Source organism: Cnephaeus nilssonii, assembly GCF_951640355.1.
Source record: "Cnephaeus nilssonii genome assembly, chromosome: 7".
Lineage (NCBI taxonomy): Eukaryota > Metazoa > Chordata > Mammalia > Chiroptera > Vespertilionidae > Cnephaeus > Cnephaeus nilssonii.
The window spans coordinates 86,611,921-86,751,085 of NC_137078.1; the positions used below are offsets into that span (position 1 = coordinate 86,611,921).

Genomic DNA, 139,165 nt, shown 5'->3' on the forward strand with positions numbered 1-139,165 from the left:
AAAGAGAGAGAGAGAGAGAGAGAATGAAGGAAAGAAAGGAAGGCAGGCACTATTGTTCCTGCTCTCAGGGAATTCTTGGGGTAATGGAGAAGGAGTGCACAACATGACATGTGCTTTAGAGAGGTGCAAAGTGCAAGCGAGTATAGAGAGTGAGGCTGATTTCACTTGGGGAACAGAGTGTGAATATCAAGGAAAATTTCTACCAAGAGGTGACATTTGAGTTGGGTCATAAAGAATTAGTAAGACTGACAGTAGAAGTGCCCTTGGTGGCAGAGGAAAGTGTAAGAACTACAGTGACTGTTCAGAGTCTCAGGTACTGTGCCCAGCACCTTATGTATTCATTCCATCCCTACAATGATGCTAGGAAGTAGGTGTTATAATCACGCCCATTTTCCAGATGTGGTAACTGAGGCTTAGAGAAGGGAATTGATACGTTTACAAACACTCACAGCAGGTAAATGGTGGAACAGAATGGAGAACCAGGTCTCTCTGCTTCTATGCTCTTAACTTCTACTATATACTAGTATAGTGGCCTGGGCAAAGGACATGTGGAGGAGAGGGGCAGGATGTGAGGCTGGAAGGGTGCAGGGAGGGGTTGGGTGGTGGAAGCCTTGATGAGGAGTGTGGGCTTTATCCAGAGAATGACAGGGAGCCACGGCAGGTTCGTTCGTTAGTGAGGAAAAGGGTAAAGAGGGATGGCACCCCAATTAGTTTTCTGTTTTTAGAGGCCCACTTTGAAGTTCAAGACATTAGAGACAGAGAAACCTGTGTAGGAGTTGCTGCAAAAAAATCCAAGAAAAGGCTAGGGATTGAGGGATGAAGAGGAGATGCACTGGGGAGAAGCCATGCAGAATGTGGGGAGTGACCCGCTCTGGCAGATGAAGTAGGAGTCAAAGATGACGTCCCAGAAAGGCATTCTTGTTCCTGCACGTAGGCCTGTGAGCTCCAGAAAGAAGCCCACTAATTGGTCTTTAACAACAGAGTAGTCCCTCCTTACCTGTGGGGGATGTCCAAGACCCCCAGTGGATGCCTGAAACCACAGATTAGTACCAAACCCTATATGTGCTATGTTTTTTCCCTATACATACATACCTATAGTAAAGTTTAATTTCTAAATTAGGCACAGTAAGATGTTAACAGCAATAATAAATTTAACAATTATGCCTGACAGGTGTGGCTCAGTGGTTGAGTGCCAACCCATGAACCCAGAGGTTGCTGGTACAATTCCTGGTCAGGGCACATGCCCATGTTGTAGGCTCAACCCCCAGTAGGGGGCGTGCAGGAGGCAGCCAATCGATGTTTCTCTTTGATGTTTCCATCTCGATCCTTCTCCCTTCCTCTCTCTCTCAAATCAATTTTTAAAAAATAGAATTCTAACAATGTGCTCTAGCAAAAGTTATGTGAATGTGGTTTCTCTCTCAAAACATCTTATTGTACTATACTCACCTTCTCACTTCAAGGAAGCACTTTAAGCTTCTTTTTGGCATGTCCAAATTGCCACCATCACTCCTCTTCTGCTTTGGGCCATTATTAAGTAAAACACAAGCACTGTGCTACAGTGATAGTTGATCTGATTGATAACTGAGGTGGCTACTAAGTGACTAACAAGGTGACAGGGAGTGTATACAGTGTGGATACCTGTACCGGGCAGGACAGAGTGGGTCAGTGAGAGATTTCATCATGCTACTCAGTAGGGTGCATTATCGAAAACTTATGAATTGTTTATTTCTGGAACTTTCTATTTCATATTCTCAGGCCTCAGTTGACCGCAAGTAACTGAAACTGCAGAAATGGGGACTGCTGTATATCAGGCACTCCCTCCCCTCACCATGGCTCAGCTCCACATACGGTCCTGAAATACTCACTCCTGGAAGGTGCTTTATTCTTCTCCAAATACTCCTGTGTACCCATTACCTGTTTACGTATTCATTCACCTACTGCTTATAAATGGAGCACTTACTGTATACCAGATGTTTTGGGAGCTGGGAATAGGCGGGAAACAAGCTGGCTTCTTAGTGGGTAATGGTTATAGCTTGGGGTCTGGGTTTGAATCCTGGTTCTGCAACTTCTTTGTGCTAAGTCCTGGCTCAGCCGCCAACTTGCTGTGACCTCAGGTAACTTACTGAACCCCTCCTTGTCTCAGTTTCCTCATCTGTAAGATGGGGAAACTAACAGTACCTGCCAAAGGGATTAAGTGGGTTAGTTAAAACCTGTAGTCTCTGGCACCGGGGAAGCATTCAGTCAGTGTCAGCTATTATTATTACAGGGTTCACATTTTAGTGGGGAGACAGATCCAATTACACAATTAATTATTTAATTACCGCAGTGATTAATACCCTGCAGGAGCAGCACAGCCTGGAGGTGAGGGGAGGCTCCCCAGAGCAGGGGATGGTTCTGCTGAGCCGAGCTGAGTGAGTAGGGGCCGGCCAGGTGAGGCATGAGGTGGGGGCGGGGGGCATTTGAGGCAGAGGGGTCTCTGAGCAGGCATTTCTGTAACCTCACCTCTTTGGGAAACAATGCTGAGAAGTCGGTCAGGCAAATACGCTGTTCCCATTTTCTAGAAAGGGCACGGAGATCCAGAGAGGAACAGCTAAGGCATTAGCTGGACAGTGACCCAACCTCCTGGTAGATTCTCTGCCCCGACTGATCCAAGGGGCTGGAGGGGACAGGCCTGAGAAGAGGCCTTTGTCCCTTTGCCCGCTGGGGTGGGAGCAGCGAGAGCTGAAGCCGCAGCTGGCCACCAGCAGCTGTGGCGGCCAGAACTGCATTCCTTCCCCTGCCAGCAGAGCAAGCCCAGGCTCATGTCAGGGACTGGAACGGTTCTTTTTGTCTTAAAAAAAAAAAAGGCACTTTAGTCAACATTAAGCTTTCAAACAGACACAGCCGCTAACTGTCCTCCCTAAGCCTGGGTCTCTCTAACTCCCCAGGGTAAACCCCCAGGCAGCCAAGTTTCTGGGAAAGGGAATGAGGCCTGGGCTTGGAGTCCAAAGACTTCGTGATGCGCCCTGGCTCAGCTTCCAATTTGCTGTGTGACCTTGGGCAGGTCACCAGCCCTCTCTGGGCCTGAGTGTCCTCTGCAAAACACGGAAGGGAGGGTTGGATGACATCAGGTGGGGTGGGGAGCCCAACAACCGGCTCCAGCCAGCTGTAGCAGCTTTACTGCCCTTCAAGTCTGAGGCACTGGGGCCTCAGGGGTCCGGAAGCTGGGGACAGGCAGCCTTTCATCTCTGCTGGCCCAGGGTCGCTGCAGGTTGGCAGGCCCCACATCCCGAGATCGCGTTTCAGGCTTGAAGGGGCCTTCCTGTGACCTCAGCTGGCCAGCCCTGCCCCTGCCCCCCTCCTCCCCATTCTCACCAGAGGAAAGCAGGCAGCATCCCGCCCAAGGTCACCAGCCAGCAAGTGGCTGTCCTTCGGCCTGCCCTTCCCTCCCACCCAAGGCAGCCCCCACCGGACTCCCTCTGTAAAGCCTCAGGTCTCCTGGGCCATTAGGAATCTGCCAGGCAAGGCGTGGTCTTTTTCCTCTCTCTTGTTTCTTGGCTTGTTTTCCCGGTTCTCCAACAGCCGCCTCCTGCAAAAGCCTCCGGGTGCGTGTACAGGAACATTTTTCTTGAGAGAGAGAGAGAGGGAGAGAGGAAGAGAAATGCAGCCATATTTTGGGTAAAAAAGCAACCAACTCCTTAATCCTTCCCTGTAACCTCTGATTCCTCGGGTGGGTTGGCTCCAGCCACTGGGAAGGAAGGCCCTGCTGGGGGGAGAGGTCTGGGCTTGTGTTCCGGCCCACCCCATCCTCACCCGCCTCTGTTCTCCTTCAGAGTCTGGTCTGACTTCTGGAGCCAGAGCACAAGCTGCCGGGCTCAGCAGGGCTGAGAAAGCACGGGCGGGCTGACAGGGTTGGCTGGGGCCTCGCCCCTCTGCCCACTTGGCCACCTTCTATGGAGGTTACAAGAGCAGGATTCACCCTTAATCGATTGCCTCCACTCCTGCTCGCGTTCCTTTATTCTCCTGTTGTAGGAATCATTGATCTCTCCACTGCAAGTTCCCTGAGCGCCATCTCCCATTTTGCCGCTTCACTGTCCAGCATGGGCTTACCTTGCTCACACTCCAAACCTTCATCCACTCAGGCACCTTTGTAGGGGTGGAACTCGGTGTCCCTGCCACGTCTGGCTGTGTCTGCAGAACCCTTAATGATCTGTTGCAGCTCCAGCGCCTGGGTCAGTGCTTGAAACACAGTAGATACATGGTGTCTCTTGAATGAATGAATTCAAACCATAAATAAGTCTCTAGAAATATTCAGAGTGATCTCACAAAAAGGACATTTGATGATGACAAGTCCCCGTTAAAAGTGCCTTCCCAGCACCCTGAGAATCTAGTCCAATTCTCCATCCCCACCACTTTTACTCACCAGCTCCATCTAAAGATTTCCTCCTTCCCCACCCAGTTTTCTCTCGCCTCGGGGTCCTTTGCAGGTGAAATTCCCAGTGTCTGCCACACCTTTCCCCACCTCTCACCTGCTTGACTCCCTCTGGCCTATCACCCTGTTAGATTACCCAGTGAGCATTATTTTCAGCCCGGCTAGCATGGCTCAGTAGTTGAGTGTCAACCGATGAACCAGGAGGTCACAGTTCGATTCTGATTGGGCTCAATCCCCAGTGTGGGGCATGCAGAGGCAGCCAATCAATGATTCTCTCTCATCATTGTTGTTTCTATGTCTCTCTCCCTCTCTGAAATCAATAAAAAAATATTTTTAAACAACAAACAACATTTTCTAAAAATAATTTGATGTTTGATAATTTTTTAAATATATATATTTTTATTGATTTCAGAGAGGAATAGAGAGACAGAAACATCAATGATGAGAGAGACTCATTGATCGGCTGCCTCTTGCATGCCCCACGCTGGGGATTGAGCCTGCAACCCTGGCATGTGCCCTGCCCAGGATTCAAACGGGCGACCTCTTGCTTCCTGGCTCGACGCTAAACCACTGAGCCACACCAGCCAGGCTGATAGTTTGTAAAAAATTATTGAAATAGTGTTAATGGACAATATCAGAACTTTTTTTGTAGGTTCCTATTCTTATTTTTAAATTTATTTCAAAGAGGAAGGAAGAGGGAGAGATAGAAACATCAATGATGAGAGAGAATCATTGATTGGCTGCCTCGTGCATGCCCCCTACTGGGGATCAAGCCTGCAATCCAGGCATGTGCCCTTGATCAGAATCAAACACGGGACTCTTCAGTCCGCAGGCAGATGCACTATCCACTGAGCCAAACCGGCTAGGGCTCCTATTCTTACTTTATAGTTAGTATTGTTTTTATGTTGACTTTATATATGCGCTGGGCTGGCAGTAGGTGACATAATCCGGCTCTGATCTTTAAGTCTCAGCCTAGACATCAAATACTCCTCCAGGAAGCCTTCACTGAACCCGTTTAGGTCTCTTTTTGGTAGCCCCAAAGCTTCTCTGGATGTTTCCTTAATGTGAATATTTTTACTTTACTTGTTGCTTTTTTTTTGGTTTTTAATATTTTTTTATTGATTTCAGAGAGGAAGGGAGAGGGAGATATTGAAACATGGTATGAGAGAACCATGGATTGGCTGCCTCCTCCACACCCCCTACTGGGGATCGGGCCTGCAACCCAGGCATGTGCCCTGACTGGGAATTGAACCTGTGACCTCCTGGTTCATAGGTCGATGCTCAACCACTGAGCCATGCCGGCTGGGCTTTACTTGTTGCTTTTTATCCCCCCCACACCAAGTCTGTAAGTTTTCTGAAGGCCCAGTTAATATCTTTCCACCTCTATACCTGCAGCACCCAGTTCAGGGCCTGGCTCTCCGGCCTTAATTTATTCAAACCCTTTCGCAGGATCTGCACGATACATCGTATTCTATGTTCCCATTTCATAACTCTGTTTGAGGAACTCCTATTCATTCTTCAAGACCCCACTCAAATGATCCCTCCTCCATAAGCCTGCCCCAACCCCCAGTTAAGTTCTATGCTTCTGTGAGCTCACAGCTCCTGCTGAATTGGCATCTCCCTCCTTAAAAAATTTTTTTAAATTTATTTATTGGTTTGAAAGAGAGAGATATCAATTTGTTGTTCCTCTCATTTATGCATTCACTGGTTGCTTCTTTAGGTGCCCTGACTGGGAATTGCACCCACAACAATGGCATATCGGGACAGTGCTCTAACCAACTAAGCTACCCGGAGGCTGGTGTCTCCCTCTTTTTTTGTAATTTTTATGTATGTGTCTTCTCCTTCAACAGATTGGGAGCCACTGGCAGGCAGAGACTGGGTGGATTGACCCTTGGGTCCCCAATGCCCTGCATAGGCCTGGCCAGAGCAGGTAGCAATATATGCTTGTTAAATGAATAGACTAAGAGGTGTCACAAAGGAGGGAAAATTAAGGCAGGATTTTGAAGGTAGGAGGAAAGAGAATAACATGTACTTACTAAGGGCATAGAGTCAGTATAGATAAAAACAAATAATCCTATACAATAAAAGGCTAATATGCAAATAGACTGAACAGCGGAACAACAGAAACAACCGAACAACCCAACAACCGGTCTCTATGATGTGCGCTCACCACCAGGGGGCGTGTGCAGAACATAGCAGGTGCTGGTCGCGACGGGATGGTGGAGCAGGTGAGCAGGGGTGCCAAACCAAGGTGAGACGCCGGTCGCTGTCATTGGGGCGAGCCTCTGGTGGTTACTAAAAATTCTTTGCTCCTGCGCGCCACGGTCCCACCCAGTGCTTGCACCCACTGCCAGTGCCAGCCCCGCTGGCAGCTGGTGCCGGAGCCACCGCTCGCATCCGCCGCCAGTGCCCGGTGCTGATCCCAATCACTCGGCACCATTAGCGGTGCAAGTGGTGGCTGCTGGCCCAATCGCCCCTGAGGGCTTCTCCACCTCCCCCTGCTCCTGAGGGGCGATCAGGGCAGCCACTGCCGCTCGCACCCACTGCTGGAGCCGACCCCAATTGCTCGGCGCTGTCAGCAGGTACAAGTGGGGTCGGCACCATTAGTGTGTGGGAGCAGGCTGCTGGCATACAGGGGACCAGGGGCCGCGGTGGGAGGGGCCAGCTGTGGGTGCAGAGGATGGGCCGAGACCCGCCCCTGTGCCTACCGCAGCCTCGCAGCCCACAGTCCCTTTCAAGGTGCACAAATTCATACACTGGGCCCCTAGTATTAACAATAATAATGGCCAACTATCACTGAGCACACCATAGTGTAGTGGGTGAGAACAGAGATTATGTTCTGCCTCTTACTGGCTGTGTGACCTCAGGCAAATTATCTAATTTTTCTGTGCCTCAGTTTCCTCATCTGTAAAATGGAGATAGTAATGAATGGTATCTGCCTTATCAGGAATTAAATAAGCTAATATGTGCAAGGTGCTGAGAACTGTGCCAGGCACACCTGGGCATGTGTCTTTGCTGTCATTGTTCTTCTCTCCATTGCTGAGCACTTTGGTTGTGCCAGGCACTTTCATCTGGCATCTCAGTCCTCACAGCAGCCTGAAAGGCAGGGATTGTTGTGTCCTTTTTGTCCTTTTTACAAAGAAATGTGGTGTCAGCAGGCCACTCACTGGGTAAGTGGCAGAAATGGGGTTTGAACCCTGGTCTCTCAGGCCTGCCGCCCACCCATGTTCCTTGACTGTGGCACCTGCCTGCAGGAGGAGGGGGAGGAAGAGAAGATGGCACAGTGGGAAGGCAGGGAGGCTTCACCAAGCTGAGGCCTCGGGAGCAGAGCAGCAGGCGTTTTTCTAGAGCTTTCATTTCCGTCTGCCTCTTCTGAGCAGGTGAAAAACCCCACAGAGGGCTCTTCACTGAGTTCTCCCCTATTCCTCCCCCTCCCAGCGCTGCCTCATCCCCAAGCTGGGAGGGGGAGGTCAGGCCTGCAGCGTGGGGCGTGCAAGGGAGGGGAGTGAAGAGGTGGGGGAGCATCATTCCAGATCCTTTCCCTCCAGCATCCGCCTCGTCCCCATCAAAGGCACTCCGGGAGGAGAGAGCATTCCAGGTGGAAGGAATGGCAAATGCAAAGGCTGTGGATTAAGGATGTGGAGGCGGAGAAAGCCTTGGAGCTTGGCTGGAACTGAGGAGGGGGCCCCCTGGGATTGCTCAGTGGAGAAGAACTTGTTTGACAAGAGAGGGGAGAGGGAGAAGGAGAGAGAGAGAAAGAGAGGGAGGGAGGGAGGGAGGGAGGGAGGGAGGGAGGGAGGGAGGGAGGGAGGGAGGGAGGGAGAGAAACCAGCTGAGCTGAGAATTCTGCCAGAGGTAGGGTAGTTAGTGGCTGGAAACCATTCTACACTCTGAGCACAGAGCTCTCTACTGTCTTCCCCTCAGATAAGAGGTGGCATGGAGGGGTCAGGGTGATTCCTTCTTGGTCTCTTCCCCTAGAATCCCTTAGCAGGCTTCGCTCTGCCAGCTCTGTCCCAGCCATTGACTCATGACTTCTTATGCAATTTCATGGTTTCTTCCCAGCACTCCAAGATCAGTAGTATTCACTCCATTTTGTGGATGAGAAAACTGAGGCTCAGCCAGGTTACATAACTTGCCCAAAGTCACACAGAGTGGAAAAGGCAGATCTTGGACTCGAACCCAGGACTATTTTTCAGAGAAGGTTATTTTGCCTGTTATATTGGTTTGGGCTGCCTTCCCAGAGTACTTGCCATCCCCATAGCAACAAGGAGAGGAACGCTTGTGCTAATAGCCCTTTATAATTTATGCAGGCCTTATTTTTTTCTGCTCCTCACAACAGCCCCACAGGCAGGGCTGTTAATGTCCCTATTTCATAGATGAGAAAACTGAGGCTCAGAGAGGGGGTGTGACTTGGTCAGGACCACAGACCCATTAAGTGGCACAGCTGGGACTCAGACCCAGTTCTGGTGACTCTAAATACCTTTTATACGCCTGGTAGAGGAAGAGGGTCTGTTTCCTGCTCTTATCAGCCTCAGGGGACAGGGAGTAGACCTGGGTTACTTTTTAGAATTGATGTGAAAGGAATGAGGGCTGGCCTTGGGAACCTGGGGACTTGCTACTGACAGTGAATAATTTTGTTTGTAAATCCTCACCTGAGGATATTTTTCCATTGATTTTTAGAGAGAGTGGAAGGGAGGGGGAGAAACAGGGAGAGAGAAATATCAATGAGAGAGACACAATTGGTTGCCTCTCGAATGTGCCCAGATCAGGGATGGGAATTGAGCCTGCAACCGAGGTGTGTGCCCTTGACTGGAATAAAATCTAAGCCTACGCTCTATCCACTGAGCCAAACCAGCTAGGGGACAGTGAATAATTTTATCCCTCTAACTCCAGGTGATAACTCTAATTCTTTGAATAGAAGAGAGAGGGCTTGCCCTCAAGAACAGCAACCCTCCCCGCCCTCCCCCCCAAAAAAAAAATCAAGGTTTGATTTAAATTCCAGCTGAGCTGCTTCCTGGCTGGGGAGCTTTTGGCAAGTCACTTAACCTCTCTGTGTTTCCTTTATCTCATTTGTAAAATGATGATAATAATAGGACCTAACTTGCAGGACTGGCCATGCAGATTTATTTATTTGTTTTAAAATGTTTGGTTTTTTAAAAATTGAATTTAAAGAGGAAGGGAGAGAGAAACATCAATTGGCTGCCTCTTGCACGCCTCCTACCAGGGATTGAGCCTGGGACCTGGTCATGTGTGGGACTAGTAACCAAAAGGATGACCTCTAGGTGCATGGGACGATACTCAACCAACTGAACCACACCGGCCAGGGCATGGCTAATGCATATGTAGCACTTAGCACATAGTTGGCACATAGTAAATAGTCAATGTCAGTGCTTATTATTGCCACCATTAAAATGATAGCATTACCCCCTCTGAAAGCAACTTGTCTATCTTTATTGTCTAAAAGCAGAAACTAAGGCTCCTATTGACAGACAACCTTCAAGCAAAGCCCCAGAGTCTTATCTAGTATAGGTAGTAACAGCTGATATCAATAATAATAATTATGAAAAATTAACATTCAGCCCAGCTGGCGTGGCTCAGTGGTTGAGCGGCGATCTATGAACCAGGAGGTCACAGTTTGATTCCAGTCAGGGCATATGCCCAAGTTGTGGGCTCAATCCCCAGTGTGAGGCCTGCAGGAGGCAGCCAATCAATTATTCTCTCTCATTGATTTTTTTCTCTCTCTCTCTCTCTTTTTCTTCCTCCCTGAAATCAATAAAAATATATTTTTTAAAATTTAACTTTCAACAACTGCTTACTATGTGCCAATCACTGTGCTAAGTGCTTCACATTTATTATCTTACTAGAGGCCCGGTGCACAAAATTCGTGCACTGGGGAGGGGGGGCTCCCCTCAGCCAGGCCTGTGCCCTCTCACAGTCCGGGAGCCCTTGGGGGATGTCCGACTGACGGCTTAGGCCCACTCCCCGCGCTGCTGTGGAGGCAGGAGAGGCTCCTGCCACCAACGCTACACTTGCCAGCCATGAGCCTGGCTTCTGGCTGAGCAGTGCTCCCCCTGTGGGAGTGCACTGACCACCAGGGGGCAGCTCCTGCGTTGAGTGTCTGTCCCCTGGTGGTCAGTGTACGTCATAGCGACTGGTCATTCTGCCATTCAGTCGATTTGCATATTAGCCTTTTATTATATAGGGTTTAATCCTCACAGCTCTGGGAAATAGAAACAATTATGATCTTCATTTTATGGATAAGGAAACTGAGGCTCAGATAGGTGAAGTGGTGTAACTGTGATTTGAACCCAGGTTTTTGTTTTCAATCCTCATCCAAGGATATGCTTGTTGATTTTAGAGAGAGGGGGAAAGAAAAACATCAATGTAAGAGAGAACAACAACTGGTTGACTTGCGTTTGTGCTACAACCGGGGATTGAACCCATAAGCTAGGTATGTGTCCTTACTGGGAATTGAACCTGCAACATTTAGGTATATGGGATGACACTCTAACCAACTGAGCCACACTGGCCAGGGCTGACCCCAAGTTTGTATGGCTCCAAAGTCTTCTATGACAAGGTCAGATGACAACTTGCCCAGTGTATAGACTCTTGCGTCAGCTTTCTCCCAAATGCACCTATCTGCTGGATCTGTTGCCTCAGGTTCACCTCCCTTTATGGTGGGAAAACCAAGCACCATTTTACAGAGTGCCCTCATGTGCCAGAATGCTTTGTACACATTTCCACATTGAATCTTCACCTCCACCTTATGACTCCCTATTATTATCATCCCCATTTTTCAGAAGAGTAGCTGAGGCACAGAGAGGTATAGTGACTGCTCAAGGTCACACAGTCTAAAATAAGATTTCAGAACCAAGATTAAAATCCGGATGGGCTGGCCTCAGAACCTGCATTCTTTCAGGAACTATCAGAAAAATATAGATACCCTTGGCGAATAGCCCCACTTACAAAGCTAGGTTCCCTTCCCTGCAACACCATGTTTGTTTAGGCCCCAGTGAGCTTTGTCCTCCCTTCCCACTGCCACTATCTCTATTGGCCTAGATGTCTTCCACACCCTCTCTGGGCCTGCAACACTTCTCTCAACTACCTGCTGCCTAGTTAAGCCCACTCATCTAGACATCACTGCTTCAGGAAGCTTCCTCTAGCCCCGCCCCATCCCTTGACATTTGCTCTTATAAACACATTGCACTTTGCCTTCTGGTTCCTTATCACAGGTTCTAATTGTATTTTGATCATTTGTTTAACAACTTACTTCCTCAGCAAACTCTAAGCTCTATGAGGGTCTGAGTCTGGTTTGTTTGCCATTGTAGCTGCATCACTAGCAGGCTGCCCTACATGGTCAGTGTTTAATAATTTTTTTTATTGAATAGATGAATTTATGAATGAACAAATAGCTACTAGGCACTTTACACACACGCCTCATTAATTGCACAATTATTCACTGAGTCCTCACAACTACCCATGTTAGAGTAGATGTAGGTGAAGCTCAAGAGAGCTAGAAAGTGGTTGAGCTTGGATTAAATGGAAGGTCAGTCTGACCCCATTGAATCTCTGCACAGCACCTGCTGTCTCCCAGCACCCAATGGCCACAGACAGGATTTAAATAGTAATTGACTGTCAGACCACACGTCCCATTTTGAGCCTGGAGGTCATGACTCAGCCAGCACTGGGGCCATGGACACCACCCACTTGGTGGTCTCTGTCCTTCTAAAGTCTTAGACAGCTTCCCCTCCCCACTCCCTTCTTGACTTCCTTTTTTTTACAGAGAGGGAAAACGACTAGAAATTACAGCCAAGGCAGCCTTTCTGGGAGGAGCCATGCTGAGTGCAGAGACCTGGATTGAAGTCCTGGCATGGATGCTGCCCCACTGAGGGCCCACCGTGGCGTCACTGCCTCTCTTGGAGCTCGTGACCTCCTTTGGGATTCGGTCTGGGTTGCTGACCAACCTGTCATCCCTGACTCACTTCCTGATTCTTAGGATACCAGAAACAGCTCAGGCACACCCGGAGGAGGATCACTTTTCCCCTGAAACCTTAGAGATTGACAATAGCTTTGGGGGTGGGGGAAGGGGCGCTGTGCCAGTCTTGGGTGATCAGAGAGATGGGACACTGGTCTGGCACCCTCAAGACCCTCCCTGGAATGCTAAGGGTTTGGGGGAGGGAAGTCTTTCTCAGGGGACACCGGGCCTGCAAGGGAGACATACAGGAGAGGAAACCAAAATATACAGGTTTGAGTCCCAGGGTTGTTTCAAATTCCCTGGGTGACCCAGGATAAGTCATAGAGTTTCTCTTCTCCAAAACAAGAACACTATCTGCCTTACAGAGTTGCTCTAGAGAATTAAATGAGGTATCTTTGCTAACTTGCGAATGTCACATGGATATCCAGCTGCAGCCTTTTATTATCAACAAGATGCACATATACCCACTCACGGGACTGCTCCTATTTCGCAGGACAAACTGAGACCCAGATAAATTCAGGAAGTAGTCTGAAGTCGCACAGTTAGGTGAGGGCTGGACTAGGGTCCCGGTCATCTGATCCTGGCCTTTCAGAACCATCTCCCAGTTCCAGGCCCCAGGGCCACCCCCCCACCCCCCGGATAGGATCCTGCAGTGGAGTTGCGAGCCAGTGACTCACTCTCTCCACCCAACTTTCTGCCCCACCTGAGACCGGGAGGGAAGAGACAAAACTATGCGCAACTTGAGGGGTGTCCACAGCAAGTTCATGAGCTTGGCCCCTCCGCTCCACCAAAAATACTGGCTCTTTTTAACACTAAGAAAAGTAATTCGTCTTTAAATACACTTTGTATGAGTTTTTACACTTTCTTAGGTGGAGTTTTCCTCCTTTGAATTTAGGAGTTGATTTAATGTCATCTCCACCCCCACGTCACTTGGTTTGCCCCTCGCTGTTTACTCCGATTGCGGAAGTAGCTCGGGTGGAGCTCCCGGGACTGCTCTCTGGAGTACGTCTTTTGCGTGGCTATTTAACTGGCATTCCGTTCAGGCCAATGAAAGGCCCGAGAGCCCCAGGCGGGTGGGGCGGAGAGCCAATCAGGACCGTTGGCGGGGTGTGGCTGCGTCCCAGGGCGGGGAATCGTGTAATGGCGGACGCGGGCCGGTGAAGCGCGGCTGGGGGCGTAGCGCACTGAGCGGGGTCCAGCAGAGTGGCAGCCGCCTGGGCGGCCCGCCGGGACAGACCCGAGGCGGAGAGGGGCGACCGGCCGGCCCGTCTGTCGCTGAGGGCGACTGCGCAAGGGCAGGTGAGCAACAAGTCCCCACGGGCGGCCCCGCCGGGAGGTGCTGGGCCCGGCCGGGCCGCCCCTCCCGAGCTGCGCTGGGTCCTGCGGGAGCGGGCGCCTCCTCGCCTGTCACGGGCCCGCAGAGGCCGGTGAGCGGTCTGCGCGGGGCGGCGTCTTGCTCTCCACTCTCCTCCCAGAGCGCAGGTATCCTGGAGATCCCCTCTGGGACTGGGGCACCGAGTCCGTGAGGTTTCGGAAGTGCCCTCACCGGACCCAGCGCTGCCACCAACTCGCTGTGTGGCCTTGGGCAAGTCCCTTCCCTCCCGGGGCCTCAGTGTCCCGATTTTTGAAGCGGAGACTTTGCAGTCAAATGTTCATGAGTTGGATCCCAGGTGTTGTCTGAGATCTTGGGCAAGTTCTTCCTCGGGCGGAGCCTCAGTTTCCATCTATGGGCCCTGGAGGAATTGAGGAGCTTTTTGGAACCCCTGGCCTGCTAAGTTGCCAAATGGCGGTGGGACTGTGCGTGTGTGTGTGTGTGTGTGTGTGTGTGTACGTACGTCTGTGTGCAGGGCGGTACTGCCGAGTAAGGATAGCTGGCTAAAGGGGCTTTTCCACGAAGACTTTGGATGGACCCCAGAGTGTGATGGAGTGATGTCTTGGTCCTCCAGGATCCTAGAGCCTCTGAGATGGGAAGTATTCCATAGTTCTCCATAAAACCAGAAGAGGAAGGAATCCTTGGAGCCTCTTGGGGCTATGCTTGAAATTTATGCCCCAAAGAATTCAGGAGGATTAGGAGGAGGAGAGAACATGCATGGCGCTCCTACTGTGTGTCAGACCTTTAGGCATATATTCTTCTTTCATTTTTACAGCCACCCTTGAGAATTTACACATAAAGGGAACTAAGTGAAGGAGTTAAATAACTTGCTCACGGTCACCCAGTAAGGTGCAGAGATGACCAAGGATAAGGCGTTTCCTTTGAGACTCCCTGGGCAATGGGGAAGTCTCTGTCCACTTCCAAGAAGTTTGCTTTGCCGCAAATGGGGTGAGGGGTCTGGTCCCAGACCCTTCTGGCATGAAGATAAGCTGGGTCTTGGATTTCCCCCTTGTTCAGTCTGTGAGTAGTTGGAAAAGACCATTTTCTAAGTTGTAAACGTCACTTTGAAGTGCGTTAGAACTTGGGGGAGCTCAGTTTGAACCCTGACCGGATGGCCTGTAGAAGAAGAAAGTTCGCCAACTATCCATCGGTGGGTAGGCTTCACACTTGTTTCAGCGTGGTGCCAGCCGGGTCATTTTTCCTCCTCCCTATGAAGGCCAAGTTTTCTTGGGATGGAAGAAATTTCCCATTTGTTAGTTCAAATGCCTTTGGATTCTTTGAGTAAATAGTTCAACAGCCTTCCTCTGATTAAGCATGTTTCTTTCTTTGTGGTCCCTCTTATCAAAGTTCTAGCTGATTACAGATTGTGGACCTAGATTGGGAGGTAGCTGGGTACTATGAATTGCAGCCCTTAATTTTTCCAGACCTCAGAGCTTTTGGTTAATCAAAATGGTAGGATTGTCAATGTGTATTGTTCTCGGATGTCAATGGTAGGGAAGAAAATTGGAAGAGGAAGTTGCAGAGAAAGAGGGCGTTTCTTAGCAGTGGAGCCAATATGTATTTCTTTGTTTGAAATTCTAAAACCAGAAGGCAGCAACTGCAGGAGGAAGGAAGGAAAGGACTGTGAAACTCCCCCCCCCCCCCCCCCCCCCCGTTCAAATATATGCAAGAGCTGTCCCTGTCCGACTCTGCTTTTACGGAAAAAATCAATTGTAATTTGTTCAACGTTTAGAAATTATAATCTGGAATAAGATCATTTTAGATCTTAAACGCAGATAAACATTTTTAAAAATCAGAACATTTTACTGGGTACGGTATGTTACTTATCAGTAGATGATTCTTTTTCTCAACATAATTAACCAATTGCAGTCCTTGTGAAGGTTCTGTTTTAACTATGATTTAAATTAGTGCATTTTAACCTAAGAGGAGTTGATCTAGGTATTGGGTGATGCAAATGTCACCATTACTTAAAAAACACATGGTATTTTAGGGTTTTGACATTTGTTAAAAATCTTTTTAGTGCTTTATTTTAAAGGATTGTGTACTGTGAATTACTTATAAGACACTGAATTTATTGCATGTGAACATCTACCTTTATTCTCAGAATTGGTTATATTTTCCATAAAATATTTAATTTTAATTAATATACCAGTCCAAAGTACCTTGTGGCTTTAAAAAATTTTTTTCTTGGGGCTGCAGGTGTTTCTGAATTTAGAAGTGTTTGGATTTTAGAAATGGAATATGGTACACGTACTGTGGTTATGTAACATCCAGAGAGGTATGGGGCAGCACCTTGTAATCAAACACTTTACTATTTCTGTAGTAAAATGTCAGAATATTCGAACCAAGTGGGATAAATAAATACTATAAATAGCCTCATGTCATTTCACATTAGGTTTTGCTGCCAAATGAATAATGAAAAACTTCATTTTTGCAGCCTTTTGGATTTTGGAATTGAAGTTAAGGGATGGTGAACCTCTATGGATAAAACTTATATGATGACAAGAACAATTACAAGAAAAAACATTGTAAACCAAGTTAATTTCAAAGTCATGGGTTCTAAGAACAGTGTTACATAGAAGAGACTTTTTTTGTTTTTCATATAATAATCTTATTCTAATTAATATGTGCCAATGTGCATTTTTCCTTAAGTACTAAAAATTGCCTTTTTTTTTTTTTGAGGATCTGCTTCTGATGCTCCCTAATCATTTCTTTAAATTGTATTTATTTATTTATTTTTGTTAATCCTTACCCTAGGATATTTTTCTCATTGCATTTCAGAGAGGGTATAAAGAAGGGAGGGAGGGGAAGAGACAGAGGAGAGAGAAAACAACATTGATGTGAGAGAGACACTTTGATTGGTTGCCTCCCGAACAGACCCTGACCCAGACCAGGGACGGAACCCACAACCCAGGTGCATACCCTTAATGGGGAATCGAACCCGAGACCCTTCAGTCCGTGGGCCAATGCTCTAACCATAGCGCATGCCAGCCAGGGCCAAAATTTACCTTTTAATACACTCAGTGGTCCATGTTTTAGATGTTTGACTGATACCCTATTACCCCATCCCCTTTTTATTTATTTTATTTTAATTTTTTAAATATATTTTTATTGGCTTCAGAGAGGAAGGGAGAGGGAGAGAGAGACAGAAACATCATTGATGACAGAGAATCATCGATTGGCTGCCTCCTGCACGCCCCCTAATGGGGACTGAGCCCGCAACCCAGGCATGTGCCCTTGACCGGAATTGAACCTGGGACCCTTCAGTCCACAGGCCGATGCTCTATCCACTGAGCCAAACCAGCCAGGGCCCCACCCCCTTTTTAATGTTGTTATTGATTTAGAGAGAGAAAAACATCTATGTGAGAGAGAAATGTTGATCCGGTTGCCTCTCCCACAGGTGCCCCCTATGGGGATCAAACCCCAAAACCTGGACACGTGCCTTGACTGGGAATCTAACTATTGACCTTTCAGTGCCTAGGAATACGCTCAACCAACGGAGCCACATTGGGCAGGGCTACCCCTCTTTTTAAAAAGGTAATTTATAGTGTCTTATGCTCCTCTTTGTGTAGCAATTAAGAGAATTGCACCTTTTCATGTAATTCAGGAAATACTTATCAGGTGAGGATATGTAGATTCACATTTGAAGAATTTAAAGCTGATGTTCCCTTCAGGGAGGTATTTAGTATAAGTTATCACTGCTGGATGGTATTTATGGCAAAAAATGTTTATTTTTGCCCTAGCTGGGTGGCTCAGTTGGTTGGAGCATTGTCCTGTATATCAGAAATGTTGCAGGTCTGATTCCAGGTCTGGACACATACCTAGGTTGTGGGTTCGATCCCTGGTTGGAATGCATATGGGAGGCAGCCCATCGATGTTTCTCTCACATCTATCTTTCTCTCTCCCTCTCTCTCTCTCTCTCAAAAAAAAATAAATAAAATAAATTAATAAAACACAACCTTGTGTGAGGATTTAAAAAAAAGAAAAAATTTATTTTTAATTTATGAAGCCTCCACAATTTGCACATCTTGGAAAAGAGTTTTCTAAAATATGTTTAGAGTATTTTTATTTTAAGTGTATGCTATATGAGAAATGTGAGTTGACTAGTCTTATGAATTTGGGTGATTTCTTTAAATGGCCAAGGACCTCTAAGAGTATATTTACAAAAACTCAGTCTACTCTTTACTTTTCTTGAACATGCTAACTATAGACTGTGGTGACTGGTATTGTTGGAAGTTAAAGAATTATTTCTTTCTAAAAGAAATTCTATGACAGCATGAATTTGAGAGATTCTGAACTTCAGGATTCCACATATCCTTATCCTTCTACTTGGGGTCTCCACAGTTCCTGAGAACAATACTGTCACTGTCTGGAAGATAGAAGGAATGTGGAAAGGTGTATCAGGAGTTGCAGGTGGAGTTGGTGTACAATTGGACTAGGGAATAGGAGCAATTTTTACCCAGATTGCTCCAGTTTCTTCTATTTCATAAGCACAGATAATATTGTAGAAGGATTACAAATTAGTGGACTAGCATCCCATACCAAGACTGTTGTGATTATTCCTCAAGATAGGAACTCTGTCTTATATTTCTTTTGTATTCTGTAATGCCTAAAGGCCAGAGAACCAAACTTATTTTGCATCAGAGTTTACCATTTAAAAATACTCATACCTGGGAGCTTCGGTGTCAATGCACAACCAGGATTGAGGACCACTGACAAGCACATTATAGGTGCTCAAAATATACATATTGATTAATTCACTGGCATGAACTGGGTAGTGTGAAAGAGGCCCCAGATTTTTTTTTATCAAGTAAAATAGCTTTCGAAGATACCAACACACATCTTAACAGTTGGCAGATCTGGAGACCCATAGTCAGTTCATTGCTAGCTCCTCTGCCAGCATTACCACCCTGATTTTGTGACCTAGGCATGATTACTCTCTGTGTCAACAGGCTTTTCAAAGTTTTGTTTACTTCTCGAGTGGTGGCCTTACTAAGATCTATTTGGGTGACAATTGCTAAATGAGGAATGGGTGGAAGTACAAGATTGTTGGGGTTTTGGGTGATGGAGGTAGACTGCTAGACACCAGTGATGCCAGGGGAAGAAATACGGAAAGTTGTAATTTGACTGGGTCTCCAACACATAATATAGTGCATGGAACATAATTGGTATTCTGTAGCTTTTTGTTGACTGAAGAAATGAATGGCTCTCTGGAAAGAGGCATATGAGTTGTGAAATAAGATGCCTCCTACTCATCCTTCAGAACTGAGCTAAGATGCCATCTATTCCATGAAGCATTTTCAGGAAAAGATCGGTGACTCCCTTGTATGTTTTCTCCTTCCTTAAAGCATTTATCAGATTATCAGATCTGATATCAGACAAATTATAAAACTCTTTCTCTTGTGAGCTCCTTAAGGGCCAGACCGTATTGGTTTATTTTTGTATGATTGGTGTTCAACATGCAATAAAAGATGTAATAGATGCTAAATTATGGCCTCTGTTTTCTTCATTTTAGTAGGCTTCTCTTTCTTCCAATTCATCGTCTTTTTTAGTTCAGATCAGCAAATATTTATTACTAGAGGCCTGGTGCATGAAATTCGTGCGGGGTGGGGGGGGGAGGGCGCGTTTCCCTCAGGCCAGCCTGCACCCTCTCCAATCTGGGACCCCTCGAGGGATGTCCAACTGCTGGTAGGATCGGGCCTAAACGGGCAGTCGGACATCCCTCTCACAATCCAGGACTGCTGGCTCCTAACTGCTCGCCTGCCTTCCTTCCTGATTGCCCCTAACCACTTCTGCCTGCCAGCCTGATCACCCCCTAACCACTCCCATGCCAGCCTGATTGATGCCTAACTGCTCCCCTGCCAGCCTGTTTGCCCCTAACTGCCCTCCCCTACAGGCCTGGGTCCCCCCCAACTGCCCTTCCCTGTAGGCCCGGTCGCCCCCAACTTCCCTCCTCTGCTGGCCTGGTCAACCCTAACTGCCCTCCCCTGCAGTTTGATCGCCCCCAGCTGCCCTCCCTTGCAGGCCTGGTCCCTCCCAACTGCCCTCTCTGCTGGCCTGATCACCCAAAACTGCCCTCCCTTGCAGGCCTGGTCCCTCCCAACTGCCCTCCCCTGCTGGCCATCTTGTGGTGGCCATCTTGTGTCCACATCGGGGCAGCCATCTTGTGTGTTGGAGTAATGGTCAATTTGCATATTACTCTTTTATTAGATAGGATTATTAGATAGGATAGAGGCCTGGTGCATGGCTGGGGGCCAGCTAGTTTGCCCTGAAGGGTGACCCGGATCAGGGTGGGGGTTCCCTTGGGGCGTGGGGCGGCCTGGGTGAGGGGCCTGTGTTGGTTTGCAGGCTGGCCATGGCCCCCGGCGACCCAAGCGGAGGCCCTGGTATCTGGGATTTATTTATCTTCTATAATTGAAACTTTGTAGCCTTGAGCAGAGCCAAGCCTCCTGCTTGCTCTGTGGCTGCAGCCATTTTGTTGGGATTTATTTATCTTCTATAATTGAAACTTTGTACCTTGAGTGGAGGCCTGGGCCTGCCAGGGTTTGCGGAAAGCTTGGCTTCCTCCATTGCCGGGGAAACCCAAGCCTCCTGCTTGCTCCGTGGCTGAAGCCATCTTGGTTGGGTTAATTTACATACTCGCTCCTGATTGGCTGGTGGGCATGGCTTGTGGGTGTAGGGGAGTGATGGTTAATTTGCTTATTACTCTTTTATTAGATAGGATTATTAGATAGGATTCTGAGAGGTATGTCTTCCTTGAATATTGGGGTAGAGTTTCTCAACCTTGGCATTATTGACATTTTGGGCTGGTAATTCTATAATTGTGGAGGGCTTCTGTAATTGTGGAGGGCATTGTAGCATGTTCAGCAGCATTCCGGGTCTCTACCTACAACTTGTGACAACCAAAACTGTCTCCAGATATTGTCAAATGTTTCCTGAAGGGCAAAATTGCCCCCCTGTAGAACTACTAAATCAAGGGTGGGGGTGGTATATAGTTATAGAGAGAAGTGAGTATAAATGTCCTTAGGTGTACACTCATATTCCTTCTTTCTAGTTATATAGTCTCTTGTCTCTGACTTTTGGATAAGAAAGAAAAATGAGGGAAATCAGGAGGTGACAACCTTGAAAGAGCCCATTATTTTTATTCTGTTCAAATTTTATTTGATTTGATTTAAATATATTAGAGCAGTGCAGATAGCCGAATTATTTATGCAAACAGATCTATGTAAAATCAGTCTCTACCACTGATTAGATGGAGTAAAGAACTACTAGGATATTACTACCTTGCATAAAAGACTTTCAGAAAAGTTCATAGCTGAAAAGTTGAACACCTAAAGAATAATCTGGCTGAAACCGGTTTGGCTCAGTGGATAGAGCGTTGGCCTGTAAGGCCCCAGGTTCGATTCCGGTCAAGGGCATGTACCTTGGTTGCAGGCACATCCCCAGTGGGGGGTGTGCAGGAGGCAGCTGATGGATCTTTCTCTCTCATCGATGTTTCTGACTCTCTATCCCTCTCTCTTCCTCTCTGTAAAAAATCAATAAAATATATTTTTTTAAAAAAAGAATAATATGCATTGGTTTTATAGAGAACTTGCCAGCACTTGTCAGGATCCTTTGCTAATTTTTGAGTTTCATGGCTAAAATATATCTTTTGATGGCCCTGCATAGATACTCTATAACTCTAAAAAACATCTTTAGGCCCTGGCTGGTGTGGCTGAGTTGGTTGAGTGTCATCCCATGCACCGAAAGGTCGCGGGTTCAATTCCCTGTCAGGGTACATATCCAGGTTGTGGGTTCCCCGGTCAGGAACCCACAGGTGGAAACCGATCAATGTTTTCTGTCACGTCAATGTTTCTCTTTCTCTCTCTCTCCCTCTTAAAAAAAAAAATCAATAAAAACATAGTTTAAAAAAAAAACACGTTTATCCAACAGGCATGTTTTTCTAAGCTCATTGTTTTTTGTGATAGGTAGATTGGTTAAGGCTGCAATCCTTGGTCCCTTTGGGCATTCATAAAATGATGACAAGTTAGTAGTAACATTTGGGGACTTCATTCTTTGGCCAACTCTCCACAAATAATGTTATAATCATTCATGTCTTAGTAACCATTAAAGTGAAGTTGAATGAGTGGTTTTTTTCCTGTTCCCTTAGAAGTTATGAATGGTACTCTAGAGAATTCAAATGTATAGTTATGAATGGTATCTCAGAATAGTTACCATTCATGTATATGAAACACTCTTTTTAATTTAGAAACCAAACAATTGAATTAGAAACAAGAATTGTTGAATGCTTGAAGAAGAAATAATGTTCAGATATAGAATTTTGATCTTCATAATGATTTCCACACACTAATAAAGAAATTGATTGCCTGTGATATTATTTTTCATGTTTTTCTTTTTTGGCAAAATGTTGAAAAGTCTGAGACATACTCTCTTAGTTATAAGAATAATTCCACTTGAACAGACTTAAGTTTCTTAGTTTTTGAGTATAGAAGACATTTTGGGAAGAAGCAATGGTTCATCTTAGTTCCAATTTGAGTGAATATGTATGTGATGTGTATATGCACACATACATACTTACACACATATAAATGATGGCAGCATTTAAACTTTGTAACTGACATAGTAAAGTAACAAGAGCAATTATTTTACTCTCAAGCATTTAGAATTGAGACCCTTTTCTCCCCTGATAATGCCATTGCTCTAGCAAGTACTCAGTCTATAAACTTTCTCACAAATTGTATCTTGAAAAATTGTTTAACTGTGTAAAAGAAAGTATTATGTCATGTTCATTGATTTTCCCTTCTATTCACAATTGAGAACTGGAAGTAAATTTCCCTTTGTAAGAATACTGATAGTCTTTAAGGAATAGTATTTCTGATGACAAAGGCATCTGTGGAATTATGAGAAGTATAAGACCAACTTTGCCCCCTTCTTTATTTTAATTTTTTCCCCTTTATTTTTAAAGCTCCTTCAACATTCATTGGGTGATAATTTGCAAAGCACAGTGCTCCCACTTTGATCTGTGCTATTACAGTCAGTCCTGAGCACTTGAGATAAATTCTATTATATTAGTAGCTACATTTTATAGATAAACAGGCTCAGAAAGTTAAGTAACTTCCTTAGAGTCACTCAGTTAATAATGGATTTGAGATTGAACCTTGTCTTTTTTTTTTTAATCTTCACCTGAGGATATTTTTTCCATTGAGTTTTTTAGAGAGAGTGGAAAGGAGGCGGGGAGAGAGAAAAACATCGATGTGAGCGAGACACATCAATTTTTTGCCTTTTGCAGGTGCCCCAATTGAGAGGGGGGGCGACGGGCGGGGGGAGGATTGAGCCTGCAACCGAGGTACGTGCCTTTGACTGGGAATTGAACCTGCAACCCTTTGATCTGAGGGTGGACATTCTAACCACTGAACCAAACAGGCCAGGACAAGTAAATCTTCTTTTTTTTAAGATATGTTTTTATTGATTTCAGAGAGAGGGAGAGAGACTAAGAGATAGAAACATCAATGATGAGAGAGAATCATCCATCAGCAGCCTCAAGCCAGCAACTCAAGCATGTGCCCTGACTAGGAATCGAATCGTGATCTCCTAGTTCATAGTTTGACACTCAACCATTGAGCCACACCAGCCAGGCTCCTGTCTTTTTTTAAATGAGATCTTTTTTTTTCTTCAATTTTTTAATTTCTTTATTGATTAAGGTGTCACTTATTTGTCCTCATCCCCCCATTCCCATCTCCCACCCCTCCCCACGGATGCCCCCACCCCCCTGTTGTCCCCAACCATTGGTTAGGCTTGTATGCATGCACACAAGTCCTTTGGTTGATCTCTCCCCCCTACCCCCACCCTCCCCTACCCTCCCTCTGAGGCCCGACAGTCCGATCGATGCCTCCTTGTTTCTGGGTCTGTTCTTGTTCATCAGTCTATGTTGTTCATCATTTCCCCTAGATGAGTGAGATCATGTGTTACTAGAAATATAAGAACCAAATGTGAGACGAGCAATAATAGTTATGCTGACAGGCAAATGAATCAGTCTGTAGTAAGTTTCTTTCTGGACCAACAGTTCTTTTGAGACCCGATTTCAATGTCCACCAGTTCCTTATGTGTACATATCGGCACTGACTTTTCAGCTCTGGATGGTGGACAAATGGTGGTAATGCAGGTCCGACTCCCTCTGGTTTGGTCTCGCCCGGACCCAGGGGCATGGCTTCACCAGGATTCAGGGGCGCGCGGCCTCACCCGGACCTGGGACCCAGCATCACCCGGGCCCCGGGGTGCGTGGCCTCACTCGGACCCAGGTGTGCGTGGCCTCACCCGGTCCCGGGATCCAGCCTCACCCGGACCCAGGGGTGCGTGGCCTCACCCGGACCCAGGGGCGCGGCCTCACGTGGACCCGGGACCCAGCCTCACCCGGATCCAGGGGTGCACGGCCTCACCCGGACCCAGGATCCAGCTTAACCCGGACCTGGGACCTAGCCTCACCTGGATCCAGGGGCGCACAGCCTCACCCGGACCCGGGATCCAGCTACACCCGGACCCAGGGGCGCGTGGTAAATGAGACCTTTTAAAGGTAAAATTTACATGCAGTGAAATGAATAGAAATGCAAGTATATTGCCCTAACCGGTTTGGCTCAGTGGATAGAGTGTTGGCCTGTGGACTCAAGGGTCCCAGGCTCGATTCCGTTCAAGGGCATGTACCTCATCGATGTTTCTAACTCTCTATCCCTCTTCCTTCCGCCCTGTAAAAAATTAATAAAATATATTTTAAAAAGAAAAAAGAAATGCAAGTATATTAATTATATGAGTTTTGACAAATGTAAACACGTGTAGCCAACACCCCAACAAGAGAACATTTTCTTCAAAGTTTCCTCACACTCCTTCCAGTCAAAATCCCCACTGTCTTTTAGGCAGCAGCCAGTGTTCTGATTTCTATCACATATTAATTTTGCCATTATTAACTCACAGTATGCACTCCTTTTTTGTCTGAATTCTTCTGTTCAACATAAAGTTTTTGAGATTCCTCCACATTGATGTGTATATCAGTATGAACTCAAGTCTTTTGATACATATCTAGAGTTCTTTCCAACAAATGGTAGCTTCTAATTTGCTTATTCTTATATCACATCCATTTTTATTTTTGCTTTGATATCCACGTGTAATTTATTTCCTTTTCCTGCTATCCTAGATTTATTTGTTTATAAAATCTCTTTGAAATTACAAAAGTAATACATGCTCATTCCAACAAATGACATGACCAGAAGTAAATAAAGCATGAACATCTCCTCAGATTTTTTATTTCTGCCTTTTTCCAATTATGAAAATGAGTGCTCTTTATAAAAAAAAAAAAAAAGGAAAAAAAAGCCATATTAAAAAAATAAGAAGCAGAGAATAAGAATCACCCATAATCCCACCAGTTAGCATTTTGATATATTTTCCTCTTTCTCTGCACTTTTTAAAAAATATATATATATTTCTTTATTGATTTCAGAGAGGAAGGGAGGAGAGATAGAAACATCAATGATGAGAGAGAATCATTGATCAACTGCCTCCTACACGCCCCCTACTGGGGATCAAGCCCGCAACCCAGGCATGTGCCCTTGGCCGGAATTGAACCTGGGACCCTTCAGTCTGCAGGCTGATGCTCTATCCATTGAGCCAAGCCGGCTAGTGCTCTTTCTCTGCACTTTGTTTACCATAGCTGAGACCATAGTTGAGGAATTTTTAGGCTTCCCTTCTTATATTAGGCTTGTCATATCCTCATTAATCAGTTCTTGTTATTTCAACGTTCATGCTTGTGGCCACCCTAAATCGAAGTAGCTGGTAGGACCTTGGCTGGGTTGGCCTTGTCAGGCAGCATTTTTGAATACTCAACCGTACACTCCTTCATCACTAACCTCATTCTCTCATGTACAACACCCAACATTTCTTGTAAAGTAGGAGGCAATATAGTTCTGTGGTTATGAGTGTAGATTCTGGAGTCCCTCCATTTGGGTTCAGATGTTGGCTTCTCTGCCGGCCCATGTGGCTCAGTGGTTGAGTGTTGACCCAGGAACCAAGGGGTCACTGGTTTGATTGCTGGTCCGACCTTCTGCAAGCCACTCCCCACACACCCTGCCTTGGGGGGTGGGAATCAAGCCTGCAACCTGGGCATGTGCCCTGACCAGGGACCTCTTGGTTCATAGGTTGATATTCAACCACTGAGTCACACAGTTGCCGGGCCACTGGTTGCTTCTTGTATGTGCCCTGATTTGGGACAATGCTCTAACCAACAGCTACCTGGCCAGGGCTGAATTATTATTTTTTATATTCTGTATTCTCCATCTGAGTAATGAATTTTAGCACTTTATTTACTGAATTGGGTAGTAAACTATTACGTTTTTTGTTTTGTTAATCCTTATCTGACAATATTAATCCTCATCTGAGGATATTTTTTCCATTGCTTTTCAGAGAGAGTGGGAGGGAGGGAGTGGGCGGGGAGTGAGAGAGAGAAACATTGTTGTGAGAGAGACATATTGCCTGGTTGCCTCTTGCAAGTGCCCCAACTGGAGGTGGGAGCAAACCGACAACCCAGGTACATGCCCTTGATCAGGAATTGAACCCAAGACCCTTTGGTGCATGGGCTCATACTAACCACTGAGCCACCGGCCAGGGTGAGTAAACATATTTTTTATTGGTCCTAATAAAAGCAATAACTGCTGAGAAGTAAGTATATACCATGTGCCAGGTGCCTAGCCTCTCCCTACTCCAATCCTTCCAATTAGTTGTTATTTACAGATGAGAAAAGTGAGGCTCAAGGAAATTCAGGAATGTGCCCACGGGCTAGAATTCAAAACCAATCAAACTCCCTCCTTTCTCTCTCTGTCTCTGTCTGTCTCTCTCTCTTTTTGACATTTATAATTCTAAAACCTGGGCTTAAAATTTTTTAAAAATAGACTTTATTGTTTCTTTAGAGTTCTGGTTTATACTAGTAAGTTCTAAGATTTGGTGCAGTCTCTTTTTACTATTTCATACCCTCTGTTTCATATTCAAGTGTCCTTTATATATCTATATCTCTATTTTTAAAAAATCCCTATGCATGCAGAAGTTCCTCTGTCCTTTGGTCTTTTTGGATAGCTTTCTAGATCTTCTCTATATTACCTTTTTTTTGTGCTATTATGACTACAACTGTACATTCTATTCTAGGTACAGATACACTTTGGTTTGTACAAGGGCAGGATAGTGTGCTCTGAGTTTCCAAAGCTTTCATAACAACAGCTAGCATTTTGTTGCCTTTTGGTAGCTGTATTCAGGATAAGTCCAGGGACTCAGAAACGCTTTTCTTTAGAGCTCATCACCTAATAATTATAGTTTGGATTATTTTTCCATTTGCATTACCTGATTTTTGTCTACATGGGAGCTATTTTTCACATTTCTCAACATGCAACTTTATACCATCATACTTCACGCTATTGCTGTAGAGTTACCTGCAAATTGAGAAAATTTCACTAGTTTTTTTCCTAGATAATTTCTAAAAGTGTTTAATTCAATATCAATCCCTGGGTGATCCCTTTGTTTATACATCTTCATCTAGAGAAGGGACTGTATCAGAACTCTTATTTCTGTTTCTAAATTAATTCTCGGGGGGGGGGGGAGGATTAGTCTTAAGTCATATTTATTTGCTGTTTTCAGTAGCCTTTGAAGAGGTTTTAAAAAAAATTCTGTCTAATTTTTATTATATCATGCATCCTCTCACTTCAGGTATGCATATGTGTTACTGATGTCTTGTAAATTTCCAAAGTGGCTGCACCAGTTTACATTTCCACCAGCAGTGTATGAGCCAATTTTTCTACATTCTCACCAATATTTTTTAATGTCTTTAATTATAGTCATCCTGGTAGGTTCAAAGTGATAACTTATGTCTTGATTTGTATTTCTCTAATGATTAATGATGTTGAACATCATTTCATGTGTTTGTTGGCTATTTGTGTATCTTCTTTTCTTTGAAGAATGTTTATTTAAATGGTTTTACCTGTTCTTTTTTTTTTTCATTAAAATATTTTTATTTATTTTATTATTTTTAAAAATCTTTATTGTTGAAAGTATTACATATGTCCCCTTTTTCCCCCCTTTAACCCCCTCCAGCCTGCCCTCTTACTGATTTTAGAGAAAGGGGAAGGGAGAGGGAAAGAGAGCGCAACACTGATCAGCTGCTTCCTATGCGTCCCCTACCAGGAATCAAACCAAATTCTTTTTTTTTTTAATTCTAGTTTTCCTCATATAAATTTTAGAATACCTTTTAATTTTTATTTATTTATTTATTATTATTTTTTTAAATCCTCCCCAAGGATATTTTTCCATTGATTTTTAGAGAGAGTAGAAGAGAGAGGGAGAGACAGAAATATTGATGTGTTTGATTGGCTGCCTCCTGTATGCATCTGGACCAGGGCCTGGGCTGGGGAGGAGCCTGCAACTGAGGTATATGCCCTTGACCAGAATCAAACCTGGGACCCTTCAGTCTTCAGTCCAATGCTTTATCCACTGAGCCAAACTTATTTTTGTTAGTAAGTATTTCATTATATATCTCTCAAATACAAGTATTTCCCCATTGGAGCATAATTATATCAGCATTGTCATATCCCAATATCTTTAAATATCCAGTCACTTAAGGAGTTTTAAGCCCTGAGCAGTGTGTTCAGTGGTTAGAGTGTTGGCCCATGAACTGAAGGGTTGAGAATTCAATTCCCAGTCAAGGGCACATACCTGAGTTGGGTATGACTCCCAAGTAACCACTTGTAGGAGGCAACCAATCTCTACCCCCGCCCCCTTCACTCTCTCTAAAAATCTATGGACAAAATAGCCTCAGGCCCTAGCCGATTTGGCTCAGTGGATAGAGCGTTAGCCTGCAGACTGAAGGTCCCAAGTTTGATTCCGGCCAAGGGCACATGCCCGGGTTGCGGGCTCAATCCCCAGTAGGCAGCCCATCAGTGATTCTCTCTCATCATTGATGTTTCTATCTCTCCTCCCTTCCTCTCTGAAATCAATAAAAGTATTTTTTTTAAATAACCTCAGATGAAGATTAAGAAAAAATAAATTTTAGGCAGGGGTGGGGGGTAGGGAAGGTGTATATGATATGATTTCCATTTTTAAAAGATTAACCCAGTTGTTGCAAACAAAGTGTGTTATCTGGGAGGAGGATTGATTGTCCCAGGTAATGCTAGATACTTCAACTAGGTTGATGGAAAAAGAAATGGAAAGTGGATGTATTTTGTATATATTTTGATGATCGATTAGATAGGAGGGTCAAGGAGGAAGACAAGGATTGATCATGCCTTCCTTCTGAAAATTCTTTTCTTAGCTTTTAGGACAAAGCATTGGTCTGATTTTCCTTCTCCCTTCCTTGATGCTTCCTTCTTTGTCAGTCTCTAGGTTATCTGTGACCTTGCCTCTCTGTTTGTGCTTTTGTATTGGGAAGTCATCCACTCTTTCATGTCTTCAAGTATATCCTCCATGTAGTAACTCCCAAATCTCTATTTGCACCTCTCAATCCCAGTTCCAGAATTCTTTATAAAAAAAATAATTTAGGAGTAAATTTTCTTTTTAAAAAAATATATTTTATTGATTTCTTACAGAGAGGAAGGGAGGATAGAGAGTCATAAACATTGATGAGAGAGAAACATCAATCAGCTGCCTCCTGCACACCTCCTACTGGGGATGTGCCCACAACCAGGGTACATGCCCTTGACCGGAATCGAACCTGGGATCCTTCAGTTCGCAGGCTGACACTCTGTCCACTGAGCCAAATCGGTTAGGGCTAAAAGTAAATTTTCTATTGCAGTTGACATACAACAGTCCCAGAATTCTTACTGGATCACGCCACCTGGATATTCCTTTTGCACCTCCTGCTTTTTGTGTACTGGTTGCTTTTGGGAACTAGTGGTGAGATTTGTATAGCTTATTTCCTCCTTGCTTGGGAGATAGGTTTACATGTTTTATGGATGGACTAGAGGCCCAGTGCACGAAATTCATGCATGGGGGTGGGGGGGGTGTCCCTCAGCCCAGCCTGCACCCTCTCCAATCTGGGACCCCTCAAGGGATGCCCGACTGTCCGACTGGGATCGGGCCTAAACGGGCATTCGGACATCCCTTTCACAATCAAGGACTGCTGGCTCCCAACTGCTCGCCTGCCTTCCTTCCTGATTGCCCCTAACCGCTTCTGCCTGCCAGCCTGATCACCCCCTAACCACTCCCATGCCAGCCTGATTGATGTCTAACTGCTCCCCTGCCAGCCTGTTTGCCCCCAACTTCCCTCCTCTGCTGGCCTGGTCACCCCTAACTGCCCTCCCCTGCAGGGTTGATTGCCTCCAACTGCCCTCCCTTGCAGGCCTGGTCCCTCTCAACTGCCCTCCCTTGCAGGCCTGGTGCCTCTCAACTGCCCTCCCCTGCTGGCCATCTTGTGGTGGCCATCTTGTGTCCACATGGGGGCAGGATCTTTGACCACATGGGGGCAGCTATATTGTGTTTTGGAGTGATGGTCAATCTGCATATTACTTTTTTATTAGATAGGATGTTACACCTTTTATACAGGTTTTAATGATGGAGCCTTTGATTTTCTAAGAAAGATGCTTAGCACACTTGGGCATTTTCCTTCAGGGCCTTGGCTTCCTCATAGGTTAAAATGTGACGGTTAAGCTTATCTTCTGCCCCACCAACCCCCCTACCCCCGTCTTCCATGATGTGCTACTCTTTATCCTGACTCACATGTTTCATTCATTCAGTCAGGACTGATATAGGACTGCCAACATACCAAACATTGGCTCCACTGTTTTCCCAGATCATTCAGATGTAAGGCCTTAGTTACTGTTGACTTCCCTGAATGCTCTATCTCCTTTCATACCAAGACACTCTCAGGTCCTTCCCGGTCTTTTTCTCCCAGTACTCCAATTCAGATCCTTTGTTACCTTTTGCCTTGACTATTGTCCCTACTTCCAATCTTCCTTTCCAGCTCTATTCTGTTCTTTGCTTAAATGAGATGTCTGGCATCTTCCTAGATATTCTGTAATCTGTGACTCTATTTGTGTGACTCTTATCATTTAATGACTAAAGTACAGACTCGGCCTGATAGTTCAGGTTCTGTGATCTGGCCCAGCTTGTCTTTCCAGCCTTGCTTCCCATTGCTTTTGCAACACTGTACTCATCTTTGTTCCCTATAAATAATCTCATTATATTTTCTGCTCACACTGTCTATCCACCTTCAGTAATACTCCTTGTCTCTGCATGCCCCAATTCTGCCTTTTTTTTTCCTAATCCTCACCTGAGGATATGTTTCCATTGATTTTATAGAGGAAGGGAGAGGGAGAGAGAGAGAAACATCGATTGGTTGCCTGCCCTCCTGCATACACCCTGACCTGGGATGGAACCTGCAACCTGGGTATGTGCCCTGATTGGGAATTAAAACCATGACCTTTTGTTGTATGGGATGAAGCTCCAACCAATTGAGCCACATTGGCCAGGCTCCTGCCTTTTTTTTTTTTGGTCATTTTTTTTCTTGTTTTGTTACTCCTCACTCAAAGGTATTTTTCCATTGATTTTTTTAAAATACATGTTTTTATTGGCTTCTTTTAGAGAAAGAAGAAGGGAGAGGGATAGAGCGATAGAAACATTGATGGGAGAGAAACATCAAAGATCGGCTGTCGCCGAAACTGGTTTGGCTCAGTGGATAGAGCGTCGGCCTGCGGACTCAAGGGTCCCAGGTTCGATTCCGGTCAAGGGCATGTACCTTGGTTGCGGGCACATCCCCAGTGGGGGGTGTGCAAGAGGCAGCTAATCGATGTTTCTCTCTCATCGATGTTTCTAACTCTCTATCCCTCTCTCTTCCTCTCTGTAAAAAATCAATTAAAAAAAAAAAGATCGGCTGTCCCCTACTAGGGTTCAAGCCTACAACCTGGAATCAGAGTGGTAACCTCTTGGTTCATGGGTCGACGCTCAACCACTGAGCCACACCAGCTAGGCTCCATTGATTTTTAGAGAGAGTGGAAGAGTGAGGGAAAGACAGAAATATCGATGTGAGAGAGAGAAATATATCGATTGGTTGCCTCCTGGATGCGCCCTGACCAGGGCCCAGGCTGGGGAGGAGCCTGCAACTGAGGTATGTGCCCTTGACCAGAATCGAACCCGGGACCCTTCCATCTGTAGGCTGACACTCTGTCCACTGAGCCAAACTGGCCAGGGCAAAAAAACATATATTTTTTAAAAAGGTAAGAAGAAACAGGTGAAATTCATTTTCACTAATATTTTGATAACCTAATAATTGCAAACTATTAGCATTTCAACATACAATTAATAAAAAATTATTAATATGATAGTTTATGTTCTTTTTTAAATACTAACTCTTTGTGACTTGGTGTGTGCTAAAGCACATATCAATTCAGATGAGCCATATTTCACATGCTTAATATCCACATGTGTATAGTGGCTATAATTGGACAGCATAGCTCTAGGCTTTACTTGAATCAAGTTCTTGCTTTGGCATTAACACTTCATAAATGGTGTTGTATTCTTCCACTAGGAGGCTTATAATGTCCAGGTGTGTTTTTTTGTGTTATATGTGTCATGGATAACGATTATCTAGATCCTTTATTTCATTAGATGTTTGCAAAATGATGATATTATAAATCTATCATTCTTCATTTATTAGCTGAAATATTTTTAAAATGTAAAACTTTTTTTTATCAACTCTTTGGTTACCCTGAGATTTGATTTGTGTAAGAAAGGCAGGATATATACTTGATTCTTTCCCTTTTATTTCTTTATTTGTAGATTTTCAAAATAAGTTGGTTCCCTGACATACTCTGAAGCATAGTAGCCTCCATCTTGGGTAAAAACTGCTGTTTAAAATTTTAACCCTACTATTCTCCAAAGGGGATCGGTGAGGTTTTTTTCAAGCATCATGAATTTATGGGTTTTAACATTTGTTATGTTTTAATTCAATGAAGTTATTCTTTTTTTTAAAATATATTTTATTGATTTTTTACAGAGAGGAAGGGGGAGGGATAGAGAGTTAGAAACATCTATGAGAGAGAAACATCGATCAGCTGCCTCCTGCACACCCCCCAATGGGGATGTGCCCGCAACCAAAGGTACATGCCCTCGACTGGAATCGAACCCGGAACCCTTCAGTCCGCAGGCCGATGCTCTATCCCCTGAGCCAAACCAGTCAGGGCTCAATGAAGTTATTCTTAATGATGTTCAGTTTGTTCCTGTAGGAGCCTATTCAGGTTGGCTACTGATTCTTTTTGACATAACTGTAGTAGTCTTTGATAGTGTCCCTTGCTTTCTAGTATGATAAGAGGTTCCAGACTCCTCTCGTACATTTACTGCCCTTTAGCCAAAAAGCTGTGGGTCCTTTTAGTGAGACATTGTGTTTGGAGACCACATTGATACTGGCTCCTTCATTGAATGATAAATGAGGAAACTAGAGGCTAAAAAAAGTAGAGTGAGCCGAGACCGGTTTGGCTCAGTGGTTAGAGCATCGGTCTGCGGACTGGAAGGTCCCAGGTTCAATTCCGGTCAAGGGCATGTACATTGGTTGCGGGCACATCCCCCGGTGGGGGGTGTGCAGGAGGCAGCTGGTCGATGTCTCTCTCTCATCGATGTTTCTAGCTCTCTATCCCTCTCCCTTCCTCTCTGTGAAGAATCAATAAAATATATTTTTTTAAAAATAGAGTGATTTAACCAAGGTCACATGAATTTAACAGCATAATCTGGCCTAGAACCCTAGCCTGGCTCTTTGCTCTATGGCATTGCTATTTTGTTTTGCTTCCTTTACCTAGCTTCTAGGACAGGTGGTTAACTGCATTTGTGCTTTGACTCTAGGACATCAGGAGAAATAGTGTTTTTTTGTTTGTTTGTTTTTTAATATGTTCTTATTGATTTCAGAGAGGAAGGGAGAGGGAGAGAGAGGTAGAAACATCAATGATAAGAGAATCGTTGATCAGCTGCCTCTTGCACACCCTCCATTGGGGATCAAGCCCGCAACCTGGGCATGTGCCTTTAACTGGAATCAAACCCGGGACCCTTCAGTCTGCTGGCTGATGTTCTATCCACTGAACCAAACCAGCCAGGGTGAGAAATAGGTTTTGTAGGTTATCATTGGAGGTACAATCGGAACTCATTAATTTGGGCTAATTGGGGTAAATCCTAGTGAGATTGTTGTATGTTGTTTTTCTTTAGGTGCAGCTGTTACTTGGGAGTCATACAGTAGCTGAAACTAGGCTAATAGTGTTACCAGGTTATTTTGTTAGGTAGAGATCCTTGGACCTCGTTTAATGAATAGCTGAGAATGGTGTGCTATTTAATGTTAATTGTATGTAAATTAGACTCCAGAAATACTTAAAAACAATTCATTAAACATTTTCCCCTGCAATCTTATTTACACCTTTTTCTTCGCCAGTCTTCTTAGAGTGCAGAGGTAAATTTCAGCTCAGATCTGAATTTATCTCAAGTTTCAAATGTGTGGAGTTTGTATTAATAAAGTGTTGCTGCAAAGTTCAGAGAATTTTAGAAAGAATATTTGAGAAAGTGAAGAGGAAGAGCATCTGAGCATGAGACATCTGGCAGTTTCAGCCAATCAGAATGCAACTCTTTGCATTTAAAAATAAGCAGGCCCGGGCCACTGTGGCTCAGTTGGTTGGAGCTCTGTCCCATGCACCCAAGGGTTGCAGATTCGATTCCTGATCAGGGCACATACCCAGGTTTAGGGTTCAGTCCTCATTGGCAGCCAATCTCTGTTTCTCTCTCATATCAATGTTTCTCCCCTACCCCCCTTTCTCTCTCTAAAAACTCAATGAAAACCATATCCTCAGGTGAGGATTAAAAAATAATAAAATTTAAAAAATCCTATCTAATAAAAGAGTAATATGCAAATTGACCATCACTCCAACACACAAGATGGCCGCTCCCATGTGGTCAAAGATGGCTGCCCCCATGTGGACACAAGATGGCCGCCACAAGATGGCCAGCAGAGGAGGGCAGTTGGGGGGACCAGGCCCGCAGGGGAGGGAAGTCAGGGGCGACCAGGCTGGCAGGGGAGGGCAGTTGAGGGAGACCAGGCTGGCAGGGGAGGGCAGTTGGGGGGACCAGGCCTACAGGGGAGGGCAGTTGGGGGGGACCAAGCCTGCAGGAGAGGGCAGTTGGGGGCAACCAGGCCAGCAGCGAGGGCAGTTGGGAGCAACCAGACCTGCAGGGGAGGGAAGTTAGGGGCAACCAGGCTGGCAGGGGAGGGCAGTTAGCGGTGACCAGGCCAGCAGGGGAGGGCAGTTAGGGGCAATCAGGCCAGCAGGGGAGCAGTTAGGCATCGATCAGGCTGGCTGGCAGGGGAGTGGTTAGGGGGTGATCAGGCTGGCAGGCAGAAGCAGTTAGGAGCAATCAGGCAGGCAGGCAGGCAGGCGAGCAGTTGGGAGCTAACAGTCCTGGATTGTGAGAGGGCTGTCCGACTGCCCGTTTAGGCCCGATCCCCGGTGGGATTGGGCCTAAATGGGCAGTCAGACATCCCTCGCGGGGTCCAAGATTGGAGAGGGTGTAGGATGGGCTGAGGGACACACCACCCCCGTGCACGGATTTCGTGCACCGGGCCTCTAGTAAATATATAATAATATAAATAAATAAAATTTAAAAATGCATTTGAGTGGCAAAGAGCTTTCAGAAAGCTTGTTCACTTTACCTCAAAAGCAATTATCACCTTAGAGCCTCACTCAGAGATACTTGTGTATTGAGGAACAGAGGATCCAGGTGTGTGAGGGTTGACTGTGTTGCCTGTTAGCTCCGTGGCACAAAGTAAGTCACTTGACCTCTCTGAGTCTTAATTTATTCATCTATAATGAGGTAGTTAAAATTGGGAGTGGTAATACATGTTCTTTTTACCTCATAGATTTCTTGTGATATTCAAATCAGCTAATTAATCAAATAATATAGTAGATACTTATTGAATTAACTAGAGGCCCGGTGCACAAAATTTGTGCACTGGAGGGGGGTTCCTCAGTCCAGCCTGCGCCCTCTCATAGTCCAGGAACCCTCGGGGGATGTCCGGCAGTCAGACATCCCTAGAGCTGCCATGGAGGCAGGAGAGGCTCCTGCCACCGCCACTGTGCTTGCCAGCCGTGAGCCCAACTTCTGCTGAGCGGCGCTCCCCATGTGGGAGCACACTGACCACCAGGGGGCAGCTCCTGCATTGAGTGTCTGCCCCCTGGTGGTCAGTGTGCATCATAGCAACTGGTCATTCCGCTGTTGGGCTGAACCCAGCTCTCCGACATCCCCCGAGGGGTCCCGGATTGCGAGAGGGCGCAGGCCAGGTCAAGGGACCCCATGGGGCACAATCAGAGCCAGGAAGGGACACAGGAGGTTGGCCAGCCGGGGAGGGACTGTGGAAGGGCTCCAGGGTGTGTCCAGCCCGTCTTGTTTAGTCCCAATCGGCTAGACCCCAGTAGCAAGCTAACCTACCAGTCAGAGCATCTGCCCCCTGGTGGTCAGTGCACATCATAGTGAGCGGTTGAGTGGACTTAGCATATTATTAGCATATTACACTTTGATTGGTTGAATGGCCGACCGAACACTTAGCATATTAGGCTTTTATTATATAGGATGAGAGATGATATGAAAGTGCTTTTTTAACTAGAAGCTTTGTATGACCCTAAGCATAATTAGAATAATATAGATTAGGTATACTAATACATACTAGTGATCAGAAGCAAGACAGCAGAAGGAGGAGATTTAACCTTTTGCACTTGGATGTCGAGTGTGACTTGACACAGTTAGCATTAGAATAAAGGAATCGAGAAAAAAGCAAGTGAGTGCAAAGGGTTAAGAAGTCTATCCAGAACTTATAGCCATTTTACTTTACTACAAAGGCATATAGCCCTCACACCTCAGGGCCTCTGAGAGCATCGCAGTTTTATAGCATAGTACCACTGTTGATGTGAAGACCCTGAGTTACCAAGAAAAGGTTAAATTATGATTAATATATTCTGTTTAAGAAATAATGGATATGCACAATATATTTTAGTGTGTTTTTTTTTTATAAAATGGCTTAAAAAAAGTATAGTATCTAAAGAATTATTTCCATTATCTGACAATTCTATCTTAGATGGAGTCAGTCATTCTCCAAAAGCAGCTAACAACTGCATTAAATGCCAGTTGCTACTCTATATTCTTTTATTTTTTTAATAAATCTTTATTGTTCAGATTATTACAATTGTTTCTCCTTTTTCCCCCCATATCTCCCCATCACCCGGTTCCCTCCCCCCACCCCGTTGTCCTTATCCATAGGTGTATGATTTTTGTCCAGTCTCTTCCCATACCCCCCACACAGACACACCTTTCCCCCTGAGAATTATCAATCCATTCCCATTCTATGCCTCTGATTCTATTATGTTCACCAGTTTATTCTGTTCCTCAGATTTTGAATTCACTTGATTTTTAGAATCACTTGTTGATAGATATTTGTTGTTCATAATTTTTATCTTTACTTTTTTCTTCTTCTTCCTCTTCTTAAAGAATACCTTTCAGCATTTCATACAATACTGGTTTGGTGGTGATGAACTCCTTTAGCTTTTTCTTATCTGTGAAGCTCTTTATCTGCCCTTCAATTCTGAATGATAACTTTGCTGGGTAGTGTAGTCTTGGTTGTAGGTTCTTGCTATTCATCACTTTGAATATTTCTTGCCATTCCCTTCTGGCCTGCATAGTTTCCGTTGAGAAATCAGCTGACAGTCGTATGGGTGCTCCCTTGTAGGTAACTAACTGTTTTTCTCTTGCTGCTTGTAAGATTCTCTCTAGCATAACTTTTTTTATTTTATTTATTTATTTTTATAACTTGTTTTTTAATCATTAAAATAACTTATTTTTCTTAAATCGTTCAATATGCTTTCATAGTAACAAGTCTTAATTACATTTTTATTTTATTTCAAAGCTGATAAATTTATTTTATCTGCTGATTTTCTTTAAGTTCAGTATATTGCTGCATTTTAACAGGTAAAAGGAATTTTACATTTAATTTATTGAATGAGAGTAGCCTCTGAAGCTAATATTTTACTTAATTAAAAAAAAATATTTTAAAGACAAGTGCAAATGTCACTCAGGTCAACCATGTATTAATCAAAATCAACTATTACAATTATATAAAACCTGTTGAATTATCAGTTTTGTATTTTTTATTTGATACAGGAAATCAACAAATACTTTTGAGAACACATTATATACAAATTATACTAGACATGATCCCCTGTTCTTTTTTTTTTAATGTATTTTTTATTGATTTTAGAGAGGGAGAGAGAGAGAAACATCAATGATGAGAGAGAATCATTGATTGACTGCCTCCTGCACGCTCTCCACTGGGGATCAAGACCGCAACCCGGGCATGTGCCCTTGACCGGAATCGAACCCGGGACCTTTCAGTTTGCAGATCGACACTCTATCCACTGAGCCAAACCGGCTAGGGCCGTGGTTGGCAAACTGTGGCTCTCGAGCCACATGCGGCTCTTTGGCCCCTGGAGTGTGGCTCTTCCACAAAATACCACGGCCTGGGCGAGTCTATTTTGAAGAAGTGGCGTTAGAAGAAGTTTAAGTTTAAAAAGTTTGGCTCTCAAAAGAAATTTCAATCGTTGTACTGTTGATTTTTGGCTCTGTTAACTAATGAGTTTGCCGACCACTGGGCTAGGACATGATCTCCTGTTCTAAAGAAGTTTATATTCTAGGAACACAAAGAACATGAAAATGTTGCAATATTGTGAAATCTCAAAACTTTACGTCTTGGATTCTTTTTTAAATTTATATATTACTAGGAGCCCAGCGCGCGATTCGAAATCGTGTGGCGTCACCCACCCTTGAGTCGCTGGTCTGGCCCTGCCTCGCTCCCCGGGCCCCGCAGCAGCCACAGCCACTGCTGGTCCGGCCCTGCCTCCCTCTCCGGCCCTTGAAGCAGCCGCCCCTGCTGCCCTGCCCCCAACACTGCGCACGCAACCTCCTCCTGTCCGGTCGATCCGTTACGGCGTCCCAATTAATTAGCATATTTCTCTATTATTTATAGATATAGATTGTTGACATTATTACAGATGTCCCCCATTTTGCCTCCTTTGCCCCCCTCCACCCACCGAGGTCTCTCCCCACCCCCGCTCCACCTCTGGCCTTCACTACACTATAGTCTGTGTCCATGGGCTACGTATGCATACATGTATATAAGTTCTTTGGTTAATCTTTTTCCACCCCCCACCCCCCAGTCCCCCTTTGGATTCTTTTCTCTGCCATTATTTCATTCTCCTAGCCATTTTGTTTTCATAACAATATATTTTGCTAATCATTTTAAGGAATATATGGTTGCTAGGTTGATTTATATTAAAATTTAGATAAAAGAGACAAACTAGTAGCAAAAGATAACTTACCAAGATGACACAAGAAAAATTTGAAAACCTTTAACATAAGTAAATTAAAGTTGTGCCCTAGCTGGTTTGGCTCAGTGGATAGAGTGTTGGCCTGCAGACTGAAGGGTCCCGGGTTCGATTCCAGTCAGTCGGTGATTCTCTCTCATCATTGATGTTTCTATCTCTCTCCCTCTCCTTTCCTCTCTGAAATCAATAAAAATATTTTTAAAAATTAAAGTTGTAATTAAGCAACTTCTACAGAAAACACCCTATCCAAATAATTCCCAGATGAATTTCAAGGTACAGGATAAGGTTTTAGAGTCAGTTATAAATTCCACTTTTCTATGCTATTGTCCCCCATTAAGAAAGTAAGTGACTGAATAGTTTACATTTTCACTTCCTGCCCTTTCTGACGTGGGTCTCTAGTAAAGGGACCTAATTGTCACATTTTTTTAAAAAAATTGATTTCAGAGAGAGGAAGGGAGAGACAGAGAGAAACATCATGATGAGAGAGAATCATTGATCAGCTGCCTCCTGTAACCCTCTACTGGGGATCGAACCTGAAGCTCAGGCATGTGCCCTGATTGGTAATCAAACCCGTGGCCTCCTGGTTCATTGGTTGAGGCTCAACCACTGAGCGACACCAACCAGGCCTAATTGTCACATTTTATTCTTCATTATCTCTCACTCCCTTTCTCCTTCCTTGCTTTTTCTCTGATTTTTTTCCTTCATAGTCAGCGTGAGTCAGAAAGGACTTTTCCATTGTTTGGAGACTGACACCCCCCCGCCCCCCCCCATCTTTCTATCCACTTGTCCAGTATTTTATGAAGGATTGATGGGTGACAGAAGTGCTGCTTAGCACCTCAGAATTAAAAGTTTGTACCTTCCCTCGAAGAGCTCACAGCGTATCCCTGTTAAAACTGTAATATGGGATGGATGCTATAATAGAGGAATAATAGGTGGTTTTGGAAGTGGAGGAAGGCTTGATTAATTCTTTCTGGGGAACAGGTCAGGATGACTTTGTGGAAGCAATTACATTTGGACTGGGCAGGGAAAGATTAATAAAATTTCAAGAAGCGGGGGGACAAAAATGGTGGATATTCCAGGAAGCAGAAAATGTCTTGAATGAAGTCACAGAAGCATGAGAGTGCCTCTGTAGTGAACAGTGGTTGAAGTGCAGAGTATTGGAAAGGTATGGACAGAAAGGAGGCTAAAGAAGTATGTCGATGTCAGATAGTAAAAGGCCTTAAATACCACATATTTGCCCTGATCATTCTCTCTGATTTTTCTATCTCAGTCTTGTTCTAAAATACCTCTTACCTTCAATTCTCAGATGAAAAATTTCAGGTTTGCCTCTGTGTTAGGTATAAGGTACAGGTTCAATCCCTGGTCTGGATGCATATGGGAAGGCAACCAATCGATGTTTTTCTCTATGTCAATGTTTCTCTCTCCTCCCTTTCTCCCTTCCTTCTCTCTCTAAAAGTCAATAAGCATGACCTCAAGTGAGGATTATAAAACACACACACACACACACAAATAAATAAATAAATAAATAAATAAATAAATGCCCAGAGAGGTTAATTTAATTGTTCAAGAAAGTTTCTCAGTGACCACCTAGTCTCAAACTCTATATAGAGCACTTTCTATCATCTTATGTTGATGTTGCAACTTTCTCATTATGTAGATTCTTTCGTTCAATTAGAAGTGTTTCCACTTGGATTATTGCCCCAGTCTTTCACCCCTTCATGCAGTAACGTCTCCACACTGCTTCCAGAGAGCTTTCCAAATGCAAATCCATCATGTCACCCTCTGGCCTCAATCTTAAATAGTTCCCAGTAGCCTCTGCACACTCCCAGTGCTGTAGTGTGGCATACAAGGCTCTGTGCCTCTGCTTCTGTCTCCCTTATTAGCTTCATCACTCATGACTTCCTGCCCTTCAGCCACACCAGGCTATTTGCTGTTCCTGGAACACTGCCTCTGCACACTCTGCTCCCTCCACCTAAAGCTTCTCTTAACCAACCTTTTTGTCCTTTAAGATACCCTCTCTCTTTTTAAAAAAATATGTTTTTATTGATTTTTAGGGAGAGGAATAGAGAGATAGAAACATCGATGAGAGAGAAACATCATCAATCGGCTGCCTCCTGCACACATCCCCACTGGGGATTGAGCCTGCAACCCAGGCATGTGCTCTGACCGGGAATCGAACCCACCATCTCTTGGTTCCTGGGTCAATGCTCAACCACTGAGCCATGCCGGCTGGGCAAGATACCCTTTCTCTACTTACCCCCCTCTCCCCCTAGCCAGAGCTGGATGCCTCCATAACCTTGAACTTATATTTATAGTCACACATCGCAGAATGTTATTGTCCACTTTATTTATTTGTCACCTTCAGTAGCTTTTGAGCTTAATGAGGGCATGGGCATTGTTGAATTATATCCAGCCTGTGGCACAGTGCCAGGAACATAAGGTTCATTGAATGAATGAATGAAAAAACTAACAAATAATTGGATATCACTTTATACAAATCCCACATATAGTTGAAGTCATTTGTTTGCTAGATTCTCACCAGCTTTATCCCTATTTATAAAGGCAGGAAAGAAAGAAAAGAAAGGGAAAGAGAGAAAGGCATGTGGGGGCGGGGAGTATTGAGGGAAGGGAAGCAGGAAGCTGATTTGGGAGGGAAAGGAAAGGTTCTGAGGCTTGTATCATTTTAGGCCAAGTGCCTGGTGATTTTAATGACAGCTTGGATTTCTTTCAAGCTTTGGACATGTGCTAATTTTGATGACTTGCCCTATTCTGACCTTCATTAGCTTTTTTGAAAATTTATCTCCTTTGGCTGATAACTATAATTTTTTTCTCTTTATGTTAGGGAATAAGAGCTTTGAGGTGCGTGAATAAAAGGGAGGTAGTGGATAACTCATGTTGGTCAGGGTGGCCTTGGTTTTTAATTTTTGATGTCTCACTCTTCTCTGTACTAGATTAAACCCCTGATCAATTTCTAGGGCTTGGAGAGTATATGTATATTCTGTCTTGTGATCTGGTGAGCTACTAGGGATTTTAATTCTAAAACAGGTAGAACTTGGACTATTCAGATTGGGTTCTCTTCTCTGCTATAAGACTGGAGGTCCAGACACCCTCCCCAGCCTCACCTTCAGACGGGCCAAAACACAAGAGCCACTAACTGTGGCTTCATTCATTTGATAGATATTTATTGAGCATTCTTTCTGCACCTAGCTTGGTGATAGGCATTAGGATTAGGGATGACTGATCATCACCCTTAAAAAATTCACAGTCTAGTGGGAGAGCAAGTAAGAAAATCAGTCATTTTAGCGCTGTGTGATGGGCTAGGCATTCACAGGATGTTATGGAAGTTTAAAGAGTGTGCAGGGGAGAGAGAGGCAACCTTTGGTGCAAGGCATGTCAAGAGATATTTCACTTGAGCTCAGTCTTGGAAGACCTTAGAAGTTGGTGGGGGTAGTGGTGGGTGGTCAGACTCGAGCAAAAGTATGAAAGCAAGGCAGGCTGGTGTGGCTCCATCGTTGAGCTCTGACCCATGCACCAAGAGGTTGCCGGTTCAATTCCCGGTCAGGGTGTGCAGGAGGCAGCCAATGGATGTGTCCCCTCTCATCGATGTTTCTCTCTCCCTCTCCCTTCCTCTCTCGGTAAAAAATCAATTAAAAATCTTTTTAAAAAGAAGTATGAAGGCAGGAGAGAACATGATGCAATGGGGAGCTATGGGAAGGTCTCTAGACTTCATGGAAGGGTATGTATGTATGAAGATGTGATAGATGAGCCATATAAAGGGACCATATTGTGAAAGACCTTTTCTACTTTCCTAAATAAAAGATTTATTAAGGAATTATCAAGTAGGAGTCTTTTCATTCATCCAGTGTTAGGTGTTTAGTGTTTCTCTTACTGTTCTTTCTTGAGCAACTGAGTTTTATCATATTTTATTTTTTTGATTTGTTCTTTTTATGATAGCTGAATTTGGAGCCGTCTTTCCCTTTATGCGTTAAGTGACTCCACTTTAAGTACTATCTAGTCAAACCCTACACTTAGGCATTGTGGAGTGGATGATGTATAGCTTTTAAGGCAGTTGGAAGGAGGAGGATTTAAATGACCTTCAAAGGCTAATGTCAAGCCCCCATGTCAGTGTCACTGCAATTCATGCATGCATGGAGAGTGGGAAAAGGAACTTAATTATGGAGGAGGGGAATCGTAACCCTGCTTGAATGAGTAGCTGAACGTCCTGGGCCTGCCCCTTAGTCTCAAAAAAGACTTCTTACATTTGCTGCCAAAGAGGTCATAGGGAGAGCTCACATAAATACCATCCTCCCTCTTAGGTGTGTGAACAGTCTTTCTTTGCTTCCACAGGTGCAGAATAGGTTCACCAAATAGTTTTCTGATCTCCATTGGACAGAATTTGGCACTTATTGTCCTCCAGAAAATCAGTTCTTTAAGGCATGAAACATGGCAATTGTATGTCAGCAGACATTTAAAAACACCTTTTAACTTTCAAGGGCTGGCCTCATAAGATATATTTTGTACAAAAGTACCAGTTTATCAAAATGAGACTTGAATCATTTAAATCTTGAAAGGGGCTTAGTTTTAACTGCTGGTGTACCTTTTACCAGCAAAATTCTTGTTGTCTTTTAATGGTGCTGTCCGTCAGGAGGTTTGTGATGATCAGAGGTTAGGCTCCTTTCTTCTGCTAACTTTTGGTAACTGTTCAGAAACTATTACATTGTTTGGGATGAGGAAACCCACGGTGACCCATGTCACTATCGTTTCGGATTATCAAATAGCTTTCCATAATTAGCTTGGATGACAGTAGAAGCCAGCCTTATGCAGTCAGGAACTGTTCCAACATGGCTACAGTCTGAATGACCAAAGGAATGGTCACAGTCACCCTCCTCCATCTCATTAATTTGTTTTGGGAAATGGTATCTGTGAGGCAGAGCTCTATCTTCGGCTCATCAATACAGGGTCTGAACAGGAAAATCTATTTCTATGAAATCCTTGAGAGTTGTTGAAACTCTTAGTACTTTAAAAATAACTTTTTTATTTGGGAGGGAAAATGCTATACAAACATGGCCTCGGTTGTTGCCTGTACAACATATATATTCATGCAGTTCTTGCTATTTCTAAAGTTTGGGGAAAAGTTTTATGTTAATCCAAATAAAATTTTAATTTTTCTAAATACATATTCTTATCTTAATACTTGTTGTTAGATTTTCTTAGGAGGTAGAAAAACAAAGCTCAGTCTTAATTTTTTATCTGTGTAAGCACTTTCCCTCCATTGTAATAGAAGTTCTTAAGTGCCCAGACTATGACAGAGCCCATTTTCAAAGCTGTTCATAGAGATTTAGCTATGCAATTTATTTACCCTTGGTCACCAAGAAAGAGTAAAAACCAAAGAACCAGATGGCTACTGAAGGAAAAATGTAACAGCAAATTTTTGAGGGGCTAGAGACCAGAGAGCAAGAAGAATGCTGGGGGGTGGTCTCAGGGAGCTGTGATTGGTAGTGACAAAATGGAAATAAGTAATGGAAATGTTAGGCTACTATATACTAAAGACAAAATTCCATTTTTGGCTTGGAATTGTCTTTCTAAGGGAAGCCTTTGTAATGATTGAAATGCCACAGAATTCATCTGGCTTTTTGTCCCATGAAGGCATTAGAATTTAAAACAGATCCTTTAACATGATTTATGGGAAACAAGAAATACCAGTTCAATTAGGGCAGGTGGTATTTAAATACCCTTCTCTGTGGGATGGGGCTGTTCCCACCAAAATTGTTTGTGGGTAAAATCACAACAAAGATCCACAAAGTACAGCTATATGTATATTTAAAAAACATCAGTTTCTTGCATTTGGCTAAGTGTTAAAGGTTAATTTAAAATATTAATGCTGAAAAGATTAATTTAAGATATTAAATCTAGGCAAGAATACATGTACATATTGTAATTACTTCCTTTTTACAATTAAAGTAATTGGATTGTATTTAATGACCTATTTACATTTAATAACTAAAAAGACTTATCTTTTTAGTATTCCCCATATGCAGAAAGAGGTAGGGAAAACTCACTTCTGATATAATTATCTTTACTTGGGCTAAAAAGGGAAAACAACTGTGCTTTTTAGAATGGTTAGAAGAATATTATTTTAAAACATACATATACAGTTTAGGAATTACCCATAGGAATGTATTTTGGTTCATTGTCAAAGAAGATGAAAGATTATCTGCTTTAAAAAAAGAAGTCCCCAATGACAAGATTCGATGAGCTGAACAGTACACAGAAAAAAAACCTTAAAGTGATTCTCAGGGACCCTATAGATAAAAGTAACCCGTCAGAAGTGATGGAACCCCAAATGCCTAGCTGTTTGAAAACAGAAATTTGTTTGAAAAGCATCTGAACATATTATCTGAGGCTGGCACTTTAAATGAGCCAGTGTTTATGTTGTTTAAAGTGAAAGTTGTGAAGCCTCTGAGCAGCTGGCTAAAATTGGGTGTAGAGAGAGAGAGAGCAGTGTGTTATCCTCATTAACACCATTTCAGTTCTAGGGTAAATATGTCAGGAAGGTTTTCTTGTGTTAGCCTACAGTCTTTTTTTCAAGGGGGAAGAAACTAGACTGGGGTTTGGTGGCACTTGTATATGAAAAGGAGAAATATGGGCATATTTGTCTAACTTCTTGGTTCAGGCATTTTGTGAAGAGTCAGTGCAGTGTCGTGGAAAGAGCATGAAGTATGGACACAGATGGGCCTGGGTTTAAAAGCTGTGTGACTTTGATACAGTTACAGAACCACTCTTAGTTTTCAGAATGCTACTACTTAACCTTGAAGAAGCGTTTTGAGGATTGAGATATTGAGTGGACATTATAGGATACAAAGAAGTTTTTAAGAATCCCACCTTGACTCCAGATAGCTGCTGTTCTAACTACTACTTCTGTTAGGTTTAAAGTTATTTTATTTCTCAGTTCCTGTACTCATAGAGTTGTATACTCCAAAAACCTGTGCTACAAAATAGAATATAGTGACTGCCATTAACAAAAGGTTCAGCATACCTCTTTGGAACTTTTGGAGAGGAAGACATGACTTCAGACTAGAAGGGTCAAGGAAGGCTTCTTAGAAGTGGTGACATTTGCCTTGGGCCTTTAAGATGAAAGGATTTTTGTTTTGTTTTGTTAATCCTCATCTGAGGATCTTTTTCCATTGATTTTTAGAGAGTGGAAGGCAGGGGGAGAGACTAAGAGAGAGAAACATCCCCAAAACCGGTTTGGCTCAGTGGATAGAGCGTCGGCCTGCGGACTGAAAGGTCCCAGGTTCGATTCCGGTCAAGGGCATGTACCTTGGTTGCGGGCACATCCCCATTGGGGGGTGTGCAGGAGGTAGCTGATCAATGTTTCTCCCTCATCGATGTTTCTAACTCTCTATCCCTCTCCCTTTCTCTCTGTAAAAAAAAGTCAATAAAATATATTTTTAAAAAAAGAGAGAGAGAGAGAAACATCAATGTGAGAGAGAACATCAGTAGTTGCCTTCCGCACAGGCCTGACCAGGGCTTGGGATCAAGTTTGCAACTGAGGTATGTATGTGCCCTTGACCACATTCAAACCTGGGACCCTTCAGTCCGTGGGCCAATGCTCTGTCCACTGAAAAAACTGGCTAGGGCGGATTTTTTTTATTTATTATTTATTTTTAAAGAAATGCCACAATCCCGATAATAATCCCTTTGAGACTATTTTACTTTCAAAGTACCTAAAGTGAAAATACTGAATTGACTCTTGACTATGATTTTGGAAGACTGATACCCTTTGTCTTAATTCTTAAAATTGGCATAATATAAGCAGGGGCCATCCATTTCTTTCTCAGAATTTGTCTCCACACTCATGGAGAGCCTGTCTCAGAAGGTAAGAGGCCTTCCTACTACAAGCCTCCACTGAGATCAAAGAAAAGAGACCAATTAGAAGAGACCTTTGTGTAATGCTCAGTGCTATTTAATTTGATCTGCTCTCCTTAGATTGTTTCATTACCATTAGGTGAGTCCAAACAAACTCAGCATTCCTTTGAATTAGTAATAATGAGAGATGCCAGTTACTGAGTACCTGCTGGTGCTAGACACCCCTCTAGAAGGCTCACATATGTTATCTCATTTTATCCTTAAAACCATCCTATGTGGTTGGTTTTATTTTTCCCATTTTACAGGTGAGGCTCAGAGATTAAGCAGCCTGAAGTCATATAGCTAGTGGCTCAGGGCGTCCTTGATTCCTTTGACTGAACGTGTCTCTGGGTTCAGTATTGATTTTAAATGTGGTTAGCACCTATATGAACATTAACTTTAAAAAAGAAAAGATAAATTTTCATTGTTCGTAATTATGATCATTCAAAAGGATAAATTAAATATGTTATTCAAGTATGTTATATACTTACAGTGATACTACCTTTTCTATTTGCTATGCTTGTTTGATTTCAGAACACCTACTTTTTCCTGTTATTTCTTTCTTTTAAAAATTTTTAAAATTTATATATATATGTATATATATATATTTTTTTTTTTCCAGAGAAAGAGAGAAACATCAATTTGTTGTTCCACTTATTTATACATTCATTGGTTGATTCCTGTGTGTGCCCTGACGGGGAATGGAACCCCTAACCTTGTTGTATGCGATGACGCTCTAACACTGAGCTAACCGACCAGGGTTCCTGTTATTTCTTCTAAAAGTATTCATGATAAATACTTATTAAAGATAAATTGAAATTAATCTGACTTTAAGAATTTTGCAATACTTCTTTATGATTGGGGACCTTGCAAAACTACAGTGGAAATCAATTCTGACTTGAACAGAAAGCACGGGGCTGTTATTCCTTGTAGAAGGAAAACAAAGGAGGGAAAAGCCCCGTGATTACCCTCTCTTTCTGTCTAAATCTCTTCTAACCATGGAGCAGGGTGAGGGATCTCAAGCAGAGCATGTTGTTCTTTTTGAAGAGACAGAGATTGTAGCTCAGGAGAGGCTAAGGAGTCTAAAAGCTGTGAGGTGGAGTTCTGGAAAGGTGAGAGCTGTGCAGAAAAAAATTGCTCTAGGAATCTCCTCAGGGTCCCCTTCAGTCTTTGCTGACCTCACACAGGCCTGGAGACAAACTCCAGGAAGTTAGGGAAAGATGACCAGGAATCCCAGAGCAGGGAGGTGTTCGAGTTCCTACCAGCCAGCGTGAAGAGCCCATGTTGCTCACTGGGAATGTTCAGTAGAGATGGTCGAAGGTCCACATCTTCGTACTAGAGTTAAAATAGTCATAAAGACTACTGTAGACCCACCCTAAAAAAAGCTTAAAAACAAGCCTTCAGAGGTACCAAACTGAATGAAAAGTAACTTAACTGCCTACCAGAATAAAGCTTAACATTCTTGAAATGAAGACAACAATACTAGATACTCAACATTGTAAAATCACAATGTCCAACATCCAATCAACAGTTAACAGACTCGCTCAGTGCTTGAGTGTCGATCTATGAACCAGGAGGTCAGGGTTCGATCCCCAGTCAGGGCACATGCTCGGTTTGCAGGCTCAATCCCCACTAGGGGGTGTGCAAGAGGCAACTGATTGATTTATTTTCACTCACATTGATATTTCTCTCTCCCTTCTTTTCCCTTCTTCTCTCTCAAAACAATTAAACACAGCCCTGGTCAGTGTGGCTCAGTTGGTTGGGCGTGGTCCCATGCACTGACAGGTCATTTGTTCTAGTCCTAGTTGGGGCACATGCCTGGGTTGTGGGGTTGATCCCCCCAGTAGGGGACATGCAGGAGGTAGCCAATTGATGTTTCTCTCTCACATCAATGTTTATCTTTCTCTCCTTCTCCCTTTCCCTTCCTCTCTTTCTAAGCTCAAGCTGATTTGGCTCAGTGGATAGAGCGTCAACCTGCAGACCAAAGGATCCCAGGTTCAATTCTGGTCAAGGGCACATGCCCGGGGTCGTGGGCTCGATACTGAGTGGGCGGCATGCAGGAGGCAGCCGATCAATGATTCTCTCTCATTATTGATGTTTCTACCTCTCTCTCCCTCTCCCTTCCTCTCTGAAATCAATAAAAAAATTTTTTTAAAAATAAAATAAAATCAATAAACATCCTATATAAAAGGCTAATGTGCAAATTGTCCCTTTGACCTGGAGTTGGACCAGGGGGTGGGACCAGCCAGCCAACCCCCCATGTCCCCTCCCCCAGCCAGCGTGGCCGGACCTGACCTGTGCACAAATTCGTGCACTGGGCCTCTAATATATTATAAAAATAAAATAAATAAAAACATTTTTTATGAAATAAATACTGGAGTATGAATCGTGTCTGTCTCAGTCTCTCTTTCTTTTTGTTAATCCTCACCTGAGGGTATTTTTCCCATTGATTTTTTAGAGAGAGCGGAAGAGATGGGGAGAGAGAAAGAGAGAGAGAGAAAACATTGATTGGTTGCCTCCCAAACTTGTCCCAACTGGGGCCAGGGAACAAACCTTCAGTCCAGGTATGTGCCCTTGACTGGGAATTGAACCCAAAAGCCACCACTGAGCAACACCAACCAGGGTTCGTCTCTGTTTCTGTTATTTTTTGTTATTTTCATAGTGTTGTTTGGTGAAATTTGAATATTGTAAGACAGTTATAGAATCAGCATTTTAGGGTTGGAGAGAACTTTTTTTTTATCCTTACCTGAGGATATTTTTCCATTGATTTTTTATTTATTTTTAAAATATATTCTTTATTGATCTCACAGAGGAAGGGAGAGAGAGAGAGGGAGAGAGATAGAAACATCAGTGATTAGAGAGAATCATTGATTGGCTGCCTCCTGCATGCCCCCTACTGGGGATTGAGCCCGCAACCTGGGCATGTGCCCTTGACCGGAATCAAACCTGGGACCCTTCAGTCCACAGGCTGATGCTATATCCGCTGAGCCAAACTGGCCAGGGCAAGGTTGGAGAGAACTTTTAAAGATCATCTTGTCTACTCTCACATATTATAGAAAAAGAAATATATTTCATTAATTCTGAGATGTACATTTTCTTTTTTAAAAAGTCTTTATTGTTGAGAGTATTACAGATATTTCCCTACATCCCCCCATTTCCTCCCTACGCCCAGTTCCGCCTTGCCCCATACATTTTAACTTCTCTTAAGTCATGATGCAGCTTAACAGTTACTGGAATCTTAGATTCGATGCCATATGGTAAAAGCCCATTAGGATTGTGGCTTCTCCATAAATTCTTAGTGGTACAGTTCAAGGCTTCTGCTTATATTACCCCCACCTGGAAAACCTTTTCCTCTTTATTTTTTATATCCAGATTCTGCTCAGATCAGATTTTTATACCAGGAAATCTTCTCAGTCCCTTCAGTTCACAGTGATCCTTTCATTTTTCCTATTGTCATTATTGACTACATCATTTATTTGATAATTGAACTTGTATTTATTTCCTATACTAGAGGCCCGGTGCACGAATTCGTGCACGGGTGGGGTCCCTCAGCCTGGCTGGCGATTGGGGCCAGCCAGCTTGGGGGGTGGGGGGGCCACGGGAGGTTGGCCGGCTATGGGAGGTTGGCTGTGGGAGTGCACTGACTACCAGGGGGCAGCTCCTGCATTGAGCGTCTGTCCCCTGATGGTCAGTGCGCGTCATAGCTATTGGCCGATTGTCTGGTCCTAACGGTCGCTTAGGCTTTTATATATATATATATATATATATACTAGTAGCCCATTTGCAGGAAGAATCCTGAAAGCGGCCGCTGCCGCCACGTGTGCTGCCGCTGCCGCGTGCGCTGCCGCTGCCGCGTGCGCTGCCGCTGCCACTGCAAGCCTGCACCCCCGCGCTGCTGCCGCCTGCTCCGCTCGGCCCCGCTCCGCCCAGCTCCACCCCGCCCGGACTTTCCCTCTGGCAGCCACCTTGCTTTCTGTTTTAACTCCCTCTTCCTTCTAAGTCTTCACTCCTCCCTCCCTCCGCGTATGCAAATTAACCGCCATCTTTGTTGGGTAATTTTCATACTCACCCTGATTGGCTGGTGGGCGTGGCTTTGGCTGGTGGGTGTAGCGAAGGTGCAGTCAATTTGCATATTACTATTTTATTAGGTAGGATATATATATATATATATAGTTACTTTGGTTTTGTCTTCGCCTCAATTATAAATTCTTGGAGTCAAGGGAGGGATTTTATACTTCTTTGTGTCTTCTAGTGTCTGCTTGATAAATATTCTTTGATTGATAAGAGTACTATAATTAGTAGTTAATGAAGCTTATTAATGTTCTTTAATGGTGAAGAGAACCACATATAAAACATTTAGAACAGTGCCTGGCCCATAGTTAAATGCTAGATAGATGTAGAACTAGTACTTCCACAATCACTATCACTACCACAACTACTACAATAATCTGTTCTGTGCCAGACACCTTGTTAAGCATTTTATACATACATTAGAAGCCCAGCGTGCAAAATCGCATGGCCCCACCCACCTGCGTGCACCTCGCCGCACACGCAGCCCCACCCACCCACGTGCACCTTGCCACACACTCAGCCCCGCCCACCCACGTGCATCTCACTGCACATGCAGTCCCGCCCACCCATGCACGCCTCACCGCACACGCAGCCTCCTGGTGACCGGTGTTACGACCGCTGGGTTTTTATTGTATAGATTATTTTATTTTTCTTTACAACTTTACAAACTAGGAATCATTATACTAATTTAGCAGTTTAGGAAACAGACTAAGAGATTTGACTGCTTGCCATGGTCCCAAAACTAAATTTGCCAGTAGTGGGTTAAAACCCACACCTCTACCTCTTAATGTCTCTGTTCTTGCTGCTCTATGCCACTGCTTATTTGGTTATGAGGGCTTTGGTAACAGCCTAGTAAACAGAGGGTAGAAAGAAAGAATGGGTACTTACTTTCCTCTCTGCTTATGGACTTTTTCTTATAAATAACACGTATTGAGTGGTGAATAGACCTTGTGAGAAGTAGATGTACCCTGCCCTTTGCTGCGGACTCTTAGTTGCTGGCAGCTTGGCTGTTAGTGACAGGTGCGTGTGTGACACTGTTTCAGGAATGAATTCTTGTTACAGTTAGCAGAATAGAATAGTTGATATGGAATTATATATCTGTTTGCTCCATAATTCCACTCCCTAGTATTCCGATGTAATTGTGATTGCTAGGTCTCATCACTTAGTGTATTAACAGTCACATTCAGGACTGCTGGTTCTGCCTACTCCATGACCACATAGTGTGTTTGTATATTGCCCTGAGCTGTCAGCAAGACATTTTGCTGAATATCCTTTTTTGTTGTTGCTCTGCAACCTTTTTTCCCTGGCCTTTCTCAGTTGTGTAAAGTAAGTTTCTTTTTTGGCCTTTCCATCCCAAAGAGGGAGCAGTTACTGCAGAGAAGCTTGAAGTATGAAGTGAGGCATCATAGAGATTAAAATGAATGGTTAGACAGCTGGCAGGATGAAATGAGACTTACTTGGTGCCTGGTGTGTGATTTGGCTCTGATTATCTCCTTTCTCCCTCATTTTCAAACCTGCCTCTGTATCTAATCCACCAGTGGGTACTCCAGTACCTTGTCTATAGGGAGCTTAACCTAGTGCAGTACTCACTGCTCCTTGCAGGAACCAGCCTCGCCCCCATCCTCTCCATCTCTGAGGAAGGTAGTAAAGTGGGATTAGACAATCTTCCATAAAAAACAACTGTGTGTTTCCCATATGGTAGCACATGCCCAGGTTTGGCTTCCTCCCAGGTACTCAAGCCCAGGTACTTGGAGAAGAATAATGCATTTTGTATCTTCTTATCTCAGATTTTTGAGCACCACCAACTGGATTTCACTCTCTTCTGTCATTGGGTATAAATAAGAAAGGAAGCTCTTAAAAATGAAGACTATTGTTATCTATTATAATATTGCAAGTTATTTTTTTAAATATATTTTATTGATTTTTTACAGAGAGGAAGGGAGAGGGATAGAGAGTTAGAAACATCGATGAGAGAGAAACATCAATCACCTGCCTCCTGCACACCTCCCTACTGGGTATGTGCCCGCAACCAAGGTACATGTCCTTGACAGGAATCGCACCTGGGACCCTTGAGTCCGTAGGCCGACGCTCTATCCACTGAGCCAAATCAGTTAGGGCAATATTGCAAGTTATTGACATATTTCTAGTAATCTTGTGAACTGATTTGTTGAGGTTTGATACTTTTTTATGTTGGTACTTATTTTTCAAAGCAACTTGGTTGTTTTTCATGTTAAAGTCCTCTGTGATTATAATGCTCAATTGATGATTATAGCTCAAAGAAATCTGGAACTTGAGAAACCACAAATGTTAGGGGTAAGATTTCTCCATTTCTGAATAAAATCATTTATAATTTATATTTATTTAATCAGTGTCTAAAGGTAAGCCCACTTAGATGGGTAGTAAGGAATATTTCAAACCATTTCATTTTGATGAATTGGCTATTGCTAGAAATTGGCATTAAACTGGGACAGTAAAATGAACTTTGTGTCTGTGACAAAGTCATCAATGATAACATTGTAGACCTCTGTATAATTTAAGTGGATACATAACAGGGAACTTGAGCCAAGATAGAGATACAAGAAATATTTTATGTCAATAAATCTTTTCTTTGGAGTTCAGAATACTTTGCAAACAAAATCCCAGTTTCATATAGCATCTTTTAAGAGGTTTTTTTTTTTTTCAGTGCAGCTCACAGCTGAACTAGAGGATGAATTGAGACTCCCCACACCACACCACCCCACCCCAACCCCCCAGTTGCCAGTCATCATTAGACTAAGGACTGGAATCCAGGTTTCTGACTCACAGTTTTGGTGGGGGCTTTTGGGTTTTTTTAAAAAATATATTTTGTTGATTTTTTTTTTTACAGAGAGTAAGGGAGAAGGGGAGAGAGTTAGAAACATTGATGAGAGAGAAACATCAATCAGCTGCCTCTGCACATCCCCTACTGGGGATGTGCCCGCAACCAAGGTACATGCCCTTGACCGGAATCGAACCTGGGACCCTTGAGTCCGCAGGCCGACACTTTATCCACTGAACCAAACCGGTTAGGACCGACTCACAGTTTAAATCTATTTTCTTTTGGACAACCAGATGGATCCTACTCAAAGGAAAGCCTAATTTTGGCCATTTAAGAGGCAGTTTTCTATGGAATTAGGTGAAACTAGAAGAAACCAATTTTGAATGGAAAATGATCCCCCCAAATTTTAGTTTTAAGAGCAAAGCTGTGATTAGAGCTTGAAGAATAATAAAAGAAAGAACAAAAGGTGGTATTTCCCCCCAAAAGATAATAGGAAATTACAGAATTACCAGGTGTGAATGGTCCTTGATAAATATACAGTGTGCTCAAGAAGTGAGATATTGGCCCTGGCCTGCTTGCTCAATGGTTAGAACATCCACCTACAGACCGAAGGGTCACTGGTTTGATTCCTGGTCAAGGGTGCATATCTTGGTTGCAGATTCCCTAGCACCTCACGCCCCCTCTCGGGGCATGTGCAGGAGGCAGCGAGTTGATTGATGTATCTTTCTCACGTTGATGTTTCTTTCTCTCTCTCTCCCTCTCTTCTTCTCTTCCTCCTTCCCTCCATCTCCCCTCCTCCTTCCCCTCCCCCATCATCCCTTCCACTCTCTAGAAATCAATGGAAAAACATCCTCAGGTGAGAACTTTTTTTTAAAAGTGAAATACTAGAATTTAGAAGTCCTATTTCCTGGGCTGCTTTCCCCCAACCAAATTAGGACAAGAAGGAGCCTTACATTTATTTAATGTAGGTCCATAGCTGGTATTCCTTTATGAAATTAGAAATTTCTCCTTGTTTTACATCACAAATAAGCTCTTTTTTCTTGTTTCTCCCAATCAGATACGTTCTCTGTCCACCCTGGGAGTTCCATTTCTGTCTTATCTTTTCCACATTACTCTAGTGACCTAAACTAATTTGTCAGTAGCACCTTGTGTTTGGAGAGAGTCTGGTTATATTTGTAGATTCAGCTCCACACTGAATTTCAACAGGATGTGGGTGGGTGCGTGAGTCTATAATGAGGCATTCCTGCTTGTGGTTGTTGCATGGTAGTGAAGATGGCTATATTCAACAGTAAATTCATGCTTCTTTAAACATTTTAGTAGATAAACTTAGATTACAGTAAGCCTGTGTGCTGGCTCTCATTTTTAAGTTAAATGATTATTTGACTTTTCAATTGAAATTCTTTATGCATATTCTTTAACATAAAGAATCTTATCTCTTGAAAGAGAAAACTGGTGTACAAAGTAAAGCTCTTCTCATATGCCCCCATCCAAAACGCTGTTAACTATAGAACAGTGGGAAATGCTGAAGTGAAAGCAGAAGTCCTAATTGCCACACATACAACATCCCCACATGTTGTCGTCCTCTGCTATTGCTGATCAGCTTTTTGGAGGTATGTTTCAAAAAGGAACTGCCTTGAAAGGCATTTCTGTTGTTATGGTTATTGGTATAGCTCAGATATACTTGATTTTGGATGTGACTATAGAAATATAATGTTATCTAAATGAAGTGTTTATTTATTTATTTATAATAAACCTCATTGCCGGGATGAGCAGTCATCTGTCTTCTGTCCTGTTAATAACAGGAATTCAGAATATGGGTTACAAATGCTTCCTCTCTCACATGCAGCCTTCATTACCTTCTTCCACCCTACCAATTCCTACTTCTCACCTCCTTCCACTCCTGTCCCAGTCTGCAGAATTTTAATAATTAGTTTATGTGAAACGAAAAGGTTGGAAATCGCTGGTCTAGACTAGTCAGTATACTGCCAGGCCATGGCTAAGAAGGAATGCCTGAAGTCTTTTCTTTGTTCTCACTCATTCTTAAGTCCCTTAGGCTGACAATAGTCAGGGGTAAAGATGGGGTTTGCTGTTGAGCCTGGCTGGATGTCTAGTGGTCCAAAGCTTTTTTTTTTTTTTTTTTTTTTTACTTTTATGGGAGCCAACTCCCAAATCGGTCTGGGAGCCTCCCAGGGTGTAAATAATTGAACCTCAGGACTCTGTGTGAGTCTCAGGACTCTCATCCTTTGGGCCATTCTGGATCCTGCAGATTCTGGTAACTAGATGAATCTAGACTGGAGATGGGCTTGATTCATGGCCAAGATTCACCTAAACCTGCCACTGACTTGGCTTCAGAATGTAAGTGAAGGTTAGCTACATGAGGAGGTTATGGCAGGTTAGGCAGAAGCAAATTCAGAGTTTTAGAGCTTCTGAAAGAGTATCTAGCTTAGTCCCTTTATTTTGCAGATGAGGAAACGGTAGCACAGAGTGAGAGTTACCTTTAATTTAGAAGGCATTGTAAAGTCATCCATTACCTGTCAACATGACGTTTAGGAATGTCTCCCCTAAAATGCCCGACAGCTGGTCACCCAGAGGATAGTCTGGGGAACTCATAATTTGTAAAGAGAGAACAGCTGTAATTAAAAGGAACTAACTGAATTGAAACTCTTCCTCTGTAACTTTTATCTTCTCAATGGTTCTAATTTAATTCCTTTCCCATATAACATCCCCCAAGGTCAGACCACCTCAAACCCCCAAATTAGCCAATATCACTATAGGATATACTTTTCTTAATCAAAGTATAACTGAAAAAGAACTTTATTGATTCTATAAAGACATGGCATTCTATACTCTTTCATGTATTTAAAACTTCTTTTCTGAGCTATGAATCACTACTTTCTTGGTTTTCTTCACTTTCTCTTCATTTCTGTGACTGGCACTAGCATTTAGCTCTTTCCATGAAACTTTAAAAAAAAAACAAACCTACATTTTATCACTTTGTGAGTCTAATTGGTACAAAACTACCAGGAGTTTTGGTAGCAGAACTCACCCCTGTAACCTGTCTGTGATTTCTATTGTCTCCTTCTTAGCCTGTGAAGAGTTTCCCAGTTGGTCTTCTTACCCTCCAGCCTTCTTGTGCCCAAACGTAAATTCTTTGCTTCTGTTAGAATGATTTGTCTAAAATGCAAATTTGATCGTGTTAACTTCCTTAATTCAATGGTTCCTCAGCACTCAGTGCTTCAGAAATTTTCCACTAAGTGACTACTGATGATAGAGGAGCCTTTCTCGGCTGGATTTCCATGAGAGAATTAATCCCTGATACCATTAGACACCCATTATATGTAAATGTATTACTTTTCTCCAGTGCATCTGGAATGGTGCTAGTTACGTACAGTCTTGAGGAGAATTGAGAAAACAGTCTCTTGAACAATTTTTTTTGTTCTGTGGTTTGGATGAGGACCCCAGTATGAACGAGTGGAGGAAAGAGAGAATGTAAGTTCTTCAGTAGGTCCAGAAGATGACTCGGAGCCACTTCCAGAAAAAAAAAAAAAAAACAACACCAAATTTCATTTTTAAATGTATGTCATCTTTAAATGTATGTCACTATTGCATTCTACTACATAATAAGTCCAGGGTTAAAAATGTTTTAAAATATTTATTAATGAAAAAGTTGATTTTCCAGGAAGATTTTCCTAGGGTTCGTAGAACTACAAATAACTACATTTTTTACCCCTGTAGTGGACATTTTATATATGCTATATTACTTCCTATCTCTGGGAAAAGTGCCCAAGATCACACAGCTCGTCAGAGTCAGTGTTCTAACCCAGTATATCTCAACTCTACAACTTTAAACTGAGTTGAGAGTCAAGAACCTAAAAGTCTCTGCCCATTTCTAAGTTTATCTTCACCAGAAGGTAGGATTTTTTTTTTCGTAGTCAAATTACTATTGTGGTTCTGATCATGAGTAATTCCATACTTCGTATGCAAAACATAACTAACCTTGATTATCCAAAACAAAAGTAAGCAGTGATGCAGGTAATTCCATATAACAGGGAATCTTGGCTCTTTTTGGTGGCTCTGAAACATATTAAATGACTTTTTAAGTAGCAGATATACTTTTCTAATTGTTTTGTCTTGGTGGTTATTTACATATTGTCATTTCTTTTTTTCTTTTTTTAGTATGAAATGCTTCATGAATCTGCATGTCATCCTTGCGCAGGGGCCATGCTAATCTTCTCTGTATCGGTCCAATTTTAGTATATGTGCTGCCAAAGCGCGCACCATACTGTCATTTCTTGAGTACTCTTTATCTGGTTATAGGAGCTGGCTTTTTTGGCAAGAGGAAGCCATCTTGCTTTTGAAAATTTGGTTTTAGGTAAATCCAACCCAGGTGACAGAATTGACTCTTTTTGTGTCTGCTTACCCAAAGCACTTGGGAAAGCATAAATGCTAAAGTACCAAGGCCTTAGAAGTTGCCCCTCACTCCCTGCCTCCCCAATCTGGCATTTACCTAGCCATCTGGAATCCAGTTTCTATTAGGTGTTCAGAGAGAACTTCTGGAATGCCCTGTCAATGGCCACATTCAACACAGAATTTCAAGGAGATTTGGCTCTTTTAGCTCCTCTGAGAAGCTGGAACAAGACTGAAATTATTGCTAATGGAGGGAACCACAGTGGCTGTTTTCAATCATCTCTGACGACACCTTTGAATTTCTGGTTCTCTCAGAAAGCTTGAAATATGGAAGTCTAAGGGCATCCCGAGGATGGTGTACAGAGCCTGTGAGGTTCTTTTTTTTGTAACCTCCTGCCTCCTTTGCTGTTCTAAACTTACTTTTCACCATGAATTACTAAAGATTGCATCTTAGTACCCGATACCCTTTCCATTAAGTAAAAGAGGAGAAGAATTAGACTAGAAGGAAAGTCCAGAATTAGGGTTAGAAAACCTATTGAGTCAAAGGGGAACTTTGCAGAGGAACGGAATGAAAATTATTTCCTTAGTAGACAAATATTCAGGAAACACCTCTGCACCCCAAAGATAGGCACAGCTGCCACGCAGTGCCTATTAAAGGGAGCTTCAGAGTTATGAGCAAACAGCTGATTCTCTTGGTTCTTGGGCTGTTGCTGTTGGTGACAGGAAACCTTGTTCCCCAAGCTGCTGGCTTCCTGTTTTATTTTTACTCTTAGCAGATCAGAATGTCCATAACAAGGAGCAGTCTGTTCCAAAGGGTTCTACTCCCCCTTTGAGCCTGAAGGGCTTTTTTTAAAAACTTTTGGTTGGACAATATGTTGGTTCACTTTTAAGATCTATGATATTTAGTTTGGTTTAAACATTTTGTATTCACAATCAACTTTTTGGTGATGAACTGGTGTTATAAGATTTGATGTAAGTAAACCTCTACTTTACTTTTTTGTTGTTGTTGTTTAAGAGGAGTTTGCAATATTGGGGACTTGGGTATGTTGCCTTTATGTTTCGCCTTTTTATTTAAAGTGAATCTGCCATTTTCCCTAGCATGAAAATCACTGGACTGTTTTGGATAGTTTTAGTTTTACAAAATAGGGAAATAGTACGACAGCCCAGTGGGCCATGGCTGCAGTCATACCATTTTGCTGAGACTAAAACCTGCTTCTGTCCTTGTGAAGCTAGCAATTTGGTGATCTAACTCTAAAACAATAGCTCAGAGTGAACCTGAAGTGCTGGGGGATTTCCTAGGGAAAGGGCCGACAGGATAAGAAACAGTAACTGGAAGGTTTCCAGATCTGCTCCAGACACTTCCTGCTGTCTCAAGAGCCTTTGGCCCAGGTGTGTAGAACCAGATGGGAGGGAGAAAGGGAACTGTTGGGTAGAAGAAAAAGGACGGGAGTCTTAAAGCACAGTTTGCTCGGCATCATGTTTGACATATTGAACATGTAAATTTTTCCTTAATATTCTTTCTGTCAATTTACAGACTAAACTTTAGTAGTGCTAATAGATACTGGCAGCTAGTATTTAGTTGTACATTAACAGTCATCCATCAGGAAGAACTGGAGAAATTGTGTCCTGATGTAGATCCATGGAATCACTATTGGCAACTTAATTTCATTGTGGAGATGAGATTATCAGAAACAAAAGCTCTTTTTTGATCCTTATAATTAATCATCTGGAATCTGATCTGCCCTGGACACCCCGAGAATAGGATCTGTACCTTCTAGGATCTGCTAAATGGGCTCTTTTCTGACCATAACTCCTTGCCTCTGGAGATTCTTGTTGGTTCGAGCATAGTTGTTTTAAGGTTTTTAGTTTTTTTTATGCTGTCTGCAGTACCCCAGCCAGCAGTCACCAGTGCAGAATTTCTGCACTTACCCAGCAATCCTTTACCAAACCTTAAAAAGGTGGTGGTTGGGGGAGGTGTTGAGGGGGTTCTTAAAAAAAAAAAAAAAAGGATAGGGAGAGAGAAGATTTTTTAAAGCTTGTTTTAGATCAGAGCAAGACAAAAAGACTTACACAGCCCTAGTGTGCCTGGAATTTGTGGTTGAGTAATACTTTCCTGTTATTTCTTTTTTAGGTTGTTTTTCATCATTCAGAACATTGCCTGAAGCAGGTCCACCATGCCGTTAGTAACGAGGAACATCGAGCCAAGGCACCTGTGCCGTCAGACGTTGCCTAGTGTTAGAAGCGAGCTGGAATGCGTGACCAACATCACCCTGGCAAATGTCATCCGACAGCTGGGCAGCCTGAGTGAGTGCCGCAGAGAGCCTGTGCTTTGCCCTCAGGGGTCGTTGGTGCTCTTTATTTAGTTTCCTTCCCCTCCTGTGTAACTATTTCTCCCCCATCTGCCTTCCCTAGGTAATGCAAAAATGTATCCCACCCCCCTCTCCCCAAAGAGAGGCTGCTTTTTGGTACAGACTCTTCCCCTCAACCCTTTCTTCATCTGCCACCACCCTCTAGGCTCCCTCCACCTCCCTCCCCACCTGCTTCTAAAGAAATCTGTAGGAAGGGTGGCAGGAAGGGCTGCAGCAGAAACTGCAGATGGAATGACAGAGCAGAATTCTGTGTGTGTAAAGTGGGAGGTTCACAGAACAGTATCTTGGGTTGGGGAATGTGCCTGTGATTGCACGAACTGTTCAATGTAGCCTGACTCGGTTGAAGCCTCAAATGTGCCAATAGTCACATCTACCCGACGTCCCCCACCCCCCTTCCCAAAGAGGAGTAAAGCAAACATGCACTCAGAGATTCTGGCTGACTTGTCTACCCTGGTACACATTTAATTGTGCTGCAAGCCCCCAGGTCCAAGTTCAGGGTACAAATTACTTCTGCAATCTCTGGGGTATTGGGAGTTTTGCAAGCTGCGTGAACACACAGTGACACAAATTGTAGCTGGAGCCATTCTTCTCCAGGAGGAGGATGGGGGGAGGGTGTAGTCCAGTCTGGAGCTGAGGGAAAGCCAGCTCAACTGTATCTTTTTTTTTTTTTTAATTGGCAAGAATGAATGAGACTGCCTTGGGTGGGGTACATACATGTGGTTTGGATTTCATTCTGAATCAAGCTGACTTTGTTTGCTTGAAGTTGAGGTATGGGAAGGGCAGATGCTTGGATAGGCTGTGCATTTGTGTAGTGCCACTCCAGCTCCCCATAAGAACCTCCATCAAAATGGTATTTTAGTGATCTTCCTTAGCAAAGGCATCTTGGTGTGAATTATTTCAGACATTCACCCCTCCTGTCGAATCACTGTCCTTAGTAAAGGCAGTGGAATAGAAAGCCTGCATTCCCCCAGATAGTAATAGACCCTGCCTTTAAAACAGGGGCCTGAGGAGACAGAGCTCAGTGACCAGATGATATATGGGGTCCGAGATTCCTAAGCCTTCACCTAGCTCAGAGGCTATCTCGGTTGATCCAGGACTTAGGGAAACCTGGATGGGCGTCACGAGGAAACGAAACCCTGTCGATGCCTGTCTTACACAAAGGAACGTTGACAGCAGTGCAACAGCAGTGCAGCTGACAAGGAAGCACATGAAAGCTGCAGAGTGCCTCACTGCTTCTTAAAAGCATCATTTCTGCTTCTGTCACCCTGAGAAGGCCAAATGGGTGGAAGGCAATCACACACTGGTTCCTTCTTCATAGGACAAAGGACATCTAGCTAATGATGCTGCTTATTCTCACTCAGCGGGAGCTATGCTCTCTCTCAGGTGTTTTTTCAGGGTAGTGTTGATGGATGCCATTGCTCACTCTCCCATCTGTGATCAGACCACTCCTATCTTAAGGAAGCTGATCTGAGGGCCAGGATCAGCTTGTGCCTACAGAAACAGGATTTCCTTACATCGTGGAGCTAATGACGTTTTATTCATCCTATAAACAACTATTGAACATACTTTATGTTCAGTGCTGAGGGGATACAGCAATAAGAAATGGTCTCTGGCCCTAGCCGGTTTGGCTCAGTGGATAAAGTGTCGGCCTGCAGACTGACAGGTCCCGGGTTCAATTCTGGTCAAGGGCACATGCCTGAGTTTGGGTTTGATCCTCAGTAGGGGGCATGCAGGAGGCAGCCAATCAGTGATTCTCTCTCATCATTGATGTTTCTGTCTCTCTCCCTTTCCCTTCCTCTCTGAAATCAATAAAAAATATTTTTTTTTAAAAAAAGAAAAGAAATGGTCTCTGCCTTCCAGGAGCTTATAATCTACCAGAGGAGACAGAAATAAATAATTCTTAAGGGGAGAATGGGGAGAGGGTGAGAAGGGAACTCATATTTGTTGACTGCCTACTTTATGCCATGGTTTAATAGGATCTTGGCATAGATTATCTCATTTAATCTTCTCAATAATCCTGTAAAAATAGATGATATTTCTGTTTTTTCTAATGAAGGAATGAAGGCTCAGAAAAGTAAGATAACTTGCCTAGCGAGACAGCAGCCAGTAAGAGGCAAGTCAGTCTCTGCTGTGAGTTGCTAAGTTCAAGGCTCCTTGAAGATATCGCTGCTCATCAAGGATTTCTCATCTCAGTCCCCTGCACTCTGTCTCTGCCAGGAGGGCCCTGGTTCAGACCTTTGTTGACTCTCACCTAAACTATTGCCCTAGCCTCCTTCTGGCTTCCCTTTCTCTGATCAACCCCTCAATCTATACACTTAAACATCTTAAAAATCTTAAGCCTATAGCCCTGCCACAGTCGTCTACCCAAAATGCAAATATCGCTTTTTACTTGTATAATTCTGAGTTGTTTGAATTTTTAAAAGTTAAGGCTGTGTTAACTTTTGTAATTTAAAAAGTGTTTTTAAACTAAGAGTACAAATGTTAACTATTTATCTCCCCTGTGCCTCACTATGGAATTACCTAAAAAGTTCCTTGGTCTGTTGTCATTCAAGACTCTTCAAGACCTGCTTTCCTTTCCAGCCTCATTTTCTGCAGACCATCTTCTCCCATGTTATAGTCTTTTTAAAGGATTTAAAAGGAAAAAGGGGTGGGGGGGAATGAATTATCAACTCCTTGTAGTTCCTCTTAGAGCATACTCTCATACCTTCATACAGCCCCCTTGCTGTTTCCCCTACCTGGAGAGCCCTTGCCATCCTATAGCTGATCTTCTAAGGCCCAGCTCAGGGATCTCCTCCTCTAAATTGGACTAAGTGCTCCTCTGAGCTCCTATTACATGCCTGTATTATTACCTATCACATTAGATTGGAAATTATATATCTTAAAAGTTCTTTGAAGGCAGAAATCATGTGTTGTTCGTCCTTGAACCCCAGTCAGTGTCTGTCTTACATAGTACTTGGCACCCAGTAGAAGCTCAGTAAATGTTTGTGAGTGATTCATACCTGTATTCTCTTCACCATCTCATGCTGTTGGTGCACAGTGAATACAAGGAAGGAAGGAATACTACCTATAGGGAGTGGGCACACAGTTGGGGATAGGCAGGGTCAAGGAAGGCTACATAGAAGAGGTTACTTTTAAACCAGACCTTGGAAGATGCTGGGATTTCACCTAGCAGAGAGGGACGCAGGAATGGACTTTCATGTGCTTCAAGAATGGACTTTCATCTTGGCCTCATCTATTGTACTGTAGCCAGAAGTGCTCAGTCTAGTAGGGAAAGTGTGATTATGGAATGGATAAAGCACAAAACTAAAAATTCCATAGCTGTGGATTGCTTTGTGATAGCATACCCAGAATTCGTATTTCCCTTAGTGCAGTGAGATTGGTATTTCACATATTAGGTTGCCATATCTTAGGAAATAAAGGCACAGCCAGCCAGCATTTTTGACCACCCAGGAGAGTGCCGCCCCCATTTGGGTCATTAAGAAATGCTATGATGTTGACTTTAATAACCAAGTGTACTAGGGTCATGCCATTTGGGGAGGGAGGTGCTTCAAGCGTCCCACAAAGCCTTCAACACAAGTAGCTTCACATTTTAAAAAACTCAGCTTTACCTGTTCCAACTCCATGTAATATTTAGTTTGAAGAGTTCTACTGCAAAGAGAGAAAAATGATGACTGATTTGCAAAACGTGATGTCCATTATGAATGTCCCGATGTGATAGTGGGTCTATCTTGGTAATCTGAATGAGTGGAATGTAACTCTGAACAAGGCACTCTGGTTTTCTCCTACAGGTGAAGCAATTTTTAGTACTTGAAGAATAGGGACTATCAAATTACTGACTGGAATTATATTTAAAATTTCGTCTAAGCATACAACAAGACTTTTAGATATTCACACTCTTAAAAGTCATCTGATATGGTTGAGTAATATAAGGAAGAATCTCATTGTAACAACTTACATTTAATCCTATGACAACTTGGTGAGGTAGATACAGTTAGCCCTGTTTTACAGATGAGGAAACTGAAGCTGAGAGATTGTGATTTGCTGAGGAGTGCACAGGTGTAAACAGAAAGAAACTGAGACTTAAATGTTCTGGTTTGAAGGCCACTGCTTCCATGTATCATCTTGTCGCTCTAAGCATACCTTGGGCCTGATGGGATGTGACGGGGGAAGCCTTCACACCACCTCACTTTCTCTTCAAATAGCATTCTCAGTGTTGCCATTTTTATATGTTGGGTTTCTTTGTAAGATTTTTATCTTGAAAACCACTGTGCCACACAGTAAGCCTCTACTCCCTCTATCACTGCTCCCTTCACTGAGGGGCAGGAAATCCTAGGTACTTTCATGGTGACCTAAAGACAAGTTAATTTGGGGTTTTCTTTTCCTCCAGAACAGCTGGATGGACAACAAATATTTTTGAGCCTGGTTTATTTTCCACACATAATGTTGCATGTTTCTCTGCTTTAGCCTTACACTCACAATTTTCTGTTACCTGGATGAGCAGGATACAGTGTGGTTTGAGCTTGTCAGCCAGTTTGAGTCCTTTGAGCCCAGGAGCTCCCCATAGCTGTTTAGATCACAAAACCGTTCAGTATGCAAAGACTTGCTCCTTTCCTTGATTAGAAACTCCTTATTGACTAAATTTACCAGCAATTCAAAATATGCAGTTGATTAGTCTCATCCTTACTCGCCAGGTTACACTGGGAAGGTGAACTACAGTTTACCCTGAAGGTGCAGTTTTGGACTATCCCCCACCCACAAGTGTGGACTAAGCATAAATGAAGTTTAGAACCTAAAAATCAGAGTCCATTTTGAATAGTTCTCAAAGAAATTATCTTTTGGTTGAACATGGTCACTTATGCTTGCCATCACAGTGCAAATAAGAAACTCAGATGGTATATTTGTTTATATGCACCACTTTTCATTCCTAGCAAGAATGTGCTTTGTGGCTAGGAGTGACAGTAGGAAGGTAGCATCAGATTGCTCTTATGTTTCTTTGGCTGCAAATTCTCCTTGCATTCCAGGGTTGAAAGTACAGAAATTGATGGAACTCTTTTTCTTTTTCTAAAAACAAGACATTGTGGAAAGAGACCACTGGTATGCTGTTTTTTCATGGAGGGCTTGAAAGTTTTAGCTTTCCACTTTTTCCCTGAGATGTGGATTTGAAGGATTATAACCTAGAGCAAAGACTTTCAAAACTGTAGGTTATAAAACATAGAATAAGCTTTTAACCCCTTAAAAGAAGTCAGTCTCTGCTGTGAGTTGCTGGTAAGTTCAAGGCTCCTCGAAGATACCACTGCTCATCATGATTGTTCAATGCACTTTTGAGGCTCCACTGAGGATGTAATGTCTTGTTTTTCATGTTAATTGTAGACACCTAGAAGGTCCTTCTAACTTCCCGTCTGTTTTCTAGAACCATTTACAAGGTGCTTTTACAGAGTAGCAAGGGGTTAAGGGCTATAGGCAAAGGTGTACACATATTGTCTACCCTTCCAGGATTCATTTTTTGTATTATACCTTTCGATTGTATTCAGATTGCTTAGAGTTTTGTGACTGTTCATAGTTTGCCAAGAAGACTCAGTTGTAGAACATATGCAGAGTGCCCAGCTATGGAGGTTGTCTCTGTCTCCAGGAGCAACCATCTGCATATAACCCAAACAATCTTGAGGGAGGGAAGGCTATTTCGGAGATGGGGAATATGGTCTTTAGTAGCCAGTTTTTCTGACCATTTATGTCACTTTTATGCACTAATGAGTTGGTTTCTTTGTTCGTGCAGGTAAATATGCAGAGGACATTTTTGGAGAGCTCTTTACTCAGGCAAATACCTTTGCCTCTCGGGTAAGCTCCCTTGCTGAGAGGATTGACCGCCTACAAGTTAAAGTCACTCAGCTGGATCCCAAGGAAGAAGAAGGTAAGGAAGCTGAGCTCAGCATTTGCAGGCTCTGCTGAGCAGTTTCTTATAATTTTTTTTCCTGATTTGTAAAAAAAAAGTGAGAGGAGAAATCACAGAAACCTATGGAGTTCTGCTTTGAAGTAGCACAAGTTGGGTGGTATAGAGAAATCTTTTTAGCTCTACCACACTCCCACACACTCCCTCGCTCCCATTCCCCCAGTTCCCTCTTTCTCAGATTCCCCCTCCCCCAATCTTACTTTGCTACCATAAAAGTACTTGGAAGATTCATTCCTCCTCAGGAGAGGCCTGCTAGATCTGGCCACATAGTAAACCTTTGTGTTGCCTCATTTTGTTCCGTCTGAAATGGCTGGGCTGCTGACAGCCTTGTGGGGCTTCCCCAGAGGGGGAGAAAAAAGCCTGGCTGCAGACAGCCGCAGCCAAGAAATGTAGCAGCTGAGGCCTCTCCGACTGGTGTGACTCAGTGTTTGCTCAAATAGCCTGTCGTCCATTTTCTAATGCCTCCATCTTCTCTCAGTGTCACTACAAGGAATCAACACCCGAAAGGCCTTCAGAAGCTCTACCGTTCAAGACCAGAAGCTTTTTGACAGAAACTCCCTGCCCGTACCTGTCTTGGAAACATACAACACGTGTTATACTCCTCCACCTCTCAACAATCTTACCCCTTACAGGTAACCTGGCCAGCTCCTCCCTTTTCTGACCTGTGGTTAACAGTATTAGATTGTCTTTTTATTTAAAGATATTGTGTACGTCAGAGAATTGTATCAGAAAGCTTACTACCTACCCCAGAGTTACCTGTGGCAGCAGAAACTAACATTTACCACATAAACAGTTGTCACTTATTATTGTTCGGTTTCTGAAGTTCATATATTGAAAGTTGGCTATATTATTGTCTGCCACAAGTTTAGTTTGATATAGCCAGATCCATCTTGGATTCCATCCAAGGAATTGAGTTATTATAGAACCAAAAGGACTTTGTTACAAGGCAGTCCTGTAGTACATCCCAGGGGCAGCGTTCTAGCAAGGCTCCCAGTTCCCCAGAAACCACTAGGTACCAGATGTTGGGCGTTTTAGTGGGGCCAGCCTCGTGGACTGGCTGCTCTGGGCCCTGGGGGTCCTTCCAAAGCTTAAGGGGTGACTGGCATTGTTCCAAGTGAGCATTGTCCACTTTCTGAGCAGTCCCCTTGGAAAGGAACTACGCTGCTGTGGCTGGACTTAAAGAAGAAGGTAGCCCTTCCCCTCTAATGGTCTGGTAATGTTATCCTGCAAAGAACCACTGAGCAGGACAGAAAGCAAATATTTATCTTGCTTGCATCCATAAATATCTTTGGAACAGGTAAAAAGTAATTACAGCTAGCTGGAGGCAGATATCTTCTGTGAGACATGGGTATACTACAAAGTAGAATGCGACAGAGGGGGCGTGGGTACCAGTGCACAGGATTTCAAGGACACCTGCTGGTCCAGGGAGCCTGGAATAGGAGCATGGTAGCTTCTGACACAGATATTGAGAAAGTACCTGGCATCTATCGTATATTATTATTGTGTGAAATTATATGTGTCCCTTGACTTTCAAAGGGACTAACTATCATAGTTGGGCAGAGATTTGACTCTGCAGGCTCTATTATTTAGTTGGATTTGGGCAGTGGGAGTACACACCTGATAATATCAAAGTGAGTATGATATAGGGTGTGGTAGGATAGGATAAACAAACAATATAAAACACGTTTATATTTTAGATAAAGGTATTTTCCTCTTTAACATTCTTTCAGTTATCTGAACATAAATGAGTGGAGGTGTAGCTAACACAACAAGATTTAATATAAAAATCAGTAGCGTTTGATTTGGAAATGCTTTTTGTGTGTTGTAATAGAATTGGAAGTCAGGATATAGAATTGCCATTCCAATTCTTTTTAGTTCAGAATAGTGTTAAAATAAATGTCCTAAGTACATGCTTTCTAGAAAGTGAGAGAGACTTATGCCAAAGTGTAGGATTCTACTAGGGTCATCGAGTCTGGCAGATAACTCTTACCTTAACACTCAGTCACTCAGTCTGTTCCGTCACAGCCACTAAGAGATGGTAATTAAATCTTGTGGCCATAAAACATCTGGCCATCTGTTCTCAATAGGGCCCCCTTGTGGTTGGGGAGCTGGGGGGGGGTGCTGTGTGGATGCTGAGCTATTCTAGAAGGAAGCAAGAAGGTGGAGTACTGTGATTATGTGTTTTCACAGAGGAATACCAGCTGCACACATATATACATTGATGTGTGTATATGCACACACATGTACACATGTGAGCCTACATATGTGTGCACAGGTTTCAGGTGAGTGGGAGGCCACTAATGCTTCCTAGAGAGCCAGTGGCAGAAATCCCCTCTGATATGCTAGGATATGTCAGGGAGATGTCAGAGGCCCTGCAGATCATTAGAAATGATCGGGATCCCTGCTGCTATAGCCCATTCTTTTCCCTGACCATGCAAATTCCTCTACCAGGAATTGAAAGTAAGGCTAAGGTTCTTTAAAAGCCAGGTAAATGAAGAGGTGGCATTGAAGGGGCATTGCAACGCTGGTATGGGAGAGGAAGTAGGCAATCAATTTGAATGACTTGATTCCTGAGTGTGAAAACTGCTAACTGGTATTTGGAATATTGGATTTGGTTAGGAGCTCATCTGTCTACTGACAGCTACTTGTCTTCATTTCTATCCCAGGGACGATGGGAAGGAGGCACTCAAATTCTACACAGACCCTTCGTACTTCTTTGATCTTTGGAAGGAGAAGATGCTGCAGGACACCAAGGATATCATGAAAGAGAAGAGAAAGCATAGGGTGAGGGGAAAGGGCCTCTGTTCTACACATCAGTAGGCACGATTGTGGAGGGGGGATAAAAAGGAAGCCAGTCTTATGTGAAGTAATCATTCTGAGTGGCTGCTTGCTTGGATGCCAGGTGAAACACTTAAAAAAATGTGTCCACTCCAAGCACAACCAAGATGAAAGTATAAATCACACCAGAATTGTGTTTGTTCCCCCCAGCACTATTAACAATAGTATATTCAGGCTGAGTTTTAGAAATTGACTTTTCTATTCACCATTTATTTCTCTTGCAATTTGCACCTGACTCTGCTGGACACTCAAGCTAGGCTAGTCCCTTCCCTGCCAGTTTTGCAGCTCATTTCTGAGAGATCAGCACAAGGCTCTACAGTGTTTGATTTGCAACAGGAGCAGTTTAACACCTTCACTACTGGTGGGTAGTAGAGGTGGGGGGTAGGTCTATGCTCCCCTCAGGCTCCCAGTGATGTGTGTAAGCATATATTACCTACCAGTTGGAACCTCACACTCCCATTAGCGTGGCTGCCAGGAGGCCCAGGAGAGTGCCAGGGGCTAGTCCAGCTGCACAGGCTGAAGAAACCCTCATTGGTTGTTTTGTTTTAACTATTTCCTTTCTCTACCCCAGATATCTATAGCTGTCATTACTTCTCATCTCTCTTAACTGGCCTTTGTGGCAGAGTAATTCTATTATAAATTCTGTAGTTACTATATGTTGTCTAGGTAAAGCGTCTCTTGAGTGTGCACCCATGGAGGTGGATGGAATTTTAGAGAAGAACATTGGAAAATGTTTTACATAGGATTTTCTGTTTCTTTTTATTATAGAAAGAAAAGAAAGATAATCCAAATCGAGGTAACATAAACCCACGTAAAATCAAGACACGAAAGGAAGAGTGGGAGAAAATGAAGATGGGACAAGAATTTGTGGAATCCAAAGAAAAGCTGGGGCCTTCTGGGTAGGTGATACTTTTTTGTACCATTGGTAGCATTCTTTGAAGGGGCTGGGGACCTCAGTCTGACAGCTTTATGTGACACCTTGCACACCCCCTGAAGTCTGGCTGTATGGCTTAGATTGATATCACTGTTAACTACTTTAAAGTGCATCCATCTGGTGATTAAAATTTGCTAAGTTAATCAAGACTCAGCAGTTTAAATGAGGTGACTGAAGTGGTGTGGGGGAAAAAACCATGGCTTTTAGTGCCCTCACTCTGCCAGGCACTGGCACAACTAAGGGCCTCAAAGGAAAGACTGGAAGGGGAAGAAAAGTGGTCTTGGGAGCCCTTTGCCTCCAGAGCATTGATCTGAAGGTAGTGCCTAAGCGCTGGGCCTTTCCCAAGAATGGGGAAGGCCCAGCAGAGAATTTGTGCACATCACCAAAGCAACTTTTCAGCCAGCCTTTGTCAGTCTCAGGAGAGAAGTTGGCCAAGGGCCTGAAAGCAGGTCTCAGAGACAGTGTGGGAAAGGTCACTGAGCCAGATTGAGGCTGTATATCTCCATGGAGAAATAGTAGATGTCAGTCTGACCCCGTTTCCCAATACCCAATCACACTGAGGTCTAAAAGAAAAAAAGAATGGTCTTAAAGCTTGGTTTGATGCTTATCCTAGTGCCCAACCTGTGTGACATTCAAAGTCAAGTCACCACAACTGCTTGGTGTGAATGCCACCCTGGTTTTTCCCTAAATACATTGTATCCTGACTGTCAGAGAACCATTCCAGCCCATGCCAGGTGTCTAAGAATGATAAAAGGAAAGAGTTGAGTTGTTCTTGCTTTTAGAAATAACTCTACCATGAAAATTTTGACTTTTAAAAATCTTGACACTTCTGACACTTGTTCTTTCTGGATTAAGAGATTTGTTTTAATGAATGATAAAGATGGTGAGAGGAAAAACGAACCTTTTTCTCTACAGGGAAATCCGCCCTGAGGGTCCTCCATTACCTTTGCCTCCCAGTGAAAGGGCCATTTATTCTGTGGTGTCCCATCCTGTTCAGAGAGGCCCTTGTCACAGGTTCAGTGACTCTTAAGGCCAGAAGCTTGCATGTTCAGAATATGCCTACTGTTTTTTAAAAAAAAAATATTTTTTTATTGATTTCAGAGCGAGAGGGAGAGATAGAAACATCAATGATGAGAGAGAATTATAGATCAGCTGCCTCCTGCTCACCCCACACTGGATATCGAGCCCACAACCCAGGCATGTGCCCTGACCAGGAATTGAACTGTGAACTCCTGGTTCATAGGTCAACGCTCAACCACTGAGCTATGCCAGCCGGGCAGTATGCCTACTGTTTTGTGGGGTTGGGGTTTGTTTTGTGTGTGTGTGTGTGTGTGTGTGTGTGTGTGTGTGTGTGTAATGGGGTTGGTGAAAACAAGGACTTTGCCTCCCATTTCCCTGTTCTCCAAGAGATTTGGAATTGGGTTGCATGGCTGGTTTACCTGGACATGCTTGTTGGCGAACCTATAAAGAGATGTGTCAAGACTATAGGGCTCCAAGCCTTGGGGATTTTTCATATCAGAGCATCATTTGATTGAGTTCCCTTCAACTCTGTTCTCCGTGGGGTCTATTTTATTTTATTTTTTTAGAAATAAATTTCTGTTGTTTAAATAAATATATAAATTTTTTGTTTTAGAGAGAGAAGAAGAAAGGTCGGGGAGGGGGGGGAGAGAGAGAGAGAGAGAAACATCAATGATGAGAGAGAATCATTGATCGGCTGCCTCCTGCACACCCCCTACTGGGGAGCCTGCAACCAGGCATGTTCCCTGACCAGGAATCAAAATGGTGACCTCCTGGTTTTCTGAGGTCTATTTTAGAAGTGTTCTTCGTGGAAGTGGGGGAGGGGGAGCACAACAGGCCATATTTTGCTAGCTGCTGCTTGGTATTTTTATGCTTGTTTGTAGGTTTGTTGTTCTTCACCCAGAGCAAATTCACCCAAAGCCCAGTGCTCTGAGGGGCAGATTTTAATAAGGCAAGCCCTAGCATCCTACTTTAATTGGCAGCTCATTTTGTTATTGATAAGAGAGTGCTGGCTGAGAGACCACTTCTAACAACACCAACACCTTGGATTTGTCCTCAGCTTGCTTTTGCAGTCAGATGCCTCCTTGGCCTTAGAGCACTGCAGAGGCTTGCCGACCTCAAAACCAGGCTGTGTGCCAGTCACGTGTTTACAACTGGCTCATTAGCCTTGGGGCTTGGTTTTGCCCTTTGCCACAGACATACTTGAGGATTTGGGTATGGGCTGCTCCTAACATTTGGGAGAGAATTTAAAAGAACTGCTGGGTTTGACAAGTCCAACACTGAGAAAGGAACAGCATGGTTTTAATAATCTGGGTTGAATCCCATCCCTACAAATAATTCAGCAGAAATACCTGGGAGATGGTAACGATGGGATATTTAGTCCTAAAATAAAATTTCAGTATAACAGAAACTATATGGGGAGTATACTTATTTTATTTTTCTTAATAGCTTTTGTGTCAAGTGCATTTTTGTGGGGTCTTTTTAAAAAATGGGAGTATCACTCAGACTTTTTAGAAAAGTTTTAAAATTGAGTTTTAGAGAGAGAAGAAGGAAGAAGCGGAAGAGAGAAACATTGATGTGGATTGAGGAGCAACCAAGTGAGCCACACCGGCCAGATTTTTAAAATGAGCTTTTGTGTTGGGTTCATTGTCAGGTATCCACCCACCTTGGTGTACCAGAATGGTAGCATCGGCTCTGTTGAAAATATGGATGCAAGCAACTACCCACCACCACCACAGTCAGACTCCACTTCTCTACCGTCTTCCTTCTCTGAGGAGAGCTTACCTCCGCCACCAGCAGAATTCAGGTAAATGGTAGTACCTTTTCCATCTACTCTGGATGGTTAAAAACTCAAGAACAAAATAAGAGTTCCAAATCCAGGCCAAGACCACTAAAATAAATTCAGGCAAATCTGTCTAGATAATAGAAATAATTAACATGTATTAAGTGTTTGTAAGGTGCCAGGCATTATACCAAACAGTATATATGTTACTAAATTCCCACAAGAATCCTCTTGAGATAGGTACCCATTTTACAGATGAATAAATGAGAAGGCACAGAGAGGTCAATGAACTTACCTAAGATCACTGAGCCAGTAAGAGGCAGAGTCCAACCTGATTGGAAAACAGGTCAGTCTGACTCCAGAGCCTGTGTTCTTTACTACTACCTATACCTGGAAAGATAGAAGTCACCAAACTTATCTCTTGCATGTTACTTAGCTTTAACTCCGCATGAATTGAAGTGGTATATTTACCGCCCATAAAATATTTATTTATGACACCTTGTCCAGTTATCTAGGAACTTAGCAGACAGTCACCTTTTTCTTCTGTTGCTTCTGGTTAATTTCACTGTTGGATAGACTCTCCAGAAAGAATGAAACAAAGGAAAGGAGAGATGAAAGTTAAAATCTGTTCATTTTGATATTCGTCCGTGTCCCTGGCAGAGATGTACAGGGGAAGAGTTAGCAAGTCCTGGCTGCCAAGGGCTCTGAGGAGTGTTCGGGTTTGTTTCCTCACAGTTAATTACTTTTCCCTTTCTGGTGCCTGGCACACTTTTCTCCTCGGACACTGTTCAATCAGAGATTGGATATGTTGAGGACCCCTCATGGAAACCTAAAGCAAATGCTCTAAGCATCCCACCCCGCCCCATTCTTCTTGGCTCTTGAAACCACTAATCCCAAATCTCTGCCTCCCGAATCACTTCCTGCCGGCTGTCCTGTCAGATGCAGCTAAGGCTTGAAGGTCTGTGGTAAATTGCAAGATGGTAGCTTTTCTAAGGAGTAGCTGTCAGTACAGGACAAATACAAAGGTGGAAAAGAAGCCCTCAGCCTCACACATGGTCTGAGAGCATGCAGCCGAGCATACCAGACCCAGGAGAGGTGCAACTTAACCCTCTCTCAACCTGGGTTAAGTTTGGTGGCACATCCATTTCCGGTCTCTGCTGACCCTCAGACCCTCCCTTCTTTCTCAGGTTTTTGCACATGAACACTGAAAGTGCCATTGCCTAAATCTGTACCCCCTCAGGTTTGGTCAGCTTGGCTTGAGTTTCCTGCCCTCACCAAGATCTAGTGAATGTTAATAACCTGAGGAACAGAGGGTGGGTGCGTGGTGGTTGAATTTTTATTCCAGTTCTTTCTTGCATGTCGTTGTAGTCCTGGCTCCAGGATTAAACTGGCTGTTCCTTTCCGGGGCGGTCAGGAGAGTGCCTTTTGTTGCAGAGCTAAAAGTTTGAGGGGAACTAGGAGGTGATCTTGGCTCGCCCTTCCCTGATATAGGAATCCCAAGTTTACTTCTTTCAGGTAGTTTTTCTCAATCTCTGCTGAAGACTCCTCTGCTAATGGGAAGGAAGCTCATTACTTTACAAGACTGCCCATTTGATATTGGTCTGTTCTGACTATTTCCTTTTTTTTTTTTTCTATTTGAACCAAAATGTTGTAATGATATAATCAACCAAAATAAACCTAGGCTTATAGAGTAGCTTAACCATAGGTAGTATTTGCATCCTGAAAGTGATGGTGGGTCTTTTTATTTGTCCTTTTAGCTACCCAGCAGACAGCAACCAAAGGGCGTCTGGCTTAGCTGGACCCAAAAGATCCAGTGTGGTCAGCCCAAGCCATCCACCACCAGCTCCTCCTCTGGGCTCTCCGCTGGGCCTCAAACCCGGCTACGCTCCACCCTCGGCCCCTCCGCCTCCGCCTCCAATGATAAACGTCCCTCCTCCACCTCCACCTGGAGGACTTGGGTCCCCAGTGACCCCACCGCCACCTTCACCACCCTCTTTCCCACCTCACCCCGATTTTGCTGCCCCTCCCCCTCCTCCCCCACCACCGGCAGCTGACTACCCGACCCTGCCACCGCTTCCCTTATCCCAATCAACAGGAGGAGCACCTCCTCCTCCCCCCCCTCCTCCCCCTCCTGGGCCACCTCCTCTCTTTTATGGTGGCGCAGATGGCCAGCCTGCCCCCCCACCACCACCACCTTCTGATGCACCCAAGTCCAAGTCCTCCTTGCCTCCTGTGAGCGATGCCCGCAGCGACTTGCTTTCAGCCATCCGCCAAGGTAAATCCCGCAGTGGGTCCAGGACCAGGAAGCATTGTCTTTCTGCAGCTGGGATGACTGGTTGAGGGTGGGTGAGGGGTTTTGTGCCCTTCCCAGGGAGTAGCTTTCATTGGATGGGGAGAGATTGGGACCTCAGGCCTAAGATCAGCCTAAAGAAAGTCTTCACCCTAAAAATAGGGGGATTTGGATTTCTTTCCACCCTGGTTTAAAGTAAAGAATTCTTAACCTGGGATCCTTGAACTTCTTGAAAATGTGTGCTTTGTGTGTGTTTGCATCCATTTTGTACCCCAGAGAACAAGAATCATCCTAGAGGGTACTTGTTCAGCTGAACTCAGTCATTCCTGTCCGTCACCTTTTTGCCTTCCATACCCTTCCTGCCCACTCTCTTTCCCTCTTTCTCACCCATTGCCTCCTCCCTCTTTTGTCACCTCTCCCCGCCTTCTTCCCCTCCCTCACAGAGCATTTATTCTTTGTCAGAAGCCAGGTTTGATACCACGGGGCTAGAGTGGTTTCTTCTGCTCGGGATCCCCAAGGAACTGAAGGGTTGTCTAGAGGAGACAACCTAGGGCAGCTGAGCTCTGTGGTAATTGGTGAATCGGGCAGACTGTGCTCCTAGGTGGGGTGTGGTGGCCAGTCCCCACTCCTGCGGAGTAGGATCCTCACTAGCCTGAGAGCTGACAGTGGGGAAGATGGCAGGCTTCCTTTCAGAGACACCTCTAGCACCAGGGCCACCATTTCATCAACCTCCATCTTTATTTTTTCCCTGCTTCCTCCTTTCCAAGAGGACCCTTCTTTTTCACGGTCCTTTCCCATATTCCACCAGCCAATGGCCATTCCCCCTTCCTCATTCCTGGATGGATTCTGAGACCGACTCACCTTCTTAACCCTTCTGCCTCTCTCTCCCACCAGGCTTCCAGCTGCGCAGGGTTGAGGAGCAGCAGGAACAAGAGAAGCGGGACGTGGTGGGCAACGACGTGGCCACCATCCTGTCGCGTCGCATTGCTGTTGAGTACAGTGACTCAGAAGATGACTCCTCTGAGTTTGATGAGGACGACTGGTCGGATTAGCTCTTTCTGCCTGCTGCCCACCTCTTCTCTTTTCTTCTTACCTGCCTTTTTTAATGCCTACCCCCACAGTCCCAGGGGGAAAAGAGGGAGGGGGGAAAAATTTCAAGGGGCCAAAGCCTTCCCTGAAGCTACCAAAGATATATCCATGTGCTTCCTCCAAATCAACATGTATTTCCCACCTCCCACAGTCAGGCCCCACGGGGCCCCTGCGGGTCAGTAGCTGAGATGTTCCCTCTTCTCTTCATATTGAAGAGAAGGGAAAACCCCAAAGCTGATCCCTTTGAGTGGGTGTAAATTGGAGTTGGTGCCTTTCCCTAGGAGCCATTTTCTGTGGTCTCTCTAAATCCTTGCCCTCAGCTACTTCAAATAATGCCAGCCTTTAGGACTTCGTGGTCCTAAAGCCTGCATGGACACAGCTGGCCCCTTTCCCATGCCCTGGGAGGTCAGCAGGCCGCGTGCCCCAGCAGCCAGACGGCTGCACCCTTCTGCCCGATCAGCAGGGTGAGGCTGCCTTTTGCTAAGCTCTTTCTGTATCGGGATCCCCTTTATTCCAGGAGCCATCAAGCCCCTAAAGAAGGTCTCAACCCCTCTGCCCAGAAATGATGCTTTTATGAAGAATGAGGTGTTTGCCTCCCTCCCAGGCCCCGTCTCCTGAGTGTGGTGTGGGTTTCCTTTACACACCCCTCTGTCGTCACCAGGTGCCTCTGGGCACCATCGCCCAGTTCTGACCTCTAATACCCATGACCAAACTGGCCTGACGCACAGGGACCTGGGCCTCTGCTGGGTGTCAGGAGCCAGGCTCAGAGACCTGGAACTGCAGTCCTGGAGGGACGGTGGCACGCCTTGGGTCCCACCCTCTCAGTGATGCTGAAGTCTACAGATGGGAAGTGACTTGCTCAAGGTCATGCAGTTGGATCGTAACAGGGCTAGAGCCCAGGGTTTCTGATTCCAAGTCACCTGTGCTTTCTGGGACCAGCTAGTGGGCACCTGCTAGGGCCTGGGCTCCGCATTCTCGGCTCTGCTGCTTCCGACCTCACCATGGGGGGGGGGGCTCCCAGCAGGAGGGCTCGGGGCCTGTGCCAGGCCCTCAGTGCTGCTCAGACCCTTAGGGCCTCTCATAATTCTTTGCTTCCCCTTTGCTATCTACCAGCCAACTGGCCTTGGGAACTGCCCAATTGGGGGACTAGAGGTAGTGAGAGAGGGAAGGGGGTGGGCAGCTTTGACAGGTGCTGTTTTCAATTCCTCTTCAACTCCTCCCTCTTTTATTTCCCCAATTTCTGCCAAGTGTCGAAACTTCAGTCCCTCAGGCTGGCAGCCGTGGCAGGTAGCTGCCTGGGGGGCCTGCAGCCCTGAGGAAGGCTGAAATCAGCAGAGGGACTGCAGGTCTTGTTTCCAGCTCCCCTCCTCAGTACCCAGTGATGTTCCCGCCCTTCCCCCCTTTCCCAGAGCTAATACACAGGTGCTGTTATTCAGAAAAACCTGGTCTGCTTTGGCCAGCAGTGAGGTTTCTTCTCTTCTGCCCCAACTATTGTGTAGCCTCTTCTGCTGAAACCGGCTGCTCCTGGCTTCTCCTGCTTTCAGAGCCTGAAACAAAGAGAAACAGGATCTGTCTGTACCCCGCACAGCAAATGGTTGTAGTAATTGCCAAAGCCCTCATAAACCCTCCGGCTTGAGGAGCATGTGTAATCATGGGTACCGCCGCTGTGCCCGGCTGAATGCGCCCCCTCTGCCTCTTTTCCTTGAACTCGGGTCTGTAGGGCCAGCGTGCCCTCCTCCTGGGGCTGCCTCAGAGTGCCCTCCCCCCTCCCCAGGTCAGTGTCTCTGGCACAGGGCCAGCACCTGGCTCTAGTGCTGAGCATGCCAGCCTGTGTGTGTGCCCCTGCCTTGCTTCCCACCTTGCACTTGGAAGCTGAAGGTACATTCTTCAGAACCCTAAAATGGCTGTTGAAGGTGTCCCCGCTGCAGCCCAGGGGTGGTGGAGAGGCAGGCGGAGGGCAGTGGTTCTCCCAAATAGGAGTCCTGGGGCCTGGCCAGGCCAGGGTTTGGGCCTAATGGCTTTGACTAAATTACTCCCATCCCCCTCCTTTCCGGAAAAGGGGAGTCGGTGCCACTTGCTATCATTCTGCTCTGACCTTGAAGGGGGCGGTGTTGGCCTGGCTTCTGGAATGGACAGTCGCTGTGGAAAGGTCTGGGGGCAGGGGGAGGTGGGGAGGGCACTGCCTGCGGAAGGTAGGATTAGATCATTAGCTCAGTGACCTCCTAGGGTTTCGATGTGCTGTGTTCTCATCCTACAGCTGGTTTGGTAATGATCTGCAAGTCCCGGAGAGCAACAGCATAGCTCTGCCTGACGTTCTCATTAAAATCTATGCAGCCAAGCTCTGCGCTTTGTAGCAGCCGGCTTCCTCGGCTGGGGGGTGGGGGAGGGGTGGGCTGGGACCCAGTCAGCTGGGCTCTACTTATGCATTGGTACACCCCCAAAAATGCTGCTTTAAACCCGGAGCCCTTTAAAATGATAAAGGACCCTATGCAGGTGATCATGTGTCTTTAGAATCCTGTAATTGTGGAATGCGAAGTTTAGTGATTATTTAAACTGGGCCCAAGCTGGTAAGCGTATGGAACAATGGCTCATAAGGACTCTTAAGTGCTGAGGCCAAGAAACCACCTCCCTTTCTGGTCTGCTCAGCCCAGGGAACCTGCGCCCGTTCCTGTGGCCCAGGGGCCCAGCTTCTGACCGTCAGGCGGTGTCAGAAGTGATTGGTGGCTTTGCCCAGGTGGGGAGATGAGTACATTCCAAAGGAGCAGCCTCGGGGAGGGGGCAGGCTCTTGTCCCTCGGAAGCTCAGAACGCGGGCCCAAGCTCAGCTTGCCTCCAGGAGCTCGAGCGCCCTCAGAACGACCTGGCCAATGTCACGGCGGAGCCGAACGGTGTTGTCAGGCTAATGTGAAATCTCTTCCCGTGGCGCCAATCCTCCGGCTCCACAGCGCCGGCTGGGACAGATTGAGGTCTCTTGGCTTTGGTGACCCTCTGCTTAAGCATTCCCCCCGTGTCCCAGCTCCGCTCTCCCCGTGCCTCCCGCTGCAGCCCCCTCCCAAGGCCAGGGCTTCCTCGGGGTGTCGGGCTTCTGCTCTGCTGGGCTCCAGCTGACCTGGGGACCACCTCCGTCTGTGCCTCGGGGAGTGCTAGGGAACAGTGTTACTGTCTGGCCTTCAGTTAACTCACTCAGAAACTAACCCGTTTACTTACTGTCTGGAATGATGTACCTGTAGGAGGGACCATAATGCTCCCAAAGTGCCTTCTTCTCTCTGATAGAAACGTTTAGAAGGACCTGGACCAAAGGATTCTTGGTGTGTGTTCCACATCAAGATCTTAGGGAGTGAGCACATAGGTAGTGGGGATACAGTCTGAAAATGGGTCCCTTCTCCCCCCGCCGAGGATGGAGAAGGAGCTTCGGTTAGAGATCTGAGCTGTGGGGTTAAGCCAAACCCCTCAGTGACCCTTTCCCTTTGCCCTACTGCTCTCAGGTCCTTAGGAGGATGTCCAGTTTCTTAAAGCCTGTGGCTCCAAGTCTGGTCTCATTTGCTTCCCTGCCAGGCTCGTGTGTACGTTAGCTCCCCAGTGACCTGAAGATTCCATGTAACTGTATACACGCAGATACGTAAATGCCAATGTTCTGAATAATTTGATAAAATCTTTGTAGCCACTCGGCCACCTCTGGTGTATGTGTGTGTGTTTAATGGGAGAGGTGGTTAGAAGGGGGCAACACGGAGCCAGCTCCCAAGGGAGGTCCAGGGTGGGGCGGGGGGAGGGGCAGCAGGCCCAGGATGTGATGGTGCACCCTGGTGGGAGGTGGGGATGAAGGCAGGAAACCCAGGTCTGGGGGCCTAGACGCCCAGATCCCCAGGCCCCCTCAGCGAGCTGAGGGGAGTGTGCTGGGACCAGGGGAGACAGCTGCTGGCAGGCCGTGCTGCAGCAGGAGGAGCACAGGCTGAATGCTGATGCCGCCTCCCAACATCTGGCCGGCATCTTGTCTGTTTCTCAGACCCAAGCAACTTACCTTAAATAGAACAATTTTCAGTGGAATCCGATAAAAGGTTTAGGCTGCTGCACGCCCCTCTCCCAGGCGAGGGGGCTGTGTTTATATTCTGACCCAAAAAATGACCTGCCCAGGAAGCAACGGTTGTGGTTGTTCCGAGCACAGCTGCTGTGGGTAACTGTCCCTGGGGGTGATTTAGGAACAGACACCCAGTTCCGGGCCCAGCAGAAGAGGGGCGGGAGCAGGGTTGGTGACTGGTCATGCCTGCGCTTCAGAGACTCACCCACTGGCGTCCCAGGAGAAGGGGCAGAAGTTTTGAATTGTCAGCAACTGCTGCGCCAGCCACTCGGCTCATCGCTGAAGGTGGGGGTACAGGGGAGGGGGCGCGGGAGCCGCTAGCCCCCGCGGAGCCCCTCGCTCCACCCTCCTGCTCAGGCCTGTGTTTAGTCAGCACTTGGCTTCCCAAGGCTGGTGACTGACAGGCAGCCAGGCGCCTGCCCTGGGAGAAGACAGAATGGTGTGGGGAGCCGCCCTTGCTGGGGAGTCGAGGGAAGGAATGTGGTTCTGGGAAGCCAGAGGTCCGAGCTTGCATTCCGGCTTCTCCCCTGGAGCTGTCCCTCTGCACGTCGCTCCCCCCCCCCCCCCCCCCGTGGGCTAATCCTGAGAAGGAGCATTTACTGAGTGCCTCCTACCTGCCCCAAACTGCAGACATTTTATTTCAACCTTAGGAGGCAAGGGTCCCCCCAATTGCACATGAGAAAAACGGGTTCAAAGGGGTAAAGCGAGTTTGCTAAGATCACACAGCTGGCCAGGAACAGCCACAGTTCCGAGCTGGTGCTCTGTTCACCGTGCAGCTTACCAGCGTTGAGAGTCTGCAGCTAGAAGCATGGTTGTTAGTGTCACAAGGGGCATGTTAAAGGGTTTCCCTTTTTGTCTGTCCACTTCCGGGTGCCAGTTTTACAGGTAATGGTTAGTTTTGCTTTTGCTTTGAAATCAAGGGAGCTAGACTGAGGTTCCAGCTGTTAGAGACCTTCAGAGTTGGAAATATCTGCCCCCTAAACTCCCTGCGTTTCGGATGGGGCTTCCCACAGACACACCCTACTTGGTACGGGCACACACACCTGTTCAGATGCACACTCAGATGTATACATGCAAATAGACACCTATACGTCAGTGGGCACAGGGACACTGGCACACCCACAGAGCCTGCTCTTGTGTAAACAAAGACATCCGCACACAGTTACAGGAATACACAAAATCGCAGGCAAACCTCACACCAAGTGCCTGGGAGCCACCCTCCCTTCTCACTGCCAGTTCCTCACTGCCCCCTCCTGGCCACCCAGTGGCCAGGGCAATCTGGCTCTATTTCCTGTAAATTCTGGGGGTGGTTGTCAGCCAGTCCCCCCTAGATCACGAGGCAGAGAGCATTTTCAGGTGCTCACCAGGGGCTGCCCCTCAGCCCCAGGAGATGAGGCGGTTCTGAAGCCGGAGGACAAAAAGCCTTTCGTAGCCAAAGAAACCATGTGGTGGAATTGTCAGAACCGCCGTGTCAGGAGTTCTGCAACTGCACACACACTCTCATACAGACAGGGAGGAGCGGACGTGCTGGCTGAGGTCAAAAGTCAGATCTGTGGGCTCCCACCTTGCTCTCCCTCTCTGGACCTCGCCTATTTAATATATATATATAATTTCATAGAGGAAGGGAGAGGGACAAAGAGATAGAAACATCAATGAACCCAGCTGGTGTGGCTCAGTGGTTGAGCATTGACCTGTGAACCAAAACAAAAGGTCACGGTTAGATTCCTGGTCAGGACACATGCCTGAGTTACAGGCTTGGTCCCTCGTGTGGGGGTGCAGGAGGCAGCCGATCAATGATGCTCTCTCTCATCACTGATGTCTCTCTCTCTCTTCCTTTCTGGGAAGGAAAGAAGGGAGAAAGGGAGGGAGGGAGGGGAAGGGAAGAAAAAGGAAGAGAAGGGAAAAAGGAAAGGAAAGAAAGGATAAAAGAAAGATCAGAGAGCATTATTAATCAGTATGCGTCTTGACCAGGAATCAAACCGTGATGTCCTGGTTGATATGTTGACACTCAACCACTGAGCCACACCGGCCAGGTGGGCCTCACCTATTCAGTGAGGAGTTAACCATGATGACACAGGCAGGCCCTTCCACTCTGACATCTCATCATCTTGGGAAGTAACACCTCCCCAGACGTGTGTGCCTGAGTAAAGCACATCCATAAACGTGACCCCTTGGACTCCTCAGACCAGTCCTAGGAGGGTTACCAACACAAAGCTTTTTATTCCTATTTTACAGTTGAGAAAATGATGCACAGAGAGGCACAGCAACTTGCCCAAAGTCACACAGCCAGTTGGTATCAAGCATGGAAATAGAAACTCTTTTTCCACTGCCCCAGGTTGCCTACAACAGAGTAGAATACGCTGTGGGCTTGTCTCAGAGCCAAGGAGACAGGAGCTACAGAGGCTAAAGCCAGAAGCTCTGCCAGGCAACTTGGAACGTGGGTGGGTTCCACCACTCCCACCCCCACCAACAGACTGCACCAACCTTCAGCTTCCTTTTCCTCTGCAGAGCCAGAGGCAAGCTATAGGAGTTTCTCCCTAGGCTGTGATCACTGGTAGCTGGTTCAAGTATTTACATGCATGTGAGTGGGGTGCACATGCGTGCCTGGACTCCACAGTGTGCACTCACATGCATGTAGGTGTATGGTCATGCATGTCTGCAAATATACTTAGGAGAACATTCATAGGCATGTGTATATGTGTTTGCAAGCCTGTACATGTGACTGCATTTGTGTGTTTAGGTAAAGTGTGTGTGTGTTTTTAAGTTTATTTATTGATTTTAGAGAGAGAGGAAGAGAAAAAGAGAAACATCAATTTATTGTTCCACTTATTTATGCGTTCATTGGTTGATTCTTGTATGTGCTCTGACCAGGGATTGAACCTGCAACCTTGGTGTAGGGGGATGATGCTCTAACCAACTGAGCTACCCGGCCGGGGCTCGAAGTGTGTTTTGATGTACATATAGATGGTCTCAGGATATCTGGCAGGTGCATTTATGTACATGTCAGATTTTGCTTGCATGCGTACTGGGTTTGTTCATGAGTGTACTTGGGTATGTGCAAATGTTCACATTCATTTGTGTGAAGAAGAGGGTGAGGCATGTCCATGCTCACGACTGGTGAGTGTATACGTGTGCAGGAAGGGATGGCTTCGTAGGACTGGATACATGTGAATTGGAGGAGGGCCCTCACAAGAAAATAGGATGTTGGTGTTCCCCTAGCCCTGGTATGGGGGTTGCCCTGCCTGGCTGCAGTCAGGCACTGGGCTTACAGCACCCTCGCCTGCTCCTGCACTCTATTCCCCAGACCCATCCTGCCTAGCCAATTTGCAGCCTCTTGCTCCCAGCTCCTGAGAAGGCCTGCAGCAAAGTCAAGGGGCTGGTGGCCAATTAGCGAGGGGGTTAATCAGGGATCTGGGGACCCCCGGGGGGTGGGAAGCCAGAAGGCAGACATTGGGGTTGGCAGGAGCTGCCGCTGCCTGTCATGAGGCTGGAGGAGGGGAGCGGCAGGGAGGGGAAGCTGCACCAGCTCAGCTCCATGGTGCTAGAAACCAAGGGCCTGCCTGTGCATTCATGATTGCTGAGCATTGATAGCAGCGGGGAGCCTGTGCAACTGTGTACACTTGTGCAAAGGGCATGTACTGGCCTCCATTAAATGTGGTCCTGTGTGCAAATGTGTATGCATGACGATGGATGCTATTTGTTTACAGGTACAGTTTTGTGTCTATATATGTGGGTGTGCAGTGGTGTGCAAATGGGTATGGGTCTGAATGTTCAGACCCATGTGCATACATGTATAACAAGGATAAGTCTGTCTGTGTGTATATACATGTATGCAAAGGCAAGTGTGCGTTCCTGCATGCAACCATGTGCACATGAAGTTGACATGGTCTGTATACATGTGTGCAATGATATATCTGTGTACAAATGTGTGTACCAGTGTTCAGATAATCTGGCTATACATGTATGTCTGGGTGAGTATGCCTGTGTGTGTTCTCTGAACAGCCAGGGGCCTGGACCACCACGTGGGCCTGCATGCACGTGCCTGTGTGCAAGGGCCTGTGTACACAAAGGTCCCAGCACGTAGGGAGCTGGGCTGTGAGGGCTGGAGGGCTCCATGCTCCAGAGGAGAATCTGACAGACAGACTTGCCGCAGCCCCCAGCCCCGGGAGCCTGTTTTCCTGCCTGCAGAAGCTGTGAGCCCGTGAACTCATCTTATATTAATAGCTGCTGTCTCCTCACTTATTGCAGGGAGAAGCGGTCATGGCCCCAGCAGGGGCTCAGCACTCGGGCTGCCCCCCCTTCCCCACACAGGACCTGGGAGGAGGGGAAAGACGGGCCCCACCCCCAGCCGAGGGCCCACCCCAACCCTTGCTTCCCTCAGTCCAGGGGGCCCAGCTCACCCTCCCAGACCTCTGTAGCTGGGTGGGGTTGGAAAACTGGCAGAGGCAGGCTGGAAGTCTTGGCTCCCCACCCCCAACACACACACACACACATACACACACACACACACACACACACACACTGGCATGCGGTCTTGAGCAGCCCCAGGCTGAGCACCAGATGAGTCTGAGGCTGGAAGAGACATAGAAGGCTTCAGTTTGAGGGGCAGGCATGTCCCTTCTCTCAGGGGCCCTCAGTTGGAGGGCGAACACACAGCCTTGCCTCCAGGAGCCCCCACTCTCACAAGGAAGGCGAGACTGCTCTATAAACGTTCACGCGGGAGAAGTGCAGCAAGGTGTGTTGTATAAAGCACGTCCCAGGTACAGGGCTTGGCCGAGGAGGCTGCCTGGCCCGGGTGCAGGGAGACCCTGAGATGTATCTGAAGACTCTGAGGAGAGAGGAGCCGTCCACGGACACACGGGCTTCCACCTGGAGGCAGGTTCAGACACCCCTCAGGGTGGGCCCAGGACCCACGGCTGAGACTCCAGATGCAGGCCCCAGAAATACCTCCTCCTACACACCACACCCAGACAGACGGGGGGGATCCACAGCACGGGGGCCCCCCACAGGCCTTCCCAGATAGGAGGCTGGCCAGCATTACGCCCTGGAGCCAGAAGCTGGGATGGGGAAGCCCAGGACCCCGCCCGCCCAGGGTGGGATGGGCACCGGTCGCTCTCCTTCTGGGCCTTGGTGGGGGCTTCTGTGGAGCATCGGGCGTCCGTCAGGAGGCCCTTCCCCCACCACTCTTTTGTGCGAGTTTGAGCAAATGGCTATTCCTCTTCCAGCCTCAGACTCCCCAGCTGTACCATGGCGGGGGGGGGGGGGGGCAGAATGCGCCGAGGGCCCCATCTCCAGGCTTTGGCCCAGGGGGCTGGGCGGTGTGCTAGTCGGAGCTTCCTCTTCAGCCACACCTCAAACCGGCTTTTGCCCGTTCCTGGTGAACACATTGTTTCTGGTTCCCAAACCCCTTAACTCAGGGTCCTGCACACTTAGTCTTCAAATGCACCCAAGGGTACATGCACATGCTTACCATCACTCACCTTTGCATAAAAAAGAAGCAATTCCAGCTCCAGAATGACAAGCCCCCACCAACTACCTCCCAAATGTGGCCACTGGCTCAGAATGAACCCCATCACCAATCAGGGGTCAATGTCCTAGGTCCCAGGCTTGGAAGGAAAGGTAGTGAGAGGCCAGTAGATAGGGCAAAAGTCCTAGAAACATGTTCCCTTGGTCCATTCACCAATCCCCCCTCATCCTCAGTTTTCTCATCTGTAAAATGGAGAAGATATTACCTGTGTCCTGGGATGCTTGTTAGGCATAAATGAGGTAACGCATGCAGTACACAGCACAGTGCCTAGCACACAGTATAAACCCACCATTAGAATGGGTTGTTGCTAAGGAAATTAACAACTTTGAGTATATACTTCATGCCAAAGCCCCAAACAAAAGCTAATATGGGCAGGATGGGGGTGGGGGTGGGAATCCTCAACCAAAGAAGCTTCCAGCATCCTGGTTCCTGTCCCCCAGGGAGGTGGGGTCCTTGTCTGGTAGTACCTGGGTCTGAGCAGAGGGGCCCCATCAGATTAGCATCCTGGGGTGGGAGTGTCACCTGCCAGCCACACTCCACCCTGGGTCTCCAGCTTCCCATGTCCCCCAACAGGCACCCAGGTGTGGGTTAATCCTCCCATCCCATGGTTTCTCCTGTCAGGCCCCACTCCATTCCCTCAGCACACAGACAGCAATATTTATTACAAAATCAGTTTTTATTGAGGGTTGGGTCAGGGACAGGAATAGGGAATGCACTGGGGCCATACCCAGATTGGCAGAGAGGGTCAGGTATTGGCTCGCATCCTGCCTCCTCGAGGGCACCTCAAAGTGAGACCTGGCTCCCAGGCCATGGCTGTGGCACTGGACACCAGGCTAGAGTGGGGTTGGGGTTGCCACGTTTTATCCTGGCTGCTTGGCCAGGCTGGTTTTCCCCAAACCGCCACCAGAGGGCAGCAGGCCCCCAGCGCAGAGGAATTCTCGGTTGCTCAGGTGATGGCTTCTTAAAAAAATAAAAACCAGAGGCTGGTGTGTTCCCCTCACAAACCCCAGAGGGGCGGGCCTGGGGAGAAGGTTCTGGTTTATGTGATCTCTTCAATAAAAAATAAGCGAAAATAATAACAAAATACGTGGTTTCTCTTTCTCCCTTCCCCGCCCCCCCTCTAGGAACTGAGGTCAGAAATGGGGGTGTAGGGACTGGGAGTACCCTGGTATGGCCTGGATTTCAAGGTGTTGGTCTCTTTTTCCCTCTTATGCCCATAAATAAATTCATAAATAAATAAATAAATAAATACTAGATATTCTCTTTGTATGTGCACACACATTATATAGATAAATCTTTTTCTCTTTCTCCTATCTAGGCAACTGAGTGGCTAAATCTCAGACTCTAGCTCAGAAACTCAAAAGTAAAGTGACAGGATCAAGGTCAAGGGACGGGGAATCCCAGGGACTTGGAATGGCACTGTAAAGCACCCAGCAGCATTCTGGATCTCCAAGCCAGCTGGGCTGTGGGACTTTTCTGAGTGGAACCCTGACCATCTGAACATTCTAGAACCATGGAGCCAGCTGGGCCCTGCAGAGATCTGAACAGAATCCTGTGAAACACCCAATGTCCTAGAACTCCAGAACTAGCTGGGTCTTGGGGGTGTGGAGCTGGAGGACCTCACATTCTGGAATTCTGTAGTGATCAGGGTGAAGGGTCACCAGTAAGCGACTAGACATCGCTGGGGGAACGGGACCGGAAGGGAATCTTGGAAGAGGAACAGCAGCAGCAGATGGCCCACAGTGCCTTCTGCACATCCTGGTTGCGGAAGGCATAGATGATGGGGTTGATCATGGAGTTATAGGTGGCAGGGAGCAGGGTGAGATAGGTGTAGAGAGATGGGGAGTGGGCATCGCCCAGCAGGCAGTAGACGGTGAAGGGCAGCCAGCAGGCGGCAAAGGTGCCAAGCACCACGGCCAGCGTGGCAATGCCCTTGCGGGTGGCCACATAGTGGGAGGCAGGCAGCAGGTGCCGTTGAAGGGCAATCTGCTGGGCATGGCGGCAGACGATGCGGCAGATCTGGGCATAGAGCTGCAGCATGATGCCAAACACCATGAAGAAGGCAACGGCCAGGACCACCAGATGGTTCTTGGAGAGTGGGTATACCACGCCGCACATGGTTGGGGCATCCAAGCAGTTCCAAGCCAGCACAGGCAGCAGCCCCATGCCCAGCGCACCCCCCCACACGAGGGCCAGCATCACATAGGTCCGAGTCATCGTTGTCTCTGAGTAGTAGGTGAGGGCATTGTACAGAGAAAGGTAGCGATCTACAGTGATGGCCAGCAGGCTGCCAATGCTGGCGGTAAAGGCCATTGCCAGGACGCCAACCAGCACCAGGCTCATCTCAGCTGAGCCAATGCAGAAGACAGCAGCAAAGTGCAGGACCAGGCCCAGGCCTGCCAGCAAGTCCGCAATGGCGAGGCTGCCCACGAGCAGGAACATGGGGGCACGGAAGGCGGGAGTGCCCACGATGATGGCCACCACCAGCGCATTCTCGCAGGACACCAGGGTGCCTGAGATGCACAGCACCACATCCCAAGCCCTGGGGGAGGGCAGTGGTGCGGCTGGGCCTGTGGGCCCCTCTGCTAATCCCATGCTGCTCACGTTCACGTTGCCTGGGCCAGCGGAGAGCCACGCCAGGGGGCTGCCTGCACCCCACATCTTGGTACCTGTAGGAGAAAGGCCCTGTGAGAGATTGGCAGGGTTAGGTGCTGGGTAGGGGGGTCTCCAGGAGCTGAGGTGCCTCTCTGGATACTTGGGGGGAGTCTCTCCACAAGATGCTTGGCTGGTCCCAATGTCTTGTCCCCCCACTCGTGCCCCAGGATTCTTTCCAGGATACCGTAGTCCCCTCCCATGTCCCCAGGCCAGCACAGGTCTCTGTTCCTGGGGATCCCTGTCCTAGTATCTTCATCTCCCTTCCAACTCCCTGGGTCCTGCAGGCCTCTTCCTTCCGCGTGTGTGACTAGAGCCCAACCAGATGAAGGACTACCACAAGTACTAGGAGATGGGAACTTGTAAGACCCAGGAGAGGCTGGGGAAGGCAGGACTGGGGGAGGGAAACCCATCTCAAGACTGAAGGCAGCTCTGCTCCCTCCCCATCAGGGAGGATGATGCTCAGTTTCTGAGCCTCGCCAGACCCCTCAAGACACTCAGAACAGCCAGCCCCCGGCCCCGCCCCTAGGGAGTGCGTGTGAAGCTCTCGCCAGCCCCCACCAGCACTCCTAGGCTAACAACACCTGGGAACTCGGCTCTATCCGCAAACACACCCGCCCAGATTTCTGCCCAGGCCAGACCCTCTTTCTGCCTACACCTCTGGGTCTTTGGAACAGACACCCCCTGCTGGAAGCCTGGGTTCCTGAGGCAGACCCCGCCGAGCCCAGACACCTGGACCTTGGGCCTGACTCCGCCTCCTGCCCGGAAGTCTGGATCCCTAAGTCAGACACCTCCTCCTTCCCAGACTCCTAGGTCCTGTCCAGCCGCCTCCTGCCAGCCCAACCTCGGATGACCATCAGTTCCCCCAGGGCCTCGGTCCCTGTAGGAGTGCTCACCCCCCGCCGGGTCCCCGTGCTGATGGCGCTCAGCACCCGGCGACTGGGTCCCACCTGCTAGCCCAGAATCTGGGTCCCAGGTCTTGACCTCCGACCCTGGCCCGCTGCTGGGAGCCTGACAGCCGACCCAGCGCCCCAGCATCCTGCGTGCCCTCCCGGACGCCTGGTGACCGCGGCGGGGACCGATACTCACCTCTCGGGTCCAGGCGCGGCCGGGCCGCGCAGGAAGGTTCCAGTCGGGTCTGGGCAGCGCAGGGTGTGAGCGGACCACGGGACCACGACGAGCCCCCCGCAGCCGCGGGAGCAGCGGCGTGAGTCACCCCGCCCCGCCCCGCCCCCGGCCACCGGTTTGGTGACGTCAGCGGCTCGGCGAACCAATGGGCGCGCCGCGCTCGGGCGCAGAGCGCGTCGCGAGGCATATTAATGAGGCCGCGCACGCCCGCTCCCCCATTCATAAAAAGCGCCGCGGCCCGGCCCCGCCCCTCCCGGCTTGGCCCGGGCTGTCCTTGACGCGGCGCCCTCTGCGGGCCGGGGGTTTGGGGGCGCAGGTGGGAGAGCCTTGGGAAAGTATCAGCGGGGCTGCGGGGGCTGGAAGGGCAGCGGAAAGGGGCCCGGGTAGGCGGTGGGGTGATGGGACCCTCAGGTGGCCGAGGAAGTCTGACGAGGTCCAGGTGCCGGAGACCGAGTGATGGGGCTACTGGGCCTCCCCGGAGAGGTGACGGGGACGGGAGCGCGAGGGAGCCTCGCGGGGAGGTGGGTGGCAGTGACGGTATGAGCGTGGTGACAGGATCTTGGGGGATGGTGGCTGAGGACGCTGACGTGGAGGGAAGCCTCCAGGGCAACCATGCCAGCGTGAGGATGACTGAGGCATGATGGGGTTCAGGGATCCCGGGGTGGCAGAGGCAGCGGCAAGGGAAGATGGAGTGTTCAGGGGATGGAACTTCGGGTCACCATGACCTGTCACGGGTGCTGAGGTACTGGGGTGACAAAGCTCCTTCGGTGAGGAGGGCTGTGGGGTCCTCGAATGAAGATAGCAGGTGATGTGGTGAGGGGCCCAGGGTGATGGACAGGGTAGAGGGTCTGGACCGACAGTGAGCAGGCAGTGAGTTGCTTCCAGGCAGGTCTTCATGATGCTGAGGCTGGATAAGAGGCTGGGCGACCTCACTCATGTCAGCTCAACAGCACCTTCACAGCACAGGAAGGTTGAGTCTGGCAAGATTTCAAAACCTGAATTATTTATTCAAGAATCTGAAAAGCCAGCAGCATAGTGTGTATGTGGGGGAGTAAGGGGGGGGGGAGGAAACTTCCCCGAAGCAGCTGGAGAGAGGGAGCCGGGAAGAACTTGGAAGCAGAAAACCTGGCAGCTCAGTCCCAGGACAGGCCCCTCTCCACCGCCCATCTCGGGCATCCTGGCAGGGGGGCATGGAGAAGGAGCCCCATCCTCCCCAACGCTGTCTGTCCTTCATCCCAGATTTCTCCAGATGGGACAAATATGGCCAGTCCTGGGGGAGGGGAGCTGCCTGCACCTCCTCCCTGTCTCTAGCTTTGATCCTCATTGGAATCATCCAGGCCCCACTGAATGGGGGAGGAGGGAGGAATCAGGTTAGGGCTTTGGATACCAGAGAGACCCAGATCCCAGGCCCCACCTGACGTCTCCCGCAACACAGCACCACCGCGGTTCCCACAGTTCGTGTGGGGAAGGAGGAGGGAGGTGGTGGGCCAGTGGCAGGCTACATGGGAAGAGGAGAGGGCTGGGCTAGGAAAGATAACGCACTCAGGTTGGATACAGTGAGTTTAGGGTGCTTAGCAGGTGGAGGTGGTCAGGAGGGTAGGCTGGATTCAGGCCCCAGAGCCTCCATTTCCTAGCTGTGTGACTCTGGATGACTGGTTATGCTCTTTGTGTCTGTTTGCTCATCAGTAGATAGGGATGATGTTAGTATCTACTCATAGGATTGCTGGGAAGGGCCTGGCACGTTGTCAGCACTGGCTGTGTGGACACCCAGGAGGCACAGGTATGCAGGTAGTGACTGAGGTGGAGGGGTAGATGACACCACCTAGGGGAGGAAGCAGAGCGTGAGGAGCCTCGGGGAACCCCACCATTAAGGGCACAGACTGTGGGTGAGCATATTCCTGTTTCTGGGCCTTTGCACTGGCTGTTCCATCTGCCTAGAACCCTTCCCTTCATTAAGGTCTCTGCATCCAAGGCACTTCTTCCGAAGCAGACTCCCCTGACCGCTGTCCTGGATTAGTACTCCCCTACGGAGCCTGGCAAGTAGTAGATGGTCAACAACTATTTTGTTGACTGGATAATTAAACTAAAAAGCAACATCTAGAAAAGGAGAAGGAAAACAGAGAGTAGTAAGGTGGGGGTGTCAAAGAGAAAAATCTAGGGGCATCAGCACCCCAGGACTCAGGTTCCCACTTCCTCCCCCATCAGAGCTGGGTCGCAACAGCTGTCCAGCTGGTCTCGGGGAAAGGTGAAAGCCGCTGGGAGGTTGCCCAGAAAGGTGTGTGTTATAGACTGTCTTCTGCTATTCTGAGTGGCAGGGATCCTTGTTGTTTATTCACAGGTTACTAATTATCTCGTGAAAAAGCTGCACAATCACCACAGATTAAGTCATTGCAGAGTCCTTACTCCTTTTTGCACCAATATTGGCCTTTCCTATAGCCCTGACCTCCTTCATTCTGTTCTTGCATTCCATTCGCTGTTTTCTTGGGGTATTTTGCTTCTGTAGGTCATGTCTTGCAAGCTTGTGTTTGGGTCCATTTTTCTTTACATTCAAGGAATCACAAATAACGTCAAAGCCAGTTGTTTTACCACCACCAAAGTGGCTTCTGACTCCAACTATAAGATGGAATCTGGCTAGCTTGTCCCGAATTCCTGTCTTAGCTACCACTGCCTTCCCCAAGGGGAAGGACATCCATGACTATGTAGTTGATCAGCCAGTACTTCCTGATCCAGGGAGCTACTGTGTCATTCATGGTGGAGGTGGATCCTCAGGCAGGCAGGGAGGAAAAGAGTGCAATGATATTGCTAACCCTGAGATCCCAGAGACTCAAGTGAGCCTATGGATTTTCACAGGCACACTTCCATGCTCCACGCTGCCACCATGCCGACAGGCTAATTGAGGCCATCAATGCCAACCAGGTCGCTCTTCTCCAGAGATCTGCCGTCTAGAGGAAGAGGAAGCCCTTCTTCCTCTCTCCTCCTCTGCTCTAGCTCCTTGCTTCTCCCCACCATCAACGCCCTCTCCAATCCTTTCCACCCACCAGGTACTCAAACAGAGCCCAGTGCTTACAACAACCCTGCATCCCAACTTCAGAGATGAAGCCTATGGAAGCAGAAAGTCTTGCCCCTAATCACACAGCAAATGACAGAGCTGGGATCTGAAGCCAGGGCTGTCTGTAACCAAGTCCAGTGTGCCTTCCCATGCTGGCCTAAGGCCACCATCTCCCCAGGAGTGACATTTGACCAGGAATGACAACACCTGAAGTTCCCCAGGTGACCAGCAGATGGCTGTGAGCACTCGGGTCCAGGTAAGACTTTCCTGTGGGTGGAGACTCTCAAAGGAGGTTTGTGTGAGACCCAGATAAGATCCACATAAACTCCTTGGCCAAGCAGAGAATCTGGGCTTCACCAGTACAAGCATTCTTAGCACAGACCCATTCATTCACTGACAGTTCCCTGGGCTTGGGTTTGAGTGGGTGCCGTGGAGAGATGATCTGGTCACATCCTGCATTTTCAACATTCAGTAAGTATTTATTGAGCATCTGCCATTTGCCAGGCATTGTTCTAGGCACAGAGGACATAGCAATAAACAAAAATTTCTGCCTTCTTCTTGGAGCTTCAGTCTAATGGGGAGAGACGGACAATCACAAACAGGTACTTAATATGATATTGAGTAGGGACCCCGTGAGGGTCTCACAGACCAGTGGGACAGACAAACATATACACAAACAGTCACAACACGGTACAGTATGGTTATTTCATAAACACCTACTTAGCCCTATGTGTGCTGGGAATTAACTATAGAAGAAGATAAGACTTTTTTTTTTTTTAATCCTCACCCAAGGGTATTTTTTTCCATTGATTTTTAAGGCGAGAGGGAGAGTGGAAGAGAGAGGGAAAGACAGAGAGAAACACCAATGTGAGAGAAACCCATCGACTGGTTGCCTCCTGCACAAGCCCCAACCAGGGCCAGGGCTGGGGAGGAGCCTGCAACCAAGGTAAGTGCCCTTGATCAGAATCGAGCCCGAGACCCCTTGGTCCGCAGGCCAGCGCTCTATCCACTGAGCCAAACTGGCTAGGGCAGAAGACAGACATTTTTCCTGCCTTCGTGGAACTTACAGCCTAGGAAACAAATGAGTGCTTTATGTTCTGAAGGAAAAGGGAGGGGTCATGATGTGGCATAACCAGGAGCCCTCTTTTAAGAAGGGAGACCACGGAGTGAGTCCTTTGAAGAGAGAACAGAAGAGTTCCAAGGAGTGAGCACAGCAAGTGCAAAGTCTCTGAGGAGGAAAAGAGTTGAGGGATGGCGAGGAGGCGAATGAGCTGAGGGTAGGAATTGAGCTCAGGGAGGTGGGTGGGGTAAGGGGTTGAGGGTAGGGAGGGGGAGATCATGTAAATCATGGGAGTCATTGGTGGGCTTATGCAGAGAGTGATATGATTTGACTTACATTTTCAAAGGATTGCTCTGACTGCTCGGTGGGACACAGACTGGAGTGGGGAGCAGAAGCGGGAGCCCTACCAAGAGGCCTGCAGTCACCCAGGCAGGAGATGGTGAGGAGGGGAGTGCTCTGGTGCAGGAAGCAGATGGGTTCGGATCTACCAGCTAGAGGAGTGCTGCAACAGCTCAGCCTCGCTCTGAGGCAGTGACAGAGGGCTTCCTGCAGGAGGCGCCCTTTAGTGGTGTCATGAAAGATTAGCTTGCCAGGCAGATGGAGCCAGGAGAGAAAGAGGACTCTCCGGGACAGAACAGCTATAGGATAAAGGCCCGGAGGTATAAGATGCACGGTGTGTTGGGGGGGGGGGGTGCTATTCTATTTTCTTGGGGGATAGGAAGGTGTTGGGGTAAGCCCAAAACATGCTGGAGAGACTTACAGAGCCAGGAATTAAAGGGTGTGGAGGCCAAGCCATGATTAACTGGAAGAGACATGGTCACATTCCTGGTTTCAGTAGAGCCCTGCACTGTGAGGGCCAGCTTGGGGAAGGGACCGGAGGCTGCGGCAGTGAGGCCAGCAAAGAGAAGACGAGGGGCTGGGATCAAGGAGCTATGCAGAGGCAGCGGGTGAGGATGAGACCATGGTTTCCAATCGGGTGACAGGGCATAAAGGGACCTTCCTGGGTGGGGAAGAGGGACCAGATGGTTTCAGGGGCCTGAGGCACACTCAGGTGGAGGGGCCCAGGAAACAGATGGACCCAGAGGGGAGAGCAGCCTCTGGCCATCGGCTCCTGGGCTACATCCTGACACACACACACACACACACACACACACACACACACACACACCCATTGTAATCCTGTGCCCCTGGGCAGGTGATGTTACTTCTGAAACCCGCAATTGGGTGATAACAAAACCCATACCAAGAGGGCAGTGGGAATTAGATGAGAAGCTGCAAGTAAAAGCTCTTTGTAGAATGTGCATTCAGCTGGGGAGGGAGCTGGGGAGGGAGCACGAGGCTGGAGGTGGAGAGATACTTGTTGGCTTTCAGATGGGAATTGATGGCAGAGCAATGACTGAGCTGACCCTAGGAGAGGCAGAATGGGGTTCAGGACTGAACTGGGCCACTAGCGATGAAGGAGGAAAAGAAGCAGAGGGGGGAAGAAAGTGAGGGGAGAGGAAAGGAGGAGGGGGGGGAGGAAGAGGGGGCCCTGGCCGGTGTGGCTCAGTTGGTTGGCCTTGTCCTGTGCACTGAAAGGTTGTCAGTTAGACTCCTGGTAAGAGCACATGCCGGGGTTTCAGGCTTGATCCCCAGTAGGAAACGTGCAGAAGGCAGCAAATTGATGTTTCCTTCTGAGAATTAATAATAATTTTTAAAAAAAGAGGAAGTGGAGGTATTCTCTAAGGAACCTGAGAAGTGGCGGTAGTGGGAGAGGGACCAGAAGAGGTCGGTGCCAGGGCAGGAGTCAAGGCAGAGAGGAAAGTGTGAGGAGGCTCACTTGCCCGTAACAATGAGACCGGTGACTTGGTCCGAGGATGCGGTGGGCTGGAGGCAGGCACGGTGCGCTGAGGGGCAAAGAAAGGAGGCTGCAAAGGTCGGAGCCAGGTGGCAGCCGGAGCCCGGGGCCAGCGGAAGCGGGTCAGCAGAGGGGCCTGGTTGGAGGGTGCACTTCCCAGGGCCCCGCCTGCGCCGGGCCTGGGAGGCAGGAGAGGGACCTTGCCTCAAATACAGATTTTGCCATTAACTCTAGCTAGACACTCACCTCTTCTGAGCCCCGTTTCCTCACCTGTGAAGTAGGCATAACTCGCTGCTCATCAGTTTCCGGGAAGCTGCCCCGGGGGCATCCAGGACCCGGTCGGCCACGAGTCCTGGACCCGCCCTCTTTTGTCTGAGCCCCGCCCCCGACCACGGAGCCCCGCCCCCATGACCGCGCCCACTGCCCACACCCTATATGGCCCCGCCCAGGGCCTCACGCCACGCCCCCTGGCTGCGCCACTGGCCCCGCCCCCGCCGCCCCGGTCCTGTTCCGCACACCCCGGCGGAGCCAGTCCAGAAGGGACGCGCCACCCCAGCTCTCGGCTGAGCCCCAGCCCCCGCCCCGCGCCCATGGCCTTGCCGGGACCCCGAGCTTTACGGGCTGCGCTCTGTGGCGGCTGTTGCTGCCTCCTCCTGTGTGCCCAGCTCGCTGTGGCTGGTAACGCGGGCCAGGGTCCGGTTAGGAGCGGGGCAGGTGGGGCGCGCCCTTCACCAGCCGCCCATCAGGAGCAGTCAGGGCTGGGGGGGGGGGGGGCGGGGGGGCGGGGGGGGACCTTCCAGAGGGGTGCAGGGCCCCGGAGGTGGGTAAAGGCGGCTCTAGCTGTGTGTGGTGCCCCGTGTATGTACATAGTAGGGAGCTTCAGGTGTGTCTGAGGGAGGCAACTTCCAATGTATCTGGGAGCCACAGGTATAAGCAGAGGAAGGGGACTCTGGGTGAATGTCAGGGGGTTCTAGGTGTGTGTTGTGTGTTTGGGGACGCTCCAGGTGTGCCGTGGGGATTTAGGGAGCCAGGTGAGTGTTTGTGTGCAGACAGGGAGAGGTACGGTAGTGAGGAAGGGGGGCTGCAGCTCGGATTCAAGGAGTAGCTTCCATCCCACTCCCAGGTAAAGGAGCTCGAGGCTTTGGGCGGGGAGCCCTGCTCCGAATGAACATCTGGCCAGCTGTCCGAGGGACCTGCAAACAGCTGAAGCTCTGTGAGCATTGTGTGGAGGAGGACAGAGCGCACAACCGCTCGGGCTGCGTGTGGGAGCAATGTCAGCCCGAGGAGCCAGGTATGGAGTTTAGCCCTCCCCGAGGTGAGTGCCCCAGTTCCGAACCCCAGGGCCTCGGCCCCTCTCCCCACACCTCTCCCCTCACTTCCTCCCACCAGGACACTGTGTGGACCAAGCTGAGGTGATCCAGGAAGGTTGCTCTGTCTACAACCACTCCGAGTCGTGTCCAGGTAGGGGGCTCCCACTGGCCTAAGCCCAACTGGGCGGGCGGGGGGGGGGGGGCTGAGGTGTCCCCAGCCAGAGCCTGCCCTCCAGGAGAAGTTCCTCTCTCGGGGAGCGGACCATGCCTGTGAGCACCTGGGTCCAGTTTCAGTTCTGCCTTTAGCTCCCAGAGAACTCCTTCCCTCTCTGGCCTGTTTCCTCATCTGTAAACTGGCTCAGATGGAGGATACAGGACAGGTGTGTGGAGCCGGCGGCGGGGGAATTAGCTCTTCTCGTTTAAAGCACAATGAGGACTTCGGAAGTTCAGAAGCGAACAGGAGGGGGCTTTCTGGAGGAGGTAGCACGAGATGACCCTTAAAGGTCGAGATGGAGAGAGGGCACATTGGTGGAAGGAACTGCATGAACTAAGGCCTGACAGTGTGTTGGGTGGATCTGGACCTGGGACACAGGACCTGATCTGAGTCAGAAGCCCAGCAGTTGGCCAGGCCTGGGGTCTTGATGGGAGATGGGGGTTGGGAGAGCTGGGTTTTTATGGATTCCCCGTCTCTTTAGCTGCCCACCACCACCCCACCTATGAGCCGAAGACAATCACAACAGGTAGGTACTATCTAGGCCCTAGGGGAACGGGGCAGTGGCAGGACCAGAGGTGCAGGGAGAGGCAGAGCCGGGCTCAGGCACTGACAGGCTTTGTGACCTCAGACCTGTGACTACTCCCTCGAGCCTGTTTCCACGTCTGTAAAATTGTCTGGGAACCACCTTACATTGTTGCTGTGAGGATTTGGTGAAAGGGTGTGTAGCCCCTAGTTCCGTGTCTGATGGAAGGAAGGCGATACGCAATGATGGTTCCAATCCCTTCTCCCCAACACCACTTCTGAGAATCAGGGTGACCCCCTCAGGCACCTGTGCTTGGTGCTGAGGGTGTATGGCTCAGTTTGCCAATGAGATGTCCACTGTGACCACCCCCCGGTCCAGAGAGGGTCACAAAGCAGATCCCCAGCAGAACAGAGGCAAGAACCCCACCCCTGGGCCCCCGCCCCTGCCCCTTGGGACCTGGAGTTCAGCAGGCTTGGCAGGGATGGCCGAAGAGGCTCTTGGTTAATTAAAGCCAGAAACGTGATCTCGGAGGCTGAATTATTGATGGTCATCTCCCTCCAGCTCAAGCCCCAGATCAGTCTTGTGCAGCTCATTTCTTCCCTCCTCTCTCCTCTTCCCCCGGAAAGGGCTCCCTGCGCTGCCGCTGGGACCACCTTTGCCCTTCGTATTCTCAGACCTCCTAACACAAGCTACACCCTCTGGGGAGTGGACCAGCTCCCGGCGGGGCCCCTGTCCACTACCCCAGAATGATCTCCCCCCACCAGCCCTGCCCTGCCCTGGGCACCGGGCCCAGAGCCTGAAATCAAATCCCTATTGGGAGTTGATGGCTAACGTGGCACAGCTGGGAGCCACCCAGGCTCAGTCTGACAACCATGGTCCCTGTGGTGGGGCTGGGGAGGGGTTAGGGGACACTGTACGTCTGGACTATGTCCTAACTGCAAGGGGACTCTAGACAGGTCTGGCCCTCAGAACCTGGCTTCTCCCTCTCACATACATCATCTAGTCTCCATTTATCCACTCCGTGTGGTAGACAAGGGTGTGGGCCTCCCCTTCTCCCTCTGCTCCCCCGCTTTCTAAGTTAGGGTTCTGACATGGGGTCGCTCCAGGGTCTCAGAAGTCCTGAAAGGGGACCATATCATCTGTACCTGGACTTTGAGCCCCGAGATCCAAGGTCAAAAGGGACCTGGATGTCTGAGTCCTGGGTCCATCCTCATCCTCTTGGGCCGGTGTGGAGGGGAGTCTGGAAGGGAGCTCCGTTGCCATCTGGTCCGTGTGGCCAGGAGGCAGAGAGGGTGTGAAGAGCATCCAGACACAGAGCAATTTAGGAGCAGAGCCAGGGCTGCAGCCAAGGCCCTGCCCACCCCCCACCCCCACCCAACTGCCCACAGGATCCTGCCGAGGGCCCGCTGCTCCGGCCCCCAGAGTGAGGACGGGCCTCCAGGTGTGGGTGACTGGGTAGGCCTGGGGTCCTGGTCCTTGGTGGCCCGCTATGACTTCCCCCCTGCAGGGGGTCCTCCTGTCCCCGAAGCCCACAACCCCGGCTTTGACGGGGCCAGCTTCATCGGAGGCATGGTGCTGGTGCTGAGCCTGCAGGCGGTGGCCTTCTTCGTGGTGCGCTTCCTCAAGGCCAAGGACAGCACCTACCAGACGCTGTGAGTGCCCGACCAGCCCGCCAGCCAGCAGAGGCCGGCCCACTCCCCCACCCCACTCCTGCCCCTGGGGTCCCTTTAAGTGACAGTGTGCTGTCTTCCCTCGGGGCAGTGACTCCCTCCCAGTGCCCCCCACGTGAGTCACACCCCTCTCCTCCCTCCAGTTGTGGGGTTCTCTCTGCCAGGTATTGACTCAGCCTGGGCCTGCTTCTGAGAGCCCAGCTGAGCCCGCTTGTCTTTGTTCCTCATGCTGCCAGCAGGGAGGAGAACCAGTAGGTGACAGCCCAGGCGCGACTTTGGCCTGCAGCTCTGCGGCCTTGGCAGGACCTTGGCTGTGTGTGCAGTTTGGTTTTCCTCTGCGCGGGGGAGCTGCTCAGAGGCCCCCGTGTGCCGTGTGTGCTGTGGGGCGGGTCACTGCAGCCTCCCTCCAAGTGTTTGCTCTCCCAGCTGCTGCCTGCTCTCTGGGGTGGGGGCTCAGCCGGCTGCGGCAGGGCCCCCTCCGAGTGCCCTCTCTGTCTGGCCTCTGCAGAATCTGACCCCCTTCAGGCCTGGATTCCACACTGAGGGGAAGGAGGACGAAGAGGTGGCCCTCTTGGCCCCCTTGGGGGCACTGGGGATGGGAAAAACTTTGGCCGCCAATTTCTGGCCCCTGAAGGCACCGAGCAGTCTCAGTGTCAATACCTGGGCCTGGTACCTGCAGCCGAGAGCATCCGTCAGCCACCTCCTGTCTCATCTGTCATCCCTGTGGGCCCCCTCCGGTACCTGCTTGGCACTGGGGCTGTGCCCGCCTCCTCCCACCGACCTGGCCTGGGCACTGCCCCCAAATAAAGGAACTCTTTCCAGCTGTGCTCTGTGTCCGTGTCTTGGACTGTGCGTGGATCGGATGGGGGAATGCCACTATCCCTTCCTGAGTGAGAATTCAGCCTTGGACTGCTGTCACCTGTGAAAATATTTCCATCTGTTATACGTGTTTAACCCGCCCCTCCCCCGCCCCTTTACAGGTAAGAGTACAGGGACTCAGAAAGATAAGTATACTTGCTCCAGATCACACATGGGACAGGGCTGGGCTGGAATCCAGGTTTTTCTAGCTCCAGGTGAGCAGAACTTCAGAACTCCCAGGCATCTTCCAGGCTCTCTCAGCCGAGGTGGAGGCAGCCCATAACTCTCAACAGCCATTTCCTCACTCAGGCCCTCCTGGGAGGCCCCACCATGCCCTCCCTCCCCTCCCGCCATCCCTGGGCCCGGAAGTCTTCCCTGACTAATAGCATCTCCCACTGGAGGGTGCATGCTGGAAGCCAGGCATGTGGCCAAGAGTCTGATCCATAATCCCAGGACTGTCATAGGGAGCTGAGAGTTCAGCCTGTGGAACCTAACTGCTCTGTGTGGATGTTACTTAATAGCTCTGGGCCTCAGTTTCCTCGTCTGTCAAGAGGGGGAACAGCAGTATCCATCTCAGTGGGACTGGGGAAGGTTCAGAGCAGGCGCACGTGCCCCATCTGCTCCGTGCCAGCGCACCCACCCCCTCTGCCAGCGGCGCAGCCTGCAGCCAAGCCTCTGTGCCTCTTCTCCAGGGTCTCCGCTGCGGCTGGACGTCCACAGGGAGTTCTGGCTGCTCCCTGGCCTCACAGAGGGCTCACCCGCCTACCCATCACACCATCATCCACACACAGCAGTCCACGCACACTCCCACCAGTGCCCACCACCCTCTCAGACAGCCTCCCCTCCAACCTCCAGCCACTGGATCTGCCTCCTGTTACACGGCCCGTCTTCCTGCTCCAAGCCTTCGCACCTGCAGTTTCTCCTGCCTGGACCCCCCTCCCCGGCTTCTCCCTTCTCCAACCAGCACTTAAGAGCTGGCAGGGCCCTATCCGGTTTGGCTCAGTGGATAGAGCGTCGGCCTGCGGACTGAAGGGTCCCAGGTTCGATTCCGGTCAAGGGCATGTACCTTGGTTGCGGGCACATCTCCAGTAGGAGGTGTGCAGGAGGCAGCTGATCGATGTTTCTCTCTCATCGATGTTTCTAACTCTCTATCCCTTTCCCTTCCTCTCTGTAAAAAAATCAATAAAATATATATATAAAAAAAAAAAAAAGAGCTGGCAGGGATAATGCCCATTCTCTCTGGGACCAGGGAGGAAATGCCCCCGCCTCCTGCTGGCTTTCCGAGCTGTTAAGAAAATTTACTCATTGAATGTTTTCTTTTTCTAAAGTAGTAAATGCCAGTAAGGAACAAAAGGACTACAGAGGTTTATATAAAGAGTGAGAATTGCCCTGGCCAGTGTTGCTTAGTGGTTAGAGTATCGGCCCATGCAACAAAGGGTCGTGGGTTTGATTCCTGGTCAAGGGCAGGTACCGGGGTTGCAGGCTGGATCCTTGGCTGGTCTGGGCGAGTGCAGGAGGCATCCAATTGATGTCTCCCTCACATTGATGTCTCCCCACCCCTCTTCCTACCACCTCTCTTTTCCCACTCTCTCTAAAATCAATGGAAGCCCTGGCTGGTTTAGCTCAGTGGTAAGAGCATAGGCCGTGCACCAAAGGGTCTCAAGTTCGATTCCCTGTCAAGGGCAAGTACCTGGGTTGCAGATTTGAGCCCTGAACCTCCCCCCAACAGAGGCATGTGTGGGAGGCAAACAATGATGTGTCTCTCTCAGATCGAAGTTTCTCTCCCTCTTTCCTCCTCCCTCCCTTCTACTCTCTCTAAAAATCAATGGGGAAAAATATCATCAGGTGAGGATTAACAACAACAAAAAGAGTGAGCCTGCCCTGACCGGTTTGGCTCAGTAGATAGAGCGTCGGCCTTCGGACTCAAGGGTTCCAGGTTCGATTCCGGTCAAGGGGCATATGCCTTGGTTGCAGGCACATCCCCAGTCGGGGGTGTGCAGGAGGCAGCTGATTGATGTTTCTCTCTCATCGATGTTTCTGACTCTCTATCCCTCTCCCTTTCTCTCTGTAAAAAAATCAATAAAATATATTTAAAAACAAACAGAAAGAGTGAGCCTTAGCCGGTTTGGCTTAGAGAATAGAGCGTTGGCCTGCAGACTGAAGGGTCCCGGGTTCGATTCTGGTCAAGGGCGTGTACCTTGGTTGCAGGCTCCTCACTCACCGCAGGCTCCTCACTCACCTGGGCCCTGGTCTGGGGCTCATGCAGGAGGCCACCAATCGATGTGTTTCTCTCACATCGATGTTTCTCTGTCTTTCCCTCTCTCTTCCCCGCTCTCTAAAAATCAATGGAGCTGAAATCGGTTTGGCTCAGTGGATAGAGCGTCGGCCTGCGGACTGTAAGGTCCCAGGTTCGATTCCAGTCAAGGGCATGTACCTTGGTTGCAGGCACATCCCCAGTAGGGGGTGCGCAGGAGGCAGCTGGTCGATGTTTCTCTCTCATCGATGTTTCTGACTCTCTGTCCCTCTCTCTTCCTCTCTGTAAAAAATCAATAAAATATATATTTTTAAAAATCAATGGAAAAACATCCTTGGGTGAGGATTTAAAAAAAAGAAAGGAAGAATGAGAATCGCTGTCCCACTGGTCTCACTCCCCAGACGTGACCATGGTTCGCGTATGCTTCAGACCTTTTCCTGTGAATTCACAATATTTAGCTTCTTTAAATACACAGTGGGACTGTGCTGTACATATTGTTCTGCAACTTTGCCCCTTTCATTACCCATCAGATTTGCCCTATGACTTGTCCACATGGTGATAACGTATTGGCCTGCATCCTGTCCATGTCCAGTTGGGTCATTTCCACCTTGGATATTAGTACTAGTATAAACAGCCTCAGGATAAACAGGCTCACCCACAGATCTTGGCACACCGGTGGGAGAGTTTGGGGAGGACAGATTTCCAGAACTGGAACGTAGGGGTCCTCGGAGCACCCATGTCCCAGATCCATCCTGCCTGGGAATTTGGCCTCCCCTTTCCTGAAGCCCCATTGTACTTCAGCCCTCCCCACCTCCACAAGCTCTGGGTCTGGCATAGAGGAAGCCCTCAGGGAGGGTTTGATGAATGAATGAATGAATGAATGAATGAGATTCCCCTCACATCCCCTACCACTTGTGGTCCCTCTCCAGCTCAGACCTCACTCCTCACCTCTGGATCATGGCTGTTGCCTCCTTACTGCCTGGGCCGCCCATGCAATTGGCCTCTATTAGCAGCTGTTTCCTAGGCCCAGCCAGGGGCTCCCCAAGGGACCGGAGCGTGGGCACGAAGTCACTTTGCTAAGGGTCCCTCTCTGGTGGAGGGCATGGGGCTTGTGCAAAATCGCTGTGGCTCCGGGCATATAAGTGCCAGAGGGAGCACCAGTCATGTCCTGTCTCTGGGCCTCAGGTTCTCCTTGCTTATTCCTTCATTTAACCAATATTTGTTGAACACCTGCTTTGTACCAGGCCTAAAACCCAGGGCCAATAACAATGACTGTGAGCAGGGCTGTGTGAGGAGCAGAGGCGACATACAAACTGTGCCGGGGGGGGTGGACATGTGGAGTGCAGCAGCTCCAATAAGTGGTAGCAGTGGTCACGGGCACTGCTGACAGGATCGGGGAAGGTGACCTTAGGGCTGGAACCTCATGCACAGGCAGGGCTTCACAGCGGAGGCGAAGAGAAGGGCATTCCCGATGGAAGGCTCAGAATGAGCTGAGGTTCAAAGGCGGCGAGCCCCCTGTGAATGCAAAGGTCTGGAGAGAAGGCCCGGGAGCCCTGGCGATCAGGATCAGCAGTTGGACTCCATCCCGGGTGAACGGGGCAGGGACAAGGCTCATTCTCTTTGGGGCCGAGGGAGGAAATGCCCCCACCACCTGTGGGCTCCAACCTGGGTGGAGTGTCCCTGGGGACAGACAATGGGCGGAAGTCTTTCTCCATGTTCCTCCGCGCCTGGCCCCCTTATAAACCGGCCTCCTCTCTCGAGGGCACACCAGTGGAAGAGCAAGATGGGCCTCCTACGGACTCCACTGTCCCTCTTGCTCCTCTTGCTCAGGCAGCCTGTCTGCCTGAGGACGGAGGACCGCCCCGGCTGTCCAGGTAGGTCCTCGGCTTCAGCGGCCTCCCGGAGCAGGTGGGAGTTGGACCGCCTGGGCTCTGCGGATAGATGCAGAGTGCAGAGCTTCCTGGAGGCAAGCATCCCGACAGCTAGAGTCTGGGGGACAGAAAGGGGTCCGCAGAGAGGTCTGGGGGAGACATGCCCACGCCCCCTATGACCACTCTGCGCCCACCCGGCCCCGCATCTCCCTGCAGAACCCAGGGAACTGGAAGCCAGCAAAATTGTCCTCCTGCCCAGCTGTCCTGGAGCCCCAGGGAGTCCTGGGGAGAAAGGAGCTCCGGGCCCTCAAGGTGAGTGCTACCAGGGAGCGGCGGGGACCTGGGGGAGCGGGGAGGCTGGCGGGTGCACAGTAACTCTGTGCTCAGAGGCCACGATGACGAAAGGGCCAGGAACCTGCCGGATGCCGGCCTCCAGGCGGGGCACCCAGCGTCCAAAGGTCAACTCTATGAGGTGGGTGCAGAGTTTCCCCCCATTTACTGAGGGGAAAGTGAGACCCCAAGAGCATAAGGCCCTTGTCCACAATTACAGCCAGTGAAGGGTGCAGCTGGGATTGGACTTCTGGCTGCAAATCCCTGTTGTTTCGGCCCTGGGTTTGGATGGGACTTACAGCATCTCCGTCTCTGGATTTCAGGGCAACCGGGACCACCGGGCAAGATGGGCCCCAAGGGCGAGCCGGGTGAGTGTGCGGGACCCGGGCCTGCTCTTCCTTTGCTCTGTCGCTCAGCTAGAGAGGGAGAGTGCTCTGCGGGGCTGCTGCTCAGCCATTGGCTGTGACTGTCCTCCCGCAGGGGGGAAGGCTGAGAGGAGCGGGCAAGATTAAAAGGGCCTGGGCACCCTCCCCTCCCTCCGGGGGTTTGCAGGCATCCCCTCGGGGGCACTCAGACCTTAGCGCCAACACTCGGTCTTTCCGTGGGGCAGGAGATCCAGCGAACCTGCTCCGGTGCCAGGAGGGTGAGGCAGCCTTCCAGGAGCCGGGGACTTGGAACCAGGTGGTGCTGGGGTGTGGGTGGACCACCTGGCATGGGCCAGCCCCAGAGCCCCTGTCAGGGGCCCGAAGGAGCGGAGCGGGCTCCTGAGGCCCCACACTGAGCCTCTTCCGTTGCCCATGGGGCGGGGGTGGGGCATAACTGGGGGGGCGGGCCCTCAGTCCATCTCCCCTTCCCCAGGTCCCAGGAGCTGCCAGGAGCTGCTGAGCCGGGGTGCCACCTTGAGCGGCTGGTACCACCTGTGCCTACCTGAAGGCAGAGCCCTTCCTGTTTTTTGTGACATGGACACCCTGGGAGGTGGTTGGCTGGTGAGTGTCAGAGACTCACAGGCCAGGCCCAGCGGGCAATTCTGCCCCTTGGCCCCTAGGGGGAGTCAGAGCCCACTGGAGCCAAGGCATTTCTTAGAGGAATTCATTGACAGAAGTTGACTGTGCTCCCAGGGGGTCTGAAGTCAGAGAAGACTTCACAGACAAGGTGACATTTGACAGGGCCAGGAAAGCAATTCTCGGAACAGATGAGGTGCAGAAGGGCATTCTGGGTAGAAAGACAGTTCAGTGCAGGAGGGTTTGGGGACCAGGTGCGTGAGCTGAGAGCAGGTGTGAGTGGTTGGCTGAGGCCTTCTGGTGCGGGTCAAAGGCCATTCGTGGAGGGCCCTGAATGACTGACGAAGGATCATGGGGGTAACTGGAGCCACGGGAGACTTTTAAGCAGGGAATTGCCAGGTCTGGCTTATGCTTGAGAAAGATGGCAGCGGGGAAGGTGCATTGCAGTGGGGGACAAGAGTGGAGACAGGGACACAGGTTAAGAGGACGTCCGAGGCCCGGGCAGGAGAAGACAGTGGGTGGTGGCAACAACGGAAGCAGAGGCACTTGGACTGGAAGATATTGAGGAGGGAAACGCTACGGAGCCTGGGGACCGCTTGGCTTGAAGGGGAGCATCTGGGTAAGGTCAGGAGTCCAGCCTGGGCCTCTGGGGGTGACCTCTCTGGTATAATATCTTGGTTCTTACCATAGTAAATTAAAGCAAGTTATTTTGAATCTGGCTCCCAGCAGGACTGACCATCTCAGCAAACCAGGAATGATGATTCTATCGTTTCAGTCTCCCCCAGGGCTTGCACGGCTTGGGTGTGAAGTTGAGTGTCACTAACTATATTACTGGCACTAACAGTCAATAAGAGAATGTAGAGTCCGTCGATATACGCACAGGCAAAGCTCACTTGGACTCACACTTTATCAACAAGCCCCCAATCCAAAGAGTCCAGGAGAGTTTGCCTGCTCCTCCTCATCCTACGTCCAGCCTGGAGTGATGGCTAGTGTGCTAGCCTGCTCTGCCTCCCTAGGTGTTCCAGAGGCGACAGGATGGCTCTGTGGATTTCTTCCGCTCTTGGTCCTCCTACAAAGCAGGTTTTGGGAGTCAGGAGTCTGAGTTCTGGCTGGGGAATGAGAATCTGCACCAGCTGACTCTCCAGGGTAAGTTCCCAGCAGGGTCCAGGGAGCCGGAGGGGCATTCCTCTGGCATTCGGGTCTGAGGATTCCTCCCCCCTGTCCCCACCCCTAGGTACCTGGGAGCTGCGAGTGGAGCTGGAGGACTTTGACGGCAACCGCACCTTTGCCCACTATGGGTCCTTCCGCCTCCTTGGAGAGGCAGATCACTACCAGCTGGTGCTGGGCAAGTTCTTAGAGGGCACTGCAGGTGAGCGACCCTCAGGGGGGGGGGGCCTGGATTAGGGGCAAAGGGGAGGGAGGCTGGATACTTGCCCATGATGACCCAGGATAATTCCTTCTCCTCCGTGGGCCTCAGTGTCCTCCTCTGAGGAATGGCAATCAGGAGGCAAGGTGGTTCAGGAGTAAAGAATTTGGGCTTTGGAGGCAAACAGACCTGAGTTTGAATCCACCTCTGTCAGTTACTAATTTTGTGACCCTGGGCGAGTCCCTTCCACGTCAGAGCCTCGTTAGCGGCACGTAAAGTGGACCAGGAGGCAGGGAGGAAGGTGGTGGGACTCTCTGAGGCCCTGTTGCATGTTAGCATTATCTGCTTTGGAAGAGGAACCAGGGAAGGCTTTTTTTCTTCTTCTTCAGAGCAACTGTTGAGGAGAGACTTGAAAGAGGGAAGTGGTTATGAGGTGCTGCCTCAGGGGAGCCCCCTTTCCTGCCAGGCATCTGAGAAGTCCCTCCCAGCTCTCCCTGGCCGAGCTGTCAGGCTGCTGGTGGGAGCTGGGAAGAGACAGGGAGCTAGAGGGAGGCTGGGGATTCTGTGAGGGGGCAGGGCAGCGGGAGGAGCGGGTGGCTTTGGAGCCTGAAAACACCCACCTCTCAGTTGCTCTGAGGCTCCTGTGAGGTCACCTCGCCAAGGGTGCCAGGCAGGGTGCCGCCTCCAATGTGCCTCCCCTTCCCTCCCTGCCAGGGGACTCCCTGAGCTTTCACAATGGGAAGCCCTTTTCCACCTACGACGCTGACCACGACACAGCTGAGGGCAACTGCGCAGTGACTGTCCATGGCGCCTGGTGGTACGAAGCCTGCTATCATTCCAATCTCAACGGACACTATGCGATGTCCCCCTCCACTGCCCACACGTATGGCATCGACTGGGCCTCGGGCCTTGGCGTGGGCCACCCTTACCGCAGGGTTCGAATCATGCTTCGTTAGGGCATCCTGGCAACCAGCACTCTTATCTCTCCCGAACAGCTTCCGGATGCTCGGCTTCTTCTCCCCATTGCTAACTGGCTCTGCTCTCCTGTCCACATTTTAAAATAAAACCATTTTAACCCTTTCCTGGCTTCCAGTTACTGGGGGGAAACTCAAGAGGGCAGAGGAGGGACATAGGTTCCAGCTCCATTCAGGGAAGGCGTTTCTTTCCGTCAGGAAGACGGGAGGGCCAGCCTCATGAAGGAGGGAGGCTTTCATCTCCTGAGGAATGCAAGCCCAGGCCAGGGGAACACTTAGGGAAGGACTTGGGACTCACGCACTCACTGACAGTGCCCTTGGGCCCTGTGGGTCCCACAAATGGGTGGTTTTGTGGTAGAAATTGCACAGCTTTCTCACCCTCTCTGTTGCCCGTGCCTGTCCTTTCTAGGTTGTCTGTTTTCCACCCCAGCCCCGGTTGTAAACCGAGTTCTCATCCTTGGCTTCTTCTCAGTGGGTTCCACCAGGGGCTGATTTAAACTCAGGGTCAAACCAAGGGCCACAGGTAGTGAAAACGCAGTTGCTGAACTAGCATTCACCAAGCAGTTAATGTGCCAGAGCCGCATTCTAGAAAGTGGCAGAGCAATAAGTAGTTAAGCGTCTGACATCTGCAGTCTGATAGGGCGTCCAGGGATTGCATCCTGCTGGGTCACGTGACCGAGCGATCTTGGACAAGTTACTCAACCTCTCCAAGTCCCCAGTTCCTGACTTCAGAGTCCACTGAGGTGTAGGCCAGGTCGCTGCCTCACTAATTCACACCGAAAGGGTAGGGTTTCTTGGGAATTTGGAGATGGGAAGCTGCTGTGGCCCAAGGGCTGGAGTTCTGGGATTCTTCTCCAGGTGGGTAGAGAAATGCTGGGTGGGGCCTCTTCTCAGGGCCCGCGGTCACATGAAGTGGAGGTAAAAAATCAGCAGGTTGGTGTTTGGGGAAAGCAGCCTCCTGGCCAGAGGGCTCAGGTGCCAAGTCCCGCACTAGGGCTGATGGCCTCCTGGCGGGGGCGTCCTTACCTGGAGCACACCCTGAAGTCTCCGGAGACCCATTCATTGAACAGATCCCTGCCGGGCAGGGCCTGCGATTCACACCTCTCCCTCGCCCCGGCCCGCGCGCACCCACCAGCCTCTGAGCGCCTGTTGTGAGCCGTCCCGGCGGTTGGCATAGACAGCGGCACAGGCTGTTCCGGAAGTGGCGGGACTCCGAAGTTCTCTCCGGAGCGGAGGGAGGGGAGAGGCGAGTCCCGGCTGCTGGGAGCGGAGCGGCCCCAGGCCGAGGGTGGAGCTTTCCTGGTCGCCGGGAAGGGCTGGGCCCGGCCTACAAGCGAGGGCAGGAGAGAGCGACGGGGGACGCTTCCCGGCGGAGGCGGAGTGGCGGACGGGGTCCGACGGGATCGCCCACGTGACTCTGAGCCGCGGGTCGCCGGATGCCCCCGATTCCCCGGACCCAATTCCCGACTGCAGACCCGCAGGGCCTTCCACGTCGGAGCCTGGATTTCGCCCTGGACTCCAGATTCCGAGGAACGGGACCTCCGGCGGGACTTGAGATCTCCAGGTCCCGTAGGAGACTCAGGATCTCAGGATCCCTGGATCCGTCACCCCGGACTCTTGCCCTGTCCCGGGTGCCCAGGACGCGCCCGACGCCCGAGCGCCCCCGCATGGCGGGACCGTGCCCGCCGCCCGGGGCCCCGGAGTGCGCGGGCAGCTGCTGGCAGGACCCTCTGGCCGAGGCGCTGAGCCGGGGCCCGCCGACCGCGCCGCCCTCCGGCCGGGGCTGCGCTCGCAGCCGGCCGCTTAGCGTGCTCTACGTGCTGACCCGGGAGCCGCAGCCCGCGGCGGAGCGGGACGGGGCGGCCGAGGCGGAGCCGCTGCCCCTCCGCTGCCTGCGCGAGGCCTGCGCGCAGCTCGCGGGGCCGCGGCCACGGCCGCAGCTGCGCACCCTGCCCTTCGGGACGCTGGCGCTGGGCGACACCGGGGCGCTGGATTCCTTCTACAACGCGGGTGAGCGCCGGGGCCGGGGGCCGGGGCGGAGCGCGGCCGAAGGGGGCGGAGCGCGGCCGAAGGGGGCGGAGCGCGGCCGAAGGGGGCGGAGCGCGGCCGAAGGGGGCGGGGCTCGGGCTGCGGGCGGGGCCGCGAGGGGGGCGAGGTCCGGGGGCTGCCCTGTGAGCCAAAGCAGAGGGACTGGGGCGGGGACCGGGAAAGGGAAATGTGGGGGGTCTGGAGCGCGGCCAGGCTCGGGCCAGGACTTGGCGGATCAGGCCCGGCTCCGGGCTCAGGGTTGGGACCAGCAGTCTGGAGTCGGCACCGCCTGGGGAGCGGGCGGGGAGCGGGCCGGGCTGGGAGCGGGCCTTGTGCGGGGTTTTAGGAACTGGGTTGGAGAACTCCTCCCCGGGAGGATCCCGCGCGGAGTGTGTGAGGGCGGATCCTGGGAGGTGGAGCTTGGACTGGCCCGGGGGCTCCACGAGGCGGTGGGGTTCAGGGGTCCCAGCGTGCTATCGGAGGAGCGGGCTGAGAAGCAGAGAGGAAAGCGAGGGACCCAACTGACTGGGTTCTGGGCAAGGGAGCTTAGGTCAAGAGGACCCCAGAACCCCGAGTCAATGGGCGGGCTGGAGGCGGGGCTGGAGGCGGGGCAGACCGCTCGTGGGTGGGGCCAGAGGCGGCCTGTCCCTTCCACCGACCCTCACGCCCCGCCTCTGGATACTTACTTGTTTATCCAACAAGCGCCCCGGCGCCTGCGCTTGCCCCATGTCCGTAAAATCGCAGCCTAAAACATGAAGGCCGACCGCCCTGGAGGACACAAAGACACGCACAGAGTTATAGACAGACTTACAAGTCACATAGATGTCAATACACGGGTCCTCACAGACCCTGTCACACACATCCAGTCACAGTTAGCCACACACACACAAACACACACACACACACACACACACACACATGCACACACGCACACATACAGCACAGTGTTATCTACACACAATGCTGGTACCTTTCACGAAACTGGACTGTGGACCCAGGGAAGTGGACGTACGTGTTAGCCCAACTCTTGCTTCTCCAATGGCCCAGAACAGGCTCTGGGCTGGTGCACAGCCTCCTCTCCTCTGTGTAAGAACCAAAAGGACCCTAAAAAGGGGAAACGGAGGCCAGGAGCAAAACTGGATCCTGCTGGAATCACACGGGAAGGCAGGCTGACAGGATGGAGCCCCAGCCTCCTTCCCCACCCAGCTGGGTCCAGGGCTCAGGGCCCCCACCTGTGTGCTCACAGACGTGGTGGTGCTGGAGGTGAGCAGCTCCCTGGCACAGCCTTCCCTGTTCTACCATCTTGGGGTACGCGAGAGCTTCAGCATGACCAACAACGTGCTTCTCTGCTCCCAGGAAGACATCCCGGACCTGCAGGCCCTGCGGGTAGGTGGCCAGGTGGCTGATGGGGGCAGGCACAGCGCGGGGGGAGGGCCGACCCAGAACCTCAGTATTTGTCTGTTCCCTGCAGGAGGACATTTTTCAGAAGAACTCAGTGAGCAGAATCCACCCCTCACTCCAATGTGCCCTTTGACTTCCATTATGACCTCTGACCCCCCACTACCTTTCCTGGCCTCCTCAGTCACCTAATCTCCCTCAATATCTGTGTGACTCTCTGCTCCCTATTGCCTTCCTTCCTGCAGTGTGTCCCTTTCCTGCTATTCCAGTTCCCACTGGTGCTGACCTCTGACCCCCTCACTGCCCCTCTCTCACCTGGTGCTGACCTCTGATCTCTACTGATTCCTGCCTCCCTCCCACTAGGATTGTGTTGGCAGCTACACGCTGATCCCCTATGTGGTGACAGCCACTGGTCGAGTGCTGTGTGGTGATGTAGGCCTCCTGAGGGGCCTGGCTGATGGGCTAGTCCAGCCCGGGGTGGGCACTGAGGCCCTGCTCACACCACTGGTGGGCCGATTTGCCCGCCTGCTGGAGGCCACGCCCACGGACTCTTGGTAAGGGGGGCCCAGAGAAGGTGCACCAGGAGGCTGGAGAGGGAACAGTGACCTGGACAGGCCCCGCCATTCCCTCTCCCTCCCTCCCTCCCTCTCCTGCTTCGGGCATCAGCGGCTATTTCCGGGAGACCATTCGGCAGGACATCCGGCAGGCCCGGGAGCGGTTCAGCGGGCAGCAGCTGCGGGAGGAGCTGGCTCGCCTGCAGCGGAGACTGGACAGCGTGGAGCTGCTGAGCCCTGACATCATCATGAACCTGCTGCTTTCCTACCGAGACGTGCAGGTGTGCTGAGAGGCAGTCGGGGCATAGCATTCGGCGGCAGACAAACCCGAGTTCATCCTGGCTGTGCCGCTCAAATGACCTGATGGCTCCGAGCCTCAGCTTGTAATGCAGATGATCGTGCCACTGTCTCCTGTGGCAGTTGTGAGGTTGGGGCACACGGTGGGTTCTCCGTGTAAGGGGTGCTGTCTGCACTACCTGCCAGGCCTGAGGGAGGCATGCAGGGGATGGTGGGTGGGAAGGTGGGGTGTCAGGAGTGGGAGGGGACCCCCAGCTCAAGGTTTTCCTCAGGGTCTGGGGCCGATGGGAGGCCAGTTAGTCAGTGTGTGCTGTTCCCTCCTGCAGGACTACTCAGCCATCATTGAGCTGGTGGAGACGCTGCAGGCCTTGCCCACCTGTGACGTGGCTGAGCAGCACAACGTCTGTTTCCACTATACATTCGCCCTCAACCGGTGAGTGGCAGAGCAGCGCTCGGTCATAGCCACATGGGAACAGGGGTCCCTGCGCTATGAGGTCATTGCTGTCTTAGATCGGTGCTGTTCGAGGAATTTGCTGACTAGGGTCACGCTGATGTCAGATGGTCCTGTTGTTCCATTACTGCTGCCCAGGGGGAGGGGAGGTGGTGCCCTTGCAGAGGTCACAGCTGTCCAAGGTCACCCTCTTCAGAGTCACTGCAGCTAGAAATCACTTCCATTTGGGATCACTTCTTCTAGAAAAGTCAGTGCTGACCAAAGTCACTGCCATTCTGTATTCATTACTGTCAGCTCCCTGGAAGGGTCCCTGCTGTTCAGCATCTGGGGGCCCCCAGATCGAGTGGGACAGGGCCATCAGGCAGGTCCCCAGCGCATCTTTCCCCTCCCCTAGGAGGAACAGGCCTGGGGACCGGGAGAAGGCATTAGCTGTGCTGCTGCCCCTGGTACAGAGGGAGGGCCCTGTGGCGCCCGACCTGTACTGCATGTGTGGCCGTGTCTACAAGGACATGTTCTTCAGCTCTGGCTTTCAGGATGCTGGGCACCGAGAGCAGGCCTATCACTGGTAAGGGGGCACAAGCAAGTGGACAGTGGGCTGCGGGCGGAGCTGTGGGCATCAGTCCAGCCCTGCATGCCTCTGCCCAACTCCCAGGTATCGGAAGGCTTTTGATGTGGAGCCCAGCCTTCACTCGGGCATCAATGCTGCCGTGCTCCTCATTGCTGCTGGGCAGCGCTTTGAGGACTCCGACGAGCTCCGGCTCATTGGTGAGCCCCCATTCTGCACCCCTGGCCTCCCAACAGGGGCTCAGGTCAGGGAGAGAGAACACTGGGCTGGAGCTAGGACTGAGTTCATCCCCGTTTGGATCTAGTCTGCCTGAATCTACACCTGGGTCCTCAGACCTGTCCTGGGCCCTCATGAGCCCTTAAGCCTGTGACTCTTTGTTCCTAAGCTCACATGTGTATTCCTTCCACATGCACTTGTTCCCAAACCCTCACCTGTGTCTGAGCTCCTACTCCCACCTGAGGTTGTGCCACACCTACATTTGCACCCACACCTGTGCTCCTGCCCACGTGAATGTTGTGGCCCACACTTGGGCTCCGCCCACAACTGCCACCACACTCACTAGAGCCTGTCTCCTCACTCCCAGGTATGAAGCTGGGCTGCCTGCTGGCCCGGAAAGGCTGTGTGGAGAAGATGCAATATTACTGGGATGTAGGCTTCTACTTGGGAGCCCAGATCCTTGCTAATGACCCCATCCAGGTGGCACTGGCTGCAGAACAGCTGTACAAACTCAATGCCCCCATATGGTAAGTGGCCTCCTCTTCAGTCTTGTGCTCTCGGCTCCTGCATCCGTGTCCTCTGGCCTGAGCCGTGAGCCAATGACCTGGTCCCTTCCAAACCAGTGCCCATGACACCTAATGCCCCCATTCAGTCCACTCTCCCTGGCAGTGCTAGCTGGTGCCTGGCTGAGTTGAGGACAACGCTGTGCCCGCAGGTACCTGGTGTCCATGATGGAAACCTTCCTGCTGTACCAGCACTTCAGACCCACCCCGGAGCCCCTGGGAGGACCCCCACGCCGTGCCCACTTCTGGCTCCACTTCTTACTACAGTCCTGCCAGCTGCTCAAAGCAGACAGTCCCCAAGGGGACCAGTGCTTGGTGAGGCCTGTGGGGTTAGGGGACCTGCGGGAGGGGTCGGACCCTTCTGACCTACGCCCCCCCCCCCCCCCACACACACACCCTCTTGTCACCTGCAGGTTCTTGTCCTGGAGATGAACCAAGTGCTGCTGCCTGCGAAGCTGGAGGTTCAGGGCGGGAACCCCGTGAGCACAGTGACCCTGAGCCTGCTGGAGCCTGAGACCCAGGTGAAGCCACCACTGAGTCCCCCCACTCAGCACTACGCATATCTTCTGAGCCTTTCTTCCATCCCCAGGCCCCTCTTACTCCCTGGCGCCCTCCTCCGACTCCCTTTCTTCTCACAGGACGGTCCCTCCAGCTGGACCTTCTCCAGCTCCTCCATCAGCGGTGTCAGGTGAGGGCAAGGCCTGGGGCAGCCGGGCCGGGCGCGCTGCTAGCTGGCCTGGCGCTCACCTGTGTTCTTCATCCCTTCCCAGCGCCTCCAAGAGGGACGAGCGCTGCTGCTTCCTCTACGCGCTTGCCCCGGCTCAGGACGTCCAGCTGTGCTTCCCCAGCGCGGGGCTCTGCCAGTGGTGCGCAGCCTCTGGGGTCGGGCCGGGCGCTGTGAGGGCTGGGGTGTCGGGGGAGGGAAAGGAAGGGATGTGTCCACTAGGTGCTCTCGGCACAGGAGGGGACACTTTGCGCCCAAGGTACCCCTCCGGCCAGTCTGACCTCCCGCCCTCAGGTTCTGCGGCCTGATCCAGTCCTTGGTGACGAATCCGGATTCCAGGGCGCCCGAGGAGGAGGCAGAGGGTGTGTGGGAGGTGCTGGAGGTGAGGAAGGCGGCCTGGAAGCTCAGGGAGGGAAAAGGGCTGAGAGCCCTGCTGAGCCCCCCCTCTCACCCGCCCCGCAGTTTGATTACGAGTACACGGAGACCGGGGAGAGGCTGGTGCTCGGCAAGGGCACCTACGGGGTGGTGTACGCGGGCCGCGACCGGCACACGCGGGTACGCATCGCCATCAAGGAGATCCCAGAACGGGACAGCAGGTGTGGTGCGCGGGGCGTGCGAGCCTGGGTGGGACCAGGAATTGAGAGGATCACGTGGGCGGGGCAGTAAGGGGGCGCTGATGCCCTATTGGTCGGGCCCAAGTGGGCGGGCTCTTGGACGAGAGAGTTGGAGCCCCAGGGGCCCAGGCCTGCAGTCAGAAAGGCCGGGACCAGGAGGGTCGGGGTCGGGTCCGGAGGGGCCTACCGGCTGGGTGGGGAGGCGGGGAAAGTCGGGGAGGGGGTTGTGGGCGGAGCAGAACCTGGGGACGTGGCCTGGCTGGTGCAGGAGTTGGCTAGGCGTCTCTGCCCAAATCTGGCCTGTTCCTCTCCCCCCACCTGCTCCCAGGTACTCGCAGCCCCTACATGAAGAGATAGCGCTGCACAAACGCCTGCGCCACAAGAACATCGTGCGCTACCTGGGCTCAGCCAGCCAGGGCGGCTACCTCAAGATCTTCATGGAGGAAGTGCCTGGAGGTACCTGTCCTTCTGCGATGGGAATGGAACTGGAGGTGTGGGGCGTGGGGATGGGGCCAGACAGGGGTGGAGAACCCTTAGGGGAAATGAACCATAGCGTGTGTGGGGGTGGTGATGCCCAGAATTAGCTGATGCTATGCAGCTGGGCCATGGTATGGGTGTGTCTGGGCAGAGAGCTGTGGGCGGGAGAGAGGGTGGCAATGATGACCTTGGACTGCACCTGCCCAGGCAGCCTGTCCTCCTTGCTGCGGTCAGTGTGGGGACCCCTGCAGGACAACGAGAGCACCATCAGTTTCTACACCCGCCAGATCCTGCAGGGACTCAGCTACCTGCATGACAACCGCATTGTGCATCGTGACATCAAGGTAAGCCCTGTAGCTGGCCCACCCCGGCTTGCTGGGGGGGGGGGGGGGGGGGCGGTGAGGAGGAAGAGATATGCCCCAGACAGAGGCTGGCAGTTTAGACTTAGCTGGCAGATCCTTTGCAAAGGGTGGGAAATTCATCAAGAAGGTGCCCTAGAGGAGACCAGATCTGAAGCCAAACCAGGTGCCAGCTCCCAGAGGGCCATAGTGGGATGGGAGGGGGAGGAGGTTGATAGAGGCAGGGTCAGACTGTGATTCCCAGGAGACGGGATCCTGGGGTAGGGTCCAGTTCTGGTGTCAGCATCCCAGCTTAATGTCCACTGAGCAAAGTGTCCACTCTACTCAGGGGGACAATGTGCTGATCAACACTTTCAGTGGGCTACTCAAGATTTCTGACTTTGGCACCTCCAAGCGGCTGGCAGGCATCACACCCTGCACTGAGACCTTCACAGGTAGCAGGTGTGGGGGGTGGGGGGTGGGAATGCTGACCTGGGGCAGAACTCTTGGGGCCTTCCCGGCAAGGTGCTTCTCCTGGGCATGGAGTAGACTTAATGGCGGTAGCACCCAGGGCAGGCGACTGAGCCGGGGGTGAGGTGATGGAATCTAGAACTGGAGCTTGGATAGCTGAGGACATTGAGTTTAGTGCCTGAAATGGAACCCAGAAGTGTCGATGCGGACCAAAGTTGGTGGTAAATTCAGAGTAGATGATGGAATCCAGGTTATATGATGGAACCCACTGCAAGCGATGGAATCCATGGATGGGCTGGACCCTAAGATGAGTGAGGAAACTCAGAGAGATGTTGGACAACAGGATAGGTGATGGGAACTGTTTTGGATGACAGAGCTCAGGGTGGGTACAGGCGGCCAAAGGATGAGAGAGCCCCCGCTGCTCCCACAGCGATAAAGCCTCGCTGAGCATTATTACCTCCGCTCCTGCCCCAGGGACCCTGCAGTACATGGCCCCAGAAATCATTGACCAGGGCCCCCGAGGGTACGGGAAAGCGGCCGACATCTGGTCGCTGGGCTGCACCGTCATCGAGATGGCCACAGGGCACCCACCCTTCCACGAGCTGGGGAGCCCGCAGGCCGCCATGTTCCAGGTGAGATCCGCAGGCCCTGGACCGGGAGGCGGGGTGGGCACAGACTGTGCCTTGCTCACCTCTAAGCTTAATTCCTGTTTACCCTCCCAGGTGGGCATGTACAAGGTACACCCGCCAATGCCCAGTTCCCTGTCAGCCGAGGCTCAAGCCTTCCTCCTACGAACTTTTGAGCCAGACCCCCGTCTCCGTGCCAGTGCTCAAGCACTGCTGGGGGACCCCTTCCTGCAGCCCGGGAAGAGGAGCCGAAGCCCGGGCTCCCCCCAGCACGCTCCACGGCCCCCAGGTACTGCGTGGGTGCCCACTGGAGCGAGGGCGGAGAGCTGTGGCGCGGAGGGCTGAAGAGGGGCCCAGGCTGACAGCCTTGTCCCTCCCTCAGATGCCCCTTCAGCCAGCCCTCCTCCTTCAGCTGACTCCACCCAGTCCCAGACATTCCCACGCCCTCAGGCACCCTCTCAACACCCGCCTAGTCCCCCGAAGCGCTGCCTCAGCTATGGGGACACCAGCCAGCTCCGGTGAGAGCCCAGGGTCCTGGGGCGGGTTCACTTGATCTGGTTTTATCCTTGTACTCCCTCCAGAATAAGCCCTCTCTCTAAGGACCCGGGCACCGTGACCACTTGCAAGGATGGCACTTGGTGCCTACCTCCCAATTGCTCTTGTATTTAGTTAGGGTGCCTCCTTGGTGCCAGGTTTCTCTTTTATCCCTGTGAGATAGGCCTGGGAGTCAAAGCCAGAGCCAGGATCCAAACCCTGGGGCGGAGGTAGCTGGACGGTCTTGCCGCCCGCCCTCCATTGGCCGCTCCCCATTGCACCCAGGGTGCCTGAGGAGCCCGGAGCGGAAGATCCCGCGTCCCCCGAGGAGAGCTCGGGGTTGAGCCTGCTGCATCAGGAGAGCAAGCGCCGGGCCATGCTGGCCGAGGTGCTGAAGCAGGAGCTGCCCGAGCTGGCGGAGAATCTGTGGCTGGAGCAGGAACAGGTGGGCGGCCCGCCCCAGCGCCCCCTGGTGGTAGAGCACAGGCAGGACTCCTGCTAATGGCCTTGCCCAACCCCAGCCCCTTACCAGCATCTCTCTTGGCTCAAGTGGGAATACCTTCCTTCTCAGGACCCCCGTCTGAGCCGGAATCTTGTGGAACAGCTACTGCACTGCCTCGGGGCGCACATCCACACGCCCAACCGCCGGCAGCTGGCCCAGGAGCTGCGGGCGCTGCAAGGGCAGCTGCGCGCCCAGGGCCTGGAGCCGGCACTTCTGCACGGACCACTCTTTGCCTTCCCCGATGCGGTAAATGAGTTTTCTCAGTTAGGGCTGCCCAAGAAGAGCTAATGAACTCCTGTGCAAGGACTTGATGTTGAACGATTCCATGTCTTCTCTGCGAAGATAGAGCCATTAGGGAAGGGACATCTGCACAGTCCTGGCTTCCCAGCCCCTCCCTTGGCTTCAAGCCCGTTCACCCCACTTGCTTCAGGCAGACTTTCTAGGCCTTTCCAACTCCAGCCCCACCTCTCTTTGAGGCTTAGCAGTCTCAGCGGCGCCATCCTCCCTCCCAGGTGAAGCAGATTCTCCGCAGGCGCCAGATCCGCCCACACTGGATGTTCGTGCTGGACTCGCTGCTCAGCCGTGCTGTCCGGGTAGCCCTAGCGGTGCTGAGCCCAGGTAGGCCGGGAGCAGAGATGGCCTGCCTGTGGGTGAGGGCGTGGCCCTTGGAGGCGTGGGGGACCCAAATGGAGCCGGCAGGGAGTGTGATCCCCAGGCCTGACCGAGGCCAGGAAGGAGCGGGTGGGGGCGGGACCAAACGGACACCTCCCAGACTGACACCACCTGGCCAGTGCACAGCTCCCCACGCCCTCTGCGCCCTCTGCCCGTGTGTGAGGGTCCCAAATGCCCGGCCTAAGCTCACCTCACTGTGACCGGCAGGAGTGGAGAAGGATGCAGTCCCACAGAGGTCAGAGGAGTCCAGTAAAGAGGAGTCCCAGCCCAAGCAGCAGGACACCCCAGTCCAGCCAAGCCTGCTCCCAGGGGACCCCGAGCAGAGCCCCCCACCTCTGATGGTGCAGCTGGGCCTCTTGCGAGCAGAGACTGATAGGTAAGCCCCCTGCCACCCATCCATAGCCTCTGTGTGAGCATCACCCCCACTCTACCCTCCCTTCTACTGGCCTTCTGCCATCCAACAGGCTCCGAGGTGTCCTGGCTGAGAAGGAATGGGAGTGCCAGGCTCTGATGCAACAAGCTCTACAGCGGCTGAATGAGGAGGCCGGGACCTGTTCCCTGGCCTCAGCGCCCCCAGGTGAGCGGGAGGCACTGATGGTGGTGGGAGACAGCTTCTGGCAGGAGCACCCCTGGATTCACCTGATTTCTCCTTGACAGCTGCTCGAACAGTGGACCAGGGCCTGGTGCAGTGGCTACAGGAACTGAACGTGGATCCAGGCACCATCCAGACAGTGAGGGAGGGGGTGCTGGCTACCCATGACCTCTACCAACCAAAACTCCACCTCTGCCCCTTTCAGCTCTTCTCACTTTTCCCCTCTGATACAGAGAATCTCAACATTAGAGGAACAATTAGGATTCCCCTCCCATTGTAAAGATGAGAAAACTGAGGCCCGGAAAGGGGTGGGATCTGCCCTAGCATGCTGGTAGTAAAACAGAACTAGACCCTGATCCTCTGGACACATCTTTCTCTGATTCTAATCTCTCCCTGTTTCTGTGTGGGCATCTTTGTCCACAACCAGCTGCTGAACCACAGCTTCACCCTCCATGCCCTACTGACCTGTGCCACTAAAGACGACCTCACCTACACCCGCATCAGGTATGTCCTGCGCCTCCCGGGTGACCCATGTATATGGGATCATGCTGGTCAGATCCTGACCCTCCCCCCCCCCCCCCCCCCTGCAACAGGCCTGCCTGGTTTCCTCTCTGGAAACCACAGGGACACCAGGCTCCCTTGGGGACCGAGGGGCATTAGGCAGACAGTGGGTACCAGAGAGAGCCCAGGGTCTTCTGGCTGAGCCACGTGGAACTTGCTCCCCCAGGGGAGGGATGGTGTGCCGCATCTGGAGAGCCATCCTGGCGCAGCGAGCAGGATCCACGGCCGTTACCTCTGGCCCCCAGGAGGCTGAATGAGGGCATCGGGGGCAAGAGGCCAGACCCAAGGATCGGTGAATGGAGAAGATGTGCGCAAGTTCTGACACACCCACCCCAGGGCCCAGGGGCAACTGGAAGGGCCAGGTGGGAGGGCAGTCCAACCACGGAGATGCCCCAGCTCACTGACAAAGACTATTAAACAGAACCCTTTTGTACCTCTGGGCTTTGGCAACTTCTGAGGTGTGCGGGGTTCCTGGGACCAGCTCGCTCAGGTCTTTCTGTCTGACTCTCAAGTGCCTTCACCTGGCCCCCTACACTTCCCTCACTCGTTCCTGTCCTCAGCCCATCCCCCTGACCCCAAGCAGACATCAGCCCCTCATTGCCCTCAGAATAGACTTTATTGCCTTTCACCAAGGGCAGGCCCTGAGATGGGGGTCCGGAGAGAGGTTTGCCGAGGCTCGTCAGGCACCTATGTCCTGGGGACCAGGTTGGTTCGGAGGGGCACAAGGCCGTCCACCCACTCGCACGGTCGCTCCAGGACTGTCTGCCACAGCTGCTTCTCCTCGGGCGTGGAATCCATCCAGGGCACCTGGAGCCCGTAGCTGCTGCCTGGGCAAGGGTGGAGGTCATGGGCACGTTAGACACCCAGGTCCCAAGGAATACCTGCCTGGTCCCAGATGACGCACGGACACCGCAGTTCTCAGCGGACACTGCAGTTCACAAAAGGCAAAGTGCCCGAGGCCACTCAGGAAGCCCCTGCCTCCCAGCACTGGTTGCCCCCAAGGGTCCTGCCCACTTACCGGTACCCAGGCTGAGGCGTGTGGCCCCCAGCTGGCGGCTGACCAGGGCCCCATGGTCCCAGAGGGAGAGCTCAGCACAGGCCTGGCGCAGGTCAGCAGGCCCGAAGCCATCATAAACCATGGTGTGGTTGAACACGGGGCTGAGGCTCCTTCGCACCACCCTCGTCCGTTGGCGGCTGGCCCGGCTGTCGTCAGGCAGCACCGAGCTGTGGGGAGGCGGCTGGCATCAAGTGGCTACCCCCTTATGCTCCCCAGAACCAACCTACACTCCCTCGCAATGTCCATGTCCTCTGGCTCCTGCCTGAGAACTGGCCTCCAACCCTCGATGCCCTAGGACAGTGGTCGGCAAACTGCGGCTCGCGAGCCACATGCGGCTCTTTGGCCCCTTGAGTGTGGCTCTTCCACAAAATACCACGTGCGGGCGTGCACGTACAGTGCGATTGAAACTTCGTGGCCCATGCGCATAAGTCGGTTTTCGGCTCTCAAAAGAAATTTCAATCGTTGTCCTGTTGATATTTGGCTCTGTTGACTAATGAGTTTGCCGACCACTGGCCTAGGACTTTTGCACCAGCCTCCTCCCAGCTCTCCTGTGAGTAATGGCTCTGAAGTGGCACTTTGCTACTCCCCAACTCAAAGACCTTCAGGACTCCCTGCTGTCTCCCAGAGTAATTTCCAAACTTCGGAAAGCCTTGGGGCCCTTTCTGCAAGATAAAATATTGCTCAGAAGTACAAGCCTAAGAGAAAAACAATGCCTGGTGGAGTCAGGGCTGGGATCTCAGAACCTGTTCGGCCTACCTCCATTTCACTCTCTGAGGGTGGGGCAGAACCTGGGGCCACCACCAGAGGTACCCCAGAGCTTACTTTGAAAACCACAGCCTGGCCTTGCAGGATCTCCATGGAAGGGCCCCTGTGACCTGCCCCCCCCACCCCCCCACCCCCAGGTCTCAGCCTCAGCTCTCCAAGTCCTATAGGTGCCTGCCACTGAAATGCAGTCCTTAAAGGCGTCCTCAACTCTCTGGATTCAAGCTGACCCCTTCACCCCTGCTCAGGGGTCAAAGCCCAGACTAGGAGATCAAGGCTGGGAGATCAGAAGGGGGTGGGGAGCTCCACTTCAGGCAAAAGGAAAGGTGGGGAGCTCCCAGCCCCTCACCATTGTATGTAAGAATCCAGGGATCCGGAACGAAGAGGCACCAGGTCCTGAGCTTCCTTCACCCAGAAGTGCAGCTCCCCGCTCAGGGGCAGCCCTGCGCCTGCGGAAAGGCGGCTCAGGCTCACTCCCTGGACAGAGCCCTCCCCGTTGTGGGACAGGAGTCCCCACCTCCCCGGCCCGCCAGCTTGGTCTCTCGTGGGCGCCACTCACCCTCAGAGCCCGCGGGGACGTATTTGAGGGACAGAGAGAGCCTCCCGCGGCTGGGAAGGTCGTCAGGAGAGGGCGAAACCTGCGAGAGGGGGCTGGTCAGGAGCAGGGACAGGACCCAAGGCAAAGAGGCCACAATGGGGTGGAGCCTCCAGACACCGATGGGGGCGGTTAGCAGGGAGGGCAGGCAGAGCCTCGAGGAAAGCCGGCGAAGGTGGAGTCTGGGGGGTAGGAGAGAGCTCGGCGGGATGGAAACGAGATCTGTGCCCTGGGTCCCCCTGCGCGGACCAGCGGCCTCACCCGGGGCTGCAGGGGGAGCCAGATGGCCTCGGAGTCCCAGTCCCACGTGTCCAGGGGCACTTCCACTTCGCCCAGAAAGACGTTGCGACCCAGGCTCTCGCGGTGCCACACGGACAGGCTCAGCACGCGGCCGGCCAGCTCGGCCTGCGGGACGGAGTACTGGGGACAGGCGGCGCCTTCAGTGCGGCTGCCGACGCCCGACGCCCGACGCCCGACGCCGGCCTCAGCGCTGCGGGCGCGCCCACGGGGCGGGGGAGGGGAGGGCAGGTCCTGCCGCGCTCCTCGCAGGATGGGAACGGGAACCCCAGGGCATTCTCGGGTCTGAGCTAACGCTGCGCCCACCAGCACTGGACGCCCTGCCGTGCTTCCGGCGGAACGCAGACGGGAGGGACAGGGGTGGCCGCCCCCGCCGCCCCAGCCCGCGGGCGGGACGTCTGGTTTAGGAACGGGGCCGCCGCCCAGCCTCACCCGAAGCGTCTCGTTGAAGACGGGGTTCAGATTCCGTTTCTTCACGGCCGTCTTGCGCTTGCTCTGCTTATCCGGGAGGAGGTAGCTTTTGACGTAGCTGTGGGGGGGGGGAGGAGGGGCAGAGATAAGGGGGAGGGGTCTCCCAGCACCTCTCCCCGGCCTGGGGGCTTCCCCAGACACACACTCACTCTCACACACACTCACTCTCACACACACTCACGTACACACACTCTCACATATACACACACTCACACACACACACATACACACTCTCACTCACATATACACACTCACTCTCACACACATACACTCACACACACACTCACACACACTCACACACACTCACACACACACACTCACACACACTCACACTCATACACACTCACACACACACACACTCACATATACACACACTCACACACACACACATACACACTCTCACTCACATATACACACTCACTCTCACACACATACACTCACACACACACTCACACACACTCACACACACTCACACACACACACTCACACACACTCACACTCATACACACTCACACACACGCACGCACATACACACACTCTCACACACACATACACACCCACACACACACGCTCCCTCTCACACACACACACACACTCACACACACACTCACACTCAAACACATACACACACATTCACACTCACATGTACTCACACACATACACACACACTCACACACACATTCACACTCACATGTACACACACACACACACACACACTCATACACACACACTCTCAGCTTCCGTGCTAGCGCTTTACAGGAGTCATCTCACTCAAACCCACGCCTCGAAAGAACGTTGTGATCCCCATTCTGAAGACCAGGAAACTGGCCAAGACTGGTGGTGGGACTGGGGGGGGTGTGGGGAGGCTCCGGGCGCCCCCGCCCGGCGGGGCACTCACGGGTCGGAGCGGCGGCGCCGCGCGGCGGCCAGGCCCTGGCACTGGATCACTTGCACGCGCAGCTCGGCGGCGTCCCGCTCGTAGCCCAGCGCGAAGTGCACGGAGCCGCGCACCTGCACGGCGTCCGCCTCCCCGGACAGGCTCAGCTGGCTGCCGCTCAGCTGGGGGCGGGAGGGGGAGGTCAGGGCGGGGTGCGCGCTCACGCGGAGGCTGGGGAGCGGGAGGTTCAGATGGGAGGTAGGGGGGCAAAGCAGGCGACGAGGTGCGGGCCCTGCGAGGTGGCTGGCCTGGGGGCTGGAGCGTGAGGTTGGCGGCGAGGGAGGGTCAGCAGGGACTGAGTGTCAGGATGTGGGGAGGAGGGGCGCCCCCTCACCGTGGAGGAGTTGAGGCTGGACACGGAGGAGCTGCTGCTGAGCACGCGGTCGAGCGAGGGGCCGGGCGCGGGGGCCTCCTCCCCGTTCTCCACGATCTTGGACGCCGCCTGGACCTGGGGAGGGAGAGTGTCGGGGGCGCCCTGTTTCCCCCGCCCCGCCCCGACGGCGCTCGGTCGGACGGCTCGCTCCCCGCTCTCACTCCGCTCCGGGTCTTGCGGGCCGCCGCGGGCCGCTCCGCCTACCTGGGCCGGGCGGGGCTCCTCTTCCCCGGCCGGTGGCTCCGGCTCCGGGCCCGCCTCCTCCTCGTAGACCTGTGTGCCCCCAGGGCGGGGGGCTGGGGTGGGGCACAAGCTGCTGAGCCAGCCCCTCTGAGCCCGTCCGGAGCACTTGGAGAGACTGGTTGGCAAGCCCCTGACCTGAGGATTGGGGCCCTAGTGCTGCCCTGGGGTTGTCCAGAGAGACCACTTGCCACCCCCACCCCCACCGCCGGAGGAGGACGGTCAACACAGATGGTTGGAGCCCTTAGAGTTGCCTCGGATCCCCACAACTTCTCTGTGCTCCCCAGCACAATCCTCCCATTTACCTGTCTGGGCCTGAGGCTCCTCCTCATGATCTGATGCTTTTGGGGGGACATATGGTGAGGGGAAATCAGGTCCCTGAAAGAAGCAAGGGGCAGAGGTCACAGTGGGAACTAGTGATGAAGGGTTAAAGGTTATGATGGGGTCATAGGTCAGAGGCTCCAGCTGGCTGCCCCTGCTTTAGATTTAGCTCAGCCACCAGGGCAGGGCTGGCACCAGCTGCAGGACCCATTGGACCTGTCCTTCACACCCCGTCACACTTCGGCGCCTGCGCTTCCTGACTCCCAGGGTCCCATTAGTGGGGACAGTAGTATCTGAGTCCTGGACCTCGACCTGCTCAGTCCCTACTCCACAGTAACAGCCAGATTCAGAGATGTTCTTAGAGGTCCGTACTCCCATTTAACAGAAGAGGATGACAGACACAGCCCTGATTCTCAGGTTGGGTCTCTTTCCCAGCACATGTTACCTCTACGGTACGTTCCTTTATTCGTTCATTCAGTCACTCAGGACTCACCTCCGCCTCACTGAGCCTCTCCTGGGGGGCCTCGTCTATGAGGAGTCTAGGAGTAGGGAGAAGCAGTTGTCAGGGATGGGACCCCGATGACTGGTAGGCACCCTCCCTCTCCCCCCCCTCCCCCCGCCACAACTACTCACCTGAGCTCCAACTCCTCTTCAGTCTCTTTCCCAGCAGCCTCCTCGGTTTCCCTATTGCTACCCAGAGCTTGTTCTCCTGCATGCAGGTGAGAAGCTCTGTGAACCCCCCTCCACAGAGGGGTGGTACTGAGGGGTGGTACCCGACCAAAGGCACACAGTACCAGGGGCAGCTGGACTGGGACCCAGGGGCCCTCTACCTGTCCACATACACTGGGTGCCCCGGCCTGCACAAGGCCTGCCCTGCCCTGAGGATCTCACCCTTGGAGCTCTTCTTCCTGCGGATAGAGGCTCGGACAAGGTCAGAGCCAAGGTGGGCCTGGTGGTGCCGTTGGGCGCGTGCTTCCTGGAACCAGTCCCCCGTCAGGATTTTCAGCTGCCTAGGGTCTGCCAGTGAAGCCCGGAGCTTGCTGGAGGATTGGGGGGGTGGGGGGTGGGGGCGTGGGGATGGCTGTTACCATTCACCCAGCCAACATTCCTGCCACCCACTATGTGCCAGGCCCTCTACCTGGGGCCAGGGACACAATAGCAAATCAGACTTGATCCCTGCTCTGGAGGAGCTTGGGCTGGTGGGGAGACTGAGTCCAGAATAGACAGTATGTTATAGTGAGGTAGGTGCCATGATGGATACAAGAAGGGCCAGTTTTGCCTGTGGGAATTCAGGAGGACTTCCCAGAGGAGGCAGCATTTGAGTTGCCTCTTAAAGGACTAATTGGATTTCTTCAGGTAGAGAAGGAGAATTTATTCATTAAAGTGACTACTATGCTTTCCCCCACTTCTTTATTTTTAGAAATCTTATTTTTAAATAAATATATATATATATTTTAAAGTGACTACTATGCAGAATCCCTCCTAATTTTATAATAGCCCCACGTTACAGATGAGAAGTCCGGTAAGTTGCCCCAGGTTCCATAGCTAGGAGGTGTCTGTCCCCAAGCACTACTTGGAAGTCCTGTGCTCTGCCACGGGGCGCTTCCAGGAAGAAGGAACGGAAGGTGGGTGTGTTCAGGGACAGTGGAGCACCCGGATGGCTCTAGTGGACACTGTGTGTGTGTCAGGGAGGTGGCTGATGCCATGTGGGAGGCTAGCAGGGACCAATCAGGGAGGCCTGTGGACCACGCTTAGGAGCTTGCCCCTGACACAGGATGCTGAGGAGCCAGGAGAGGGTTCCGCAAGGCATATTAAGGACAGATCTGAGGCCCCCACCTCTCGCCCTGCCTCACCTGACGCGCCCCTCCTCCAGCTGGCGCAGGTGGGCATCTCGCTTCAGGACGTCGGCAATGGCCTCCTGCTCCTCCTCTGTCAGGAAGCTGAGGTCCAACAGCCCATCGGCCTCGGGCTCTGGCTCATGCGCCATGAGGAGGTAAGGTGGGGCCCAGAGCCCCTCTTGAGATGGGTGGCCCCTCTGAGGCATCAGCTGGGGCAGTGCCCCCACTGGGCACACATGGCTCCCTGGGGACAGACTTGGGGTCAGGTCAAGCCCTGCCCAAATATAGGGCACATCCTGGAGTTGACTGCCTCTTTCTGCCCAAATATATTCTAGGTGGTGGGCAGGGTACAACCCAGGAAGGCTGAGGTCAAGGTGGCATGGGATGCACCCATGGACACATGCGTACACTGGGACACATGCAAACACACTGACACATGTCAATACGACTGTCCACACTGAGATGTACATCAGTCACACATACACACTGATGCCTGTATAAGGACAGGCACGCACACACCTGTTACTCCATGAAGGGCCCTATGTAGTCATGCCCAAACCAAGAGAGGGGTCTAACATAGCTTTAAACCTGCACACAGGCCCATGCCCATGAAGGGAGGCAGGACGCACAGGGCGGGTTCACCTGCACAAGAATAAGTCCTGGGACAAAGAGTTGTCCCTGGATATCCACAGACCGCACAGACGTTTGCACACACAGTGCTTCCCCGACTCGACTGTGAGCTCCTTGAAGGTAGGGACAGGCCTTCACCCCCAAAGCCAGTACTTTGCACACAACAGATGCTTGGTAAACGTTTGATTAATTAAAGGCAGAAATACATTTGCACACACCTGGGGAATGAACACACACAAAGCACACAGGCACACGCTATCTGCTCACCCCCTGTCCTGGAACCTCCTAACGTGGGTCCCCTCCCTCCACCCTTCGCCTCCACCCTGCCCTGGCCCATTTGGTCTTCCTGTCTGAGGCAACCTCCTCCCCAGCCCACACCCCCAACTTCCTCCCCCCGCACGGAGATAATGGCCACACCCACCCACTCCCACAGACCGGGAATGCCCCAGTTGCCAGCCCTGCCCTCTTCTCCAGACCCCCTGAGCCCCTGGCTCTGGCCACGTGGGTCCCTCACCCCCCCTGACCCAGGACTTGGCTAGGGTCCCAGTGGTGGTGGCCAAGTGCTGGCAAAGCAGCTCCAGTTGCTCAGGTAGAATGGTGACCCCGGAAGCAAAACATTTGCTCAGCCCTGAGGGGCGTGTGGGTGTGTGGACGTGGCAAGGGGCCCGTGACTGGGCCACGAGCAGAGCGGAGCCATGGTCTGAGCCCACTGGGTGGTCTCTCCCATCCCTCCTGTCCCCTGCCATGCCGGGGCACCGGGCTGGGCTGCATGGGAAGGCAGGTCCTGGCTTGTGCCTGCTGCCTGCGCCCTGTGCCCTCCCGGCTGAGTCAGTGTCCAAGCCCAAGCGAGCCCTCTCCCCTGCTGCCCCACCCTCACCGGGAGCCTGGGGTTCCTGCTTGTCTCCATCAGGCATATTGTGTGGCCTGTGTGAATGCCTGTGTGCTCCACGTTAACACTAGCTCCTGCACATCTACTGTGTTCAAGGTAGTGGGTGTTGCAAACGCATGGTTTGGGGCTCTCTGTGGCTGCTGGGTGAGCCCATGGTGATGTCTCTGTTGAGTCGTGCAGTTTTGACAGTCGGTCCAGCAGGCATGTCTGGGTACTGAGGATCTAGAAGACTGTATATTTTGCTGGTGTGAATATCATATCACGGCCTGTGTCATGGCACGGTGTGATGCTGACTGGTGACGGTTGTCTGTGTGATGTGCTCAGTGACTCTCTGGGTGATAGTGTTGTGTGGTGTGTGCACTGTGTATTTCCTACTGTGCTGTATGTGTAACTGAGCTGTGCGTTGTAGTGTGTACTCTGGCATCCCCAGGGCCACCAGGTGTGTGTGTGTGTGTGTGTGTGTGTGCGCGCGCGCATGTCTATGGAGGTGAGAGGACATTCGTAAAACTGACCCTGCTCTTGTCTTGCAGGTCTGCCTGGGGCTGGGCAGTGCGCACCTGAGCCCAGAATCCCCAGCAGCACAGGCCTTCCTGCTGTCCCCTCTCCTTCCAGAGGCAGAATCGAAAGTCTGGTCCTTCCTGCTCTGTTTCAACACGATGGGACAGATCCATTGGTCAATGCAAGGTGTCTCCATCTGTCTGGCTGTTCCAGTCTCCCGACACACTCCTGCACCAGCCTCCCCCCCCACCCCCCAAGGTCCCAGAGGGTGCTCAGGATACCAGGTGGCAGTGCCTGCCCTTTGGGACACTGGCAGGGGACCCCCGTCCTGAAGCAGGTTACCTGTAGGGATCCAGTATGGAGGGGACACCTTCGTAGGTGGCCCCAGCTCCCCTGGCAGCCGAGTTTCAGGGACCAGGAGAAGAGCAGTGAGGGACTAAGGCTGACTCAACCGCAGCTCAGCGGAGTAGCTGCCCCACTAGGAGGAGGAAACACCTTCTCAGGAGGGCCTGATGCAAAACCGGGCCTGGATTCTGGTTCCCCAGGGGTGTGCCCTAGTCTCTGCTTTCAGAAAACCCAGAGCCGATTTGCTGGGCAGGAGAAGCCTGGGACTTGGCCCCAGCTCCAACCCACGCTGTCACTCCTGCCACCCTTGGGCCTTGGCTGCCCCATCTGTAGAATAAGTCGCAGCCCCATCCTACCCGCTGGGGAGCTGATAGGAACTTGCTTTGAAAGCAAGGTTAGAAGCCTTTGTAAGAACCAGGGTAATGGAAGGATTGCCCACTGCAGTCAGACAGCCCTGAGTAGCTTCTGCTCTGCCACTATGTGACTTTCAGCAGGTCTCGCAACCATATTGAGCTGCAATTTCCTCCAATGCAAACTGGGCAGCAGAGTGCAAAGAGCCTATTATAAGGGAAATGAGAGTGCCTGGCACAAGCTGGCATATAGTGGGTACCAGGTGTTCCCTCTCCAACATAGTCCCTTCTCACAACCACTGCCCGTGTCCACATATGCCTCCTGGGAAGTGCTGGCCACAGCAGTGAGGCTCCCACACCCTCTGTCCCTGGGGAACCCCTTTGGGCATCCCATTCTGCTCCCAGATTCTGCCCTACCCTGAGAATGGCGTTGGGCCCTAGATTACATTTACTTTAAGACCATGGACCAGGGGTCCTCAAACTTTTTAAACAGGGGGGCCAGTTCACTGTCCCTCAGACCGGTGGAGGGCCGGACTATAGTTTAAAAAAAACTATGAACAAATTCCTATGCACAATGCATATATCTTATTTTGAAGTAAAAAAGCAAAACGGCAAAAACACCCACATGTGGCCCGCGGGCCGTAGTTTGAGGACGCCTGCCATGGACCAAGGCCACACAAAAGCTTTGAGACCCCACAAGTCTGCTTCATTCCACTCTGCCTGTCGTGCTGCATTTCCCTTCTTGGTATGGATTAAAGGACCAAACCCCCAAGAGAGGAGGTGGGGCAGGGAGAGGACTAAATGACACCCCACTCCTTTCCTCCCTCATCAGAACCACTCTGAGTACCAGAGGGCCACTCATCTACCCCAGCCCAAGGTCCATCCTTCCCCACTTTTTTGCAAGTCAGTCTTATTTTCTGAGTCTCTTTTCACTTCTCTGTTAAATGGGGGTAATCCCTTTATTTATGGTTTTCACTACAATTCAATGAGATCCCTTCATAAATAAACATATGCATGTACCATTGTCCTCAGAGGTTTACTACGGACTACTCCCTGTCCCTTCAGCACCCCTGGCCATCTGTGCTCCCTAACCCCCCACGCAGAATGCTTCCCCACCTGCTTGTGGGGTATGGGCTCAATGCCTATGCGCTGTGGCCAGTTGGTTAGTGGCCCAATCTTTCAGAGAAACAGCCCCTCCCCACTTCCCTCCTGTGCTCCAGGGTGGTTCCCAGTGGGGGCTGCAGAGCCAAGCTGCTGGGTTTGAACATGGTGCTACTTGTCCTACCTCAGTTCACTTCTCTGCTTATTTCTCCATTGGTAAAATGGGGATGATACCCTGACCTCAAGGGCTTTGTGACAAAGCTTGGCACATAGTCAGTACTCAGGAACTGTTGGGTGATTTTCATGGCACGTGTTTTTGTCCTTTCTCTGCAAGGCTAACTGAAAATTCTGCTAGGCAGAAGCAGGCTTTAAAACATTTCCTTATTTTGCTGTGGTTTTTCTCTGTACCAGAACTCACCCTCTCATCCCTCCCCCCACCAACCCACTCTCAGATGGACCCCAATATGCAAGAAAGATTTTTGAAAATGGAATTTTTCTGAAGTGGGGAAAAACTTGGTTGAGAAACTTCAGGCTTGGAAACCACAGCACTGCGGGGTCTGGGGTGAGCTGAGATGGCTGATCCAGGGCTCTGAGGCCCAATAGCTAGAGCTGTCCTCAAAGCCATTCTCAGGATGAACACAAAGGGCTCAAGATCCAGAGACCAAATCCTTTACTAGTTCAACTAAGTGACACACGGCATAGGGCAAGGTTAGGAAAGACTCCTCCGAGGAAGTGACTTTTAAACTGGGCTTGGGAAGAAAGGCCATGACTTTAACACGGGAAGCACAGGGCTGAAGTGGAGGCGGCTGGAGAGCAGTTTACCATTTGTGGCTGGAGTCAGGGCTCTGGGTACAACCCCGGCTCTGCCTAGTGTGTGCGTGGCCGGTTACAGGCTTCTCGGGGGACCTCTGAGGCGTGTGGAGTGGAGAATGCAGGGCCCTGAAGGCCACAAAGTGGAGGCAGTGGAGCAGGACAGCACAAGGAACTTGGCCATGTGACTGATGAACATGGCAGGAGCCAGGGGCTGGGGCTCTCGCTCTCTTGGCTTACCCCAAACTGTAGACCCCTGGGCTGTGGTCTGCTCAGCCCCAACTCCCAATCCTATTGCCAAGTTCCTCCCCACAGGGAGTATGGGAAGGATTTCAATGCTCATTTGCCTTGAAGAGAAAGCTTTGGGATGGTGGGTGAGGAACTCCCAGAGCCTGGGCCCAGGGCAGGATACCAGGGGGGATGCTCCGTCCCTGTAAGCCAGGCACTGGGTGAAGACTTAACCAGACCCCTTGCCAGGGGCAGAGGTACCCAAGGAGATACGAGTTGAAGAAGTGAAGGGACCGTTGAAGGGAAAAAACAAGGACAAGGCACTTTCTGGAGTTAAAATTCTTTATTGTCCTGTCCAGGGAGCCCCCCCGCCCCCCAGGAATCCGTGGGGCAGGAGGGAGGGGGCAGCACAGGCCCTTCCCGTAGTGCGGAGAGAGAGGGAGCCTGGTGAGGAGGAAACAGCTCCCTCAGCTCCATGATGGCGCTGGCTGCTCTGGCACATCTCCGACCCAAGGGGTGCCATTCCCAGAGTGAGGCCCACACCTGGGGCCAGGGCCAGGCTTTGTTTCCACTGCTCTGTCTACAGGGTGTCACTCTGGACACATCAGTGTCACTCATCCCTCCAGCCTGAGTGGAGGGCCCAGGCCCCCATTTGCTGAGGGAGATGGGCTCAAGTGGGAGATGGGCCCTGGGGGAGTGGGAGAAGGGGCTGCATGGTCTGGAGGACCCCAGGAGATGGGGCACAAATACTCCTAGTGCAGCTTCTGGCCAAAGGGGGGCCATCCAGCCCCGCTGGACCATTCTAGAGGCCAGTGGAGAGGGCCCAGGGTGGCTTGGCCAGTGGAGACTTCCCAGTGTACCCCGCCCGCCCCAGGATGGAGCCCTGGCAGGAGAACAGGGCTCTGGCCCCATCTGGTGGCTCCAAATGCCCTCCCCTCCCCTCCCCTCCCCTCCCCTCCCCTCCCCCACCAGACACTGAGCTGAGGCAGCACAGGAGCAGCTACAGGGAGAAGTTAAAGTCTTTCCCACAGATGAACAGAGAGGGTGCCTCAAGCACAGGGGTCGCCAGCCTGGGGAGGAGGGCACAGGAAACTTCTGAGTGACCAGTGAGACACAATACACAACTACACCCCCCGCCCCCCAGCCCTGCTCATCCTCAGCCTATTCCATCCCACCCAGACTCGTGGGTCAAAACCAGCAGCAGGCCCATCCCTGCCTTTTGGGGAGAGGAAAAAGAATCTGGAACCAAAAGGAGTGGCAGGTCCAGGGCCATGAGGCAGCCATCACCGAAGGTTAAAGACCAGGCTGGCAGTTAAGATGACGCCCAGGAGGAGGACGAAGGGGAGCCAGGTCTTCACGAAGGCCCCGACGCTGAGAGAGGAGGAGGTATTGGTGGGAAGGGCCAGGTGAGTGAGCCTCCCAAAGCCCCATCCATCCAAACCCAGGAGGGGCTGCTGTCCCCGAGGAAGCTCCCCCCCCCTAATTTGGTCAACCAAGGGACTGGGCTGGGCCTGGCACCCGCGATGGAGGACTGCCAACTACAGTCCCCGGCAGGAGATGCTCAGGCTCCTGGTGGAGACGGACACCGCCCTGGGTGGGTGACAGATGTGCCCACCTTCTCTAGAACTTAGTGGTTCCATCCACAACCACCCCAGTCTCTGGGGAGAGGTCTCCAGTCGGAGGACTAGGCCCTTGTCTGGGCGTGAAAGCCAGGAGCACCGTCTGCACACAGCTTTCCTAATGGGGCTCCCCGAGAGGGGAGGAGTCAGCAAGAGTGAACAGTGTTGTGGCTGGAGTCAGGGCTCTGGGTACAACCCGGCTCTGCCTCAGTGTGTGCGTGGCCACAGTTACCGACTTCTCAGGGGACCTCTAAAAGCCTCTGGGCTGTAAAAAGACTCCCCAGAGCCTCCTTTTCAGAAGCTCTTAATGATGAGGGCAGCCGGGGAAAGCCTGGAGGTGGCCTGGCTGCCGGGCGCGTGCTGGCTCCAAGTGGGCAGGTCATTCAACCTCTCTGAGCGGCCTTTACCTGTCAATTGGGACTAACACCTTTGACCTCACAGGTCGTGAAGCTGTGGTTTCCAAGGTCCTCCTGATCCACCACTGGGGCCACCTGCTCAGAACCCTGCCTCAGATGCTGGAAGCTGGGAAGGGACCCTGTGGGGCAGTCACCCACGCTCCTGTGAGGGTCTACCTGTTCACTTGACCTGCGCACAGGGCTCTGTGCACCCACAGTCTCTCCAAGGAGCCAGAGTCATTACCCCCTTTTACCAAGAACAGCTGCGGCTGAGAGTCAAGGCAGTCACCTGAGATCTCACAGTGAGCAAGTGACAGGGCTGGGCTTGGGCCCCGGTGCAGCTATCTTCAGCACAGCCACCTCCTTCTCCACCAGGAACTCAGCTAGTTATTCTAGAACCTTCAACATCTCCAACCAGCATCTGCTTTGTGGGCTGAAGGACTCCAGAAATGGCCCTGCTGGGATCCTTGGGAGAGCAGCCCCAGGGGAGGGTGGGAGGTGGGTAGCTCACCTGACGTACTTCCCATAGAGCAGGCAGAAGAAGCAGACTGTCACCATGTTCCAGTTGGTGCTGTTGTTGTAGCGCATCAGGTTCAGGGCCAATGCCACGTGTGAGTGGCAGTTGTCGCAGCAGAGATTGTGCTGGAGATGCAGAAAGGAGGGGTCATGCCGGGCTGTGGGGGAAGCTCCCACCTGGTTCCCACCCCCAGGAGCAGCTCACGTACCATGCGGTGCTTGTACTCCTCAGAGGCGTCGTGCACAGCCGTGTCCCACGCATTGGGCCCGCTGGCGTATACCCGAGCAGGGTCCAACTTCCAGTACCTGAGGGGAGAGGGGGGTTCTGGGCACTGGCTCAGCTCCACCAATGTTCCCTGGTGCCCGCACTGTGCAGGGTCCTGAGCTGAGTATTGAAATTGCAGGGGTGAGCCAGGTCCAGGTCCGTGTGACAGTGTGATACGCCCAATGCCATGTGGATCCTGGGGAGGAATGAGCTAACTCAGCTGGGGTGACACCGAGTCCAGCCCGAAGAGGAGTTGCCAGGCACAGAACAGCGAGTGGGTACTCTAGGCAGAGGGAACAGCCTGAACAGAGGAAGAGGCACAAAATGCGCAGTATGTAGCGGAGATCAAGGAAGGAGCAGGGTGATGGGATGTTGGGAGGTGAGGCTGGAGATACAGGTACAGCCATGTTGTAGAGGACTTGACATCACCCTGAGGAGTTTATCCATCAGAAAGCATTCTCCCCCATCTCCCCACAAGGAGATTAGGGTGAGTGGGAGAGCAGCCAGGGAAGCTAAAGCTCATAAACCTCAAGCTGGGTGAGACCCCCGAGGGAGTGCTGGGAAGTCAGAGCGCCCTCTGGCTGCTGTGAGTGGAATGGCTTGGTACAGAAGCCTAGAGCAGCAGATTTTCTACAGGGGTGCCCCAAGAATTTTTAAAGCATGCAATACCTGACTATTTAGTCAGGGCACTGACCTCTTTTCCCTTAGACTGTCAAATTAAAAAAAAATGACAAGAGCTAACACAATAGTTGTCTGGTGTCAATGAATCACAATCACACCTTTTTTTCCCTTTGTCAGATCAGCCCAAAAAAATTTTTGGGTGTGCCACAGAATTTTAGTAATTAGTTTCTGTGTGCCAGGATATAAAAAAGGTTGAAAACTGCTGGCCCGGAGACAGGGGACCACGGCCTGGGCGGGGGCTGCTCAGGGGTTCCTGCCCAGAAATGGGTGCCAGGAGCTTCCCACAGCAGCCCGGCAGCAGACACCCAGCTCAGAGGCCCGGGCCCACATGTTCACCTGCCTGAGGAAGCGCAGGCTGCCTCTGCTGGGTGAGAACCCACTGCTCCTTGGTTCCGGCCTCCTGGGTGCAGCCTCTGGCAACAGAGCACCTGATGCTGTTCCGAGCATACAGACGACAGGGGCACGGTCCCCAAACCACAGCTGGGGTGGGCCCCCGGGAGAGGAATTAAAGCAAGCCAGCAATAGCTCCCAGAGGACTTGAACTGCTTTTATTCTCTCCACCCACAACTTTCCAGGGGAGTTCCGAACAATGCCTCCTTCACCTTAAAGGGTATGTTCGCTCCTTGAGGGGCAGGAGAAAGAGTCTAGGTTTTGGAGTGAGACAGACCTGGGTGTGAGTCCCAACTCTGCCACTTCCTGTGTGATCTTGACCAAGTCTCTTCCCTTTCCTCACCCTTCCAATGGAGCTGAAAACACGACTTTGAAGAGCTGAGGCAAGGTCTAGCTGGCCTGTGGATAAAGGACCCAGCCAGGAGGAACCTGGCCCTAGGGCCAGTCACATGGGCGTTCATCACTTACTTGACAGGCTTCCCAAAGGCCATGTTGTCTTCCTGTTGAGGGACAAGAGCAGAGGTCAGTGGGGAACCCACATCCAGCCTGGAAGATAGACCTGGGCTGGCGGTGCAAATGCAGTGACTTAGGAGGCATGTCGGTGGGCAGCAGTGGGGCCGGGCCCTGCTCTGGGGCCGGGTCGGTTTGTGAAGTGCCAGCAGCAGCATGTTGGTGGAAAGAAGGCAGCATGGCACAGAGCCCTGTACACCGAGACCAAAGACTCGGGGTGCCAGACACAGCTGCCCCTTGGTGTGGCTCCTAGTGAATTCTCTCTCTCTCTGGGCCTCATTTCCTTCAGGTTCTCTGGTCAATTTCTGATCGTTGATGACAGGGAGGCAGTTCCTTCCTCATATGAATGAGGACACCCTGACCTCCCGACCCAAAAGCGGTGCCCAGAGAGCCCGTCTCTGCATCTACCAGTCCAATTGCATTCAGAGCAGGACAGGGAGGCGGGGGGTGGGGGGCTCGAGAGGCCTTCCGTGAGGGAGGCATTTTAGCAGGTCCTAGACCTGCCACATAAGATGTGTAGGGACAGATTCTGGGTTCAGAATCTGCTGACAGCTGGTCAAAGATGAATTATCATAAAAGTATATGACAGTGAAAGCAATGGCTGTGAAAGACCTTTTTGTGTAAGATGATCATAACCACTATTAATATAAACAGGCCGATGCCACCATATACCCCTTTACTCCAGCTTCTGATGAAGCTGCAACATGAATAGGCAGGAACAAGCCCACTACACCCATTTTGGGCACATTCCCCCCAAAAGACCTGAGAACATGGCTGATTCATTGTAGAAGGCCCACCCCCTCTTCTCCATGGCCACACCCAGGGAACCATGTCAGCCTCCCCTGTGTCCCCACCTTGTGACTCCCACCTTCTGAAGGTCCAGAGATGTGGTTCCTGGATGGTCTGACTCCACTCTTGCCTCTAACCCCTACCCATGTCTCAGTACCCAAGGGGTGGGCAAAGGGCTGGGTCAGTTACTTAAGAATCCTTCTGGCCACACTGCCCTCCTGGCCTGTCCTGGAGGCAAGAGAAGGGGTAAAGGCGTCAAACACTGGTGAGGAGCAGAGGGCCAGGGCCCGGGCTGTGTGCTATCTGCATTCTCTTGGGTCTCAGGGAGCTAGGGAGCTGCCTGCAGGCAAGACAGGCCAACCTTCCACTTAAGCCTTGGAACCCTCCAGAGGGGGTAGAATGGGGACTCACCGAGACAAAGTAGGGGCCAGCGAAGTCCCGAATGACTCCTGTGGATGTGCAGATGCCCATGTGGCCAATGATGGGGAAAAACCACCTGCGAGAAAAAAGGACAGGGAAGGAGCTGAGCTTCGGGGATCTTGCAGCTGGTTAGACAGATGCCAAGGACACTCCATCCAGTGTGGGAACATGTGATTGTAACTTTGTGTGAAGAAGAGGGGCAAGTGCAAATGAACAGTAAAGGGAGACCACCCCACAGAATGGCTAGAACTAAAAGGACGATAACGTTGAGTGGGTGAGGATGAGGAGCAAACAAACACTCATGCACTGCTGGTGGGAGTATAAACACTTTTGGAAAACTGGCAATATACTCTATGCCTCAGCAATTCCACTTCAGAGTATACACCCAACAGAAACAAACGCCCTGTACAAGAAAGTTCATAGCACCTTTATGTAAAATAACCAGAAACAACATCTTTCAAAACTCATTGAACTTCACACTTAAAATACATGCACTTTATTATTTATCAACTATCCTATATAACAAAAGCCTAATATGCAAATTGTCCCTTCGGGAGTTCAACTGCTCGCTATGACGTGTGCTGACCACCAGGGGCACCGCGGAACAAAGGAAGGCCCCAGCCGGCAGCTGGCAACTGGCAACTGGGGGAAGGAAGGCCTCGGCCTGGTAGCAGGCAGCCGGAAGGAAAGCCCTGTCTGGCAGCCGGAAGGCCCCAATTGGCCCTGATCTCCGGCCAGGCCTAGGGACCCTATGTGTGCACGAATTTCGTGCACAGGGCCTCGAGTATCTCAGTAAGTAAGTAAACTGGGGTACAGACATTTAATAAAATAGTAGGTAACAATGGAAAACAATAAATTTCTGCTACACACAACAGGTTCTCACAGATATAAGGCAGAGTGAAAAAAGCCTTACACAAAGGAACATACATTCTATTCTGTTTATAGGAAGTTCAAGAAAAGGCAGAAGTAATCTATAGTGCTGGAAGGCAAAAGAGGGGTGATCTCTGTGATAAAACTGACCGGCATAAGGAAGCCCTTTGGGTATTGCAAATGTTCTCTATCTTGACCTGGGTGACATAAGTATATGTATGTAAAAATTCATTGAGCCCTATATATACTTAAAGATTTAAACATTTTATAGTATATGTTATAGCTCAATGAAAAGTTACTTTTTTTTAAGGATGGAGGAGGCATTTAAACCAATCTGTGTGTGTGTATGGTTCAGGGAAGGCTTCTCTGAGGAAATGATGAAGAAACAGTGTGTGCAAGGGTAAAGATTAGGACAACAGCATGGTGAATTCCAGGAACTAGAAGTTCAAATTCTTAAAAGTCAT

General features: G+C 50.1%; 7 protein-coding genes across 11 annotated transcripts in view; 4 read left to right on the forward strand and 3 right to left on the reverse strand.

Moving 5' to 3' along the window:
• Nucleotides 1-13,493: 13,493 nt before the first annotated feature.
• Nucleotides 13,494-80,294, forward strand: WASF2 (WASP family member 2; the record flags this gene model as incomplete). 3 transcript variants are annotated; one of them, XM_079776515.1, is made up of 9 exons in its annotated part: nt 13,494-13,685; nt 60,488-60,660; nt 66,499-66,633; nt 67,151-67,304; nt 69,339-69,456; nt 70,279-70,409; nt 73,116-73,268; nt 75,002-75,519; nt 76,429-80,294. In XM_079776515.1, the coding sequence occupies exons 2-9, from the start codon at nt 60,531-60,533 to the stop codon at nt 76,584-76,586; spliced, it is 1,497 nt and encodes a 498-aa protein (XP_079632641.1). In that variant the 5' UTR covers nt 13,494-13,685; nt 60,488-60,530. The 3 variants fall into 3 exon arrangements, with proteins under 3 accessions (XP_079632641.1, XP_079632643.1, XP_079632642.1); XM_079776516.1 differs by lacking the exon at nt 13,494-13,685 and adding an exon at nt 58,899-59,328; XM_079776517.1 differs by lacking the exons at nt 75,002-75,519; nt 76,429-80,294 and having other exon boundaries at nt 73,116-73,272.
• Nucleotides 80,295-87,490: 7,196 nt separating this feature from the next.
• On the reverse strand, nt 87,491-90,001 carry GPR3 (G protein-coupled receptor 3). Its single transcript, XM_079777462.1, has 2 exons — nt 89,966-90,001; nt 87,491-88,893 (listed from the first exon to the last, which is right to left on the reverse strand). The coding sequence occupies exon 2, from the start codon at nt 88,883-88,885 to the stop codon at nt 87,896-87,898; it is 990 nt and encodes a 329-aa protein (XP_079633588.1). The 5' UTR covers nt 88,886-88,893; nt 89,966-90,001; the 3' UTR covers nt 87,491-87,895.
• A 6,852-nt stretch (nt 90,002-96,853) lies between these two features.
• CD164L2 (CD164 molecule like 2) lies at nt 96,854-100,447 on the forward strand. Its single transcript, XM_079777803.1, has 5 exons — nt 96,854-97,241; nt 97,340-97,411; nt 97,956-98,000; nt 99,505-99,649; nt 100,176-100,447. Exons 1-5 carry the CDS (start codon nt 97,115-97,117, stop codon nt 100,180-100,182), a joined length of 396 nt encoding a protein of 131 aa, XP_079633929.1. The 5' UTR covers nt 96,854-97,114; the 3' UTR covers nt 100,183-100,447.
• A 3,789-nt stretch (nt 100,448-104,236) lies between these two features.
• Nucleotides 104,237-108,427, forward strand: FCN3 (ficolin 3). 2 transcript variants are annotated; one of them, XM_079777637.1, is made up of 8 exons: nt 104,237-104,653; nt 104,867-104,962; nt 105,304-105,348; nt 105,591-105,661; nt 105,820-105,966; nt 106,998-107,127; nt 107,216-107,350; nt 108,062-108,427. In XM_079777637.1, exons 1-8 carry the CDS (start codon nt 104,473-104,475, stop codon nt 108,301-108,303), a joined length of 1,047 nt encoding a protein of 348 aa, XP_079633763.1. In that variant the 5' UTR covers nt 104,237-104,472; the 3' UTR covers nt 108,304-108,427. The 2 variants fall into 2 exon arrangements, with proteins under 2 accessions (XP_079633763.1, XP_079633764.1); XM_079777638.1 differs by having other exon boundaries at nt 105,591-105,623; nt 105,839-105,966.
• Nucleotides 108,428-109,055: 628 nt separating this feature from the next.
• Nucleotides 109,056-120,930, forward strand: MAP3K6 (mitogen-activated protein kinase kinase kinase 6). Its single transcript, XM_079777635.1, has 29 exons — nt 109,056-110,331; nt 111,596-111,735; nt 111,821-111,844; nt 112,111-112,301; nt 112,414-112,582; nt 112,925-113,031; nt 113,444-113,614; nt 113,702-113,814; nt 114,198-114,357; nt 114,546-114,708; nt 114,807-114,914; nt 115,032-115,081; nt 115,164-115,259; nt 115,412-115,499; nt 115,580-115,713; nt 116,060-116,187; nt 116,416-116,552; nt 116,896-117,001; nt 117,492-117,649; nt 117,740-117,932; nt 118,026-118,161; nt 118,463-118,622; nt 118,749-118,925; nt 119,192-119,297; nt 119,559-119,727; nt 119,816-119,928; nt 120,009-120,082; nt 120,371-120,447; nt 120,671-120,930. The coding sequence occupies exons 1-29, from the start codon at nt 109,758-109,760 to the stop codon at nt 120,759-120,761; spliced, it is 4,113 nt and encodes a 1,370-aa protein (XP_079633761.1). The 5' UTR covers nt 109,056-109,757; the 3' UTR covers nt 120,762-120,930.
• Nucleotides 120,931-121,089: 159 nt separating this feature from the next.
• On the reverse strand, nt 121,090-129,882 carry SYTL1 (synaptotagmin like 1). Its single transcript, XM_079777636.1, has 15 exons — nt 129,755-129,882; nt 127,411-127,639; nt 126,449-126,597; nt 126,191-126,266; nt 126,051-126,096; nt 125,542-125,614; nt 125,201-125,292; nt 124,958-125,071; nt 124,585-124,745; nt 123,648-123,744; nt 123,180-123,338; nt 122,883-122,961; nt 122,673-122,772; nt 121,523-121,728; nt 121,090-121,331 (listed from the first exon to the last, which is right to left on the reverse strand). Exons 2-15 carry the CDS (start codon nt 127,599-127,601, stop codon nt 121,192-121,194), a joined length of 1,683 nt encoding a protein of 560 aa, XP_079633762.1. The 5' UTR covers nt 127,602-127,639; nt 129,755-129,882; the 3' UTR covers nt 121,090-121,191.
• A 2,517-nt stretch (nt 129,883-132,399) lies between these two features.
• TMEM222 (transmembrane protein 222) overlaps nt 132,400-139,165 on the reverse strand; it is an 11,092-nt gene continuing 4,326 nt past the window's right edge. Inside the window, exons 2-6 of one of the 2 annotated variants that reach the window (XM_079777986.1) lie at nt 137,823-137,907; nt 136,581-136,612; nt 134,986-135,082; nt 134,772-134,902; nt 132,403-133,617 (exon numbers count right to left, since the gene is read on the reverse strand). In XM_079777986.1, the coding sequence (XP_079634112.1) occupies nt 133,530-133,617; nt 134,772-134,902; nt 134,986-135,082; nt 136,581-136,612; nt 137,823-137,907 (433 nt within the window). In that variant the 3' untranslated portion in view covers nt 132,403-133,529. Of the gene's footprint in view, nt 133,618-134,771; nt 134,903-134,985; nt 135,238-136,058; nt 136,382-136,580; nt 136,613-137,822; nt 137,908-139,165 lie in introns of those variants that run through there. The other variant, XM_079777987.1, reaches the window with a different exon arrangement.

Bases quoted from the DNA above. Each gene is read 5' to 3' on its own strand.
- GPR3 (XM_079777462.1), bottom strand. From the start codon at position 88,885: ATGTGGGGTGCAGGCAGCCCCCTGGCGTGGCTCTCCGCTGGCCCAGGC.
- FCN3 (XM_079777637.1), top strand. From the start codon at position 104,473: ATGGGCGGAAGTCTTTCTCCATGTTCCTCCGCGCCTGGCCCCCTTATA. The intron at 104,654-104,866 runs GTAGGTCCTCGG...ATCTCCCTGCAG, and splicing joins GGACCGCCCCGGCTGTCCAG to AACCCAGGGAACTGGAAGCC. The intron at 104,963-105,303 runs GTGAGTGCTACC...TCTGGATTTCAG, and splicing joins AGGAGCTCCGGGCCCTCAAG to GGCAACCGGGACCACCGGGC.
- CD164L2 (XM_079777803.1), top strand. From the start codon at position 97,115: ATGAACATCTGGCCAGCTGTCCGAGGGACCTGCAAACAGCTGAAGCTC. The intron at 97,242-97,339 runs GTATGGAGTTTA...TCCTCCCACCAG, and splicing joins ATGTCAGCCCGAGGAGCCAG to GACACTGTGTGGACCAAGCT. The intron at 97,412-97,955 runs GTAGGGGGCTCC...CCGTCTCTTTAG, and splicing joins CCACTCCGAGTCGTGTCCAG to CTGCCCACCACCACCCCACC.
- MAP3K6 (XM_079777635.1), top strand. From the start codon at position 109,758: ATGCCCCCGATTCCCCGGACCCAATTCCCGACTGCAGACCCGCAGGGC. The intron at 110,332-111,595 runs GTGAGCGCCGGG...GTGTGCTCACAG, and splicing joins GGATTCCTTCTACAACGCGG to ACGTGGTGGTGCTGGAGGTG. The intron at 115,714-116,059 runs GTGTGGTGCGCG...ACCTGCTCCCAG, and splicing joins ATCCCAGAACGGGACAGCAG to GTACTCGCAGCCCCTACATG.
- SYTL1 (XM_079777636.1), bottom strand. From the start codon at position 127,601: ATGCCTCAGAGGGGCCACCCATCTCAAGAGGGGCTCTGGGCCCCACCT. The intron at 125,072-125,200 runs GTAGGCGGAGCG...CTCCCTCCCCAG, and splicing joins AGGAGCCCCGCCCGGCCCAG to GTCCAGGCGGCGTCCAAGAT. The intron at 124,746-124,957 runs GTGAGGGGGCGC...TCCCGCCCCCAG, and splicing joins CCAGCCTCAACTCCTCCACG to CTGAGCGGCAGCCAGCTGAG.